This window comes from Amborella trichopoda, chromosome 12 (assembly GCF_054954075.1).
Source record: "Amborella trichopoda isolate Santa Cruz 75 chromosome 12, AtrichopodaSantaCruz75HAP2 v2.0, whole genome shotgun sequence".
NCBI lineage: Eukaryota > Viridiplantae > Streptophyta > Magnoliopsida > Amborellales > Amborellaceae > Amborella > Amborella trichopoda.
Window position 1 is genome coordinate 617565 of NC_142347.1, and position 129516 is coordinate 747080.

The 129516-nt window shown below is 35.6% G+C and overlaps 6 protein-coding genes across 43 annotated transcripts in view; 4 read left to right on the top strand and 2 right to left on the bottom strand.

The window, feature by feature from the left end:
* Nucleotides 1-13815: 13815 nt before the first annotated feature.
* On the bottom strand, nt 13816-14707 carry LOC105420131 (small polypeptide DEVIL 19-like). Its single transcript, XM_020663167.2, has one exon. The coding sequence runs from the start codon at nt 14650-14652 to the stop codon at nt 14485-14487; it is 168 nt and encodes a 55-aa protein (XP_020518826.1). The 5' UTR covers nt 14653-14707; the 3' UTR covers nt 13816-14484.
* Nucleotides 14708-33164: 18457 nt separating this feature from the next.
* On the top strand, nt 33165-45678 carry LOC18427449 (P-loop containing nucleoside triphosphate hydrolases superfamily protein). 14 transcript variants are annotated; one of them, XR_016046510.1, is made up of 12 exons: nt 33165-33438; nt 36424-36693; nt 36847-36940; nt 37899-38012; nt 38107-38229; nt 39005-39109; nt 39685-39843; nt 39930-39998; nt 40629-40718; nt 43767-43888; nt 44604-44744; nt 44901-45678. XR_016046510.1 is itself a non-coding variant. In XM_088854583.1 (12 exons), the coding sequence occupies exons 6-12, from the start codon at nt 38125-38127 to the stop codon at nt 45186-45188; spliced, it is 957 nt and encodes a 318-aa protein (XP_088710709.1). In that variant the 5' UTR covers nt 33210-33438; nt 35724-35965; nt 36424-36693; nt 36847-36940; nt 37899-38004; nt 38107-38124; the 3' UTR covers nt 45189-45678. The 14 variants fall into 14 exon arrangements, 12 of the variants coding, with proteins under 12 accessions (XP_020518807.1, XP_088710703.1, XP_088710709.1 ...); XR_016046511.1 differs by having other exon boundaries at nt 43779-43888; XM_088854583.1 differs by lacking the exon at nt 43767-43888 and adding an exon at nt 35724-35965 and having other exon boundaries at nt 33210-33438; nt 37899-38004.
* Nucleotides 45679-52505: 6827 nt separating this feature from the next.
* LOC18427450 (vacuolar cation/proton exchanger 3) lies at nt 52506-80277 on the top strand. Of its 13 annotated transcripts, none has more exons than XM_088854588.1 (14): nt 52506-52687; nt 52925-53040; nt 54293-54500; nt 54801-55061; nt 55255-55322; nt 55430-55458; nt 59636-59832; nt 59933-60145; nt 73149-73283; nt 75454-75570; nt 77928-77981; nt 78095-78211; nt 78761-78854; nt 79706-80277. In XM_088854588.1, exons 4-14 carry the CDS (start codon nt 54801-54803, stop codon nt 79714-79716), a joined length of 1296 nt encoding a protein of 431 aa, XP_088710714.1. In that variant the 5' UTR covers nt 52506-52687; nt 52925-53040; nt 54293-54500; the 3' UTR covers nt 79717-80277. The 13 variants fall into 13 exon arrangements, with proteins under 13 accessions (XP_088710714.1, XP_006836562.1, XP_088710717.1 ...); XM_006836499.4 differs by having other exon boundaries at nt 54293-54403; XM_088854591.1 differs by lacking the exon at nt 75454-75570.
* A 1599-nt stretch (nt 80278-81876) lies between these two features.
* Nucleotides 81877-88757, bottom strand: LOC18427451 (protein PHOSPHATE STARVATION RESPONSE 3). 3 transcript variants are annotated; one of them, XM_088854599.1, is made up of 10 exons: nt 88446-88757; nt 85597-85804; nt 85275-85445; nt 84551-85144; nt 83912-84125; nt 83709-83785; nt 83604-83631; nt 83019-83094; nt 82603-82672; nt 81877-82269 (listed from the first exon to the last, which is right to left on the bottom strand). In XM_088854599.1, exons 4-10 carry the CDS (start codon nt 85136-85138, stop codon nt 81991-81993), a joined length of 1332 nt encoding a protein of 443 aa, XP_088710725.1. In that variant the 5' UTR covers nt 85139-85144; nt 85275-85445; nt 85597-85804; nt 88446-88757; the 3' UTR covers nt 81877-81990. The 3 variants fall into 3 exon arrangements, with proteins under 3 accessions (XP_088710725.1, XP_088710723.1, XP_088710724.1); XM_088854597.1 differs by having other exon boundaries at nt 83592-83631; nt 88446-88755; XM_088854598.1 differs by lacking the exon at nt 88446-88757 and having other exon boundaries at nt 83592-83631; nt 85275-85374.
* Nucleotides 88758-101455: 12698 nt separating this feature from the next.
* On the top strand, nt 101456-126326 carry UBP26 (ubiquitin-specific protease 26). Of its 7 annotated transcripts, none has more exons than XM_088854603.1 (15): nt 101456-101668; nt 103806-104186; nt 104275-104868; nt 106562-106817; nt 107006-107706; nt 115788-115896; nt 116227-116810; nt 116944-117225; nt 117346-117553; nt 118227-118298; nt 118734-118952; nt 119333-119596; nt 124669-124810; nt 125486-125685; nt 126019-126326. In XM_088854603.1, exons 2-7 carry the CDS (start codon nt 104110-104112, stop codon nt 116296-116298), a joined length of 1809 nt encoding a protein of 602 aa, XP_088710729.1. In that variant the 5' UTR covers nt 101456-101668; nt 103806-104109; the 3' UTR covers nt 116299-116810; nt 116944-117225; nt 117346-117553; nt 118227-118298; nt 118734-118952; nt 119333-119596; nt 124669-124810; nt 125486-125685; nt 126019-126326. The 7 variants fall into 7 exon arrangements, with proteins under 7 accessions (XP_088710729.1, XP_088710730.1, XP_006836564.1 ...); XM_088854604.1 differs by having other exon boundaries at nt 117351-117553; XM_006836501.4 differs by having other exon boundaries at nt 116629-116810.
* Nucleotides 126327-128763: 2437 nt separating this feature from the next.
* PDE338 (Nucleic acid-binding proteins superfamily) overlaps nt 128764-129516 on the top strand; it is a 6736-nt gene continuing 5983 nt past the window's right edge. For 3 of the 5 annotated variants that reach the window (XR_016046512.1, XR_016046513.1, XM_006836502.4), the window contains exon 1: nt 128764-129516. This exon is cut by the window's right edge. Coding sequence is in view for 1 of the 5 variants with exons in the window: in XM_006836502.4 (XP_006836565.3) it covers nt 128893-129516 (624 nt within the window). In the remaining 4 variants the exon portion in view is untranslated. The other 2 variants (XR_016046514.1, XM_088854606.1) reach the window with 1 other exon arrangement.

Here is a 129516-nt window from a genome sequence, read left to right on the forward strand (position 1 = left end):
TGGCATTGTTTGAAATCACTGTCCGAGTTCCCAATACTCGGGCTCACCACCCTAGTGAGTACGAATATCTCCGAGTTGGGTGTCATACTCGAGCATATTAAAAATAAAAAATAAAATAAAATTGCTAATTAGGCCTATCCGGATATGTTATCCGGACAATGATTGGTGGGTGAGTGGCCGAGATCACTGACCAATTCTTTAAACACTGATAACAATTATAATATTTCATTTAGAAATAAGAATGGTACAAGTAATACACTCTTTGATGCTTACGTCAATGTTTATGTGACATGCAAAAGTTCAATTTTGTTATTGACTTGGAGTTAGTGTTATATTGATATTTTATGTAGGGTTTGATGTTGTATGTCAACATATACCAACATTTGAAATATATAAAATTATAGAAAATTTGTCAAAATGCTTATAAAAAGTTAACAATTCAACATTTTACCCATTTGAAATTAAAACAAAAGATATATATATATAAAGTATTATATTATTAATCTTTTATGAGCAATTTGATGTATTTTTCCAAAAATAATTAAAAATTATCAAAGGGCAAATAACTCCTTTTGAGTTTCCGCCCCCTCTGATATCACCTCTCAATCCACCCATTTGTGTTAAAAGAAAAGGAAATTGTACTCTATCTACCAAAGCATGTAATATTTTATTTTTATAAAAAAAAATGAACTTGACTTATTGTATTGACATTTTAAGCCGAAAGAATGGATACTTTTGACCACAATATGCTAATCACAATCATTAGGGTGCAAAGATGTAGGGGTGCCAATGGGTCGAGTCAGAGTCAGATCCAGACCCCAACCCAAAATATGATATAGGATCTAGAACCAGATCAGGACTCAAGAATATATTATGGGATCCGTACCGGATTGGACCCGATCAGATCCGACCTAAAAATTAAAATATCTATGTATGTAACTATATTTTAATATATTTCATATATTGATGCTAAAAAAAATTATCAGATTTGGACCGAAACTCGATTAATGTTCAGGTCCAAGATTTGTACTTAGGCTCGAGCCGTCAGGTCCAATTTTTAGACTCATACCCAAACCCAGATCGGATCTACCCCTCAGGTCCCAAGCCATCTCCAAGCTTATTGACACCCCTACAAAGATAGGGATTTCAATTGGGTAATATATGGCATTTGCGTTAGGAAAAAGTTTATATAAAGATGTTACCTTATAATGTAGAACTACACATGCCCCTCAAAAATCCATTGGAACAGGTAGTTTTAATATTGAAAAACCCTTTGATCGATCATCTCAACATCGAGATATATGACCATGAAAAATAAAAAAAAAATTAAGTCTCATAAATAATGCATTTTACAACATATTATCTATACCTTCCATTTTCAATATTTTCATATGTTTATAGATCAACTTGATTTTAACCATTTTTAAATTTTAAAATTTTATAATTAGATATAAAAATAGATTTTGGGATGAACATAAGAACATTTTACATAAAAATTATATACCATGATAAAATTTAAAGGTATACCTTACCTCTACACCTACGAATGCATTCATATGCAAACTGCACCCTTTGCGTAAAGTCGATAATGAGAGTCACAATCTTTTCATTTTATACAAATTTGTGAGTGACATATAAAAGAAGGGAAGTAGATCCCCAAGCCACTACTAGCGAGGACCTCATACATAGAGAAGATGGATACAGTATATAGTGGCAAATGTGAACATTGTTAACTTTTACCTTTCTACTACTCTTTTAATATATTATTACTACACGCATGAATATGTTTAGATCTCTCATTAATATAGTAAAATTAGATAGGGATTATATATTATAAGGTTATTTATTATTAAAATAAACAGATCGCAATCACTCATAGTTGTTAGATATCAAATTTGATAACTTAAATAAATTTGATAACTTAAATGTGTTATCATAATAAATATTTTTTAAAATACTTTTCAAAAAAAAAAAAATTTATTTTCAACACTAAAAAATAAAGACTTAAATTTATGTCGGTGTTCATGTAATAATACCGGTTGGAGTTAGAACAAAACCGACACAAACACGAGCCCATCCATGTTGTCCTCCTCATTTTTCTCCACGTGTCAGAAACTAATAACGCGTCTGTTTCACTTGTGTGGGCCCGGAGATGAAAATGGACAGTAAATATCATCCACAACCTCGGATGAGATAGTAGTTAGTGGGTCCCACCGTGAAGTAAAGACATCAGAAATGACAAAAGAGGTGGGGTGAAAGAAACTGGTGAGTCAGCTCAATGCACGGACTGTACCTGAATCTCAATCGTCAATATCATCTACGTAAATGGACGGTTCAGATCTATTACAAGAACCTTACCAACTAAGTGGCGGTTTGGATACCTAAAAATATATGATATGTGAAATATATTACTCAGTATGCCGAAATACATTACCAACAAATGGATTGTCATTATTTTGGTAGTATTTAGATGCAACCTGAAAAATACATTGTTACTGTTCGGCTATATCAAGATGAAATATGGGAAATGCATTATCAATATTTTTTTATTTTTTTTTGGATTTATACCCAAAATGTGGTTGAGTTTACAATCCCTATTAGCATGTAGCTTAAACTTTATAATTGCATCAGGTATAAGAATTAGCCACACTTTTTGTATGCCTTTGCGTCTTGATTTGGAATCACATGTTTTCAAGATGTTAATACTTTGGAATAACATATTTTTATTATGATAAGCCATCATATTTTTTTATGTTTTCTTTTCTTGTACTAAAGCGTTTCGATCATCTCTCCAGAAAACTTCTATGGGCAAATTGAAAAGAAGAAAAAGTTTGGAGAAATTTGACTAGTAACCTAGAAGAACTAAATGAGATGTATTGGAAAAGAAATTATATTAGAACATTGGAGGAGATTGAAGAGGTGAATTAATTTATAAAAAATTTTTTAAGAAAATAATAATTCAAACACATTGATTTGACGATTCTCTGTGAGTGAACTCAAGCATTTCGAATTTATATGCAAACAATAACAGCAAAAAAAAATAAACATATTGATCTTAATAGAGAACCCAAATCTTTATATTTTTTTTAGAACAATAGCTACAATTCTGGTTGCAGAACCCAAAAAATAAATATTGGATATTTAGAAATAAACAATAGCTACAACTGTAGTTGCAGAAGATGGGCCTGTTATGTTTTAAATGCGAGTTGAAGAAGATGCTGTGTGATTTTGAGGTTTAAATATATGTGACATTCAGTTTTAAATATACGTGCCATTCAGTTTACAACTATGGCTAGCAGAAGATGGGCTACCGCGTTTTAGCTCCTAGTTACGAACCCTTGTTTTCTTGTGGTTTATTAGGAGATGAATGATTTTTAGGTCTCGAAAATCACTGAGACCCATCCTCTCAGTTAATCTTTTTCCATTTTCTTACCATTAAAGTGTACTCAAACAATGGAAATATCATATTTCCGTGTAATCTATTTTCATGTAATAATTTTCTAGGTTCCCAAATGCCTCCAATTATATACGATGAGATCATTTATCTTTAGTACATGGTGGTCACAATTAATCTTAATCATTGGATGTGAAATTATATGGTTACATTTATTTCATTGACAAAGCTCAAACTTCAAAAAAACAATTCTTGAATTTTATGGCACACCCAAGCTATCAGATTTCACATCAAATGTTGTAAGTAATTGTGACGTCTTTGTATAAAAAGTATATGGTCTCATTGTATACCATCTCTTATATAATTGGACGACGGTAATATTTTTGAGACATCAATAAATAAAGGGATTAAAATAACCATTCCTAGATATTAGACTCGCCCCAAACTGTCTAATTTGATATTTAATGAGTCGAATAACCATTCTCAGACATTTATATAAGGTTGTAAACTTAAAATGTAGAATTACATATGCGCCTCAAAAATATATCAGAAAAGGTTGTTTTAATGTTGGAAAACCTTCTAATTGAACATCTTAACATCGACATGTATGAATATGAAAAAAAAAAAAAAAGATTTTGAATCCCATAAATAGTGCAATTTGCACCACATTATCTACACTGTCCCTTTGCAATATTTTCATATGTTTATAGATCTATTTGATTTTAACCATTTGTTTAGTTTAAAATTCTATTATTAGATATGAAAATAGATTTTGAGATAATTCTAATAATATTTTACACAAAAAATACATGTTATGATAAAATTTGGGGGTGCGCTTTAATTGGATTGTTTAAAGTTGCAACCTTATTGAAACCACACCCAAAAATAAATGATCTCTTTATAGACAATCCTATAATTGAACCATGTCTTCTTCTTTGGGATAAGGGTCCCTTGGAGAATTTCTAAATAAAATTGTAAAAACTATATAATGTGATTATTTATCTTTGGTACAAGGTAGTCATAATTAACATTGACAATTGCATGTGAAATTTGGTGGCTACATTTATTCTATTGACTAAGCTCTAAGCTCAAAGTTCAAATAAAATTTTCTCAGACTATGTAATACACCTAAGATATTGGATTTCTTATTAGATGGTTATAAGTACTTGTGACCTCTTTATACCAAAGGTAAATAGTCTTTAGATGAAGAATATAGCCAAAATTTAACAAAAAATCATTAAGAGTGATTGAGGAAGGTATTAGAGAGAGAACTAAATGATTCATCATTATCATTATCTTAGTTTTTCTTTAACTATTTTGGGTTGACTATACGAATTCTGGTCTACCAATTTGCTCTATCAAGGGTCCTATCCACAGTGAGATCATAAGTCGGCTTAAATAAATTTATGGATCAATAGAAATAAAGTATATAAGGCCATACTCTCACTACATTCAACCATATCCTTTTGAACCTACCCCTTATCTATTTTTAAGCTTCCACTTGAACTAACTTGCACCTCTTAACAAGTGTTACACTGGATCTGTACTGCACATGGCCAGATCACCTAAGTCAGATAACTAAATAATTTAGAAGCAAAATTTAGAGACATATCACAACCAAAAATCAGTAGTGGGCTAAATAGTTGGGTCTGGGTCCAAACCCACCCCGGCCTTGGCACCCAACCCAACCTAACTTGTGGCCACCCCTACAGATAACCTCTAACCACGGCCCTGGCACCCAACCCAACCTGACTTGTTGCCACCCCTAAAGATAACCTCTAACCAGCACTATCCTCGTGAAATACTTAAACCAGTTGTAAGAGCAAGAGAGAGAGAGATCTGAGAAAAAAAGAACAGAGGATGACGAAATGGACACCTCATAAGAAGCACTCCCTCATGAAACTTTTAACAAACGGTAGTAAAAGTCAAGGTAAATGCAACATTTAATTCATCTGCCATGCTTTTTCAATCTCTGAACTTTCGGCAGAGACGAATAAATAAAGTCTCCATACGTTCGATAGAGACCTGAAGGGAAATACAACGCCATGACTGTTTATCATATCTGGTGAGAGAGAGAGATAGTGAACAACCCTATGATTAAGGCCTCTACTGCACCAACAATTTCAGGACATCTTGTAAAAATCTGACAGACTCGGACAAATTTTTGGTGTTTTTTTTCTCTATGTGCTATTAGGAATCTGTTGGGGTTTTTTGTTCTAAACTGTTGGAGTTTTGATTCTTAAGAAATATATGTTTGAGATAGATTTTAAGACTTAATTTTTAAAAATATGTAATCTCTAACATGGTGATTGTGAATATGAAAAAAAAAAAAAATTTAAACAACTAGAAATAATAATTATCATAAGAAAACATATGGAATCTTAGTTTTTATTGTTTTTAATGGGCCAAAAATATATTCTATTCTCTCGGGAGTTTACTGTCCATTTACCCCCTTGGTTAAAACCTGCCTAGGATTAGTTTTTTGTACCCGAAACTTTGGGGAAATAATCTCTTTAACGCACAGATTTAACTCAATAAATTTTTTTTTTTAATTGCACCCTTTTAAGCATTTGAAAAAACAGTAATGTCATGAGATTGAATAGAAATCATCCAATTTTTTGAGGGTGAGATCTAGGTGTTAGAGAACTCAAATTTCTTTCTTCTTTTTGTTTGGAATAATCATGTAGTGATTGTTAGGTGGTTTCCAAAAATTGAAAAAATCCTCTTAATCAAGGGAATAAAAGCAAACTATGCTCCTGAGGGAGTATTATATACATGCTCATTTAATAGACGGTAACCAGGATCGTGCTCAAGTATTTTTATATGATATGGATTATAGTATATGAAAAAAATATACAAAGAGATCATTTACTTTTGGCATAGGGTTCATGGCCACTCTTGTCCGTCAAATTTCAAATCGGATGACTTTAAGAGTGTCATTGGCAATACTCAAAATTCAAAAAAATAAATAAGAAATTATCGTTTGTGACATAGCCCAAAGCATCAATTTGACATCTAATGGCTACGAGTAATTGTAACCTCGTCGTAATAAAGATAAATGGTCTTATAGTATATAATTAATACAAAATTATACATAAAGACTCGAAAGTATTAAACACGAAAATTTTAGCTTTTGGTACAAATGTCAAGTGTTCAAACCGTTGACCTCTCTCACAAAAACCATATCACTACCACGAAGCCATAGCCCAGTGGACAAAAACAACGATAATAAATAGAATAAGAAACATTGCATCGATCAAAGAAGATAGATATCAAACATCAACAATGCAATTGATTATTTGAGCCAAATCTTGCCATACATTCATCTGTATCTGACCATTGGAAGAACTAACTTTCATTCCTTGGAGTTCACCAAATGGTCCATGGATCAATTGGATTCGCTGCCTCGAAGGGCTGATACTCTTGGATTCCACTCCTTTCTATATTGTGGAATAAGTAAAGGACTCAAGCACCATGGCATGTAAAATGAAAGATTATGTTTCACAAATGGATATATGCACATTTCTTCAATAGGGTTGGCAATAGGTCGGGCAGCTTTGAAAAATTAGGGCCTGGACTAAGGGCCTCGGCCCGGGCCAGGCCGAGAGATGTGCATGAGCTAATATATGGTGGTCTTTGATATAGCAAAATAGCGGACCAAAATTCGTATAGCCGATTCTAAAAAATTGAAAATATGCTCTAGGGGGCGATGATGACGAAATCGTGAAAGGTGTGGCACGAAAGAGGACCTTGGCTTACCTTTGTGAGAAAAGATCTTCTTCATGATTCATAGATTCTCATGGCTTAAACAATGGCTACTTTTTCTTTAGATAAATTATAAATTGGGGCTCCAAAGTGGATATTTTCATCGTGGAATGTGCTTGTGATTGGCTTGAGATTTCCCCTTACTATTTTATTCAACAAAGTGCACATTTCTAAATGGCAAGATTTCATTGAAGATGTGAAAACATTCATGGATTTCTTGGTCCCATGTTGAGAGAGTAACTGGATTATAAAAATACCCATTACTAATGATTTGCTAGGCACTCTTGCTTCAAAAACTCTCACATGGTAATTGCCAGTTCTCTATCTTTTGAACACTCACTCAATCTCTCTCTCTCTCATCAAGAAACAAAAGAACATGAATGGCGTGGAGTTTTGACTCCATGTCTTTCTTCTCTCCCCAATAAGAAAAAACTCATCAATCATAAAAAACAAAAAATGAATATTAATCAATTTTAGTGCTACAAGATCGATTGGCATATTGTTTGAGATTTGGCACATGTGAGCAAGTTTTGTGAATCCATGTTATGAGATGGCCATGTTCTCAATGTGAAACATGCTCAGTCAAGTTCAGCATGCATTCTGAATCCATGTTATGAGATTTGCATGCATATGAGACAGAGAGGAATGTACGAGAGAGAGAGAGAGAGAGGAATGCATGGGCTTCCTGGATAATAAGCATGACTGAGAATAGGGTCGGTTGGGGACCGGATTGACCCCAACCCGACTCAGACCCAGACCCAGTCACATCCATGTCTATATACAAGAAAATATAGAAAATATTTTTTGTATTGTTCACCATAAAAATAGCAAATAAGTATATCTATTATATATAATATATAGGGTCAGGTTGGGCTGTGTTGACCTGGCATGGACCCAAACCCACCCGCTTTGGTCAGAGATCGACCTGGACCCAAACCCAAACCAGGTCCGATTCAAGTCAATTGGACATGTGCCTGACGTGTCGGACCACTTATCGGGTTGAGACCCACAGCCAAGTCGACCCCACCCAGGGGTTCTGTCCGTCGACCCAACCCGATTGCCAACTAACAAAAGGCTCTAGGCAGAGGTGGTCAGTGCCACAATGCTTGAAATTAAAAGGTGATAATCACAACAGCAAAAGAGATATGGGCAATATGTAAGAAAAATGGGGGATATTGTAGCCAAATGATTATAACAAATAATAGATTATGAGAGTATATAGCATAGTCCCACAGGAGTAAACTGTACATTTACTCTCTCATGCAAAAGATTTTCTCTTCTTGTTTTAGAGAGTGGAACGGATTTCTTCCTTTTGAATTTGGGGTCCTAAACTACTGGTATTATGAGGCTTTCCCCCTATAGTATACACCCATGGGAGCATCTAATCTTCTACATAAATTATATGTTTTTTTATTTTTCTTCGGGCTAGTTGAAGGTTGATAATAACATATATGTTAAAGCTTGGATTAATGTGAATGCCAGCCATATGGCTTGCAGGAGCAGCAGTTGAACTGACCCTTAATAAACTAACTGCAAGTTCAAATTACAAGAAAACACAGCGAATGCTAAATCTTAAGCAATTGAAAAAAATATATATTTCCAAACAGAATCAAACTGTACAAATCCCCAAATGGGGAATTCTCTGGCATCAATTAAAATTAGTGGAGAGAGAGAGAAAGAGAGCAGTTTTGTAAACTCGGACGGTCCAACTCGGAACCCGCCTGTCAAACTGGAAATGGGCACTAGCTCATCCGATTTCAGCCGTATTGGTGGTCTTACCGGGTATTTTAGAAAAAACTCATAAAAATTTATGTAAAATTCCAAAAAATAAGAGCGATTTCAGCCGTATTGGTGGTCTTACCGGGTATTTTAGAAAAAACTCATAAAAATTTATATAAAATTCCAAAAAATAAGAGATTTGTTTGTAAAGTGTTTTTTAATATATTTTTTTTTATCATTTTGGCAATGATTGGAAAGTGGTTTGGACATGGATACTTCTTTTTATCTTTTCCTATATTTTTTAAAAAGAGCAAAAATACATCAGGAAATAAATTGATTTTTTAAAATCCATTTTTCATTAATTTTTAACTTCATTTGCATGTGCTTTATGTATATTTTTCATATTTTTTAGATTTTTTTATATATTTTTTATTTTTGTAATATTTTTTGGACTAGTCAAGACCTGCACAATTAGATCGGTTAAACCTGCCGGTTACTTGGAACCTGCCATTGGCAAGGGTATCAACGAGGTATTTGTCAACGGCTTCGGTTTGTCTGAGGCTGAGGCTTTATGTTATGGAAAAAGTTTATATAAGGATGCAACCTTATAATATAGAACTACGGATGCACCCCAAAAATCCATCGAAAAAGGTAGTTTTAATGTTGAAAAACCCTTTGATTGATCATCTCAACATCGAGATGTATGACCATGAAAAATAAGAAGATTTTAAGTCTCTGAAATAGTGCATTTTACACCATATTATCTACACTGTCCATTTTCAAGATTTTCATATGTTCATCGATCTACTTGATTTTAACCATTTTTTAAATTTAAAATTTTATAATTAGATATAAAAATAGATTTTGAGATAATCCTAAGAACATTTTACATCAAAATTATATACCATGATAAAATTTGAAGGTGCACATTACCTCTACAACTACATATGCATCTGTATCCCAATTGGACCCGTATGTTGTAGCAGTGTTTCAGAACCTGGATCCGTGGAAGGTATCATTTACCCATATATTTATGTGGGACCATTGCATCAATGATTTAGATTGGGTCTGGATTAGTCTGAAATAGTGATCTAGATTATATCAAAAAATAATAATAATAAGATAAAAATTTAAATAGGAGTTTATCAGATAAGGGTTAAAGAGTTCCTAAGACAATATTGACGCAATAGAAAATTTGCCGGAAGCCAACAACCAACAAATACAATAACATTTTAGGTAAATTTATATCTATAAGAAAACATTAAATAAACTTATGGGATTTTATACAATGATACCGTTTACCACTGCTACATGGAGATCACAATTACTTACAACTATTCGATGTGAACTTTGATAGGTTAGGTATCTCACAAAGTTCGAGAAATTTTCTTTTGAACTTTGAGCTTGGTCAATTAAATAAATGCAACTACCTAATTTCACAATCCAATGGTCAAGATTAATAGTGACCACCTTGTACCAAAAGTAAATGGTCTCATTATATATTTTTCCTAAACTTATATATATTTGAGACCCATACCATATTGGAACCGGTTTAGTCCCGTCTAATTTCCATCTAAATCGCAATCTAGATTGAAAATCACATGGTTTTAAAACATTGGTTACAAAGTAAAGCCGCATCTCAAAACCTATAAAATAATATGGGTTCATTATTAAAAACCTCTTTTATGATCTAAAAATCTATTTCTGCTCCTAATATTGAAATTTGAAGAACTAAAATTGGTCTTGATCTAGTAGATCTATAAACACTTGAAAATCGATGATTAAAATAATATGTTATATGATAAACTAATTTAAGGGTATGATATCCAATTTAATTCATGTTCATAAATGTCAAGATTTGAGGCTTTATATATATTATGAAATTATGAAATAATAACATAATTATGGTTAATTTTATAATAATAGTATTATTATCATTATCATAATAATAATTACATTAGATAATAATAGTTATTAAATGATAACATAATTATTGTTAAGTATATAATAATATGATATCCAATTTTTTCATGCTCATAAAAGTCAAGATTTAAGGCTTTATATATATTATTAAATAATAACAAAATTATTATTAATTGTATAATAATAGTATTTGAATAATGATAATAATTATTACATGATATATATATATATATATATATATATATATATATATATATATATATATATATATATAAAGAAAAAAATTAAAGTCCACAAAATAATGCATCTTATAATGTATTATATGAACTGTCAATTTTCAAGATATTCAACTATTCATAGATTTGCTCGTTCTGAAACTTTAGAATTTATAAATAAAAAGGATTGCATACAATGAGACCATTTACCTTTAATATAAGGATGTCACAATTACTTACAACCATCCGATTTGAAATTTGGTAGCATGGGTGCGTCACAAAATTCAAGTCCACAAAATAATGCATCTTATAATGTATTATATGAACGGTCAATTTTCAAGATTTTGAACTATTCATAGATTTGCTTGTTCTGAAGCTTTAGAATTTATAAACAAAAGGCATTGTATACAATGAGACCATTTACCTTTAATATAGGGAGGTTACAATTACTTGCAACTATCCGATTTGAAATTTGATAGCTTGGGTGTGTCATAAAATTCGAGAAATATTCTTTTGAACTTTGAGCTTGGTCAATGAAATAAATACAGCCACCCAATTTCACATCCAATGGTAAAGATTAATTGTGACCACCTTGTAACAAAGGTAAATGGTCTCTTCATATATTTTCTTAATTAAAAATGGAAATAACTTTTTAAACCTTCACAAAGATTTCTGCCTAGGGGTGGCAATGGACCCGACCAGACTCGAGACCCAACAGGTAGACCCGACCTCAAGTTCAAGTATAAGTCCAAATTTTGGATCCAAATACTATTCGGATGCAAGTCTGGGTCCAACTGTACCAGACCCATACCCAAAGTCATAAGGTATATGTGGGTCTTTAGGCGTACGCTAGGTGTTCATACTATCACAATATTGGTAACATTTACAGTATTATCGGCAAAAAAAAAAGATGCTCATAGTCATAGGGTATATGCTGGTAGAAAAACAAATAGAAAAAAAAAAAAGATCATGGTCATAGGGCAGCAATGGATCTGACTAGACCTGGGACCCAACGGGAAAACCTGAGACCCAACAGGTCCAGGTATGGGTCTGAATTTTGGACCGAATACTATTCAGGTGTGAGTCCCTGTCCAGCCGGACCCGACCTATTGCCACCCTTATTTCTGGTTCTAAAACCACATTTAGAGGTGCCAATCTTATACAAACCTCAACTTATGAACTTTTTTTTTTTTCCCTGTATATGTTATAATATATTTCTACAAAGAGGTAGCAAATTTATTTAATTTTTTTCTTTAGGTAAAAGGAGAGAGAGAGGGGGGGCATCTAGGGGTGGCAATGGGTCGGGTCCAACTAGACTCAAAAAAAAGTTATGGGACCTGACTCGATCAGATAATAAATAAATAAATATATATATATATATATATGTATTATTTATATATTATAATTGAAATATACAATTATATTTATTTAAATGTTAATTAAATATTATATATTATTTAAATAATAATACTATTCGGGTCAGGGTCCACATTGACCCAGACCCGAATAGCGTTCAGGTCCAAACCCAGATCCGATTGGCCGGATCCAATTTTTGAACCCATACTCGGACTGGGTCGGGTCGTGTCCCGGTTGGTCCGGGTCCATTGCTACCCCTATGGATGATGAGCATGGGTTAGACATGCATTTGAAGCAAGGCACATGTGTCACAGGAACACCTGCTTTGATTAATCATTTTAGAGTGAACTGGCGAGCTCTATTCCCTTCTTTCAAACACTCACAGCTTTGACATCAATTCAATTCTTTTTAAATATTCCTTCTTGGGATTTGTTTTCTAATGTTCCTCGCTACTTATATTTATACTCCTATTTGAACGAAAATCGGGGAGAAAATTTATTTTCTAATCCGGGGTGATTCCTTGTACCCGTTATCAATGCATATGCTACTTAATAATAAAGAATTTTTGTTTTTAATTAAAAAAGGGTGATTCCTTGTAATTTTTTTAGGGGTGCAGTTCGCATACGGATGCATCCGTAAGTATAGAGGTAAAATGTTTATGGTATATAATTTTGATGTAAAATATTCTTAGGATTATCTCAAAATCTATTTTTATATCTAATTATAAAATTTAAAATTTAAAAAAAGGTTAAAATCAAGTAGATCTATAAACATATGAAAATCTTGAAAATGGACGATGTAGACAATATGTTGTAAAATTCATCATTTTTGAGACTTAAAATCTTTTTATTTTGCATGGTCATACATCTCGATGTCGAGATGATCAATCAAAGGGTTTTTTAACATTAAAACTAACTTTTTCCGATGGATTTTTGAGGCGCATCCGTAGTGCTACATTATAAATTTGCATCCTTAGATAAACTTTTTCTTTTTTTAGTGAGGTTTATGTGTCAACATCGAACAATCAAAGTAAGGTCCATATTTAAATCTTACTCAAAGATACTGTTTCAGTACGGAAAATCTTTACAATGGCCTAAAAATCCATTTTTACAATCCAATTATGAAATTCAAAACTTTAAAGAGCCGTCTATAAATGCTTTAAATTTTTGCAAATTGATTGTCCAGACAATGTGTTACAAGATTCACTATTTCTATGACTAAAAATCTTCTTTTTTTTTTTTTTTTTCCATATCCATGGATCTTAAGATGGAGATGGTCAATTGTAGGGTTTGAGGTGCACCTTATATAAATTTTTTTTTTAATCTTTTTTTCTTGGACATGCATTTTTAGACATTCAAACGTGGAGCGTCCATTAGAGGACTTCGAGAAAATGAAGGGCTAAGAACAGATGCCCACAAACACATGGGAGATAGAGAGAGAATATTGAGGCATGCACAGATGTTCAATACTTTCGTAAGTTAGTCCAAAAGTACATACTGTCTCGTAAAATGTAAGCATTTCCACTTTCATGCCAAAAATACAAACACCAACACAGAGGACCCCTGCCAAAACACACAGAATTTGTAGAGAGACAAACCCCCCTATTCATATTCTCTCTAAGCCACTTTCCCGTCCACTAAAAAAAGCACAAATCCGGCAACCACCGCCGGAAAACCGCTATTCCTTGGCCGGTGAACCGGACCGGCTCGACACGCCGGTCCGGCAAAAAGAAATAAATGGCCATTTCTCTTCCCTAAGCAAACCCGAAACCGCCCGCCGGGCTTCGGGCTCGGAAAAACCAATCACAAAAAACTTTGCACTTTCACTTCTTGCTGCAATAGTTGGGGCCTCTCAAATGGCTGGCGTTTTCAAACCAAAAAAGTATATAGAGAGAGAAGGTATAGTTACGAGATAGGAGTAGTTATGTGTTTAGAGAGAGAAAGTGTAAATGGTAGTGTCATGAGAGAGAATCAATGGTATTACACAGAGAGATGGAGAGAATAAAGGGTAAGTAGTATCTCAAAGTCAGTGTGTCTAGAGAGAAAGAGAGAGAGATAAGTATGAGTAGTGGGGGTGAAGAGTGAGAAGGATGGTAGAGAGAGAAAGAAGTCACTAATCATCGCCATGAATGTACCAGCACAAGAGCATGGTGGCACAGCGCCTTAGAATGTAGAGCCTGGCCCTTTGCTCCTTTACTAAGGCAGCACAGCGCCTTCCAAGCCCATGCCTGGACCTCTTGGGTGGCTTTAGGGCTTTCATTTCACCTTGTGCCTCACCCATTTTCTCTATCTAAAACTCTCTCTCTCTCTAAAACTATAGAGATCCAACAATGCATAAGCCTGAGGACCCCCACGGCACCCACCCTTATTTATACGCCAAGATAAGGGTTGACCCAGGTTACAAAAAAGAAGAGAGCAGCTGTTGCACCAATAAAAAAAAAGAGTAATTTGCATAAGGACCAAAAAAACAATACAAATTAAGGGCAATTTTTTATTAAAATTACAAAAAAGATTAGTCAAACCGTATTTTTTTTTTTAAATTATCCCTCGGTCCAGAGATGTCATCCTCAAATTGCTTTTTATTTATTTATTTTTTCAGTTTTTCACTAGTAGGGCTTAGTTCTAGAGCGATCCGAGGATGAAGATCTCGAATCGCTCTAGAATTGAATCCTGAGCCTTGAATCAGATTTAAAGCGGTCAGAGGTCCTCATCATCGGACCGCTCTTTGTTTCTTTCTTATAAAACAAAAGAGCGGTCCAAAAATGGGGACCTCGGACCGCTCTCGAACTGAGCCCTGAGCCCTAAATCAAATCTAAAGCAGTCTAACGTCCCTGCCATCGGATCTCACTTTGTTTCTTTTTTTTGGAAGAAAAGAGCGATCCGAGGATGGGGACCTTCGATCGCTCTCTGAACTTAGCCAGGTGAGCATTAGTACGAAAAATTTAAAAAGTAAAATAAAAATTAGTCCAAAAGGGGTAATTTTAGAAAAAAATAATAAAAAACACAAGTTCACCAACCTTCCACATAATTTTTTTTTTTTAAGATTGGCTCATTTCGTATTTTCCCATTTTCATCTATAGGTAAAGAAAAATTGTTTCATGCAGACTGGACCGCAATGACTATATATGTGGTCCAAAAAGTGTAAAGCACCTATCTTAAAGATGAATGCAAGTAGATGTTCCATCTAAAAACAATGGAAACTAACATCCAAATATTTTCTTATTAGAATTATTGTTTCTAATTTTTAAAATTTATTTATTTTTCCATGTTCATAATATCTATGTTAGAGATTACCCATCCTTAAAAATTAAGTCTAAATCTCCATGTTATAGATTACATATACTTAAAAGTTAAGTCCAAGGAATCCATCTTAAAAATATATTTATTAATAGACTTACATTTATAGGGCTCGGCCTCATAGAAACGGGATCCATAAGTAAATTACTCATGAAAAAAACAAACAAGAATGAGGGGGAGAGATGGAAAAAATGGGAGGAGAGAGAGCTGGAAAAAGGGAAGAGATAGAAGTAAAAAAAGCTTGTGATGTTACATCAAAAGGGCAGAGAAGTGGTTATCTAAAAAGAGACAAAAATGCAAACCGAATAAAAGGGTTGAGAAAGAAAAGAAAGAAGAGACAAAATGGAAAGCCACTCAAAGAGGGGACAAAGAGAACAATGAAGAAGCAATAAAGAAGATAAAAAATCACCCCCCAACAAAAAGGAGGGGAGAGAAACTAAATAAGGGAATAGCATGATACCCCATAAAAAGGAGGGCCTGAGAGAGATGTTAGCCGATTACAATATTTATTTGGACTCGTTCGAGTAACTTGACTCTCTCATATCTGTTTTAATTTGATTTTAGTGGCTAAATTTGGGATACTAAAAAATTAAAAATTTATTAATAATATCTAAAAAATAAAAATTTAATTTACCATTTTGCGAGAGATTGAAAAGTATTATAACCATGAATAATCATTATTACTATTTTCCTTCTCTTTTTGTATTATCAAAAAAACACAAAACACCCCTTATCACAAATTGATTTTTAAAATTTATTTGTCACTAGTTTTTTAACCCCAGATATAATTCATTTGATTTTTCTATAAACATATTTTTTATATTTATTTTTACTTTTTAACATTTTTTTTACCTAACCACTACTTGCTCGACGTAGCCCAAGTTACCCAGACCCGGTCAAAGTTATTCGGCCCTAGCGAGGCCGGATACTGTGCCCGAGTGGGGGGTTTCCTATATTGTCAGGAAGAGAATGGAGGAGAGAGAATGTTGATAAAATGGGAGAGGAGAGAGAACATAGATTATGAAAGGTCGGCCTAGAGAGAGAAAGTGAGGACATGGCGCTTGGAGGCATGGAAGGTCGGGCTAGTCGAACGTGGGGGCAAGCAATATTAAAATGAGAAGAGGGTTCCTTAAAGTGAGCGCATGTAATGTAGAGAGAGAAAGTAGAGAGAGAAAGAAGAGAGAGAAGTGCGGGGGATGTGCCCATACAAGACAAGGCAAACCCCAGGCCCCTTGCTCAACCTTGCTCCCTTCCAAGGGGGGCAAGCCCCATTCTTTATTTTCCTTGTTATCTCCTTATTATATACTTTATTATATACACTTTTGGAAAGTAGAGAGAGAATGATTGTGATTGTAGAGAGAGAATGTACATACTTGTTATCCCCATCCAAGAATTAGATGGACGGTGGTGATGATTGTCGACCCAAAAAGAAACCATAAGAACCTTTGTTACAGGCCCCACTTTCTCTCCATCACCCTCCATCTACTTGTTGAATGGTGATAAAAATATGGACCACTCTTTCTCTATGAACATATGGACCACAGTACGCTTTCCCTTACTGGAATACGTTGTTTTTGTCTTTGTGGACTTGGGACCACGGCAGTGGAGGATCTCCTACGAGGATTTAGTGCCAATAAACATCATATCTTTACACGTAATGGCATATCCGATGGTCAAAAGACAGCGGTAGGATCTTCTTGGATTTGGTGGTCTAGAGAGAGAGGGAGGGAATATTATCCCCTGTACATCAGTACAAACAAGCTCCTTGTAATGTGTTTCTCTCTCTACCATCTCTCTAATTTAATGTGTTTCTTTCTCATGGTATATATGTGTGCCTCTCTCTCTCTCTATATGCATGCCTCTCTCTCTACATTTCTCTTTCTCATGTGTTTAATATGTATCTAGATATCCACCACAAGATTTCGTATATTTTCATGTTTAATATGTTCTTTTATACAATATTTAAATATTGAATTGATGTTTTAGATCAAGGGTCATACCGTCACTAAAGTCACAAGTCTCCATATTTTTTCTCACTAATTTCAACAACGTACTTTTAGACGTATCTCTTACCATTTTTTAGCCTTCCACTTGGATTAACTTACGCTTTCTAACAGATGTTGAACTGAATTGTGCACACATGATCAGCCCACCTAAGTCTACTCCTTCTTATATGTTTCATACATACGGCCGCAAATATGGATGTACTAATAATAAATGTTTATGAATACAGCAACTTCCATGAAAATCTAGGTGTGAAACGGTAGTACAGATCTTTTAGTGCGAGTTTGATAAGTAAAAGTTTCTGGAAGTGGGAGTTAAATGTTCGACTTTCATATTTGATATTACTGTGTGGAAGTTGTAAAGTGGAACGGTGGCCTTCAACTAGCTCTTCTTTGGTATTAAAATGAGTTCATTTTTAGAAGATCTCTATTCCATAGAAAACGATGGAAGAGTAGTATTTCATAATTTGTGGTAGAGTACATGTCAAACAACTCTTAGAGAGAGAGAGAGAGAGTACAACAGTATACTCCATGGTGGGATTCCTTGTCCCCCAATCGAAGTTCGAGCCCGGATTATTGTCTAAGCCTCCTCATAAACACCCTTTCATTTAATCAAGTAATATTGAAACCACAACAATTACACGCACATCTATGACTTTGCTTGCCCCTCAAATAACCAAAAAAAAAAAAACAAAACTTATCATCTCTCCATTGAGAAGTTTCCTTCTCACTTCAAAAGTTTGCTTTGTGTATATATACTAATCAAGTGCTATGAATATGGACCAAACTTGCAATTCTTATCTAATGTGAGCTTACTTTCTTTAATCATCATATCACAATGACTAAGACATATATCCGAGGATCTTGGATTTAGATGAGATTGTATGGCTTTCAATCCATTTTGGACTTCGTGTTCCACCTTCTTGGTAGGGCTGGGCTCAAGCCGGGCTTGACATGGCCCGATCCTCGCTTGAACCAAATTATATCGGTTAGGGCCAGCTTAGTTTGAATATTTCTGGCTGGGCCTATGTGTAGCCTGAATTAATCTAAACTTTGTATTATGTCCATATAAGACCTTCATGATCTATTGGACAGAAGTGTACATGACATGAGTTGGAAAAATGTCCCCAATAAAGTGACACAAGTGTCATCGATGGAACTTGAAACAAATCAATCAAATTATGAACATCGATGTTCCACTTTTCTCGGGTTTTTGCTGTTACGGAACATTACAGAAAAATATGATGTTTGTCCTCAATAGCTTATTTGGCACAAAGTCGACAAGTGCGTTCTTCTTTAAGAATTTGAAGCCTCTTCATGTTTTAATACGAAAGCAATGATATCTCATTCTCGCCCTATTGATCTGAATCTGGGGGTAAAGAAGGATAGGATCGTTCAAATAAATTGTTCTTATTAAATTATATCGTATCGATAGCAATTCATCAAAATGTACCTAAAAATGAACTATTTAACATTTTACCTCAGGTGTAATTTGATAAATTCGAACCCATTTGGACATGTCATTTTGATGGGTTATTTGAAAGTAAATAAGAAAAATATGGGTAAGATGTCCAGTAGTTCATATGCATATGTAGTTTGATCAATTTCTCCTAAATCAATTAGGTTGTAGCCTGGCTTGGTGCGAAAACTGAATTGTGCATGGCCAGGTTGAGCTTGTATCTATTTTTTGTGAAATAAATGTATATTTCATTGAATATGGGATAAACTATGGGGGGCAGCAAAGTAGGGTTCGGGACCGTCCATTTTAGTTAAAGGATATAAGATTTGAATATATTTTTAAAGATATTTTCACAAAAGACATGTTAAATCTGTACTGTATAACCAAAGGACACGGTTTTATAAGCCCATTTAGAAATGAGATACCTCTTAAAATCTATTATTGAGATGGGACCGCATAATGTATAAATGCAGTCCAACTCGCATGAAACAATTTTCCATAACCAAGAGGGTGTGCCTTGTATAAGGCTCCGACCCTAACTGATCAAAGTAAGGCGCACCTTCAAATAGGACTGAAACATATTGTTTCGGTACCAAAACTCATTATGAAGCCTTAAAAATTTATTTTTATCTCTAATTATAAAGTTTAAAGATAAAAAAATAGTGTAGATCGAACATATCTATAAACACTTGAAAATTAACGGTCTAGATAATACCTTACAAGATATATTATTTCAATACTTGAAATCTATTTTTTCTCATGTCCATACATCTTGGGGGCGAGATGATCCAGTTCAGGATCTTTTAAGCATCCAAACAACCTCTTCTAATAAATTTTTGAGGTACGTCTTAAATTGATTTTAGGGCTTCACCTTTATTAAAAAAAAATTCTAACTAAAATAGATAGTGTAGAATACTCAAACCTTACTTGTACCAGTAAGATTAGTGCCTTATGGATGCCGGACCATTTAAATATGATATATACACTTAGGTAGGGCAGAACAAGTCCTAGACTAACCTGAAATTGTTTCCTCTTAGCATGCCGTGCCTGGGCCCACCCTGCTTTACAACTCTATTCGGATGGTCTAGCATTGTCCTACTTTGCAGGGCCGTTGTTCTTGAGTACTGATGCCACATTTTAAGTAACCAAAAGATTTCACGGTTTATGATCCTGCTGGTGTATGCTATCCATTTACTCCCTGGGTAAAACTCAATCTGAGATTACTTTTAGAATTCCAAATTCTGGAGATGTAACCTGTTGAACACAATAAATTTTTTTTTTTTCAAATCACTCTCTTTATCCTCTAGAAAAGAAATAGTGTCTCACGATTTAAAAGAAACGATATAATTTTCAGAGGTTGCGAACCAAAACCAATTGTCAGGTAACTCAAAATTCAACTTTTTTTTTGAAAAATAATCATCGAGTGATTATTAGGTGGTTTCCAAATTTTCATGTAGAGAAAATCCTCCCAAGTAAATCTTGTGCCTGAAGGAGTAAATATATAGTATGCTACCGCAAGAGTATGATATGCACGCTCCAAAATAGTCTAAGAAATACAGGAACTCGAAAATTGAACAAATGAGCCATGGCCATAGGGGTCCACCTCATTTAGATCATGATTTCATGCTATATTTGGGCCCGACGACAAAACTGGGCCCCCAAGAAGGACAATTCATAGAAGCCATATTCCATAGGACCTCATGACTCCGGCCCATTAGATCGTTTCCTATGAGGAAAATTTTTAAGGGTGTGGTTTGCATATGCCGAGGCTCTAAACAATCAAAGTAAGACGCTACTTCCAAATAGTGTCAAAAATGTTGTTTCAAAACTGAAAATATTTGTGATGGCCTGAAAATTTATTTTCATATATACTTCTAAAATTTAAGACTTCAAAAATAGTGTAGATCGAGCAGATCTATGAACACTTTAAAATCTTGAAAATTGATGATTTGAAAATGCATTATAAGATGCACTATTTCTAATACTTGAAATCCAATTCTTTTCATGTCTATACATCTTGAGGTCGAGGTAATCAATTTGAAGATTTTTGGGCCTCAAAACAATCTCTTTTAGTAAATTTTTGAGGTGCGCCCTAAATTGATGATTTAGAGCCTCGGCTTTATATAAACTATTTTCCAAATTTTAAATAGACACAATAAAAAGGACAAAAAGAGAAATAATTAATCACAAGAAACATGTATACTTACTCCCCTCTCATTTGTATGGTATTAGTCATCTCTCTCTTCACATCACAAATTAACATCAAAATGCATGAAAATCAAAATGCATGAAAACCAAGATTATAAGAGCAAAGAGCATCGACCCACCTCAAGACTTCACATTTTCTCCCTCACCATCTCTAGAGAGAGAAAGAGAAAAGCCCTATGAAATAATGAGTGGAAATACAATTACAATGTTTATCACAGACATTCAAATAGGAAATAACATCTCAATATTTACTTATTAATGCAAGATAATGAAAATTCATAATGCATTAACCCCATTTGTTCTTGAAAACCCAAATAACATTATTCATAACGATTTTTTGTGAAATTGGTTTAAAGGCAAAGTTATTTGCATCGTCTATTTTGTTTCTTTTGCATTTCTAATGCATACTGAGGAATTCGTGTTTTCTTATTTGAAACCTTTTTATTTGGATAACATGATTGGATCTATTATTTGGACCTTGTAGGCTGACATGTATCTAGTTTTTCTTGGGACCTTTCTTATTAAACTATCTTGTTAATACATTATTTTGGAGCCATATATTTGTATACTAAACCAAAATTTTAAAGTTTGCATACATACCGGGCCCCAACATGGGGGCCAAAGTAAAAGCCTCTTTGGCTGTGTTGCGACTAGGACTAGGACGGGCCGAGTTGAGTACTGGCCCGGGGACGTGTCAGGCTGAGCCATGTTGGGGTCTGGGGCGGCCTGGCCTGTTGCCGCCCCCATATGAAAAAAATACATTTTTACGGCTCCCAAAAGAAAGGACATTATAATATCTCCTATAATTTAGCTGAAAAATAAACATGTTTCCGCATTTAATATATCAAAGGTAAATGGAAGTAAAAATGATCATGATAGCTTCACTATACAAAAAATTTGAAAATTACTTAGGGCAAATTTATTAAAAAAAGCACCTTTATCGAAATAATTAAGGTTTAATTTTGAACTTTTATATTTATCTTTCAAAATATTCACTGAAATAGACATATGCCTTTAAGAGATTAAAGTTGAGGGCAATGATTTCATGCAACCGTTGTATAGTAATATGATGCAACAACTTTAAAAAAATATCTTATGGCCATTTTTTATCCAAAATTTGAAATATACATTCTTTTCATTCTAATAAACAATCACAAAAAAATAGAAAATTGAAAATACAATCTAGAAAGTATTTTTTTAGCCCAATTTACATAGACCGTTCATTTTGGGAGATGCTTAGATCTAGGCTTTAGAATGATTTTTTTTATTTCCAAATTTTTTGCATGACTTTATTATCATTAGATGAACAATGATAAAAAAGAAAATAATGATTTTGAGTTTATAAAGGCTAAGATCTTGAAATTCACAAAATTAATAGTCTATATTCGTTTTTGGAAGGGACTCATTTTGACCATATCTAGGGTCCAAATTGAATTTTTTTTTTTTTGGGGGATTGATTATTGAGATGAAGAGAGTGTGTGTACAAAATTTGGGTTCATACAAATACCACAAACATGGATTTCTATAAGTGTCATTGCATTATACTACGATACAACCATTGCATTAGATCATTGCTCTAAAGTTAATTCATTATCCAAATGTTATAAGCGAACAATATTTGTTAGGAAAAGAGGGTTTCTAAACATTCTTTTTTTCTATGGTGATTAAGTGTTCTATATTTTGGAGAGTTCAAAAATTATACTTTCAAAGCGAGCGAACTCTATCTTTTTATTACATGTTGTTGGAAAGTTAACTTTCTAACTGCTAAAAAATTTAGTTCAATTTAAAGTTGGATTTTTGAACTGGGGGTAAAATGAAAATAAAAAATGAAAATTTTTTAGATCACAACATAGTATGGTCCATATCCATCCTATGAATCTATTCCCATAATTCATTATAAATTTTAAACTCCAAAAATTGGTTAAAATCAAGTACATTTATAAGCACATGAAACTCTTGAAAATGGACGGTCTATGCAATTTGCTACAAAACACACATTTTTTGGGGACTCAAAAGAACAAGTGTTTTGGGTAGTTAGAAAATTCAACTTTCAAACTACCCCAAACAAACAAAAAAGTTTACATTAGGAAGCCTAATGTAAGAAGAAAACGTGATATGGATAGATCCGTGTATTAAGTTAGCTCCTGTTTTTTCCTTTCGCAAAGATTTTGTCCTAATATAGGGCTGAAATACTCATCGTTTTTATGTTGAAAGAATATTAGGTGGGAAGATGATCTAGCTATAAGGAGTTTAAACATTCAATGTGAATAATCGATTTCTATAAAGAATTTCTAGTAGTGTTGAGTTTATGTGGCCTTTAAAAGTTTTATGAGTGCTTGTACAATAGTGGAACATGAACTCAGTGGGAGTGTGCTCTCTCGTGGACCATACTATACAAACAATACTTGCAGATACCGAAATGTGCTTGACGATCTAGGCCAGTCGGTTGGGAAAAACCCATGTCACCTGAGTATGAAGAACAAACAGATGAAGTTTATGGGTTAGCCCTTGATGAGGTCGGAGAACATATCCAGATGAGTGGGCAGAGGGACTGTGTGACCATTTTGTGTGATGGTGGCCTGCAGATACGGGGGCCAAAACATCATTCATATGCCATCACATGGCATGCATATCGATAGATAATTCGAAAAAACCAGAAATCCACCTTTTAGGATGAAGCGTATGCATGTGCGGGAGATCTCCCTATCTGCCATAGAGCTGTAGTCGCATCAGGTATTTGTGACCTGGACTCGTCTCTAGGGGAGGACTTATAATCCACATATTGGAATTACGACATCTTGGCTCATTGGCCAGACTTTGATGACCTACTGATGAGGTTTTTCTTGGATTGTGGGTCATGGGAAACACTAGGCCAATCTAATAAAGCAAGTGTGGTTTATAATCCACAGTCGAAGGTAGGGTGCCCCCACGATTGTTGATTCAATTCCTAAACCATATGGATCTATTTCCCATCAAATTAATTTAATTGTGTTTGTTTTATGATTATTTTAGAATTATTATTTAATTTTTATGAACATTTGGATATTTTATTTTTAATTTTTTTATTTATATAATTAAATATATTGATTTTACAATGTTTTAATATTCACTAGAAATTGTTTTGTTAATTTTAAATGCATAAAAAATAATAATCATGGGGGCCCATTATACACATGGGTCCACCATATTTCTAAAAGGTATGGCTCACGTGTGCTTCCTGTTGGGTTTGTGTGGTCTTTAAAGGCCTTGTGAGTGCTTGTAAAATGAAATAATATAGTGGAACATGAACTTAGTGGGAGTGTGGTCCCTCATGGACCATACTAAGCAAACATGTTTGCAGATACCGGACTGTGCTTAACGATTTAGGCCCGTAGGTTGGGAAAAACCCATGTTACTTGGGCATAAAGAACAAACAGAGAAGGGTTTTAATGGGCTAGCCTTTGATGAGGTCGGAGAATATGCCCAGATGAGTGAGCTGAGGGACTGTGTGACCTTTGTGTGTGATGGTGGCCTACTGAGACGGGGGCCAAAACCTCATCCATGTGCTATCACACGAAATGCATATCGATAGATCATTCGAAAAAGCCAGAAATCCACCTTTTAGGGTGAAGCGTATGCATGTGCGAGAGATACCCCTATGCGCCATAAAGTTGTTGTCACATTAGGTCGTGATGACCTTGACTCGTCTCTAGGGGAGGACTTGTAATCCACAGACTAGGATTGCGACCCCTTGATTCATCGACTTGACTTTGGTGACCCGTTAATGAGCCCTTGCTTGGAATGTGGGTCATGGGAAATACTGGGTCGGTTCGATAAAGCTAGTGTAGTCTTTAGTCCACAGTTGAAGGTGGAGTACCCCGTTATTACATATTGGATTCTCATTATTACATATTGGATTCCTAAAACTATATGGATCATTTTCCCATCATATTAATTTAATTGTGTTTATTTTATTATTGAAATGATTTTAGTTTTATTATTTTAATTTTTATGAATCTCTCAATATTTTATGTGTGATTTTTGGACTTACAAAAATATAGTTATTGTTCTTACAAAGTTATAAAAATTCAAATATATATTTTAAATTGTTTTATTCAATTTTAAAAATAATATATATTTTTATAATATTCCATAGGGCCCATAGTGCACATGGGCCCACCATGTGGCATGTGGGTGGAGGCCCACATGTGCCACAAAAAGGTGGCACGCCCCACTCTCTTTGGATTCTCTTATTTGCTTTTAAGATAATGTTAGTTTGATTTGTGGCATGTGGTCGAATCTTGGAAGGGATATATTGACTATGGCTTTATCTATTTTGTAGCAAGTTTGTTTTAAAGAGATATGGTTAATTTCTTATCTTATTTATATTTGGTAGGACTTATCTACTTGATATTATTTGACATATCCTTATGAAATATGTGACATGGATCGTACAATTTTATAGAATGCATGATATTAATTTTATTTAAATATATTGATGGGAAAATGGTTTAGAAAAGGGGGATAATGGTTCATGTACCTTCCATAATGTTGATGGTTCATCTATGGAATGGATGGCTCAAATCTCTCATCTTACAAGGCACCCTTGATCGACGATCTATGTTCAATCTCACAAAATGAGACAAGCTAAGGAAAACCCTAAGAAATCCTAATCTTATTCAAAGTCTATAAAAAGGGATTGTCTCTACCAAAAAAATCTCTACACCTTATCTCTTGTACCTAATTCTCATCTTTCTCTCTCATATCTCAAAAAGGGGGCACGCACTACTCTCTCATGTTTAATCTCTCTCTCTCATATTGTGAAATAACTTAAGGGTTTAGGTTATGGAGTTCTTCTCTCCTATCTCTCAAATATGTATTTATGGCTAAGGGTTTTAGGGTGTAGCAAAAAGAGAATCCATCTTTCTTAAACTAGGTTGCTAAGAGTATTCACTTAGGGTTTGAATTTGTGATCAAAAGGGTTCATGTTCCATTGGTATAGCTTGAACGAAATTTGCTTTCCCGATTCAATATTAAAGCTAGACCGTTGATCCCGTGCCATCGGATGATGGTGACTCAGTGTAAGGTGTAATAAACCCGATTGAGGTAATCTCGAGCACTTTTTATTTTGTTTCTTGCAATCTTATCTTTTATTCTCAAGCATAGTACATAGTTGTTTCAATGACATCAAATTGTTAAGATCTTGGTTTTATTGTTATGATGATTTTATTTTGAAAGTTATTTTATTATAATAAAGACCATCTGTAAGTGATCTTTTGCCAAAAGAAATGGGTGAAAAAAATATATATATATATTCCTCGGTAAAAGATCACATAGGTCTTTCTTTCACCTCCATGGGTGGCCCACCCCACCTCTTACTACTTTTTATTTTATGGAAAGTTTGTTTTGTGGTCCATGTGACCTTATGTTTTGGTAACTTTAAGTTGTAACATATGGTCAAATTATGGATTGAGTATGCATTGAACATATATTAACTTAATATGAAAGTAGATATTGACTTGATATATGTTTGATAGATTTTATGGAAAATATGTGTAGAGATGTGCTATTTTATGGAACACACAATATTTAATTAAAATTAATTTAACTTATTTTCTATTGATGGAAAAATGGTTTAGGAATGGGGGATAAATGTTCATGAACCTTCCATAATGTTGATGGCCCATCTATAAAATTGATGACTCAGATCTCTCACCCCACAAGTGACCATTGATTGACAGTCCATCTTCAATCTCACAAAAAGAGGATTAGGCCATGAAGTTCTTCTCTCTCCCATCTCTCAACTATGGATGTATCACTTTTTAGGATTAGCAAAAAGAGAATCCATATCTCTCAAACTAGGTTGATAAGGGAATTCACTTAAGGTTTGAGTTTGTGGTTAAAGAGGTTCATATTCCATTGGTGTGGCTTGGTTTAAACTTGCTTTCTCGATTTGAGATTGAAGCAAGATCGTCGATCCCGCGTCATCGGATGGTAGTGACTCGGTGTGGGGTGTAATAAGCCCGGTTGAGGTAATATCTGGCACTCTTCTCTTTTATTTATTACAATCTTAGTTTTTATTCTCAGACATAGTACATAGTTATTTCAATGGCATCAAGTTTTAAGATCTTGGTTTTATTACCTTGTTAATTTTATTTTGAAGTATATATTGTTATAATAAGACTACCTGTAAGTGATCTTGGTTTTATTGCCATGTTAATTTTATTTTGAAGTATATATTGTTGTAATAAGACCACCTGTAAGTGATCTTTTATCAAAACAAAATGGGTGATAGATATAAATAGCAATGATCCAATGCAACGGTTGTATCATAGTATAATGCAACGACACTTCTAAAAAATCATGTTTGTGGTATTTGTATGACCCCAAATTTTACGCACACTCTCTTCATCTCAATAATCAATTCCTCAAAATAAAAAAAGTTTAATTTGAGCCCTAGATATGGTCAAAACGAGTCCCCTCCAAAAACGAATCTAGACCATTCATTTTGTGAATTTCAAGATATTAGCCTTTATAAACTCAAAATCATTTTTATTTTTATTTTATAACATTTTTCATCTAATGATAATAAAGTCATCCAAACAAATTGGAAGTGAAAAAATCATTTTAAAGCCTAGATCTAAGCATCTCACCAAAATGAACGGCCTATGTTAATTGGGCTAAAAAATACTTTTTAGGTTGTGTTTTCAATTTTTTCTTTTTTTGTGATTGTTCATTAGAATGAAAAAAATGTATATTTCAAAATTTGGATCAAACAAATGGCCATAAGATGGTTTTTTAAGGTTGTTGCATCATATTACTATACTACGGTTGCATGAAATCATTGCCTATATATATATATATATATATATATATTATTTTCCTATAAAAAATCACGTAGGTCTTTCTTTAAGGAAGTATATCCAATCAAGATTTTTTACAAACGGGGCCAGACGTGGGTGGGCTAGGAGCGGCCCGGCCTGATGTCACCCTACACAAAGCAAAATACGTTTCTCTAGCTCTCAAAAGAAATGATACAGTAACATATGTAAGCTAAAAATAAGCATGCAAAAATATATTTTAAATTCGTATTTAAATAATAATAATAAAAATAACATAATAGTTCCACTACATAAAGGATTGTAATATCCTATTTAACTAGAGTAATTTACTAAAACAAACACCTTTCTCAAAATAATTCCGATTTAATTGTGAAATTTCATATTTAACATTTCATAAATACTCTTAAGATATTTTCCCTTGTGAGATTAAAGTTAACTCATTATCGAAAAATGTAATCGAGCAATATTTGTGCGACATAAGATAGTTTCTAAATGTCATATTCGTCTTTAGTAATTAAATTTTGTTCTACATTTTGGAGGTTCAAAAGTTAGATTTTCAAAGTGAACAAAATCTTTTTTTTAGTTACGGGCAGTCCGAAAGTTCAATTTTCTAGCTGCTAAAAAACTTTGTTATTTTATGTTTCAAGCAGTTCAAAAGTTGGATACTATAACTAAAGATAAAATAGAAATAAAAAATAACATTATTTAAGACCAAAACATAAAATGACCCACAATGTGAAGGTACGCTATTAAAATTTGGTTCATATCATGGGTCATAGAAATTGTGGTTTAAACAATTTTATTTATTATTTTCATTTTACCGCAAGTCCAAAATTCAAATTTTTGAATCGCCTAAAACATAAAAAAACAAATTCTTTTGGGCAGTTAGAGCATTCAACTTTTCCAAACAAAAATAAAAGTTGAGTTTGATCACTTTGAATGTAAAACTTTTGAACGTTGTAGTTAAATAAACATGATCAGGTTATGAACCATATTATACTTGGCTTTATTGCTTGAAGTTATTTGCATCGTCTGTTTTGTTTCTTTTGCATTCCTATGCCTATTAAGGAATTCTCACTTTCTTGTAAAAAAACATATTTATTAGGACAGTAGGATTGTGATCTACTTGGACATTGTAGGCTGAATTGTGTCTAGTTTTTTTTTTTTTTTTTAATTTTTTTTTTTTTGTTTTTGTTTTTGTTTTTAGAGATAGTGCTTTTAGGAAGCCTAATGTTAGAAGCCAATGTCATATGATTCTTTTCGCAAGCCTTTCATTCTAATATAAAATTGAAGCACTCATAATTTTTATAGGGGAAGCTTTCCATGTTCTCCTATAATATAGAAGTTCTATCCTCCCCTACCATCCAATTGTCCATTTTTTATCAAGAGAGCCACTCACCATTTGATCTTAGATCCGATGTCTCAAAGTATTTTATTTTAATTTTTTAATACAAATTTTTTGAACATGAAATTTGGTACAAGCCATCTTCTCATTGGGGCGAACATATAAAAAATATTAACAATAATTTTTTGATAAAATATAATGACCAAAATACCTCTTGAACCTTTCAAAGGTATTTTGGTCTTTTTTTATTGAAAATATATTTTTAATATTTTTCGTTTGTGCGAGTTTAATAGAGGAATGGACCTCCAAAATTTGGTATCAAACTAGTTTATAGAAAAAAACATTAAAAATGAAACAGTGTAGAGACGTGACATTGTGATTGGAGTAGTCTTTGCCCTCCATTAAAAAATAGACGGTTGGATAAGGGGAGGATAGAACTTCTATGTTGTAGGGAGAACATAAAAAGCTTTTCCATTTTTATATAGAGAGAGAATATTAGGTAAGAAAGAGGATCCCACAATTACATGCAAGGGCGTTTGATGGAAAAGATCTAGCTATAATGAGTTCAACAAAAAAACTTTGAGGGCTATTTGTTATAATTTTCCTATTTCTTTTCCATATTCATATATCTTGATTTTGAAATGATCAATTAGATAGTTTTCCAACATCAAAACAATTTTTTTCAAAGGATTTTGCGGTGCACCTTAACTCTTCTGTAAACTTTTATTCCTTTCTAAAATGCAAACCCTTGGCGATTTATGTTGCTTTGTGCATTTGGGAAAGTGGGAATTAAAGATCATTAATTCGTGATTTTTGTTTGCCAGGCCTTTAAGCAAAATATAAACTGCAATAGATAAAGAAAGCACCCCAAGTCCCCAACCCTCTTTTTCAACTTAATTGCACGTAATTAATGAAGAACTGTAACATGTATCAAAATGGGTGCTCATACAGTGCTCTTGAAAGAGCAAAATATACACTTGCCCATCTGACAAGACCTTGTAAGAATGATTTTCCTTGATCTAAAATTTTATGATATATTGTAGAATCACAGTATAAAGCAAATTTTATTTTCAATTCTTAAACATTCAGAATTAATCTAAAAATTGGACAGTCTCTGCTTAATTCTAGTACGTGGTTTCTTTTAGGTACTCCAAGATCATATATCTAACATTTATTTTTGGTTTGTTTGTTGGGTTTAGAAGGTTACATCCCCATAATTTTGAATCTTGAAATTAATTTTTTGTTTTTTTTTTTTTTTTGGATAATTCAATGAGAAAGACAGGTCCTACTCATTTTTTCAAATAGAATAGAAGTTTGTTTTTTGAAGATGTTATTGGGGTAGTGTTAATGGGAACGTGGTTTCACTGGTTCTCATCAAGCAATCTTAAAAAAATTCTAGTGATTCTAAGTTATCATGGAAGCGAATAATAGGTTTGTGGTTGGTTGGTTGCCAATCATGTTTGTGTGCGCAATATAAGTGACTCTACGGCCTGTTTGATAATTGGAAAGTAAATGTTTTCTAAAATTTGGAAGTTCTTCTTTGCAGGGAATAAATAAGTTATTTATGGAAGTTCTAAATGTATATGTTTGATAATTTGCTGGATTGTTAAAGAAGTTCTAGGTACCTGTGTTTGACAACACGTTGAAATATAAAGTCATGTTTATTTAAATATCATTAAACTATTATATATTAAATATTATTTTTTATATTAGACATGAAACAATATATATATATATATATATATATTAATATATATTATATTAATATATATTTTTACTATATAATGTTATAAACATCTATTATATAAATCAAATATATTATAGATAAAATATATATTATATGTAATGTAATATAATATATAATATAGTGTATTTTATATTTATTGTTAATGTATATTTGTACCATATATAATTTATATAAATTATTTTATTTATAGTTATTTGTATAATATAATATTATGTAAATACAAATATAAATTAATAATACAAATATAACTATAAGAAGGGACGTAGAATACAGTTTGAAGAACCAAGTTCCTATTTTAAATTCTATCATTTTAAAAAAAACTTTTTTTTCTTAAATATAAAAAAAAAAAAAAATTTAAGTGGAACTTCTTTACTGTATAGGTTTCATGCGCCAGCTACGAAACTTGTACAATAATGGGGGTGGCAAAAATAGTAAATTCGGAGTGTCGCTATAGACGGGGAGGCTAACGAAAGGGAATGAACCGGATTTTTAGCACATGTAACCATCAAACCAAAGACCAAAATACCCAATCACTTACTTTTATAAACATGAAAGGTGCTGAATTTTGCCCTAAGCGTTTTTTGGTTAGTAGGAAAACTTGCTTATGAAACACACTGTCACGCACGTTTGGTTCATGCGTAAAGTTTTTAAAAACTTATCCCAGGAAAAGGTTTTACCACCACAACGAGTAAATTTGTTTGCTGAGCAATGATACTATGAGACCCTCCCACATTTATATGAGTAGGACTTCAAAGGATCACTATTAAATTTTGACATAGATATCTAGGAAAGTTATCATATGGGTGTGGGATTTGGGTGAATTGGTTTATTGATAATTTTTTTAGAGATATGTGTCAAAATTTACTAGTAATTTTTTGGGGTCTTACTCACATATATACGGGAGGGTCTCACGATATCATTACTCATTGTTTGCAAAATAATCCCCAAGCTACAAGGGAGGTGATTCTTTGGGGTCCTACTCACATATATGTGGAAGGATCTCATAGTATCATTACTTATTGTTTGCAAAATAATCCCCAAGCTACAAAGGATCCATTACTCGTGCATACCCAAAATAATGTTTCATTTGGGTTTATCGCAAAAAAAATTGATGAACGCAAAAATCCTATGTGTCAAACCCTGACCTCTCTCAAAGCCCTCTTCTCACAAAACCCTTGCCCCTCTCTCACAACCCTCTGCACCCCTAGGGGTGGCAATGGACCCGAAGCTAACCCAGGACCCGACGATTGGACCCCGAATAAGGTCTGAGTATGGGTCCAAAAATTGGACCTGGCTAGTCGGGGTCCAAGTCTATGCGGTCCCAACCTAAATCTGCCCCGAATAGTGTTATTATCTAAATATTAACTAATATATTATATTTGAATAATATTTAAATATATAATTATATATTATAATTATGATATTTAAATTAGAGTAATGATTTTATTGGACCCTCCTCCACCCATGTGTATAAGACCCCAAAAGATCACCAATAAATTTGCACAGATCTCTATAAAAGGTATCACATGGGTGTGGGACTTGATTTTTATAGAGATTCGTATCAAATTCAATGGTGATCATTTGAGGTCCTACATACATGGATAGGGGAGGGTCTTATAGTATCATTTATCTTGAAATTAATACAAGTATATATTTAACATAAGGACGCGATTAGCATGTTGCCATGTATGCACATGTAGAAATGTTGGCTCTTTAGTAAATTTATTTTTGAAATAAAATTCGATCCTAATTTTAAAGACTATATAATATTTAACATAGAGATCATGAATATAAAAAATAAATAAATTTTAAAATAAATAATAATAATTCTATTAAAAAAACATTCCAATTTTTTCATTATGATGGATGCTTTTATAGTTTATACCTTTGGACCGCCATGCAGTCCAGCCTCCATGAAAGAATTGTTCTTAACGTTTAAACGTATATATATTTTATTTTTAGGTCGAGGCGGGGTCCAGTCGGGTCCCGTTGCCAAACCTCGGCCCTCTTCTCACAAAAGCCCTAACCACTCTCTCAAAGCCCTGCCTTCATCTCACAAAGCCTCCCTCTCCACTCTCAACCCTCTGCAACTTCTCTCACAGACCCTCTAGCGAGGCTCCATTTGCAAGCCTCATAAAAGATACCTCATTTTCTTCTAGCGAGGATCCATTTGCAAGCTTCAAAAAGGTAAGGTTTTTTTTAGCTGGTGTTCTTTTATTTTATTTTTACTGCTCCTTCTTTCTTGTCCTCTTCTTCTGGTTCTTGTCGTAAATGTGGCGTTGAAACAATGGAAAAGCCACTTCCTTCTCTCACCAGAATTTATTTGAAGTTTCTATGGCTTTATGCTATGAGAGAGAATGGGTACTTACTTTATTTTCTTGGTTTGAGTTTTTCGATTCATTCTCTGAACTGTGGTTTCTTTTGCTATGGTGATAGAGAATAATAGGATCTCCATGAATAGTTTTTCCAACTGGGGAAAAGTGCTGCATATGTTTGTCTTCTGACTTATTGTAAAAAATGAATGAAAATTATTTTCAAGAGAAAAACGACTAAAAATTAGCAGGTTGAAACAATGGTCACTGCAACCTCACCACGTATTAGTTATTTTGTTTTGTTCACATTTGTTGCATTCACATTTGTTGCAGTGACCATTGCATTCACATTTGTCGCAACCATTGTTGCAGTGACCATTTTTAGAGGAGATTAGCATGATGAAACAATGGTTTTGTTTGTATTGGATAATAATCCTCAGTGAGCTTATTTCCTTTGAGCTAAAATAGGGATTTGTCTCCATTAAAAATTTTAAATTTTTTTTTACCTGGATGATGATGATTAAATGGACTATGGTTTTCTATAGTGAATTTGATTATAGTGTACTTTCCCATAAAGTAATTCCTGTTGATTAGTTGTTATTAGATGTTGATGAATGACTGATTTTTGTTGAGGTTGGGCTTGATTGTTTTGTTATTTAATCACCTGTGAATCTGTGAGTTTATATGGTTTAGTTGACAAATTCATTTTTTGCATCTCTCTCTCTATAATATGGGAATGATAAGTGTAATGTGGTAAGCAACAAAGATGCGAATGATCACCTTGTTGTGTAGAAGCCATTTGTGATTTTCACGGTGGGGCTTGCTCATCGTCATGAAATTGCGCAATTAGTTTTTTTTTTTGAGAACAATTGCACAATTAGTTTGTTGATTTTTTTTTTTTTTTTTCGAATTTTATCCTAAAACTAGAAAGATTCTACTCTTATGCTTCTGCAGTATTTTTTTTGGTCTCCTCAATCCCTTGAAAAGATAAATATCATGGTGTTTGTATGTGCACCCAAATATTAAAATCAAAATTACATAATGGCATACTCTTGTTGGAAGTTTAAGTATAGTGGGGCTTGTTCAAAAATTACAAAATTACAGAATTACACAATGCCATACTCTAGTTGGAACTTTAAATGTAGTGGGGCTTGTTCAAAAATTACAGGATTACAGAATTTTGGAATGCCATACTCTAGTTGGAAGTTTAAATGTAGTGAGACATGATTGTTTGTTTGAAATTGAAATATAGGGTGCAGTTCGCACAAGGCATTATGTGATTTTTATACTGGTGCATGTTCATTGTCATGAAATTGCATAATTAGTTTGTTGTTGTTTTTTTTTTTTTCAATTTTATCCTAAAACTAGAAAGATTCTACTCGAATGCTTCATGAGTAAACTTCCCATGAATTTTGGAGTTATGTTTTGAATGTTTTTCTCTTTATTAGGATATGGATTATTTTCCATTTCTTTTCTATTAATATGCTTTCTGATTACGATTTCATAATAAGCAGTTTGATATTGACATAGTTATGTATCTTTATTGGATATTGATGCCCTGTTTGTATTTCTTTATTAGTTATGCAATGCTGATTTTAATTTTTAGAAATCTATCTAAATTCTTGAAATAATTTTTTTTTCACACCAAATGTGGTACCAGATGTTTGAAACATTGTAAAAGAGTAAAAATACTAATGCTAATTTTTATGTTATTAAAAGGAGGGTCTACCTTCTCAATTTAATTTTATGCTGAGTTTTATGTTATTAGATGTTCATAAGCTACATGTGTTTAGTCTTGACTAGATGCCTTGCTAGCTGTTAGCATTATCAATAACTCCCATGCAAGAGAATCTTGACTACATGCCTTGCTATCTGTTGGCATTATATGTGATTTCTTGTGAGAGTCAAAATGGATTTTTTCAATGAAAGGAAAAGTGAATTTTAGTTGAAAAACTCAAAAAATATTTCGAGGGGAGAATTGTTCAATTATTCTTCAAGTTAATTTTTTATTCTTGCTGCATAACCATCCAAAATATATATGGATATTTTATACCATCATTATGTTTAATATCTATATGGAAAACATTACTCATGGAATCTTTTTAAAAACTCTATTAAATCCTGAAAGTAATGCGCCTAGCTCTACCTATTTCCCTTTAGGTATGGATTCTCAGCCTCCTACGAAAGCCACCGAGGCTGAAAAGAAATCCCGAAACTACTATTGGACTCATAGTCAAGATTGCTTCTTTCTTGATCTCATGGTTGATGGTAAACGAGGTCGATGCAAAGCAAAAAATTCAAAGAAATTTCACCGCACATGTTTGGGAAAAAATGGTAATAGCAATGGAAGATAAGTGCCAGGATGGCTTTGAGGAGACACCAGCTTTGCTAATTTTTTTAAGGTACCAAAATTGTCAACAAACTTCTTGTTATTTATATAATGTATTTTACCTCATATATAATATATCTTTGCATAACATTGATTGGATTGTGTTGGAGCGCTTAATGGGAGACATGTCCCAGCTCATGTTAAATGACAATATCATCCTTAATTCTGCAATAGGAAGGGTATGTTGTCTTTTTGACACCTTTATAAACTGGGATTGTTTACTATAAGTCTATTCACTTTTAGTACAAGAAGGCCACAATTAATTGTAGCCATTGGTTGTAAATTTCGATATTGAAGTGTCACAATATTCGATAAATTTTATTTTTTATTTTGTGCCCAATCAATAACACATCCTTAACTACTCAATTTCATTCTCAGCCATGTGTGATTATGTTTATTTAAACTTCCCCCATCTGAGAATTATTGAATGACTGCAAAAAATTAACAGCTCGCTAACTCCTCTTTTTCCAGGAAATCTGAAGAGGAGCTTGTCGCACGCATGGCTCTCGTTTGGCTTCCTCCTTTTTCCTCCTCCTCCATTCCGCAACCTACTCTCTTCTTCTTCAATAGGGGAAGGAGGGGTAGGAGGAGTGCTGCTGCTTTTACTCCCCAAGCCCCACACCCCCACCTCAACTGCTTCTGCTCTCATAACAACAATGAAGCCCCCTACTCCCTTGCTGCATCATCATCATCATTAAGAGAGATATGCTGTGGCCGAGTCCCTGAAACCATTTTGCAAAGGTAAAGCAAATCACTTCACTTATTCATCATTGTCTTCTCTCTTTATAACTTTTCTCTTATTGGTGATTGGACTAGAGGGCTAAAAGAAGAAGGAAAATGGAAAATTGAGGGCTTGTAACTCTTTATTGATGGGGTCGGGGTGGGATTGTGTAGGGCGGAAGAGATTGGATTTGTGAGACCCACCCATGTACAGCAAAGATCCTTACCAACCCTCTTGTCAGGACGAGACTGCATTCTTCATGCTCAGGCACATTCCTTCTCTCTCTCTCTCTCTCAAAATGTTGTGGAGTTTCATTTTGGATGGATGGTTGGTTTGATTGGCACGACCCTCATAAAGCTACACTGCAAAAAAATTTATCATCATTGAAACATTTGTTTTATATATGGGTAGGTTGTTACTTCACTTGTTATGTCACTTGTGGTGATAGTTTTGCATCTAATCTAGACCCTGCAGTTCAGATTTTGGGGTTTGTAAGAACTCTTTACACTTTTTTGCTCTTAATAGAATTTTCAATTTGCAAAAGTTATTGTTATTATTGGTGAGTTTCATTTTTACACTTGTTAAATTACTTATGACCAAAACTGAGATTTTATCCACAAAATGTGAAAAAAAAAGGGTGGCATTGCTTGTTATGCTTATCTATTTTGAATATGTGGGCAGATCGTAGAATTGTTTTGGTCATGTGTAGCAAACTTGTTTAAATGTGGGAGTTCAATCTGTATCTCTTGTCTCATTGTGTGGATATAATTTGCGCTAAAACCGTGTTTCATAGGGATATGAAACCTTTAACTAATTCTCCGCTCTATAGGAGTATGACAGGGTGATATCTGTCTTCCATGTAAGGATCCTCCCTCAGTTTGCTGATATCGTAGGACCACTCTTATGATTATTGACTGCTAGCTTATTGATAATCAATGGACACAAGATTTTTTTAAGAAATAAAATTTATAATGGTTTTTGTACAGTGGATCTTGTATCATTAATTAAAGAGGGATAGTGGCGTATTAGTGTTGCAATATAATCCATTAACTCAGTTATCCATGGTAGGTGCTTAAGCTTTCATGTTCCTGTTTTTGTTTGTTAGAGAACCATAATGTAGTGTCTCATTCCTATAATGCTTTTATATGTGAAGGAAAATTTTTCAGAGTTTTGTTTATTGTATATGGTATGGTCAGGTAACGCTGTTAATTTTCTAGTCTTCCAGACAGGATCAGGGAAGACATTAGCATATTTGCTAGTAATTTTGTCAGCAATAGATGTTCAGCAATCTGCTGTTCAAGCACTCGTAGTGGTGCCAAGTAGAGAACTTGGTATGCAAGTAAGCTCTATTCCTTTTGACAATTTTGTAATTGATGGCACCTGCACTACAATTATCTAGTGTTAGTGTTTACTCTTGCTATTATTTCTTGAAGGTCACGAAAGTTGCACGGATGTTGGCTACGAGGTCTATGGAATTTGGAATGGAGCAGAGGAGTTATACTGTCATGGCTCTTTTAGATGGAGGAATGTTGAAAAGGCATAAGATTTGGTTCAAGGTGCAATTCTCTAACCAATGCTAACTTTACAAGTACAAACTTGTAAATGATGCTAAAAAACATGTCCTGAGGTTGCTGCTTATGGCTGATGTTTCTCGTTGAATTTCCTAACATGCAGGTGTTAATATCTTCTGGTTATCTATTATTTAAGTATCTCGTTCTGTCTTTTATTTTGGACATTTGATGTCCTCTTAATTTGTTTGCACTATCACCTTGGGAAACGGTTTCATGGAGTAGCAACTATATCCGAAACCATGGAGCCTCACCACAAAAACCCCTTTATTTTGGTCGGTGAGGACCTAGAGGGCTCCAAAACCATGCTCTTGCTCTCGAAGATCAATCTCCTTATTGAGGAAATAAATAAAAGTGGCATTTGGACTCTAAAAATGCTTCATTTCAATTGTGATCCCAAAATCTGATCTGAACCATCTATTGCAATGGATGGAAGTTTCATCAGGTTTGGAGCTGCAAGTCCCTTTTTTCGATGAAGGAGAATGATTAGCAGATGTTTTCCAACATTTTTGGGTCCCCAGTATTGGAAGAGATGGAATTTGAGTTGCAGCTGCACTCGTTTATGGTGTAGCCGTGGTTGCACCATAAGCATTTACCTTAAGGTGTTTTATGGTACTCTTGCTACTTAAACAATACATATATCTTGTGTTGTAGGTCATGCCAATTATTGTCTTTAATATTTACTCTTTCAGGTAGAACACCAAACACATATATCTTGTGTTGTAGATATGCCAATTATTGTCTTTAATATTTACTCTTTCAGGCAGAACCCCCACAGATAGTTGTTGCAACAATAGACAGCTTATGCCAAATGATTGAGAAGCAAGATCTTAAGCTTGATTCGCTGAGAGTTCTAGTTATTGATGAGGTAATACTGGCCAAAGAAAATCTTCTTGTATTCTATAGATGAATGGATATTCATCTTTAATGTCTATATGAAAATAACATTACTGCTATACTGTTGCATATTTAGATGAAAATTTTCTTCTGCTCCTATTATTGTTGTTGAAATCTGAAGAGTTCCCATTTATTTTGTCTTGTATTTTATCCTACACAAGTCTATTTCCTCATTGTTATTGTTTAAGTTCATGGCTACCTTCTCAGTGCTGAGTGTACTGCAGCTTTTATGAATTAAAAAGCTATCTCCTAATTAATGTGGTTTGTCTCTACATGTTGTAATCTACAGTAATACAATGTTCTGAAACTAAGCATAATTGGAATAATAGACAATGATAATTGTCTGGAGTTCAGTTTGTTTTATCCAAAAAATTGTTATACTGGTCTCTTTTATAAAATTTTCCTCAGATTTTTTGCCTGTTTTGTTTTGGATCTTTCCGATAGGTTTTTTATTCTAATAACATTGGGTCAAAGATTTATGTAATCACCTCTCAGTAGATGGTATTTAATAATTATACAGGCTAATGGGATATTGCATCTCCTTAGGTTGATTTCTTATTCAATTCATCAAAACAAGTGCATTCTCTTCGGAAGCTTTTGACTTCATATTCAGCAGCTGATCGGCGTCAGACAATATTCTCGAGTGCATCTATTCCGCAGCATAAGCATTTCGTACATGACTGCATTCAGCAAAAATGGACCAAGGTTTGCAAGTAAATTATGCTTTATCCTTATTTGATAATTGCATGACATGTTTTTTGTTTTGGGCATTCTGTTTGTGCCTTGAGCAGCGTGATGTGGTTCACATCCATTTGCATCCAGTGGAGCCCATGCCTTCACGGCTTTGCCATATATTTGTGGTGAGGAAAATTGAATTTAAACTTTTGTTGCTTCCTTCATCCTAGTTTGAAATCTACAGGCTCACAAAATTGGTGGGACAATCTTGATCCTGCTTTTACCAGACAACAATAAGAAAACTTCAGCAATTCTTAGTATATCACACTTAATGCTATTTAACAAGTCTGCTCATTTGAAGCTTCAATAACCAAAGTAACTTAATGAGCTGAAAGTATAACAAACCAAGGAATGGGCTCAAGGCATAGGTGGTTAGGGTGGCGGGGTGCCACAAGATGATGTCTTGAATTGTACTTTTACCAAGTCCCAAGTCATTCAAAACAAATGATATTAATAACAACTATTTACCTTTGGTACTAGGTGGTCATAATTAGTAGTGACCATTGGATGTGAAATTGGGTGGCTGCATTTATTTCATTGATCAAGCTCAAAGTTTAAAAGAAATTTTCTCAAACTTTGTGATACATCCCAAGCTATCAGATTTCACATCGGATAGTTACAGGTAATTGTGACCTTTTTATATCAAAGGTACATAGTCTCATTGTATACAATCCCTAATAACAAGTGATTTAATTTGCCTCGTAAAATGTTGAGAATTCCATGTTGAGCTGTTGGTTGTCATTGTTTATTCACAGACTTGTAAAAAGGAAGAAAGACTTCAGACTTTGCTCTCCTTACTTCAGCAGGATATCCCGAAAACTGGAATCATTTTTGTAAATGAACAGGTAAATATGCATTATATTTATTCCTACTATTGTGAACTCAATGTCTGAAATAAAAGATCATTATGACTTTTTGGCTTTGCTACTTTGGTCTATATGTATAATTTAGTGTCAGTTTGGAGGTCCAATAAAAAACCTTCACAATGAAAAAAATTGAATTTTTTCATTCTCAATTGAGAAATGAAGCAGATTTTATTTGCTAGATATGGCTGTTTGGATGCTTTACACATGAAGATCATCAAAATGACAACAAACACATAAAATCAATACCCATTGCAAACACATGTAAAGAAAAACCAGTCCATGTTTAATTCATACTCTTCATAATATCAGTACTACATTTCAGGAAATATACTATATGTGAAATACATTACTAGCATAATACATTACCTGAGTAATACATTGCCTAAAAATAAATTATTGTTGTTTCGGTAGCATCCGGATATATAATGTGAAGTATGTTGCGACCGTTTGACTACATCTAGAAGAAATTTGGGAAGTATATTACTGTCTTTTTTACTTGAAAATATTGCATGAATTTTACCTATAATAATGTGATTTTTTTTTTTTTAAGTTCTTAATATTTTTTCTCTTTTAAGATAAAAATATCAGTTGAAATTAAACCAGAGTATTCAGGTACAAATCCCATAGGGTTGGCAACGGGTCAGGTTGGGTTTGGGTCCAATTGGACCCAAGCCTAGACCCGAAAAAAAAAAAAAAGGGACCCGGACCTCTCCGGACTTGATTGGATCCAACCCCCAAAAAAATAAAAAACATAAAAAAATAAAAAAAATTAAATATTAATTATTGTTATTTATTTAAATATTAATTATTATTAAAATATTATATATTAAATATTATATAATAACACTATTTGGGTCAGGTCCGGGTTGGGTCCATATGGACCCAAACCTGGATCCGAATAGTTTTCGAGTCCAATATTTTGACCCAGACTTGACCCGCTGGGTCCAATTCTTGGCCCATACCTAGACCCAGGTCAGGTCCGGATGTCGGGTTCCGGGTTGGGTCCAAGTCTGCGTCCATTGCCGCCCCTACAATCCCAATCCACATTCTTCTTATAATCCAAGAACAAAACTGGGCATAAAGAATTGTCGATGAAACACAAAAGAACCCAATGTGTGTATGAGAGAGGAAGGATATTTTTAAGCGGACCGAGAGAGGAAGGGTGTTTTTAAGGGGACCTCAAGTGAATGCGGTGGAGTTTATAATTTAGGCGGGTCTGTGGGTATTCCTATTACCTGTTGCGCCATGTAATCGATTTCTTAGCCTTTGGATGTGTAATCAATTTCACGATTTTTGGAACAATATTAGGAGTTCCATTTTCATTTCCTGTATACTATATGCATTACCCAAACGCAAGAAATGACAAATTTCCTTGTAATCCATTATGTCGTAATGGTAATAGAGGTACCAAACAACCCCTTAGAGAAAGAGAGAGAGAGAGAGGGAGAGTAACCAAGACTTTGTTAAGCAACCCAAGTCAAAAAATTCTCTACGAAACTGCCTTTGTGGCTCGCTCTCTCTCTCTCTCTCTCTCAAACCCTTCAGTTTCTTTCCCCCAAGTCTCTCTTTCTCTCTCTAACCAACCCAAGTCAAAAAATTCTCTATGAAACTGCCTTTGTCGCTCTCTCTCTCTCTCTCACTTGAACCCTTCAGTGTCTTCCCCCCGAAGTCTTCCTCTCTCTCTTAAGAGTCTCCCTCTTTCTCTCTCTATAGCTCTCTCTGTATAAAAACTAACATATGCCTTCATTTTCTCAGAGCTGAAAGGGCACGAAAGTTAGAGAGAGAGAGATCCATTGCATAAGCAAGAGAGAAAACCCAATCACGTATAAGTAAGAAAGGCGCCTATTGCCCAAGTATTAGAGAGAGAGGATCCAATTGTACAGAAGTTAGAGAGAGAAAAAAAACCCTAAAGTTAGAGAGAGAATGAGGAGAGAGGCAAGACAACATGGGTTTGTGAGGAACTGCTTGGCAAATATCCGAAATTTGGCATTACAGATGCCCAGCCAGTCCGAAAAAGCATTGGAAAGCCCACAAACAAGTCAAGATTCCCCGGAAAGTGTGGCAAGGCGAGATGCACAGGGTGCCATGATCTCCTTGTTACAAAGTCGAAGGAGAGGATCAAGGGCGTCCGCCAACTCAAGGATGTAGAATGGAGGGTGGATCACCTGATGTGGCAGGTGGCAAGTGGCGGCCGGCAGGCAGTGGTTATGTCTGGCCCGAGCTGTTTGGAGGGATTTTGTGCTGAAAGGCTAGGGCAGGAGCAGGAGGGCCTGTTGTTTCAAGTAAACATTCTTTTAAGCCAAAAGAACCTTGAGTGCCACTCTGTTAAGCCACATATGCGCTTTTTAGGGATGCGCCTACGTACCAGTGCATATGCGGGCGCATAGTGCATAGCACATAACACCCGCATAGACTACCCAGGCTCATGGGCAAAAATAATGCCCACAGCATGGTTAGTGGGTAATTTTGGGGGAAAGGGTTTTCGGGGGAACACCCCCCCCCTTTGCACCCCCCAAACACAAAAAGCAGCCACGGTGGTGGCTATTTTATCATCATAAACAGTAAAAGTAAAAATTGGGCGAAATTTTTTTGTTCGAAATTGTCGGATTGCTTTGGATCTTGGTTGGGTTGTCAATTAGAATTAGCCTGGGCGTCGATTAGAAGAAGTTTAGGCATAGATTCGTCAACACATCGAGGATTTCATAGACCAAGAAGATACCAATTTTTTTTCAATATTTGGTAAGTTTTGATTTCCTAATACTTTTTCTTTTTGGGCGATGTCTGGCTTGAACTCTTCATAGACTTTAGTGGTTGTATATTTATTTGGAGTTTGCAACTTTAAAGTTTGCAATTGCAATTATAGGTTTTGGATGTTTATGATAATATGAATCCTCTACTGTCTTTTGTATAGTTACTCTCAAGTTTCTAATTTATACTTTCTAATGTCTTCTATCAAGGGATTCAGATTCTCCGACAGTTGATAATATGGAATTAGTGAATAAAAAAAAATTGAAAAACCAATTGTAGTGCTTTATGCAGCGAGGTACTGCGATCGAACGCCACTGGAACACCCTGATATGAGAAAGCCATTTCGGGTGCGGTAGATCAACAACTCGAATTACTAAACTCAATTTGTGGAATTTAAAAGGGCAAGTGAACCCGGAAACCTACTGTCACATAAATCAGTACTATATTTACTTCCATGCATTAACCTACTTTATAAGATTTTTTGAAAATTTTTTATATTTATTGACCGCATCAGGGTGATGTTCCTATATTTGGACCGCATTTTGCCGCAACGGCCCCTCAACTGCATTGGGTCTGCATCCCACATTTTAAAACATTGTTTAAAATCCAAAAAAAATCAAATTTGGGTATATCCAAAATGGCACTTTATATCCATAATGTGATTTGAAAAAATAAAAAATAAAAAGCCAAAGAAAATATCTGTAGTTTCACCTGGATATGTTTTATCTACTTTATCGGATCCAAGTCCTCATGTTCCTAGTCCTCATGTTACATAAAATTCACTTGAGTGTTACATCCCTTATTTCTAGATGCTCGTTGCAAAAACAAATTTTATTTGTGTTGGGCATCATAAAATCAATTAAAAAGATAGATCATCCCCATTATAGAATACATGTCCCCAGATTTGCATGTTTTATGAGTATTAAGCTTGTTGAAATGCAAATCTTTTCCATATCTCATGGAGTGATGGTCAAGGCATCTTATGTTAGGAACAAAATACTGTTTTGTTTCTACTATATTTGCTATATAAGATACCTTCTGATATGGCAAAACCTTTTTTTCCCATTTTATGGCCCTACATTAATTGTAGGAAATGTTTCTTTCCCTGTTATGCAGTCTCAGAAATCAATAATGGCCGGAAATCCACCGCCAGCCGCGTGGATCATGGAGTTTCTGAGAACTTCATCTACTGAATTCTCTGAAATCTTTCTCCTTGAGGAGGGCATGAGCATCAATGCACGGACTCTCTCACTATCTGTATGTATTACCAAAAATCACATGTTCTGTATATATAGACAATCTCTTTGCCAGGAACAGCACAAAGTTTCTCGTAGTGACAGTATATTTTATTTGCACAATTGTAATCATTTCTACAAGTTGAATGAACGATGATTTGGTCCTGCTGATTTGCAGGAAGCAAGACAAGGACGTTCTCTACTGGTTGCTACTGATTTAGCTAGCAGAGGTGTAGATCTCCCAGAGACTACCCACATTTACAATTTTGATCTTCCAAGAACTGCGATCGAGTATCTCCATAGGGCTGGTAGGACAGGCCGCCGCCCTTTTTCAGATGAGATGTGCACTGTCACTAACTTAATAGCACCGGAGGAGAGATTTGTGTTGCAAAGATATGAAAATGAGTTGATGTTTGAGTGTAAAGAGTTCGTACTCCATGGAGCACAAGAACCACGTTCTTGTTGACATATGATGGTTGAGTTCTTCAAGATGATTGCACTCTCAGATCGAATGTAGAAGCCTTCTGAAGATCTGTCCGCCTCTTTTACACCCACCTTGATTAATATTGCATTTAAATCCGCCACACAGATTAGCCCAGTTGTGAGAAGTGAGAAAGATGAAGCATCTGAAGACTCGAAAGGAAGTTTAAAGCCATCAAAGACGTGTCTCAGCTTTAACATGAACTCTGGGAGTTTATTTCATATGGAAAATCATAATATCTGTCAATGTATTTCTTGGCTTTGAGGAAAGTATTATTATCAAATCAGAGATGTTAGAATGATATTTCATGGTCCAGTGAGAATGGTTGTAACGTATCTATGAAATCTCCTAAATTTTTCAGGGAGACAGCCTTGTCCTTGGAAAACAAAGGCCATCTTGGTGATTGGGAAGCTCATTTTCCAAACATTAAGTTACATGATAAAAGTGCCATCAATGAAAGTTGAAATTTTCATCCTGTTTTTGGATAGGCAGAAAGATGTTGATCTACTTTGCAAATACATAGTTTTTTTGGTTTTTTTACTAAAATAGCCTTCACAATAGTGTTAAGACCGTTAAGACAGCACAGTAGACTTACTATCTTGATGGTCATGGGCGGTTTAATGTGTTGAGGCATCACGACACTTAAACAGCCGTGATGGTCATTGAGAGACATCATTGTACTTAAAAAGCCATGACGGTCGTTAAGAGTTCTTATGCCCCATGACCCCATGACGAAGCTATAATGGTTAAATTAAAACCGTAATGGCTTATTGACCATCATGGTTCTTTAAATGCCATGATGCTTCAAAGCTATATTTGATGTACAACCCAGCACTATCACGGTTTTCAATAGACCGTGATGCCTTTATGGTTCTAAGACTATCGTGGAAACTATTTCCGTCTAATCACCTAAAAAAAAGGTATGCATGGGGTTTTGAAAAGTTTGAGGTTTATTTTTAATAATCTAAAATTTAAAGTATATTTTTGATAATTTTTGTTTTTGCAAAGTTAATGAACATTTTGAGGGCTGTCTGTCAATATTTTTTTTTCAAATAGGAGTGTTAGTTAACAAAAGAATTCACCCGTGAATAGTGGAGGAAAGATCCCTGCTTTTCATTATGGATGTGGATTCAACAAGGTTGCAACCTTAAACAATCCAATTAAGGTGCACTTTTAAATTTTAACATAAATATAATTTTGGCATAAATTTTTTTTTTATGGCTTGAGAATGTATTTTCATCTTTAATTATAAAACTTTAAACTCTAAAAATAGTTCAAATCAAGTAGATCGATGAGCACATGAAAATCTTGAAAATCAACGGTCCAAATAATGTGTTGCAAAATACATTACTTTTTGGACTCAAAATCTTTTTTCTTTTCATATTCATATATCTTGATGTTGAGATGATCAATTAGAGGGTTTGCCAACATCAAAACAACTTTTTACGATGGATTTTTTAGGTGCACCTTTTATTCTACATTTTAAAGTTTCAACCTTATATAAACTTTTTCCTTTCATCATTAAACAGTGCTCAAAGTCGGAATTCTTTTACAAGTAGAAAGGAAAATATTTTACTTTGATAATTAATCGACCCAACTGCCCACATGATCACAGGTACAACCCATTCCAATACCCTTTTAACACCCGACTTTGTTTAATGTCACTCTTTAGGGGTTCACCTACACATCAACATGATTATATGACACAAAGTAGATGCGAGGAAAACCCTGCTGTAAAGCTGCAGCTTTATATGGTTGTTCTCCAAAAGTTTGCAAATTTATTATTTTCACATCAGATTATTATTATCATCGTAATCTGAGCTTAGCTTAACTACTTGGGGTTGGCTGGCTATTTCTATATGATTATGGATCTCAAACCAAAAAAGCAAAACGGAAAAAGAATAAAATAAAATTTCGAGTCTTAAAGTGGTCCATGTTTACTATATTTTTCTTGAACAATTTATTTGAAGTCTTTAGAAATGCACTTGATCTTTGGAGCTTCAATTTTTGTAATCAGGGCTAAAATGGATTTAGATACCATTATAAGGTTTATAGATACCAGATTTTTTTCGGTGGGGCTTTGAGGTGTAGGGGTGGCAATGGACCCGGACCCAACCCGGGACTCGAGGGGTAGACCCTATCTGGTCCGGGTATGGGTCCAAAAATTGGATCCCAGTGGGTCAAGTCCGGGTCCAATTCTTGGACCCAAACACTATTCGAGTCTGGGTCATGGTCAGGTAATATTTTTTGGATATATATAAATATAGCTAAACACACACGCACACACACACACATATATATATATATATATATATACATTTGGGTTAGGTCCGGGTCCCACACTATACTTTTGGGTCCAAGTCCAGGTCCAATGAATTCGGGTCCGGCTTGATGCCACCCCTATTGAGGTGTAGCCTAAAGTTGCAGCCGTATTCACCCTTTGGTAAAACCAACGCTCAAGCCATCATTCAAACTTTCCAATGCAAAAGGCCTAGATCATTTTGTTACCTAGATAAGTTTCTCAAGCACTAATGTGTCTTTAAAAAATAATAATCTCATAATTAGGGCGTGCTCCCAAAATTAATAGAGTTCTTGGGCAGTTGAAAGCTTTAGGTGCATTTGGGGTGGGGCTCATCCTATCTTGGCTTGGTGAGCCAAAAGGACAGCAAACACAATGGTGGCCCACCCTCCCCCACCCAAAACAAAAATAAAAGGGAAAAAAAATATCCAAAAAAAAAGAAAAAGAAAACACACACACATATGCACAAAAAGGGGAACAAAACAACTGTTGTAGCAATTAATTAAAGTTATTATCGAGTGATCATCTTTCGAAATTGATGAAGCGGTGACAATAAAAACTAATTGATGTGATTAAGTTAATCCATCTAACCCAAAAAATGGGATAAATGCTCAAGTGGTGAAATTGGCGATTGTGTGTGTGTGATTATTAGAAGTAACTAATTGATGTAGTCAAGGTAATTAATGGTTAATGTGATAGATCTACTTAAATGTTCACAATTTTTTGGGGTTCCAAATTCCACATTGAGAGGTGGAAAATGGATATACAGGCATCACACTATTCACTATTTTTTGTCACCTGAATGAATTTTCTTGATAAGGTTTTGAGGTTTGCTTGTATAAACCTCGATCTTTTCTTTTTGTAGGGTAAGAAATTACAAATCAAAGTCATTTGACAACCCTCTCATAGGAAACAATTGCTACATCATATAAAAGCAAAGGGAGTAAAGAAAAACTGGGGAGGAGCTCTCCACACTCTAGCCTTCGATAATGTGACTACTTTTGGCTAAGTATTTTGCCGCTATGTTTAGAGCATATTATTTGACCAACATTCGTATAGCCGACCCCAATTAGTTGGAAAAAAGCTTTGATCATCAAAGCTCATGACGACCTCCACATGAGCCTAAAACGACCTCGACATGAGAGTCACTCTCAATCTGCAACCTCAGGCTTACCAAAACTTCATCCAAACGAGGCTTCTAGACCATTATCAACATGGCCTTGAGCCACGAGTGGAGTAACCGAATGAGTAAGGCGACGACCATTCCACTACCACTTGTAATTTGAGAAATATATCTTCTTTTGAGAAAGCATACTATTCAATAATTCGGGTCCAAACTAATAAGGCCAAAATTGAAAACACACCAAGATGGGTGGCCACTGCAATAGGATTGCATATTTTTTGTTTTTTTTTTTTTTGGGTAATTTAGCGGGGAAGACGGACCCTTTTCTATTTTTTTATATAAATTAGGGAGTTAGCACATAGGTTAGGGAGTTAGCTTTTTTTTCTATGGCACGAGGATTGCATATTGGATAGCAATGGACATGTTTGTCAAGATGCATATGTAATGAAAAAGTAAAAATAAGACATGTAGTTTCCATTTGCGGCCACAACAACAATAGATCCCAAAAATAAAAATTAGGTTTAAGTCACTATCTACATTGACATATAACCCAATCAAGAACCCCACATCGACTAAAGCTTTTCAAATCTTCACTTGTGGTCACTGTTAAATTCAGAAGAAACAGAGCTACCAACTATAAACTATATTAAGTACTGTCCATCGATCGTGTGTACTTGTGTGGTGCTCCTGCAGGAGCAGATTGTACATTGGCTCTTTCAAGCGAAAAACCCACTGGGGAAATTTTCTGATCTGGAAATTTGGGATCTAACTTATATTAATTATCATTGCTTCAAGAAAAAAGAGATTTTGAGTTATTGTACAAACCAACGGTAAATTGGCCAATCCTAGGGTTGAGATTTTTTTTTTTTTTTGGGGTACTTGATGGTCTATAGAGTGCATAAAATTATTTATTATTTTATTATTTTTAAGTTGGTAGTTTTGAGGGGTTTCATCCCTTAATTTTTTAACCCCTAGATATCTTGGGTCGATAACCTAAAAAAATAGTAAAATTGTAGAATATATCACACATAGAATTAGAGCTGGGTGGACAAAGTGGAGATGTGCAATCGGAGTTTTATGTGATCACCGCATACTAATGAAGCTGAAGGGGAAATTCTATAAAATAACAGTGAGACTAGCTTTGTTTTATGGGGCAAAATGCTGGGCGGTCAACAAGCAACATACCCATAAGATGAATGTAGCCAAAATAAAGATGTTGAGATGAATGAGTGACAAGACAATAAGTGATAGAATTCAAAATGACTACATTCACAATAACTTAGGTGTGGCTCCAATAGACGATAAGATGAGATAGTAGATTTAAGTGGGCCGGTCATGTGTAATGCAAACCCACTAAAATACCTATCAAGAAGTGTGAATTGATTTAAGTAGACAAAGGGTATGTTCAAAAAGACATAATTTGAAGTAGTGAGAAAATATATGGGGACTTATAGCCTCACTGAGGGTATGGCCCTCGAAAGAGCAAAATGATTAGGCGACCTAAATAGTTGAAAAAATGCTTTGATGATGATGATATTTTGAGGTCTGAAAAACACTATCAGGCTTCTAACTAGTATTTGTACTTAAAAAAAGTTTACATTAGATGTAAAATTTTATAATATAAAGTAAGGTGTACCTTAAGCACTTATCGAAAAAGGTTGCTTTGATTTAGAAAAGCTCTCAAATTGATTATCTTGACATTTACAGAAAAAATAAAAAGATTTCTAATCCTAAAAATATTGCATCTTATAACACATTATCTAGGCCGTACATTTTTAAGGTTTTCAAGTATTCATAAGTATACTTGATTTGTAGCATTTATTGAAATTCTAAATTTCATAATTAATGATGAAAATAAAATTTCAAATCTGCAGATCAAGTTTAGAGTGAGGCCTTACTTGGATTGTTTTAAAGTTTGACACCTTATACAAAGCCAGCCCTTACTATTTGCTTCAAGCACAAATATAATATCAGATAATTGATGTGGACTATAAAACGTCACTAGTCCAATACATTGTACTCATAGAAGTGCACATCGGACGGTGATGAAAGAGCATGGGACCACAGCAAGACGACAAGACGGCCGCAACATGACACGACTCCTCGCGGTTCTCTCTCTGTCTCATCCACCAACCATCCACAAGTGGCTTGAAACCAGTGACAAGTGGATACGTCATAGTACAATTTATTCTCTCCGTTTTGTTTTGTATTTTTTTTTTTTTAATGAAATTATTATAAGTCCAAATTTTATAAAAACAAAATAAAACTTCATCTCAAATCTTTGTCTGAAAAGCATTGTCAGTAGTAGAAATCTCCACGATGGATTTAAATCAATTTTCAACATTGATAATAAATTTTGAAACTAAAAAAATGATACAAATCTTACAGGTGTATAAACATTTAATTTTAAATGAATTGAATGGTTTAGATAATTTATTACAATATACATGTTTTTTGGAATTAAAATCTTTTTTTTTTTTCAACGGATGTAAAAGTTTTCCAATACGTGAAAGAAAAAGTCTACTTAGAGCCAGCCAGAGCTCTAAACAATCAAATTAAGGCCCACATCAAAAATTTCACTTGAAGAGGTTTGTTTTGATACCCAAATATCTTCAAATTGATCATCTCGACATCTAGAAGCATGGACATACGAAAAAATGAATTCAAGTTTTGAAAATAGTGTATCTTGTATCGCATTTTTTAACTGTCAATTTTCAAGTTTTTTTTAGATCGACTCGATCTACACTACTTTTATAGTTTTAAATTTTATAATTACATATAATAATATATTTTAATACTATCTTAAAGATTTTCATTGTTGAAACCATTTTTCTCAACACTATTTGTAGGTAGGTTATAATTTGATTATTTAGAGCAAAGGCTCTATACAAGCCGCACCCATATTTGAATTTTTTTTTTTTTTTTTTTTTATAAATTATGAGATGAGGCTCTATTTATTTTAATAAAATTGCAGCTCTATCAAACCATTTTTCTTTTATTTTATAGCTGTTTCTTGTGCCTACATTGCAGCTGTCTCTTTTCCTCATCAAATTATTTGCAAACTGCTACACATTCTCTATCCAATCTCTCTCCAACAAATTAGCACTCTGACACTCTTTTATGTATTTTTTACTGACCTTTTTCCTCTCTTTCTCACAGACATCTCTACTTATTTTTCCTTTGCCATTGCGACTCTCTCATCTCTTTTTCCTTACTGCAAAACTACGACACTCCCACCGCTCTCTTTTTAAATAAATTTCACTTTAGTTCACGTGAAAATATTTGTATATGAAAAATTTATCTCATATGATTAGATGTAAAAATATTTTTACGCTACATTCTAAAAATTAAAAATATTTTCATGTGAAAAATTTCTTATATACAATTATACGTGAAAATATTTTCACGCTACATTCTAAAAATTAAAAATATTTTTACGTAAAAAATTACTTCCATATGATTAGATGTGAAAATATTTTCACGCTAAATACTTTAAAATAATACGACTCTAAACACTCGAATCTCTCTCTAAAGAAACAACTAACACTCCAATCTTCTCTTGTATAGATTTTAACTAACGCTCCTTTTCCTATTCAATCTCTCTCTCGTGTCCACTTATCCTCCTGCATATTGTTTGCAAATTGCCTCTCTCTCTCTCTCTCTCTCTCTCTCTCTCTCTCTCTCTATAGAATCTAGCGTTAAAACAACGGTTAAAAACCGATAATAACGAGAAAAAAGATTATTTATTCCTTGTTCGTATCCGAACTTAAAAATTACTTTCGCGGGCCTGTAAATCCCTCTTTCCACGAAGCTTCCTCTCTTCTCCGTACCCCTTACCTCCTCTCTCTAATAAATCTCCGCAAGAAACCCTTCAATTTTCGTTCTGGACAAACCTTTCTTCTTTCTCTGCAAACACAACTCTCTTTCTCTCTCTAAATTCCCTTGAATCTCTCTCTCTTGAAGGCACTGTGCATTTATTGAATGTGATCGTACTATCTGCGACTCATCGGGCCATTAGATCGTTATTCATTCGCCTGTGTACAGTTTCAGAGTGCTAAATGTGTAGGAAAACCCTTCCCCTCTCTCTCTGAGATTTATTTTACTTTCATTTATGGAAATAACGACAAAATATCTCAATTTATGTTGTGTGTATTGTTTTTTTGTTTTTTGTTTGGTTGATTGCTTTCTTCTCTGTAGATGTAGGACGTACTACTATGGTTACCAGTTGGAATCTTGGCTTCTGGTTTGTTAACTTGTGTATTGATTTGTATTTTGTATTGTAACTTTTCCTATTTTCAGATGTGTGGTTCGCTGCTTCTAGTGCTTCTCTCTGCATTTTTATGCTCGTTTTGTAGAGATTTAAGGCATTTTACGTCGGTTGTCCTGGGGACTGGATTCTGTTTCTCTTACCTTCTGTACGTTTTTTCTTTTGAAGTGTTTATATGCTATGTTTTTTTATTTATTTTTCCTATTTTTAGGTTAATGTTTTATTATTGTTCGATTGGATTGAACTCACTTGGGATTGATTTTCTCTGCTATATTTTATTTGCTGCACATTTAAGGCATGCAATTCTACATTTTGCTTGTTTATCTTTCTGAGTTTAAAAGACGGATTATTCTGTATTTAACAAATCTTATGTTTTCTAGCGTGTTTTTCAGCTGGAGTGCATTGTCACATAATAATTTTCTCAATGATTGTTTGTTCCATAGCGGAATATATTGGGAGGTTCTAATTAGGAAAAGCTTGAAATTTTGTTTATAAAATATGAGAAATTATGAAAAAGGAAAGGAATGAGAAGATACTTCGTAAAATAGAACACATGGTTGTTAGGGATTCTAGCAAAAAATGAAATTTCTATGTAACATCTCATTGCTTACAGTAAAGAAAAAGAAGTGGTGAATTCATTGCCCTGATATTTTGGGGAATACCTAGGGTCTGAATAGTTCTGTCTCAACTATAAAAACTACAAGTCTGTAACAGTTGGTCAAACTACAAGTCACTAGTTTGATGCTTTGATTGTTCAGGTTTCCGCTCAAAAGAACAAGAGTTTGATAATGGAGACACCACTTCCTATTGCAATTATCCATTTGATATTCCCTTGTAGGATGGCTATTGGACATAGTTTCCCATCTTTTGTAGATACCCGCTTATTGTTTATGAAATTTGTCTGCGACTTATTTGTTCAGAACACAGGTTGAACAAGGAATTGAAATGCAAAAAAGCTGTAAGAAATTGCTAAAGTTTCGGTTTACCGTGTCTTTGCATTTGCGATGTCCATGTTCTTGTTTTTTTTAAAAAGGAAATATGTTAAATATTTCCAAGTTCCCTTTTTTGGCCTGATTTTGGGTCTTAACCTGATTGAAAACTCCCAAGTAATGAGGTTTCATGCAATCAAGAAATTGTCATATGACAATGTGTACCATTTGACCTTGTCATGTCTTGCTTCAATTCAACTCTTATCAATTTTCAATACTTTTCTATGTTAGAATCTCGAGAAATCACAATTAATCGCCGGGGGGTTATTTGGTCCGTTAATGTGTATTTCCCTATCGAGTCAAACTTTATGTGCATAATTTGATGTTCAATTCATAAAATCTATCTCACAATTGGTTATATGCTGTGCAATTGAGTCTGACTTGGAAACGTTGGTGTGGGCTTGCTTGCAGTGCTCTATCAGGTGTGTGCAAGTTGAGATAGAGCTTGCTGTCATCCTGTAGCAAATGTCTAAGATTAATGACAAGGCCCATAAAATGCTCACGCCCCATCCTCAAGTTGAAGTGAGTTGATTCCACAACAGTGTTTTAAAACAAGGAGTCGGGTTGGGACTCGCTAGGATCCCGAGCCTGAGTCAAGTGGCTAGACTTGGCTGAGATTGTAAGAGACTTGGCCAAGTCCCAAGATAATAACAATAAAATCTTGGGAACCTGCGAGACACAGCTGATTCCCATGGTAGTTGTTCTGAAATCGGCAGTCTCTCAAGTCCAAGTAACTAGGATGAGTTTGAGTCAGACTCGCCAAGTTTCTGAATGCTGTTCTGCAAAAGCCTGTGGATTTTCCAAAATGGGAATCTTTGATTTTGCTTATAGCACGCATCTCTTATGACTTGTTCATGTTTAATGTTCACTGCTTTCTTTGTTTTCTTTGCAATTCTAATATGGATGCTTTGATTTTTAGATGGGATCGATAGATGATAGACAAGACTGTGACAGTGAGGAGGAGATCCTTGTCATTTCATCACCCGTCATAAGAAAGTCACATGGTTCCGAGGCATCTTCTAACGGTCCATTTCCAATCTTTTCCCATACATGGATCTCAAAGCGATCACGAAATAGAGTATTCACGAGCATTTACATTGTTCTCATTAAAGCGAAAATCAACTTGCTACTACCTTGTGGCCCCCTTGCGATTCTCCTGCATTATCTCACAGGAAAGCATGTACGCTTTGTCACTTTCCATTATACTTGTATTTACTTTTTTGAAGCTTTCTTACATTTATGAAATTTAGTTTTCTGCACTTCATTAAGAAAAGTGATAATCTTTGTCTAATGTAACTTTTGTCCAGTGGGTCTCTTGCTTGGTTTGCCCTTTTAGTTGTTGCTCTTCTGAAATAAGGTTATCCATGTTGCAGGGATGGGTCTTCTTCTTCAGCTCGTTGGGCATAACACCTTTGGCTGAACGGTTAGGTTATGCAACAGAGTAAGGACTACCTTAAGAAGCGAATGCTGTGATTATCTTTTCAGTTATCTCATTGATGTAACAATTGTTAAAGTGCTCTTATTTTATTTATTGTTTTTGTCCTGTAGGCAGCTCGCGTTCTACACTGGACCTACAGGTATGGTGAAATTTTTATGCATGTTAATGGAACCCTGCTGCTTGTGGTAATTTCTTATCACCATGATATGCATGTATTACTTTTCTTGTGTTGCTCAAGGCGTTTGCAGTTTTAAGGGCACCCTTTTTTATGTTTTATTTAGTAGTTGGAATGCACTTATTGTTGAAATGACATCAATTACGATGTGTAAACCTATATAATCATTTCTTTTACCACTGCATATTCGCTGGAATGTCTTCAATAATTATGTTGATGTCAAATATATGATTAAAAAAATAGTAATGTGGATGCCAAAGATAAGCTTTGGGGTGATCATCAACAATTTCCAAAAAAAAAAAAAAACGGAGCTTTGGGGAGCTATAATTTTCCTATTTTCTGTACACTCAGCTTATCCTATTTCTTATTAGGCAGGTTGAAATGAAGATTAATTTACACAGATGTTGATAATCTGCTGTCACTGGGGCTTTCAGTGGCAATTAGAAATTCAGAACTTTCTTATTCTATCCAATTAGTGTAGTGTTTCTATATGGTTTTGCGATTATGTTATGAACAGAGCTGTTTCAGCTAATCTAATGTGAAAAGTAGGCTTATTATCTTCTCTATTTGAAGATAATAATCAAGCGATTTTTTAATCTTCCAATTAATGTATAATCAACCGATTTTTTTTCTTAATAATAATTTTTGTAGCGGGCAGATCTGAGTAGGAGATTAGGCGATTGAGTCTTTCTTTCATTGCTTCATTGTTTAGTTTCGACTGTGAGGTTGGCTTTTAACAGCAAGAGCTTTGCAACTGAGAACCAATCCTTACACTGTCAATCACCTGGAACTTGATCGCTCGACCACCAAACTAGGGCCTAACCTGTTCCTTTACTATGGCAGGATAGTGTGATCCTTCACATGCATAGGTAACTTCCCTCCCCCCCCCCCCCCCCCCCCCGCCGCTTGTCTGCCATAACCATCACTTGTCAATTGGTCACATTATATTTAGTTTGCACCAAAATCTCTATCTATCTGCAAAGCCACCCCTCCCCCCCCTACCCTACACCTCACCCTATCAAAAACAACACACACACACATCATCATTCTTCAGATCTAATTACCTAAAAAGGAGAATCTTAAGTTAACAACTATCTTTGAGATCTCATTCTCGAAAAGCTTTTGGCTTGCACTCATTAATGATATGGACTTCGTTGCGCACAAAGGGGAGCAAGTCAACCTCATCTTCAAATGGCTGCAGTAAAAGAAAGAATCTTACAATCTAAGAAATAAATGAACTAGATCGGTAATTAAAAAGAATATTAGCATCTCCTTCCTAACATAGGAGAATAATTTTTCCTTAAATCAAGAAGCTATTTTGACACCTATCAATGGTTGGATGCCTTTGATACCTCATTGTGGCTGCCTCCCACCTCAATGCTTTGTAATCCAACAACAATCTCCCACTTCTTCCTGGTCCTTAAATGCTTCAAGGCTCCAAAACTCTTTAGTTTCTTACATATTAAATTCCAAGCCTGTGCAACAGGAGAATCCAAAGATGATTGCCTGGTTGAGCGCATGTCGTTATGAAACCTTTTGAGCAAGGCTGTGCATTAATGTTTGGAAAATCTTGACTACAAATCTGGCATCTGATAGTCTCTTTGAGGAGGGGTCAGAATCCATCACTCAAATCGATGACATTGTGTTGGTGGTTGATGCTCCCTCCATTTTACCTCCCTTTACCCTTTTAGTAATAGCGGAGTCATGTAAAATGCAGCTAGCTAAGAACCGCATTTACATTTTCCTTGGAAAAGTGTCCCCCTTTCTTTCCAACTCTATTGTACGGCACACAATCAAGCAGTGCCGCTAATCCATTACTTTCCTTAACTTATGCTGCTCTAAAAAAAAAGCCTCAGTCTATCAATTCCATTATTTAGTACTCAAGGTGAATAGATGAAATGCCTATCTGTGATCTTTGAAATTTTTGAAGTACCACTTAGCCATTCCACTCGTTGATGTGGAGGGTTTTTTTTCAAGATATTATGGATCTCTTGTTTGTACATCCACCTTCTTAAAAACCCATCCTTAATAGCATTTAGATTTAGTGAGAAGGATAAGCCACCTTTGAATCCTCCTTGATGATTTAATTGGGCCCATGGTTAAGAAGCACGGGCTTCATGAAAATTTCACCCTTTTATAAAAGTAAGAATCCTCACCCATTGTGTTGCTTCACGGTGATGATGGGGAGCATAAAACTCAGAAACTACCAACATAACAGATCTATTCAAAATAATGGCCACTGTGCAACAGATTTGAGTTTGTTAATTAATATGAGGGAAAACAGAAAAACAATCATTATCTTCAACTGCTGTCATTATTATGACTATAATGGTGTTTTTAACAAATAAATAATGGGTTTTTGAGCATATAAAACAATATAAAAATATTGCATCTACAAATTTTTCCGCTTGTCCCATTGGAATCTGATTTTTCCTTTTATTCCTTGCTTTCTCAATTTTCCCTATGTAATAACTCATTCATAATGGACCATTTCATCATTAGGTAATGTAATGGACCTTCCCATCCTTGCCATGTATTCCATTTTTGAATTGTGATCCACACAGCAATCTTATATCTAGAATTTAGTGATGCTTATGTGAAAACCACCAGAAACAAATGTGCATTCCTCTGACAATGTGGCACTGCCTCAGGGAACTGACAAAGGTATGGCATATAATATGTTGTATGTTTTTATCAATGTCGAATGCAAACATTTGTCCAGTATATGTGCTATAATATTTGTCTGGAAATGTGCCAAATGGGATGCTCCTACCAATATCTATGTCCTGGGTTTGCCAAGTCATTTCCCTACTTCCCAATGCCCATATACTTATTTGTAACTTGGCATCACAGCTTAGGCATCTTCATATACAAATTGATGGCAATAGAATTATGCCTTATCTGGATGCCACCCAAAAACACATTTTCTTGCTGTTGGGGTGGCTTTTCAGGTGACCACCACCACATGTTTTAATTACTTATCTGGATCCACTTCACCCCTGTTTAACTGTGCACACACATAAAAGTGCTCCTGCTTCGTGCATTGGAGAAAAAACAGCATACCAGTTTTAATCCAAAACATTAAATGTTGCATTTTCATGGGGCTCAATATGGATATGGACAAGAACACATGAAGCAGTTTAACAAGGTTAACGCTCTTGTTCAGACTTTAACCATAGAAGAACACATTTCATCAAGTATCCAAACTGGTTAAGACCCGGCTTCCATATTTATCAGGTTGCTGAACAGGTACATCATAAAATTTCTGACAGAAAATTTGTTGGGGTTCCATTTGGCTTATGGCTTGTCTTGGTAAACTCCCTTTCCCTGCTTCCATTGAAAGAAGAAGGATCTTTAAGCCTTGCAATCTCACCTAAGCAAGGACACTCCAAATTGCCCCCTAATGCTTTCTATCAAAAGCAATTGGCCGCCTTATAACTTTGATGTGTATGGCTGACCTGAATGAACCAAGTATGCTTAAGACAAAATAGTTGGCCTTAGTCCCTCCCATGTTGTGGATAAAATTCTTGAACTACTAATCCATACGCTCGGCCATGATGCCTTGGTTTTTACCCTTTCCAAGTTTCGTCCTTGAGGATAACTGGCCTATAAATGCAGCACTGTTTCTAGTTATACATTCTCCGAGTCTATATTTGTTTTTCTTTTATTGGTTTGATCTTGCTTCTCATGCTTGTAATAAGCTTCCTTCACGCACATTAGCTCTTATGCTTAGTTCCATTTGTAGTTTATTTAATATTTTCTTCTCACGTCACTTTTACATTATTACCAAGCTTCTCGTTGTGTTTGTCCAAGTTCCCAATGTGTTTTTTGTGGATTTAGTTTTATTTTCTTGGTGATTTTGAATGGCAACATGTTTTCCATGCATTGTTTTACGACGTTATAATGGTTTTGCCCTTAAGGATTTCTTGTAGTTTATTTGAAGTTTCTCTTTCCTAGTTCATGTTCTGTTTTTATAATCTATCTTCCAAATTCATTTCTAAAATTGTTTTCTACTCTTGCTAGATATTTTTGCTATGATTAGTTCAATTGTTATTGTGTAGTTATGTTGCGAATTATTTATTGATTTGGCTCTCTTTTATTTATTCTATTGGGACACCAATTAACACATCTTTACCTGCAGTTGGGGGACTGCTGAATGCAACATTTGGAAATGCGACAGAAATGATAATTTCAATTTATGCTCTGAAGCAAGGGATGATACGTGTTGTTCAGCAATCGTTGCTTGGTTCTATTTTGTCTAATATGTTATTAGTGCTTGGATGCGCTTTTTTATCGGGAGGTCTCGTTTTCTGTAATAAAGATCAGGTCTTTAACAAGGTATATTTTTCCCTGCGTGGTGACATGAGAAAGGCACTTACATGATGCATGTGGCTTGTGATTTATGATGCTATTTGGAGTGACATTCTTTATCTTACAGGCAGCTGCTGTTGTGAACTCTGGATTGTTATTGATGGCTGTCATGGGTATATTGTTTCCAGCTGTTCTTCATTTTACACACACTGAGGTGCATTTTGGGAAATCCGAGTTGGCTCTTTCAAGGTTTAGCAGCTGCATTATGCTATTTGCATATGTTAGCTACCTTTATTTTCAGCTGAAGAGCCATCAAAATCTGCCTAATTCTGTAAATGAGGTTGGTTTCCCTCTTTGCTTTGGAGCTTTGCATGTAATATTGGCTCTACAGGCTGCATTTTTAACTGATTCTAATTGGCCCTAATATCATCTGAATGAAGAATCTCACTGTTCATGAATGTAATTGTTTTTTGTTTTGTGCGACCATATTGTGGCCTGCTTTCTTTGTTTTTTTTCCCTTCTTATTTTTGTTTGATTATGTATGTTTCAGTTTTCACTGCACCAGAAGTATTATGCTTTGAAGCATCCTTGCTTGTAACAGTTTTACATTAACTGTCTGTCATGCTTGTGAGTGTGGCTTTGCAGAAGGTTCGTATCCCTTGGGGGTAAGGCCACAGTCTCACCTTAGGAACTTGATCCCGCGGTTCCTTTAAGGGATCTAAGAAGGAGCTGGGTTTAGAGAAATAGGGATCTCTCTCCTTATAAAATGGAATCTCAGTCTACATGCTTGTAGGATCCCTCTAAGGAGATGAGCTATACTATTAATTGAGTTATTGCTGTTGTCCTTAGTATTATAAATTTATTTCTTTAGCATATGTTAACTGTGGTGCATATCAAATCGTGGTATACTAGAATATGGTATTAAAAAGCTACAGCTTACTATCATTGGAAGTTTAATTATGATATTATTAAAATATATTATTGTAATCAATTGGAGTACTATAACTATGGCATTGGTAAAAAGCTAAGGTGTATGGTACTGGATCGAGCGGGCATTGGCTCGATCCTAATTTGATCACGTAATATCTATTGATCTCATTTTATGTATAGTTGAGCTTGTATCTCTCCTAGTCAAAACTTCAATCCCAGTAACATGGGATCTCGCTCCCATGTATCCTAGGATCTAGCTCCTTACTTTTTTAATGTACTGACGCTATTCCAACCCCAGGGAGCTTCCACCCCATGGCGATTTGGCATTCCCCAAACCAATCCCACTCTCGGACCTGCTCTTGCCTCCAACAACTATGGTCCTAAACGAATGAGTCTGCCAAATTCATTAATCCTCTTCTATTTATCCCAAATGAAAACATTGAAAACATGGGCATTTTGTTAAAGAACCCTAAATAATTGCTTTTTTGTTTAGACACTTCGATCCATTCCGTACTTGTTTTAGACTGGTTGGAGGGGCACTTTCCAATTTTGCACTCCTAATTAAAACATGCCATTCTAAAAAATATCTATCACAAGATATCAGCATTTGACTTACCAATACCTTCTTTTCTTTTAAGCCACTTGAGATTCTCAAATACTAATATTGTTCTTTTCTTCATAACACCAATATCTCATGGCTTGTGAAATATCAATGTTCTAGAAAACTAATATTTTGGGTTAGAAAACTAATATTTTGGGTAAGTATTTTAAAATAAAAAGAACCTTTTAATGGAAGATCAAAATGGAAAAGCACCAACACGGCTAAAATAAATCAGAGGGTGACACTAAAATTCAAGTATGCTAAGAGTGATTTGATAAAAAGCCCTTATGAGAGAGTCTGCATTTACCTTCTCGTACATTCCCGTAAAAAAAAGATCAAAACCTGCAACAACTGATTGTGCATCGTATAAAGGACCAATCCATATCTCTATTAGCTCCTTGCGATTATATAGGATTAAGTTACAATATGACTATGCATAGTGTTTGTTCCATAGTTGTTGGGATCAAGAGCGGGAAGGTATCGGGAGCGATGGGAACATGAAATGTTAAAAGATCCCTATGGTTGGGAATGTCGTCTGTACCTTGCATATGTTAGGGATCGAGATTCCAACTTGTTGGGGATCTTGATCCCAACGTTTTAGGGATCTTGTTACCAACCTTAAACTGTATGATAATCTAGGATTGTGTATACTCTTTAAAGTAGGGATCTTATTTTTTATAGCAAACAATAATTGTTTTGCTAATTGGCTATAAACAAAGAAAATCATCAGTTTGGTTGTTGTATTGGTCTTTAAGGTTAGGATTGTGATCCCTAATAGCAAGAATCAGGATCCCTATGAGTGGAGTTCGAGAGCCCAAAATTTAAAAATCCAGATCCCTTAGAGATGCGTTCTGCGAGCGACATAATCGAGATCCTAGAAGGGATCGCCTACCAAATTAGGAGATCCTAGGACAATGCTGAGGACATGGGAGATTTCATTTGGTGTCTTATGTAATACCTAAGACAACCAAGAATCTATGCGGGGTGTTGTGGGACTAATGTTCACTATACCTGTGCTTTAGTGGGTTAAAGGTCTAGAAAACCATAGTTCAAGTTGATGCAATGGTTAATTATATTCAATGTTAAAAAATATGGCCGTCCTCCTAGGTGGCCTAGAGGCCAAAATGCCTAGGCGCCTCTTAGGCGGGCTTCCTAGGCGTCAGGCGCTTAACACCTGCCTAGGTGCCTCGACGCACTTGGGCAAGGGTGGAAATAGGCCCTTGGCATGGGGCATTTTTTACAATGATGGCCACGACATTTTTAGCAACTCCAACCAAACCCCCCTCCCCCCACCCCAAAACAAAAAAAAGGGGAAATAAGAAGGGGGGGGGGGAGGGTCGAATGCCCCCAAAACCCACTGTGTGTTTTAGAGAGTAAAAACACTAAAAAATCTAAGATTTTTTTATTTCTATCTAAGTTTAATAAAATTTCAATATTTTTGATTTCTTGCAAAATTAAAAGATATACTTCTCTCTAGCAGTCACTCATCCTCTCATCACCATTTGATCGAATCTAAACGTTGGCTTCACATGTTAGTGTTTTGAATTTTATATATTTTTCATAAATTGGATTGAGCTCAAATTCTAGGCGTGTATACTTCTCACTCAAATGCACCTATAAAAAATAAAAAATTAAATTTCTAAAAATTAAAATGACCATAAAACCCCTAATTATTTTGGGGGTATTGTGATCATTTTATTTATGAGAAATATTTCTTATAGGTGTGCCTAGGTATCATACATGCCAAAATTTTAGCCAATTCCAATTTGTAAAAGAAAAATGTAATTAAAATACTCACATGTGCTCTCAACTAACTCCTTGTTTGGCCCAGTGCTAGTCCCAATCCCAGGTAAAGGAGGAGGGTTGTGTTAGGTAGACAGCCAGTGTAAAACTTTGCTGTGACTTTCAATGAATCATGAATCTGCGTTATCTGCTCGTGCTAGAGCGTTCCCTGTAAACAACTTATGGTCTCACTAAGGGTATAGCCCTTGAAAGAGCAGAATGGCGGAACGTAAATTTGTGTAGCTGACCCCAAAAAGCTGGGATAAGGCTCTGATGATGATGACATGTGCTCTCAATAGTTCGATCAAGATAGGACGGTAAAGAAGGGAGGAGAAAATACTGTAGAAAAATTCTCCAAGGCGATTTGAAGGTTCTTCCATTCTATAATACATATTTGGGTATGAGATAGCAATGAGCAATGGGAAGCAATTGGTTAAAATTAAAGGATGTTAGAGAAGAGGGAAAAAAAGAATGGGAAAATATTGACACAATGTTATCAAGATAAGAAGGATGACCGAACCGGTATGGACAATGGCTGCTATCAAGACCGAAAGGATGACCCAATTGGCAAGGACACTAATCGTGTTAGACAGGTTGGATAGGACTGGTTCACTGGTCAAATCGCTCACACCATCATCATCCGAGCCTTATCCCAGCTATTTAGGTAACTTGGATCCAGATTTATAATAAGGATATGGCAAAAGTTTTCCACTGGCTGCCAACCTAACACAACCCTCCTCCTTTCTCATCTAGGCTTGGGACTAGCAGTGGCGGACTTAGGTGAATCGCTCACATAATTAAGAACAAAAAATAGGAAAGATGCATAGAAAAGAAAAAATAATGAAAAACATGTATAAAAAATTATTTTTACACAACAAATGTGAACTTGCAATTATAAGTGAAAAATAGTTACACAATATTTTTGTATTTCATTATTCACTTTTTAGGTACCCTTTAGTTTCACTAATGTCTTACATAACCAAAAATAAATAAAAAAGTGGAAGGGAAAATCTCCATACCCCCCAAAATTACTTGAAGCATAGAGTGTTTTTAAAAAAAACGTTTATTCACACCGCTTGGACCCTTGCACCTTTTTTTTAACTCTAACAACCCATCTTTGCCCTCAACATAAATCCTGATCCTAAAATTTTTCTTTTTCCATCCCATATCTTTCCAACCTTCTGTCACATTGCCTCTTGCACCCTTCGTCTTAAGCCCCATCTTCCCCACCATCTCTCTCTCTCTCTCTCTCTCTCTCTCTCTCTCTCTCACACACACACACACACACACACACACCTTCACTCCCAAGCATTCCATCAATCCATCTTTCTCCCTCCCACTTTCTTTTCACGTTCTTCTCACTTTCTAACTCAAATCCTCGCCAGAGTACTCCCCACCCTCGCCAAAAAATGTCTCTTCTTACCGAAGTCATTTCCAAGCATACAAGAACAAGCAAAACCCTGCCGGAAAAATCAGCCTCTTTGTCGTGTAAGTTACTCTCTTGCCAAAGTACTCCCCACTCTTGCCGGAAAAATGCCTCTATTTGCCAAAATCTGGCAAATCAGGCTTGAATATGAGTAGAGCATGTCCGAAGCCAAGCTCAAGATCCAGTTATGACAGCCCAAAAAACCTAAATGTGTAATTTATTCGCAAGAGAGAGAGAGAGAGGTTGGGGGAGATGGGGAGTAAGAGAGAGTGGGTAAGAGATGGGTAGGGATGGGAAGTAAGAGAGAGAGAGAGTAAGAGCTACTTTACGATGGGTAGGGAAATTAAGGGTTGGAAACTGTATTTTTTAAAAGACAAGTTTTTTGGGAATTTGGTCGCCCCATCAAGACTGGCTAGTTCAGTCCTGGACCAGTCAGTCTAGTGGTCTAATGATGTGACAGGCCGGTCCACTGGTCCTGCCCGAATTTGCTGGACAAACTGGTCTAGGGGGCTGGACTGGACTGATTTTCAAGCTGGTCCATGAGTCAAACTGGCTGGTCCAGTTTTAAAAACCTTGGTTTGACATGGCACCAGCCGTCATATTGCAAGAAATGACCAGAATGTGAGCATGCCCTAGTAATCCATTGTTGATATTTGATGCCTAGGGTGATGTCAAACAATTGTAGGAAACTTTTCAGTTAGAAAAAAGTGAAATTTTAGTGCGTACACTTTATTAAAACCCTTTTGAAAAAAGAAAAGCGCTGGTATGATTTGTACATATATTCAGCATATAAACCCATTGTCAACGTCGGTATTTTGAACTGCGGTCACATTTGCGCTCTTTAGGGATGCACCCACCTATGCGCCATATCCCGGCGTAGAGCACTATGTGCCCGCATACACTGCCCAGCCTCGTGGGCAAGAATAATGCCCACTAGCGTGGGCGGTAAAGTAATTTTCCCGCTCGAAAGAGGAGGAGGGGGGGCGGGCGGTTTAGACGAAAAAAAATGAAAGAAAAAAGAGCTGCAGTTGTAAAAAAATTGGGCAAATTTTTTTTTTGTTTGAAATTGTCAGATTGCTTTGCATCTTGGTTGGGTTGTGAATTGGGATTACCTTGGGCGTTGATTTGAAGAAGTTTGGGCTTAGATTCATCAAGACATCGAGGGTTTCAAGGGCCGAGAGGATATTGAAATTTTTTTTTTTCGATCAATCGGTAAGTTTTTCCTAACACTTGTTTATTTTTTAGGGCAACGTCTTCAATATCTTCGAGTAAAAAGGATCCGGCTTGGAAATATGCAAAAGTCAAAAATCCAAAAGATTGAATAGTGTTAATTGTACTCTTTGTGCAAATACTTATATGGGGGTATTTTCAGACAGAAGGAGCACCTAGCTGGTTTTACTGGGAATGTCAGAGCATGCCACAAGCAACCAAAGAGATGAAAGGGAGATTATTGAATGTATGGATAGCTTAAAAAAACTAAAAGAAAGGAAGAAAATGAGACAAAAAGATATAGTGTATGAAATTCAATTATTTGATGATGATGAAGATGATGAGCATTTATTAGAATTTGGTATGAGCAAAAGGTGACTCCAAGGGAGAGGGTTGTAAGAATTGGTGGTAGTGTTCCCCCAAAAAAACCTCTCCCCAAGGGGCCAATGGATGCATTTTGCACCTCTGACCCCAAAATTGTGGTTCACAAAAGGAGGAAAGAAAAAAAAAAAAAAACCACAATGAAAATCGATAGAAGAAAGAAGAGAGGAAGAATGCATGTATGTACATTGCTGTAACCCTCAGTAGTTTTGCATATCTGGTCCAGGCAATTGGGCAATTTGGCCCAGACTTTAGCCTCTTAGATTACATGAGCTTAGGGAGCCTCTAATTTCTTCCATATAGTCTCCTATAAAGTTACTCTCAAGTTTCCTATTTCTACTTGCTAATGTCTTCTATTAGGGGATTTGGAGTCTTCGACAACTGATAATATTGTAGTTAATGAATAAATTAACTACCTAGTATCTCATAAATCACCCCCATATTTTTTTTCTATGCAGTAAGCTATTTTTTGAGATGTTTTGGAATGTTTTTATATTTATTGACGGCATCAGGGTGATGTGCTTGCATCTGGAGCGCATTGAGCCGCCTAGCCGCATTGGGTCCGCATCCCGCAGTTTAAAATACTGGTCAACATTTGATGCTTCAGCTGATCTCAAACCGTTATACGAAACTTCAATATACAAACCTGTTAGGAAGTGCATACATTTGATGAGAACCTATTTGCAAAAGAACAAATGCTAGTAAACTTTTGTACTTATTTGCATTCAATGTACATATATGCTATTTTAGGGTTGAGTTACTGTTGGTTATGAGAGTTTGTAGTTATGTGAGCGTAGACACCTGAAATTTGGTTGTTTCTTGTTTGGTTTAGATGATTCTTGCTATGGATTACATGAAAAACTCATACATACCTATAGAAGCTTATCCATGAACTCTAGGACTACCGCACTACTAGAATACTCTTTACACATGCCCCTAACTTTACTAACCTTTCCCAAGTAATCAACACCTTTTCTATCCCAAAACTGAACCATTTTTAGGGAATTGGAAGGTCTCTCCAATGGTCCAAGTTTTATTTGAATCTGATATTCGTTTGGAAGTATTTTTTTAGTTTTTTTTGCCATAACTTGTGGTGCACACCTTGGGATACGTGTGGAAGGTTCTGAAATGCATTTTGAACCTTAAGAATAAGAAATTTCAGCCATTGATAAAAACCCTAGGTCCCTTATGCCTATAAATATTCTCCCTCACCCACCATTTGTGCCACTAATTTTTAGATGAGGAAACCTTAATAGAGAAAAATAGTTTTCTAGAGAGAATGTTTGAGAGATTTGAGACAAACCCTAGCCTTAAGATTTGAACCTAAGCCTTAGAAACCCTAACCCTTGGATTTTTAGCTCCCATTTCCCAAAATGCCCCTGCTTTCTCATAAAATTTCATTCCAAAAATACCCCAAACCCAATCTTTCTCAACAAATTTTATTCCTAGAAACCCCTAGTCCAATACCCTCCATCTCAACCTTAGATTTAGGACTAAAAACCCTAGACACTAGGACCTCGTTTACCCTGATCTAAGGCCCAGTTACGTATTTGCTCATCTTCAATCCCCATACCTAGTAAGATCTGACTATCAAAAGCCAAATCTGATGTAATCTGAATAATCCATATTATAGTCTATCCCTTTTTCACCATTAAATAGATTTGCTACCCTGAACCCTTGATCTATCCAATTTGACCATGGATCTACCCTTTTCAAGCTAGTTATGATCTCTACAAGCCTCAATATCTCTGATCAACTTTCAATCCTGTCTGTATATCTTCATATTTGGGATTTGTCTTACGAATCAAAGATCAATCTCCCTTTTTAGGAATTGAAGGTCAACTTTCAATCTAATTCATCATGAATTACTCTGGTTAGTTTTCCTTTATCTTTCTTTTATTAATTGTTTACTTTTTTAATTATATCTAATTATTTTTATTATGTAAATTTTCTATAAAAAAAGAAGAAGAGAAAAACTCTTTGTTATTTTCTTTTGGAACCATGAGATTCTTGGTGTTTATGGTCAATGCGTAGGTGGTGCGTGGAGGTTACATTGCATACTTTCGGCGGAGCCCTCTTTATCCTTTTGAGTCCTTTTTATTTTTATTTAAAAAAATCATTTTCTTCAATTTCCTTTTAAATAGCCATTTTGATCATTTTTTCTTTATTTCTTTGTGGCAATCCCTCTTCCTACGATTCCCACGGCCCAGAAAGGGCCGGAGCAAAAAGTGAGGTTAAATGGTTTGACACCCACGAGTTCCCTTCAAGAAATTGAAGAGAATAAGTTTGAAAGGATTATTGGAAAAGAAATTGAAGAAAGTGAGGTTTTTAAAAATAAAAGGACTCAGAGGGTAATGTGAGCTCCACCAAAAGTATGCTAAAATATTCCCAAGCACACCACCTCAGCAATACCCATAAATTGTAGGAATCTCAAGGTTTTAAAAGAAAATATACAAAGTTTTTTTAAAGGAGACATAAATAACAATAAAAACAATGGAAATTGATAAATTAAAAGAAAATAAAGGAAAGAGAGTACCTAGAGTCTTCGATGTTGAATTAGAACAATGCACTGCCACTGATCTTTGATCCTTTGATACCAGTGGGGAGATCCCCAAGATGAAGGTATTTATATTGAATTGAAAGCTTGATCAGAGGCATTGGGGGTGTCATTGGGCAGATCTAGTCTTGACTTGGATAGGTCCATGGTTAAATTGAGTCGATCTAATGATGTAGCAATCCTTTGCCTAGTCAAGAAAGTTCCCATGAGTGTCCTTTGACAACCCCCCTTATGATGGTCCCCATCCCAACGTCGCAACAAAATCCAGGATGAGAAGGCCGAGTTCGTGGAGGAAGTTATTTTTAGTTTATAGTTGTTTTTGCAGTTTTCTAGTTATTTATAGTGCTTAATTAAAGTTAGGGGCAGTTTAGGGATCTTTATGTTTTATTTTAAGTGAAGAGCTTTATGGGGTATGTTTATAATGTTTTAACTTAAGTGGGGGTAGATTTGGTTTTTTTTATCATAATGTACTACAAGAACTTGGGTTGTTAGGGTTTCTAACACTTTTTGAGGCATGAACAGTAAAAATAGATTGTGAATAGTGTCAAGAAGCTCTATCTAAGGTTTTGGGGTCATTTTTTTATTCTCTGGCACATCCTTGTAATCAAAGACCCTCTCCATGGTATTTAACTAGTCTTAAAGTCGTCGAGCTGTGACTTTCTTTCAAAATCAGGAATATCTATTTCTAGATATATGGATTTTGAGTGCCGCCCATACTTCCAATTGTATTCCTCTTCACCCCCCTCATCTTGCAGAGCACGATAGTGAAAAGGGTTGTACTCAACATCATCTTGGATGGACAAAACTCATCTCGCCCACGATCGAATGCCTGCAAGCTGCCTTGTAAGTTCTTGAAATTGTTGTCTCAACTGCTCTTATCTTTTGATCTTGCTCATCACGAGGTGGATCCATATGAATACTCTTGCCTCGAGCTTTTCTTGCTGCCATAGGTTCACTGAATTCACAAACCTTGGACAGAGGACCAACAAAACCTAACTGAAACCAACAAGTTCTAGGTTGATTTGGTGAACTTGGCCTAAAATCAGTAAACTCTGGACTTGTAGATTCCTAGCTTTGTTGTTGAAAAAACCCTAGGCTCTGTTTCCAATTTGATGCAGGGAAATAGAGAAAAGAGGTAAAAAACAGTTCAATAGCTATTTATACAAGCTAGATTTAAGTGAATCTGGCTTTCCTTGCACAAAAACTTTTCTCCAAAACCCTAGATAGGGCTTGTTGAAACTATTCACAATCTGTTTTTACTGTTTACTTCCCAAAAGTGTTGGAAACCATGACATCTCTAATCATTTTATTGCATTAAGATAAAAAGAAAGATCAAAACTACCCCTACTTAAGTTAACACATTATAAAAATACCTCATAAGTCCCTTAATTAAAAATAAAACAAAAAAGATCCCTAAAGTTCTAACTTTAATTAAAATGCTAGAAAAACTAAAAATTGCAAAAACAACAATAAACAAAAAATAAATTCCTTCAAAAAGTCAGCCTTCTCCTCTTGGATCTCCTTGCAATCTTGTGATGTGGATCTGCATAAAAGGGGTCGTCAAAGGATGGATTAATTAGGTCAAAAGGCTCATGGGAACTTTCTTGAGTAGTTAAAGGACTACCAGGTGCATCAGATCTAGACTAAGGTATGGTAGATCTTAGTTTTAATGGTGAAACGGAGCTAGACTTGGGCTAGGAGGGCTCAAATTTGATTGGATTCAACTTTAAACTGTCAGATTTGACTAGGTCTAGGCTGAAGGACTGTGAAAGCTTGTAACTGAGGTTTAGGGTAAGGAAAATTGAGTCTAGGTTTGAATTTAGGGTTTCTGGCCCTAAATCTAAGGCTAGGATGGAAGGGTATGGGGTCAAGGTTATCTTGATCCTGAAATTCTATGGGAATTTGAGGGTATTTTGGGAAATGTGACCTCAAAATGATACTAATAGGGTTTTCCTAGGATCTAGCATTTTTCTTAGATATTCTCTCTCTAAAACTCACTTTTCTAAGCTGAACTTAACTATGACTAGTTGGGGGTCCAAGATGGAAGGTATAAGAAGGAAGGAGGGTGGGACCTAGGGTTTTGATCAACGGCTGAGGTTTTTAGCTGATTTTTGGGGTTAAAAACCCATTTTAGGACCTTCCACACATTTCTCATGGCATGTAGCGCAAGCTAGGGTGCAAAAGTTAAAAGTTGTGCCACGGTGGTCCGTACAACATATTCCTGCTCCAGCATGCCTAAGTAATTTGGCCATAACCTCCAAACAGTATACTGGATTGAGGTGAAACTTGGACCATTGGAAGGATCTATCAATTCTCTATAACATGATCTAGTTTTGGGATAAAAAATATTGGTTACCTTGATGAAAACTCTAGGGAAGTTTTGGGTATGTGTAGGGGAGCGCTTTGGTGGTCATATAGTTCATAGGAAATCTTCTATGGGTGTGTATCTGAGGATACTTGACAAGAATCCTCCAAAATAAAAAATGAGTTGAAGTTAAAGTGTCTACAGTGAGTGGAAGTGTGGTCGTGTGGCATTGTGTGTAATCCTAGACTCCCATTGTTTTGGGGGCCTGAGCACATCGCCCAGGCCTAGGCGCCCAAAAAAAGCGAATATCCCTGGGCGCTCGGGAACCCGCCTAGGCGGCCGCCCAGGGGCGGAAATGCCCTTCGTTGAGGGTATTTTTGGGTCATTGTTTTAATATTAAAGGTGCAAAATTGTGGGTTTTTTGTTGATTTGAAATCCAAAACCGATTAGAACCTATTTTAGAGAGAGAAAAACTCCAAAAATAAAAAAAAATCTACTGGGCCGCCTAGGTTTTGAGCGCCCGCCTAGGCGCTGGGCAGCTTGGACCTCCCGACCACCTAAGTGCCACCTAGCGCTTTTTGAAACACTGCGAGTGACCGAGTGCCAAACGGTTAGAGGCGAGGGTCTTCAGTAGTAAATTGGTTTCTAAGATCAATTTGGGGGTATGGTTTCCAACCCAACCCCCTGAACACCATTCATGGGGCCTAGAACCATCCTGGACGGGCTGCCTAGGGAACTAGGTACCCGCCCAGCCGCCTAGGTGGCCTGTACCCCTGGCCTCCTATGCTGATGAATCCATGTTTGACAACACTGCCCTCTGCATGTACTTGTAGTATGCGGGAACAGGCTGCCTAGGCTGATGAATCTATGTTTGACAACACTGCCCGCGACATGTACTTGTACTATGCTTAAGTAACTACTTCAGATTTAAGCATGTTGGCTATCGTTAGGCAATTATGACCATCCATTTTGGTTGATTTAGTAAGTACCTTAGATTTGTCTCACACTACACTCCTCACAAATTTTGTTATTTAATAATGTGCCTCTGACTATTGTTCTCCCCTTAACAATGGATCTCCTCTCACAGTAGTATCATAATAGATAAAGTTTGTTGCATGTATAGGATTAAGATGAATTCTATTCCTTTTGGATTTTGTTTACTTTATAGCACTTTCTCTATTTTTCTTGAATATTGATTTTTTAGATAGTTTTATAAAGTTATGTAAGGGATTTAAAATATGGCTTTCTCACCAATTCCATTTGTAAGTAATCTTCAAGAGACGTAAATATGAAATACTCTGAATTGATGTCCACATGGTGCTTCCATGTGCACCCCTCAGGCTATATGGACTACTATGAAATATGCTAGGGGTACAAAAGACTAGAATATCCCTGCACAAATATTTATTACACCTAATATACAGACTTGCACGCACACATCAATGGGTTTGTCTCCTAACCCTTTTAACCCCTTAAAAGGGAAAAGGGACCTAAATCCCTGTCTATTTATGCCGTCAGATCAGGGTCTGGGTTGTTCATATGGCCCAGCTACTAGACTTCTGCCTGGCCACAGTGGGGCTGACTTTGGCCTGCCTTTCTCTAGGCAGCCTACTCCTCTTTTTATGCACTTGTGACAAATTATGTCTATTATGTCCACAATAGATGGTAATGAAATAGCAGTTATGAAATGATTCATTGTGTCCAAGGTCTATCATGAATTCTGTATAATTATTCTATGCTAAATGTGATTATAAATATAAGAGAAATTGCAAAGATCCACACCTATGTTGCCATCCCTTGAAATCGTTCGTCTTTAATTCATGATAAACGGGTTTTATTTGATTGCTTAAACCTTGTGGACTACCAGGTTGTTTGGTTTTTGGGTCATGATTGCATGTTCTTTTTTCTTCTTCATGGATGCTTACTTGGTTTAAGAATTCTGCAAAGCTCATATGCAACAATGTAGTGTGATATCTAAGTAGTTCATGCCAATTATCCTTGTTTGGAATGTGACACTCGTCGACTTTAAGGAGTATGTCATGGTCTAGATCTCAGCATTCTTTGTATAGTTGTTTTAATGCTTATTAAAGACCAAATTTGTACATCACTAGGACATGATTTCCAAATGAGTTTCTTGAAATGACTGCCTTAGGAAGATGATGGCCACGAAGAAGACTCAGATGATGAGGAGGTCCCAGAGATAACTCAGTGGGAGACCATGTGCTGGCTTGCAATTTTGACGTTGTGGATTTCTGTCCTGTCCGGATACCTAGTGGATGCCATTCAGGTATTGGTTGATATGGTCTTTAATCCTTGTTTTGAGTCAAGATTTGATGTTTTCTTTTCCAGACTAGTGCTCATTGAAGGTTTTCTCATTTGGAATCTGGAGTGGGTGTGTTTTTTTTTTTTTCTTCTTTTTTAATGAAAGTATTCCCACTATATTTAGTGAAGTATGAGATCTACAAAATCCTCACGAGAAGTGAGCCTCAGGCAACCCACATCCTGGTTGCGCTGTACAAAAAAGAGTATAAGGCTAATAATAAAAGCATCCAAAAAGGTTCCACAACCCACAAGTTGGGTGCTCAAAACCTAAACAGATTAAAAAGCAAGTATGCGGCAAGCCATAAACCAGGTGCTGTGCACACAGAGGGTGGCATCCTACAAATCAGGTGCTCCCATAATACCCAAAAAATGGTCGGCAACCAGTAACTGATGGAGAGAAGGAGAGGTAGATGAAGAACGAAAGATCGGGGGATGGAGAAAGAGACCAAATATGTTGAAGAAAAGAGGGGAAAGACAGCACTTGGGAAGATGGTAGAGAGGGATGCAAGAGGAAGACGAGATCAGAGTGTTGCTTTGGGGGAAAGAGAGGGAGAAGAGTAGTTGGAGGGGGAGAGAGAAAACAGTGGAGAGCATCACAGTGTGTTGTTTGTTTGTTTTCAGGCATTCCTCACAGCTCTCTCTTCATTCCATGTTTTTCCACACATTGGCTCAACACAAATTTGTTTTAGATTTTCTTAATTAACCATCAATTCAATCATTTAGTCTTTTTATCATTTTTTGGCATGCTCTTTGTGTGGCATTCTGTATTAATGTGGTGGTTATGGGATGTCTGATGTCAACTTACCAATTAGTAATGACTGTCACCATTAGCTTAATCTTCTAGAGTCTCCCAGTGCTTTTTTCTATTATTTTCATAATATCAGGTGCCTTTAGTCCAGTGTACACTCCTACTTGATTCTGGGTTCATTTGAGGGGGATGCAAGGTGGTAAAGCTGGTTAAGGCCCCACTTGTCAAATAAAAAAATCTGGTTATTAGCTGCCATACGAACCTTTAAAGTTATTGTGTCTTAAAGTGTCAGTAAGGACTTGAGACAAGAGGAAACCAAATGTTAGATAAAGGGGGTTTCAAGTTAGATCCCATGTGAAAAATTCCCAGAAAAAAAGCAAGGTTGCTACGAGGGCATTTTCCGAGACATGCTGAATAGGGTTAAGATATTTGTTGTGGGTTAAGATATTTGTTGTGGATTTAGCCTATTGTTTAGACAACTAAAATGGTGGTTTTATCTTCTTGTTTTTGGTGACAAACACGATAATCTTGAAGCCTACGTGTTTCTGACTAGCCAAGTGCTGTGGAGGCTATCTTATACAATAACACTAATATGTAGTCTCAGTTTCAAATAAAATTCATGATGTAATAACCTGGTGCTTCTTTCCTCCTATCTTATTATATCTAAGGAAAAAGGAAAACATAGTGCTCTGTAGTATGATTGAAAATTCATGATGTAATGTCTCGGTTCTTCTTTCCTCCTATCTTATTATATCCAAGGAAAAAGGAAAACATAGTACTCTGTAGTATGATTTGCAACTACAAATGTTTGTGTGATGAAACTTTTAACTTTTTAACACAAAGAACTTAGCTGTTATGAAAAACTGAACTTAGCTGTTATGAAAAACTATGCAAGCAAAATTGATTTTTCTTCAACCACTTGAACTCTTTTATTTCGTGAAGTCTCTCTCTCCCTTGGTTACGAACACATTACATGTTGAACATTAGATGTAATAACCTAGTATAAAGTTCATATTTTCTCAGGGTATGTAAGCGTTGGCAATCAGCTGGAAAGAAAGTTTTCACACGTATGATTTTTTCTATTATACTCCAAGTAGTAGTGTAAATTGTGTTGCCTCCTACTGGGCTATTGCATCTTCACAGAAGAATTATTCTGTGCACATGTATTTGTACAACCTCTTCTAAATGCTTCGATGATGATTTTCTTTAGATTTGCTCCAAATATTTCAATGCCCATCACCTTTTCTATTGTTAGTGTTCCACCCAGAGATAGGGAAGCATGTTCTCATTCCTATCTGATTACTGGATTTTCTTGCTGGTATATAAATGGCCGTTGATATTTGTTTTTTGCAAGTGACCAAGTTGGTGGGGCTGAATTTCATTTCAGGGAGCATCTGAATCATTAAATGTGCCAGTGGCTTTCATTAGTGTTATTCTACTTCCCATTGTGGGTAATGCAGCCGAGCATGCTAGTGCCATCATGTTTGCGATGAAAGACAAACTCGTGAGTGTGTCTAGCACAAGTGGCTACTTTTCCCCCCTCACTCTCTCTCTCTCTCTCTCTCTCTCTCTGGCCCCATATTGTACAAATTAGTAAATATCATTTATCAAAGGGAAAATATAGTATTTACTTCAACAAACTATGGAAAAAATATAGTTCCGTGAGGTCCATTCCCATTTGATGAAATGTTGGATGGGAATGGAGACAAAGGTGGATCCCAGAATTAGACATGATCCCATTGGTGAGCAGTGATAGCGGTGCTTACTAGGTATGCAAATTCAAAAGTTCTTCTCAAAAGTTTTTATTACTCATAACAATGTTATACCCACTTTACAAATGCTGCTATGTACTTCCATACATCAAAATTATAAGTTACACAGCATAAAAAAGAAACAGCAAGAAACACACCTAAAATCTTGCTGATGCCAGGATCATACAGTGCCTGCAGAAAAAAAAAAACAAAATCAAAACAAAGACAACAAGAAATCTGCTGCAAGAGTTGCCCAATGATTACCGCCTGGAACTTGGTACACCACACACTGGTTCTTCTTACTACGGCAGTGCACCAAGACTAAAATTCATATCAAAAAATCCAATTTATGTTCGTAGAAGATCTCAAAACTTTGTGGGATGTGACTCTTAGTGTTTCGATTTTGCTTCTAAGGTTTTCTCTAGGTTCATGTGCCCTCTAATGAATTTCACCTTCTAGGCAGGAGTTTGATTTTGCCTTCTTCTAGGCAGGAGTTTGATTTCACCTTCTAGGCAGGAGTTTGATTCTGAGAATGATGTCACACCAATACCCCTTATTGCTTTATCCAATCCTCCATTATTAAAATTGAAGTCCCACTTCGTCTATTCAAACTGGCATTTTACAGGTTTCCAAGATTCAATTGAAATCCAATCATTCTTGAATCTTTTCTATTCCTTTATTTTTATTTTTATTTTGAAAGTATTTTCGATTCCTTTAGTTAGTTAGACTGTTAGACTCCTCTGATTAGATATGAACTTTACTTGAAAATCTTGGAAAGGACATTTAGTCCCTGGACCTTCTTTATTTTCTTGAATTCTTTCCACAGGTAACTTCAACCAACATTGGAATTTTAAATACCGCGTGGAGGCCATTGAGCCTCATGCAGTCCTACCAGTTGATAATGGGTACTAAGTGTGGTCTGCATGTGTCCCTTACACACTAGAGTAGAAGAAAATCTAATGCAAGGCATGGAGAATACAACAAACCATGAACTTCTAAAACAGTCCTTGTTTAGCATAAAACACAATTCACATATTTCCCTTCCTATTTTAAGTATTAAAAATTCCATTTTTTTTTTTGAGCATTCAAGAATTCAAAATTCTCACCTGAATATGTAGAAAGAAATTCTTTTTGTTTTTTTAAGAAACAAATATGATGCTCTTACGATAAAACTCATAAAAATATTAGAATTCTTAAAGCGATAGGCATGCTGTGGGCTAACACGTCAACTTATATATAGGAACTTCATTTTGCTAGCCACTTTAACTACATATAACATCTTAAACTAATCCAACAGGATCACGACCTAAGTCTTTCTCGTAGGTGCTGAAAATGGGCCTCTAAGTGTTAGCTAATAAGTACCTGAGCTATAAAGTTGCTATGGATTCCCAAGTGCCCTCTCAAGCGCAAGCTATGCCTCCTTTAGACCTGTGCAAAACTCGGGAGTCTTCCCTCAGACCATTCAGATTCATTCCCCAAAATGTCGGTAATTGTGTGCACGCTGTGGGGTTATAGTGTTGAGGTTTTCGCCCTTGCCCTCACAAGCCTCAACCCTCATGCCGGGGTATCCTTTTCCCCTGGCTAAACGCTTGACTACCAGGCTAACTTCGACCTTGACTGGGGATACTAAACTTTTAAGGATCATGGTGTACAGGGCCTCTTGTCCCTCTGGACCCAAGGTCCTAGGTTTCTTGAGTCAATCATTCCTACGCTTATTCCGCCAAGCCTAGCGTGAGTCCAATGGCACTGATGCCATCCTGCATGTATGGCCTTTTTTATCTATGGAGCACCTTGGCCATACATGTACCACTTCAAACCCCTAGGGTGTTTTCTCTTTTATTAAACTACTACATTAGCTACCACATGCAACAATACAAGAGCTCAGGCCTTTGAAAGCCGCAGAACTCAAATTGGCAGGCATGACTCTTTCCACCATCCATTTTATCAGACAATCATGACCCTAACAGTCTATGGTTTTCCATGGTCCACTGTACGGTAGTGGTAATTGACTGTAGTATACATCACCCAAGATAGAATTTTACCATGAAAATCTATTCTCTCCTCTTTGAGTTGCTCATATTTGTAGTGGCTGTTATTGAATTATCTGCAGGATATCACATTGGGAGTTGCAATCGGATCATCTACTCAGATATCAATGTTTGTGGTATGATAATGATGACTGTATGTTGTTGGTATTTAAATTTTAGTCAAGCTCCGTTTTGGTTTACTGATCCTCTGCCTAATATGATCTATGGCAATGATGCTCAATTATTGCAGATTCCGTTCTGTGTGGTTGTTGGGTGGTGCATGGGAAAGCCAATGGACTTGAATTTTCAACTCTTTGAGACTGCTACACTCTTCATAACAGTACTTGTCGTAGCATTTATGTTGCAGGTTTGTTCACCAACATGGAATGGAGACCGTGTTAAAAGTTTTTCATGCAATTGAAATTTTGGTTATTTTACCCATTCAATACTCCAGTTGTGTTTTAAAGCCATGCTATTTGACCATTTCAGTTGGGTGGCTGATTTTGTTAAATTAAGTCCAAGATGATACTCTCTAGGAAGGTTGCGATTCAATTGGGTTGCCATTCTATTTTTCACTTTCTATTGTAAGCTGGGCATACTTCGATGGTACCCAATTATGTTGGTTGTTTTCTGGATTTCCAAGCTCTAAGTTACTTCATCTTCATAAGTCTCTTCTTCCCTAAGATTTTTTAAATTTTTTTATTTTTTGAAATTTTCTATGTAATTGGCTGTTGTAAAGTTATTGAACTTTTGCAGAAGACTTTTGAAGCTTGTAAATCACCCTCCAACCCCAATCCGTGTTATTTCGCTTATTTCTTTTGAAAATTCCTTGCTTTGATATTCAACAAATGGAGAAATTGCTGGGTTTCTTGTATGTTGTGTGTAATTCTATCATGGCTGGTTTCTTAAATTGCAGGAAGGCACTGCAAACTATTTTAAAGGGCTGATGCTCATACTATGCTATCTTATTGTTGCTGCCAGTTTCTTTGTCCATGTTGATCCAACCTCCAGTAAGTATTATTGACTTGATGGTAGATGTGGACTTGTGGCTTTTAATATCATATGTAGTTGAGTGTTTTGTTTTATTGCATCCAAATACCTCATGATTGATGGGGATCTCTCCTAATCAATGAATTACCCAAAAGGGCATACAAATGATATTTCATTCTTTTGTATTTGGTTAAGTTACTAAAGATTATGGTATCATCACAACAGCAGCAGTCACACTTGCTTTCGAAATAAGATACTTGGTTAGAGATTTATTTAAGGGAGCAGTTTTTGTCGGGCAGTGGCTTTAAGATATTTAGTAAAGCCGCACGAAACCCAACTTGGAAAATATAGTTCCAGCACTGGAAACCGTTGTGCTGCAAATCTGTTTCCGCCTAGGACTATAGAATTTGAAGTTCAAAGAAGGGTGTAGATCTGGTATATCTGTAAACACTTGAAATGTAGGGTCCAATAACCATGCAATAAGATCGACCATGTAGGGAAAGTATTCATTTCACTAATCATATCCATGATTGTTGAGGTTGTGATGATAAATTGGAACGTTTTATGGCGCCAGAACTGCATTTTTTGGCGAGATTTGAGGAGTGGCTTTATAAAGCCACGGCCCTAAAAAAAATTTAGTACTTTAGAATCCTTTATCACAGGTACTGGGATACTCTCTCTCTCTCTCTCTCTCTCTCTCTATATATATATATATATATATATATTTCACGTGTGTGTATATTTTTCCAAATAAAATCCACAAATCTTGTGATATCATATTAGAGCAAATGTCATTCTGGAGTCCGGCTTTTATAGTCAAGTCTTAACGGAATTGGGATCTATTATTATCAATTTTCATATTCATTCGCAGATGACGATTAGGATGGTCTTGCATGGATCTTGAAGACCTGGTTCAGCTTATCTACACTTCAGGGTTGTGAGTTGCCAGTTTGGATTGCAATTTATGAGGCTTTGATTCCAAGAAGTTGTAGAAGATGCAAATCTTTGAGGACTCTGCATGTGCTTTTAATGGTCGGATGGAGTCCTTCGTTTCTTGAAATTTGAAGTTGGAAGACTCTTGATCAGTGAGAGAGATCTTGTTGTGTTGGGAAAGGCTTTTGCATCCGTTTTGTTTTTGGGGTGATTCGAAGAAAGAGCATGGTGTCTTTCTTTTGTTCCTTTTTCAAAGCCTGGGCCTGGGAATTGTTTTTGTTCAATCCTCTTATTAAGAAATATCTGTATCTCAAACCCTGTGTATTCTATTCTTGGAGGATTACTTGTGCAAGACATGGAATTGCTTTTTACTGGTTCTGACAAATAAGCGAGGGTACCATGCAATGTAACCTTGACAAGTTATATTTTCTTTTATTTGATGTCACTCTCAGATACATGAATATAAACTAAAGAATATATATTCAGATACTACTGATATCATATTGAAAATGAGTTGTTACCCATCATATTATTTTCTAAGCAATGCAAAGCCCTTTCAACACAATCTTTCATAAATTTTTATTGCATTTGTTATGTTTGTCAAGACCATTTCCGCTCTTATTGTGGTCTTCAATAAACCGGATTTGGGAGGCGATGTCAACTGAACGCCAAGGGCCTTGGCGAGAAAGAAAAGAGATAACTAACTGGCACCTTGTGAACTAGTCTTGTATACGTGGTAAATTGAACACTCAAAAAATCGATAAAGACAACTCAGTACGGCTTAGCTAGTCCGCTAGGTCGATTAAGGCTAGTTGAGCGAAGGAAGATAGGTACTCGACCAATAGGGAGAGGGAATAGGATGACATAGGGGTGGCAATAGGCTGGTCCCGAAAAAATGATATTGGCTCGGACCCAGACCCTAGCGGATCCGAATTTACTGGACCCGGACTTGGAACCAAAAATATAATGTGGGATACATACCTGGACTCGGACGGTCCAAGATTTGGACCTAGATCCGACCTGTCAGGTCAAAGTTTTAGATGCATGCCAGACCGGAATCAGGTTTACCCCTTAGGTCCAGGTCAGGTCTAGGAGGTCCATTGCCACCCCTAACCACAGAGAGAGAAGTTAGTTTTGCAGGTTCCTATTCAGATACTAAGACAAGGGACAGGTTCTTCTCTGCCCTTCGTCCTATTAGTGGAGCGTTATGCAAGGAATTTGCTGGCTACAAAAGAGCGAGTATGATGCACAATATTACTTTTCATGATGGGAAAATTATCTGTTGTGGATCCCAATTACAGGGATTACCCCATGTATTTACCTTAAAACTTATTCTCAAATGTCAGCCATGATCATGAGTTTCCAAGTTAGAACCTCTGCAAGAGATATGCGTTGAATATGATTTTTGTTTTTGGGTAAGTCATTGAATGTGATTTTAACAAATAAAAATGCCGTTTACTATAAAATAGTATATTCTACAAACGTGTTTAACTGTATCGGCTTTTCAAGATGAAGTACTAGAGTATAGACATGTGATGCATCAGTGTCCAAGTAAAACTGCTTCAAAGTCCCTAATCAGATCATAAAAAAGTGATACTCCTTGTTTTTAAGTCACCTCACCATGACTGGACTCGGGTGACTCGGATCAGGTTGGCCAGGCTTTTGCGACATGGATCTGCAATATCCCTCTCTCTCTCTCATATCAGTCCCTATCATTGAGTAAATCGCTGAAGAAATATCAGTAACTGTAAGCTATGTTCAAAGTTTTCTCAACTTACTAATTACTCGGCAACGATTTGAATTAAAAATTCACATTCTATGTACCTTTCCATAAGACATTGGTTCAATGGTTTCTAAGTAATTTAAAACCGTTATTTTAATAGCCTGGTCCACCATAAGCTTTCAATTTCTAATTTTCTATCCTTCGATATAGCGAACAGTCCCCCTTTCTTAGCTTAGCCGCCCTAGGCATGTGGTCATGCTGGGCCAGTCAATAAGCGCATATCCAATGACAACTAGCGCATCAACAAATGCTAGAAAATTTTATAAACCGTCAGATTATTATTATCACGTTTAACGAATCTCAACCATCAATACTCAAATCATAAAGAAATTCAACAAGCCATTTAATTTTCCTCGAATATCAAAGTCTTTTTCAAATTCATATATTAATTCATGATCTAAGGGAAATGTATATATTCTTTGCTAAATTAAACTCGGCTATTATTCCATCCTTGCTCTTTTGGAAGCAGAGGAATGAATTTCGAGCTCTAGAGTAGAGCCATCATCAGTTTCCATAGAAGAGAGCCCCTCCTTGTTTGTGAGGCCAAAGCATGGTGGCCGGCAAGGCTCACTATTGTCTTTGAGCTCACTAGTACTGGCTAGTGGTGAACTAGAAGAGAGAGAGAGGGTAGCGTGGATCAAGGCACGGTGTTGCTCCTCAACCATCTTTTGCAAACTCCTAGCATTCGCTTCTATCCAAAGTTGCAGCTCCCTTTGCTCCTGCACCCATTTATGGAACCATGAATGCGACATAGTCATGTTACAAATTACAGTTATTGGCTTTCCATTTACTAGGGAGATATGTAGTCAAGAATTTCTATATCGCATGTAGGATAAGATATAATTGGGAAAAGGCTATGATGAGGATGATGTAGTATAAGATAAAATATTTTTGATAGTTTATTATCATTTCATCGGACATCAACAGATAGGTCATTAAGGCGAGATAATGTGCTTAAGAGGAAATAACCAATCAATGTATCATAAATAATCAATCGAGTTAATTATGAAAGGAAGTAACACCACCCTTATGGATCATGCATTAAGACGAACCTCAAGTTGTTTGTGTAACTTCTTCTGAACTTCTAACTGCAGACGAAGATATTCGGTGTCTTGTGCACCCCTGAAAATAAATATGAATTTTTGTAAATTTTCAGATGACTCCCTCATAATTTATAATTAGACAAGATATATGAATCTGAACAAGTAGAGAAAATAGAAGGTAGAAAAATAAAATAAAAAATGATACATATATATCTTGTTCCTTATTAAGCTTCAGATTATCCTTCCCATTTAATGATATCTTTTATACTACACAAAATGTATCAACTATGAACCATGTGTGCAATCAGTTTTCAGTAAAAAAAGCACAATTATACCAGAAGAGATGGGAATTCCCAATAGATCAGTAAAATAAACTTCAAAAATTATAATAATCACAAACAATAGAATATGTATGGATTGCTCACATTTTCACATAAACATTTTCCTTGTCAGTATCAGCAGAGCTCTTCTTCTTAGTTTCTGAACCGGGTGATCTCTTGTCTGACAACATGCAAGAAAAAATATAGTTTGTAAGGAAATTCCCCTACAAGCTTAACAATTTACGCCTTCGAATAGCATAGAAAACTACAAGTATACACGTTGAATTCCCTTTTGTTCATCCATGAATGCACGTGCACTATGAACATAGATTTGGGTAGAAATGATTTTCAATCTTCTATGGAAGCATTATGGAAATATGACACAGGTGAATATTGTATTGGTAAACAAATTAAAAGACACCAATGGACTTATACGTTCCATATATATGAAGGGAAAAATTTCCATCAACTCCATCATACATGGACATGTCTACGAGGTCCACCCTCAGTTGGTAACTGCAATGAAATGGATTAAGAAAGCAGAAATTACAGATTCAAATTTCCCCTTGAAAGTGATGAAGTGTGTACAATTTAAAATTCCCAATTCAAAACCACTTGATTTCATAGTCAAGGAAAAAATAAACAAGAAAATAACTTCAATTCTAAGTTTGATTTTACCTTCTCCATTACCTGGTTGATACCTTGCGAGACGATATTTCTGCATATTTGGGGAAGTTGAATCACATCCTTACAATGTAATTAAGAATCAATGAAAAATTAAATCCAAATATCTACCTGCAAGTGGCTTTTCACATGATAGATATTAAGTCCAGCAACATTCATAATCCTCAGAATACTCTTTGGGGTTGCCACTGCAGTGAAAAGATCATGTTTAAACTAAAGACCAAGATGATTTTTTCTTCTTTCCTTTTTTTTCCTTGCCTAAAGATAAAATCCAATAATCTAATGGAATTTCTAAAGTCAAAACAAATGCTCACCATCTGGACCACCAAGAAATGTAACAGCCTTTACAAATTGTTCATGAAGCTCTTGAGTCCAGCGCATTCGGGTCTTATTCACAGTACCATTTCTAGATGTCAAGGGGCCGGTATTGAGTTGCTCACCAATAGGAAAAACAAACTGTCCATCCATGTGGTTGCCTTGAAATCCTATTGTATTACTGGATGACCCTTTAGTTGCCACAAAAAATTCCTGAGAAAATTTAACAATGAATTCACATCTAGTCATGCAGGGGAAGTGGAATCCTGAGATTACCTTTTTTAATAACTAGACACGTGTTATGCCCGTTTAAAATCAAAGAGCAAGACCAGCATTGATCTCTGGGTAAATATCAAGATTATACCTGGAACGTATTCATCACACGTGTGGTCTAGAAACTTGATATATCAAGGGAGAACCTCGACCTGTCAATTTTTTTTTTCCTTTTACTTTTCAGAATGATACCACCATCTGGTATTTTAAATACTGGAATGTGAGGTAATAAGGTAAACTAATGGTACAATAAGCTAATAAAAATTGACAGGTTGCCATAGTATTTTAAATTTCTAGACCATCCAGATGATCAATACAGGTGTTTCAGATACTGTGTCGATGTTTATCCATGATGTTTCACTTACATCCAACATAGAATCTTCACAATTGTTGGTTATAACCAACCCTGTTGGATCTGCTACAACTTGCCAATCTGCTTGTTCACTGGTCATAACACTCCCTCTGCAACTTTGACCAACCAAATTACAACCTGAAGCATCTTGGGGAGACACATTATCGTCATCATTCATTGAGTTTTCCAAGTTATTGCATTCTTTATATTGATATAGCGAGGAATCTCCATGACCAAGTAGCATGAACTTCAAGGATTGACTTGAAGAAACCGGATGATCAGATATTTGTGGATAGGGAAGAAATGGAATGTTACCAATCTGAAACTCTTTATGTGATGAATGTAAACTGGGGCAGAACATTGAGGATTGAGAACACATATTTCTCAAGTTCGGGGAAAGTGAAAATGAATAGGCACAGGTGGTTTCTCCAGCTGCAACACTAAGATCCTCTAAAGGAGTCAGGGGTTGTTCTCGAGTGTTACATAAAGAGGAGGGCGCTGAACTTTGACCATACGATGCAACTTTCGAAGTAGAGAAGGAAACCAATGGTGCTTGCAAAGACCCACATTGCTTTCCACATTTACAATATTCTTCATTCATCTCCTTCTGATTACAACCAAAAGGAGAAGCTTGGTAAGCAAATACCTTGTGATACATATTAAAATAGGAGTCAGCAGAGAACTATTAAACTTTAAATGGATAATTTTACTAAGAAGCCATTCATGTGATAATATACCTTAGCAGAAACACTGCCAGAGAAAGAGAGAGAGTTTCCTCAATGTTTCAGTTGGATACTCCACTTCAGTCCAGATAGAGAATGATAGAAGCTGCAGAATCTAAAACCAGCCAAGGATACTTAGTGTTCTGCTTCTTAGGTGTCCCACAGCCGATTATATTCTACAATTCGCTGAAATCAATATCAAATAATTACTTAGCCATTTATACTCAAATATCAACTCTCAATGTAAAGAGAAGAGAGGCAGATGTCAATTAATAACTTCAGAGATAGCAGATATAAATAAACACACTCAAGAAACCAATGGGAGTGGTAGTTGAACCTGGTTTTCTCGGCAAATGTCACATCTCAATGAAATGGTCGAAATTCAGAAACTATCTTATTTGCATAGGTTGAGTCATCTGACGTATTATCTTTTATCTCTAAATCAGTTTGAATCAAATGCATATAAGTAAAAACTCTAGTCCCTCAGAAGAATGCCTCTCAACTTCCAGATTACTATGTTGCTCAACAGAACAAAAAACCGGGCCCTGATGACAGGAACAGATTAGTAAGGTATTCTACATTAAGAAATAACCAGGAAGAAAATTACATGATAAACTAATATTGAGCAGGTATATTCTATTATATATGCCTAGGATAAATCAATTTGGATAGAGCATCAACTAACCACCACAGACATAAATCACAAAACAAATTTTCGGTAACATACCAGAACACATTATATCCAACATTGTGCTGCATGAGTGCTGAAGGAGACATGCATTGATATGCAATGATGTTCAAAAGCAGTAAATGCAAAGGCAGGAAAGAGCAGAAATATGAAGAAGATAACAGTGACTGATGGGAAGTACTTTTATTTCCTGAGTTTTATGGGGGCAAAAAACAATTTGGGTTCTGCACATATGAGGTCAATATCATCAACTAGAACAAGTCTTTATTCTAAAACAGCTGACTAGCTGAGAGAGATTCACAGGAGGAAAAATTCAATTATAAGATTTAGAGTCCGCAAGACTCTTGAGGACTTGAAATTGGAGAACTTGTAGATTTATGGTAAAAATATTATTATTCAAATTATACATTTTCTTGATTTCATTTGAATAAAATGTAAACTTTGACAGGGAAACCACTTCCATTAATCTGATTACTTGCTCGAAGTGACAAAGAAAGAAGCTCTAGAGAAAAACATCTCACAGGCTGAAGCACATGTCATACATGGAAGCCATTGCCATTGATTTGCTGCCACTGCTAACTAATAGTAAACATGATCATTAGTATTTATCGGCTTAATCAAAAAAAATTTGGCCTTCCCAAAATTGATTTCAGGGGAGGAATATTGACAGTTGGCCAATACACAAACCCCCCCCCCCCCCCCCCCCCCCCCCCCTTCTCAAAAAAAAAAGACAAAATGAAAGGAAGTTCAATTAAGCTTCATAAAAAAGCAAAGGAAAACTGTAACAGCACAGCCCTATGGAATTTTTTTAATCAGAGAAAGAAATCCCATAGAATTATTTAAATATATTTTTCTCTAATGACATCCTTTAACGAGAAATCAAATAATTATTAAAAGACAACTGAGATAAATTTTACGTAACCGTTCTTATCATTAAAAGAAAAAAAAATTATATAACAGTTAACCCAAAGTTAAACATGCCTTTCTAGTTAAGAACTCCAATATCACCAGATGCACCTTGAAATTCTTCCTATAAACAAGAAATAACTACTAATTGAAGGGGAAATACAGATGGATCACGTAGAAATTCAAGAATTCTTACTCTATAAGAAAGAAAGTAATCACAAAATGAAGGGAAATAACACATGGGTCGCTTAGAAATCCATTGAATTATTTCTAAACAAAGGAAAATAACAGCTAAATTAAGGAAAATTACAGATCAGTCACTTCGAAATTCAAAAAGTTTAAAAGTTCTTTCATACAAAGGAGAATAATCACTAAACAATGGAAGTTACCGTTGGATCAATTAGAAATTCAAAAATTCTTTGTACACAAAAGAAAATATTTTTTGAATTAAATAAAAGGAAATTACAGATGGGCCGTTTAGAAATTCAAAAATCATTCCTAAACAAAAGAAACTAATCACGACAAGAACAAAAATTCCAAATGCGTCACTTAGAACTTCAAAGATTATTTTTATTTAAAAGAAAAAAATATACTAAAGAAAAGGAAATTATAGATGGATCAGTTAGAAATTCACACATTATTTCTAGGGAAATTTATCAATTCATACCTATAAGTTTGACGAACGGAATATTTCACTATAGGTTGTTTTGATATATTTCAAAACCATAATGTTGCGTAGTTTAATGGACTACTACGAATTTGATTAAAAACTGATAGCTTAAATGAAACGGATAATATATTAGATAGGTCGACTCTTAGATATTATACTGTTATTTGAAAATTTTCCCTTCTTTCAATACAAAAGACATTAATCACAAATGACTGGAACATACAGATCAAAAACCATTTTTATGCCAAATAAAATAATCCCTAAATGAAGGGAAATTACAAGTGGGTCACTTAGAAATTCTTATCTCGATACAATGAAACTAATCATTTCAATGAAGAAAATTAAGGATAGATCACTAATCCTTTCTACACAAAATAAAATAATCAGTAAAATGGGGGGAAACTACAGATGGATCATTAAGAAATTTAAAAAATTCTTTCTACTCAACCGACAGTAGTCAATAAATAAAGGGAAATTACAGATGGGTTCACTTAGAGATTTAAAAATTCTTCCTAAATAAAAGAAAATAATCACTAAACATAGGAAATTTTAGATTGGTCACTTAGAAATTCAATGTAAATTCTAAATATGTTATAATGTTAGACAAGGACTTGGAGGCGCATTATTTTGACAAAAAAGAAAACTAGAATTAAACAGAGGCTACTGAGAATGGAGAGGTGCCATTTAGCCTTTCATTTACAGGTTTGAAGCTTGAACGAAAGAGAACCCATACCCACTATTCTCCTTTATTTATTTTTATTCTTTTTAGAAATCACCAATTACATTAATTCAAACCATCATAATCTGATTTGATGGTCGAATTTCAAGACATTCAACATAAAAATAATAAATAAATAAAAAAGGACAAACTTTTGAAAAGAAATAAGAACAACAAAAAAAACCCAAAAATGCCATCAATTACCTGCAATTGTTTCAAGCTTTTCAACCAGGAATTATATCAGTAAAATCCATCACGAACCATGAAAATTCAAAAAAAAGAAAGAGAGAGAGAGACAGAACGGAAAGAAAGAAATGCCATAGTGTTATCTGCAATGAATTCTTCTTACAACATCCAAACAAACCCTAGAAGTTTTATCACAGAGAACCATCCCTAAAATATTACATCTCTAAAACCTTGGATATGACGAAGCGATAAAATCCAACAAAAAAAAATCAATGAATTCCAATCAATTATCTGGACACAAAGAAGATAAGGCATCGGTTTCCTCGATACTCAAAACTATATTAAGTTTCAAATTTTATGATACGTTATGATCATTATTATTATTATCATTGGAAAAGAATAAAAATGGCCGGCGATTTGAGACAAAACATAACTGGACTACGCGGCAATTCGAGCTTCCCGCCATGGCCATTATTTTATTTTAACATAAATTAAGTAAAAAACTATTAAGAAAGATTAAAAATTGAAAATTTACACAGAGGTCCATTTTAATTTCTAGAGTTTTAAAACTGGTCCTCATTATCTCACGCTTTTACAATTATGTCCCATTTTTCGAGTTTACAGTGTATTTTGATTTTGTTGTATGTTGGATGAAGCTCAAATTTGCCAACATCACATATACCTATTAAAACATAGAAAATATCTAATACTAAAAATAACCGAAGGATTCCAACTCTATTTTGGAAAAATTGTTTCTTTCTAATTGTTTTGATATACTTCCTACATATGTGTGATGAGACCCCAAATTTAAACTTAATTTGATGTAAAAGAAAATATGCTGAGATTTGATTTGGTGATCACTGTGATCAAATTAGTGTTCTAAAACCTGACAGTCTGGATTAGGTAATGCCGATCCAAACCTCGAATCGGCTGGGTCCAAAACAATTTCAAGGTATCTGTCCTAGCACGGTCCTAAGAAAAATAAATTTAACAGATGAAATGTCAAGGGAGATTTGGAGGCACTGGTCCACGATCAATACCTTCCTAGAATAGGTTTGGCTCTGGCTGATTTTCAATCTTGATTGGTTATTTCTGATTTGGATCACCATGGTTTAAACACTAGATTAAATAAACTGGTTTTTTTTCATTCAGGTGGCTTTGGTGTGACCAACTAGATAATTGTCCTTATGGATGTGGAGAGGGGGTCTAACCATTACTTATGGTCAAACCATTTTATTAAAGTGGTCACGTGTAAAAATCTTAGTTTCATTTCACTCAGGTACTTCAAGAAACTGTATAAAAAAACTTAAATATACCCTATTAGTAATTTGAATTAGTAGATGCCAGATTCTATGAGTACCATGCTTATGCAAACTTGGGAATCCAAAACATAAGTTTCGAATAAATGTAAAATAATTATTTTGTTTGGGCCCCTTAATTAAAGAGTAATATGATAATATACTTCTTTGTTCAAACTCGAATTTTTTTAATGGAAAAGTGAGTTTGGTATTGCTAACCATCGACAATCAACATAGATAGAATGAATCATCATTTCATCTCAAGCCCCTTAATTAAATAGCACTAATGAATTTGTGATAATACATTATTTATTTAAATTTAAGAACGTGAGACTAAGATTTTCAATAACAAAAAGAAGGTTCTTAATGCTTAAACATGAATAAGCAAGGGTATATGTGTTGTATGACTTGGGTCATTTAAGTGGAGTTAAACAATAAAAACAGCCATGCATGTTCATGCTTCAAAAAATTGAACAGATGCAATTGTGCCATTTTTCAAATAAATCTTTTGAGGAGGTATCTGAGTAAAATAAAAACTAAAAAGTAGTGATTTTAATGTTAAATTGAATTATTTGACCACTTAAGTAAATTTTTTAAGTGGTTTGATCATTAAGTGATATTTTCCCTTGTTATTCTTTATGAGGCTTTTCCATGAAATATGGTGAGTCCACTCCTCAAAACCCGTCTAAAAACCCATATTTGGGGCCGGTAAAACTTTTAATGGTCAGATAAGTATCTATGGAAATCAAAGCTCCAAAAAAAGTGCAGTTTTTTACGTATCTTCTTTTCATATCCATGATTGTCAAGGTGTGGATAATTGACTTACATATTTGAACTCTTTTAAAGCTTTGAGTCAAATCGAATAGGAAGAAGCCACTTCTTAGAAAGGAAAAAAGAAAAATAGCTTTAGAGCTCATGAGAAATATAAATTGTTCCAATATGGTACCCTTTGATTTGCACAAGAAGGAAGATCAATTGTTGGAGCCTCGGTAAAATTTCACTTGAACTCAAGATTAGTAGGCAAATTTTCATTATGGTAACCAAAACTAACTACCAAATTCGGGGATTATATATTTACATATTTTGTGTATGGATAATTGACATTAGAGGCGACTTGGTTATGAATGCAGTGATGCCTAGCTGGTCTCATTCTCTTCAACTTGCGCTGTAAATAAAGTCTCCATCTCGAGGTATCGTCTCTCGAAAATGGTTCTCGTGGTTTGTTGTAGAAAGTGGTACGATCAAACCACTACTTTCCACAACACCAGTACGATCTATGATAGTTTGTCCATTTAGCTCACAACAACTATTATGTGCTTATATAGAGCATTTAAGATCTGGACATGAAATGTTTGAACAGTATAATAATTCTTGGTTTAAAATGTATCGGTGTTGACTGGCAATCAGGAAGATGCTGGTAATGAGCACCATTCACCCTTTGTAAAATATCTTCCAAAATGTGAGGTTTTATGCTATGCTATTGTAGAATTTACAATAAAATAAATAGTGACTAAAGAGAAAGATCAATAAGACATATATGTGGCTCGATAATGATGCCTACGTCTACAAAAGGTAAACCAATATCTCATTTATAGGGATTAATCTGGTTTACCGGATATTTACAGAGTTCCAATTCTTGTCTTTTTAATAAACAAATCCACATTATAATTGTAATCCCACAAAATAGAAAATTCAATAAAGTCAATATAAGAAACTTAATATCTTGTAGTATACAAGATAGAACTCAATAAACTCAATATCTTGTAGTATTCAATAAACTCAATATTTGGTTCCTATAACTGTCAACACCCCCCCTTAAGTTGATGTGTAAATATGAATGGAGCCCAACTTGAACAGTATCTGATGGAACTTTGTCTTTGATATAGTTTTGGTAAATATGTTTCAAGTTGGTTTTCACTTCAAAAATAAAGAGTACTAATAATTTTTTTCTGAACATTTTTTATCACAAAGTGATAATAAACTTCTATGTACTTGGTTCTTTCATAAAAAACTGGATTGGATGCTATATGCATAGCTGCTTAATTATCACATAACATCTCCATTGGATTGACCGTTGAGAACCCCATATCTCGAAGTAAGTACTTTAGCCACATCAATTCACTTGTAGTTGAAGTCATAGGTCTATATTCTGCCTCTACACCGGATCGAGCAACTACATTTTGTTTATTGTTTTCCCAAGTAACTAAGTTTCCTCCTACCAATGTACAATAGCTGGTAGTGGACGTCATGTCAATTGGACAACCTGCCCAGTCAACATCAGAATAACCCATAATATTAGTGTGACTATTCAGTTTCAACCAAATACCTATGCCGGGTGATCACTTAAGATATATGATAATCATATCGACAGCCTCCACATGACATGATCTATGAGCATACATAAATTGGCTCATAAGACTAACCGTATACATTATATTCGGTCGTGTTACAGTCAAATAAATCAATCTACCTACAATTACCTAAAAGCGACCCACAACTTCAAAAGGTTTTCCATTTGTTGAATTAAGTTTGCAATTAATATCAACATGAGTATCAACGGGTTTGACTTTTAGTTTTCCGGTTTCTTTCAACATATCTAATATATATTTCCTTTGAGAAATGAAGTCCAATTTTTCAATGTGTTGCTTCTATACCAATATAATAATTTACTTGATCAAGATCCTTGATGTCAAATTTATTGTGAAGATAATTTTTAAGTTTCATGATACTTTTTTTATCATTGCATGTAATAATAATATCGTCAACATAAATGAGTATAACTGTTGTACCTGAAGTTCCCTTTTTTGTGAATATCAAAGAGTCAACTACACTTCTAAGAAACACGACACTCGTCAAGGCTGTGCTGAGTTAGGCATACCATGCATGAGGTGATTGTTTAAATCCATGCAAAGCCTTATTTAATTTGCACACAAGACCTTGTTCTTTTTATTTAGAATGACCTGGAGGAAGACTCATATAGACTTCTTCTTCAAGATCACCATGTAAGAAGTCATTTTTAACATCCATATGATGCTGAGACCTCCCACAATTAATTGTGAAAACATAAAAAATATTCATCTTGATAACTGATGCAAAAGTCTCTTTATAGTCAACTCCATAAGTTTAGGTAAATCATTTGGCCACCAACATGGTCGTATGTTTCTCAACAGGCCCATCATTATTATATTTGATTTTATAAACCCATCAACATCCAACTATTTTCTTCCCTTTATGTAACATGACAATGTCTCAAGTATGGTTCTTGTTAAGTGCTTAAAGTTCTTCTTTCATGATCTTCCTCCACACAAGTTGACAAATAGCATTTTGAAAATTGGTTAGCTCATAATTATTAGAAATATAACTAAAAAAAGAAAAATAGTCAGGTGAGATATTTTCATAAGAAATATGATTTTGAGCAGAATAAGAAACTGCATGATAAATATAAAAATATTGAAGTCTAGAAGAAGGTTGAGAGATACGAGATGACCTACACAAGGGGGGAATCAGGTGGGGCCACAGCCATGGCGGAGTCTTCTTCGTATTCTAAACCAGTTTGATGAGTTTTAGAGGTATTTTTCAGCTTCGGCTTTATCATCATGACTTCATCCATGTGTGTTGGACACATCACTGGTACTAATATTAGATAAGGGCAAATGAATTTTTGAACACTTCCCCTGAGTCCTATTTTCCAAACCACTCTCTAAGGTGTCGTAGAAATAATATTATGTTTCAACATATTGAACATATCTGAAAATATGCATTTTTCTTGTTGTGGAATCATAACATTTGTATCCCTTTTGAGTAGAGGAGTATCCAAAGATGATACATCTACTAGAACATTTATCAAGTTTATCCCAGTTGTGCCTAGCCACATGAACATAAGACACGTATCCAAATACACACAAATGAGACAAATGAATTTTTCTATTTTTCAAAATTTAAAAGGGAGATTTATTCTTAAGCATTTTACTTGGAAGCCTGTTAATCAAATAGCAAGTAGTTAAAACAGCTTCAGATCAATAATTTTTGGAACATGCATCTGAAACATCAAAGACCTTATAGCTTCCAAAAGTTGTCTATTTTTTCTTTCAGTAACTCCATTTTGCTAAGGTGTTCCAACACACAATGTTTGATATATAATATCAAGATTCAATAAATGCTCAGAAAAAACTTTGTTCACATACTTTGTGCCATTATCAGTCCGCATAATTTTAATCTTGTCATTGTATTAAGTGGAAATCAGTTTGAAAAATACTTTGCTATTTTTTATTTTAATAAATATACCCAAGTAGCACGAGACCAATCATCAATAAAAGTAACAAAATATTTAAAGTCAGCATAAGAATTGACTAGGGTTGGTCCTCACACATCATAATGTATTAAATAAAATGGTTCATTTGAAACATGCATAGAAGACTGAAAATGAAGTCATGTTTGTTTTGAGAATTTACAGACTTCACAATAACGTGAGTTTAAATATAAAGAGGGCATTACAAAATTTAAAACTTTATATAAGGGGTGTCTAAATCTCCAATGCCACAATTTATTAATATCGGAATTATATTGACTAACAACCAAAGCCTTATTGTCCTGATTAAATATATACATCTCATGAGGCAATCTTCCTTTACTAATCTTCGTCCTTATGACCCTGTCTTGAAAAGTCATAGAGCTGGGAGAAAAAATAACATTGCAATTCATGCTTTGAGTAATTCTACTAACAGACATCAAGTTAGAGAAAAATGATGGCATCAATAGAACTTTAGAGTTATAAAACTGCGAGAATAAATTGATTTTACCAACACCATAAACAAGAATCAAGAAACCATTAGCAATAGACACAAGGTTCATATTTTTATTATTTTTTAAGTCCGATAGACACCGTAAGTTGTCGGTCACATGATATGTGGCCCCATAGTCTATTATCCAAGGAAAAGTGTCACAAGAAGACATGAAAGAAGAAGGGTAACCTGTGTCCGATGATGAAGAAGAATGATCATGTGTGGAAGAAAAACCAGTGTTGTTACTTGGTTGTTGATAATAATCACAATTGCAGTGATGAATTTAAGTTTGAGTAATTGCCATCAGAGCGGTAGATCTGCATCTACCTCCACCATTATTTTGAGGCATTTCTATTTTATTTTCGTCATTATTAGCAACGAGGGAATATTTTTAAACACTTTCTTCAGAGGTTTTGAAATCAAGATTTATGATTTTCTTCCTAGTTATGTACCCAAATTTAGATTTTCCAAAGAGAGAACAAAAAACAGCTTTCGACCAAACAAGATAATTAAATTCATTCAACGGAGCAGTATTAAGTTTCATGCTGAAGTTATATTATGGATCTGCCGTTACAAAAGAGGTAAAAGAAGCCAGAATACTAATCTGAATAGTAGCATTGATGCCGAGAGGTGTGAGAAGATACTCTCTAAGGTAATTATCCACGATAAATGGAAGAAAGATGCTAGTAATACTACTGAAGCAGGGGATGAAAGATTAATGAGAACAAACTTCTTTTAAAAAATAACATATGGACATCTTATGGGATGACCAAGTGTATAATTTGCATGCAACAACTACACCAAGATGGTTGTTATGTCAAACCTCTGGCTATAAAAGCCATTGACAATGTGAGACAACAGTTGGCGCGTATTAAGATTCAACCTCAACTATGCAACACCGACTTCAATAGCCGTGGCAATTATTCCAACACGAGGAAAGTCATGTTTGCAATGGGAACAAACTTGATGTGCAAAAAGGAAACACTTCCTTTGAGGTGTTAAAACTTAAAAGGCATGGAGCTTGCAAGGTCTTCAAAATAACCAGGAACTTAGTCACCATTTTGCAAAATAGCCACGATCTTGCAAAGTCACGGTCTTGTAACAATGCAAAACTAGAGAGAACACGGAGATTGCAAAGTGACGGTCCTTCCAAGCAATACAAAAAACGAGAGATAAAAAAAACGGCTTCAACTCGCTATTATGGACAAACTATAGACCGATTAACAAAAACGAAGCAACCACTAGTGATCGACGGATCGCTACTGATAAATCAGCTTGCTCTGATACCAGATAGAATTTACAATAAAAGAAATAGTGACAAGAGAGAGAAAAATCAACAAGACATGTAAGCGGTTTGGTAATGGTGCCTACGTCCACGGAGGGTAAACAAGTATCTCATTCGTAGGGATTACTCTAGTTTACCAGAGATTTATAGAGTTACAACTCTTGGCTTTTTAGAAAATAAATCTCATTACAATTGTAATCCCATAAAATAGAAAATTCAATAAAGTCGATCTAAAAAACTTAATAAATTGTAATACACAAGATAAGAAACTCAATATTTGATTCCTATAATTATCAATTATATTTTACATGTTGATATATCACTCAAAGTTGAATCCGATGGCATAAAGTTTGTACCAAAAAGTTAAAGAAGAGGAAGATATGTATCACCCCATTAAAGTATTATATAACTTTGTAAACTCCGTCCTTAAATTGGTTTCGAATTAGGAAATTATTGTCGCCAAACTTATTTTAATGTTTTAAAGCATTCAATGAATAACATCCCTAGAAAAAGTCATAAGGAAACTCCTCATGATTAGGGAGATATCTCAATTTGAAGTAGGGTTCGATCACTTAACCCATAGTATGCTAAAAACATGTTTATCACGGCTGAAATCACTTTCAAATTTGAAATCTACGAAGAACAAATTTCTCATGGTGATAGATAATTAAGTAAGAAATATTCCTTCTAATTTTCATAAGAAAACTCTCTATTATTTAAGAGAATTTTGATTTGATTTGACGACCCGAATGTTATCTTGTTTGATGAAAGTGCCTGCAAGAGGTGGATGTAGACCTTGACCTCCACTATAAAGTGGGTCTCCAAAATGATTTGAAACTTTGATAATTGGCTCATAATACCTTAGATTAAACTCTCGACATGTTTCATGTCAATTTGAGATTGTGAGATTGTGGAGTAAAAAGCAAGCCATACAAGCATATTATGGTACATGACGTATTTGAAGATGCATCAAATAGCACTCAAACCTTATGAAATTTGTATGACAAGCTCATAATGCCCAAGAACGATAATCTCTGAAGTTTCATGTAATTCCAATATTATTTTGCTAGGTTTCTTAAATGATTAGTCATCAAGGCTTTCATATGGCCAATTGTTAGGCCTTTCATGGTATCTTTGGCCCAGTGATGGCACTCAGACATCCATATTGCCAATCCAAATGAACCTTATGCACCTGAGCTCCAAGATTGTATTTCACCTAAATGTCTACTAAGGAAACTTTTGAGGAAATATATGACTCTATTCAAGCAAAACCAGAGAGTGCACAAATCAGGGAATAAAGACACTCAAGATTGCATAAAATCAAGAGCTTTCTATTAAAATAAGAGGTAAGCCCAAAAAGACATGGTTCGAAGTAGTGAGAAAATATATGTGAACTTATAGCCTCACTGAAGGTATGACCCTTAATGAAGCATAATGGCTAACCATAATACATGTAGTCCTTCCCAATGGTTCTAGAAGAATTCTAATTTCCTAAGTAACTTGTTTTGTTATTCTATCTTTGCATATAAAAAAGAAATACCTTTGATCTATGGTTACAATGACTAAAATTATTCAAAAGAAAAGAAAAATTACATATATGAGATCATGGAACTAATATTGGTTCAATATACATTATCTATGAATGCGAGGGGATCCAGATTGAAACTTTTTATCTATAGAATGCCTTGAACTTTGCTTCAAGTTCTTGGTTAGATCACTTTCAATCTCTCAATAAGCTTTTTGATCTTGTATTATGAAGCTTTATAATAGTTCTCAACAGCAGATCCTTAAAGTTGATCTCAATGTCATACTAAAACTACTCATTTAGGAAATGTTTATTAAGAACTCCAAGGTACTAGTTGAAAAATAAGTGGATATTCTGTCAAATTTTAAGATCATAGTAGGGTGGTAAATTTTTTAAAATTTTAAGAACTTCAAGGCATTGGTTGAAAAACAAGTGGATATACAATCAAATTTTAAGATCATATCATAGTGGCAAATTTTTTGTCAAAATATTTTGAAGATTTTTGTAAAGAAAATGGAATACTTCATCAATTGACTACATCCTACACACCATTTTATATGGTGTGGCCAAAAGAAAAATCAAACAATTTTAGATATGACTCGAAGCATGTGGAAATGGAAAGGCATGTTGTATGGATTTTGGTCCACAATAGTGGCATGTCCAGGTTATATTTAGAATAGATGTCATACTAAAAGTGTTCGATTTATGACTCACAAGAGGCTTGGAGTTGGCATAAGCCTGGTGTTGTACAATTAAGGGTGTTTGGGAAGATTTCCTATTCACAAATTCTATAATAAATGAGAACCAAATTGGATGATAGAAGTCAAAAATGTGTTTTTATTGGTTATGATGGAAATCAAAAGCCTATAAGCTATACAATATATAAAGTAACCAGTTGATTTTACGTAGAAATATGGATTTAATGAATAAGCCTCATGGGAGTAAGAAAAAGGGAGGAAGAGAAAGGTGATTTAATAATTGAGTTGTGTGGAAATGACAATGTTCAAGAGAGGCTACAAGAACAATATGTTCCACCCTCATCTCTTCAACATAAGTCAAGCTCGTCCAGCTCTATTAGAAACTCAGAATACTGCAGAGAACTTTCTCTTTATTGATTAATAAAGAATATCCAAGACCCCGTATAAATATACAGCTAGTAACAGTTATAGACACCAACAATTTTGGATAGACATCAACAATTATTCATAATTACTAACTAATCTTGTCATAATCCTAAACACCTAATCCTATCAAGAGATACATACCCATACAATCAACAGATATACATATGCTAACACTCCCCCTCAAACTCAATATGCTTTGATACAAAGGAGCTGGAATTTGAACAATCAGTTGCATAAACAAACAAGTTGGATCTTTAAGTCTTCACGTGCATGACGTGACTAATAGAAGCAATGGTTTTCATACTCAGATTGCTTGAACAATAAGCACAAAATGGCACTTGAAAGAGCCAACAAAACTCGGTGTGGATCCGAGACAGATTCAGTAACTCGCAGTCCGAGACAGATTTAACAACTCATAGTCCATAATATAGGTCAGGATAGAGACAAATGTTATTTTGTAGAGAGTCGAAATACAACTCGTATTCCTTTGGCAGTGCTTCCTTGGTCTATGAGTTTCTTTTACTAAACTGCTAATGTTGATTGATTCAACCATGAATGAAGATGAGAGCTGAAGTTTTTGTGCAAAGGGAGAGTCTTTTATATGGTAATGCCTAGATCAGGGGTCAGATTTTCCTTTGTGCTGGATCCTTCAAAGTGCAATAAGCAAAATCGAATTGCATGGTCAAGATCCATTACAAGTGATGACTGCTAAGGATAAGATAGATGTAGTAGTCGTTGATGCCTTGGATCCTTTGGTGAGAAAAATAAGGGATGAAAAGTATGGTTAGAAATATGGGTGCGGGGCTAAGGGATACACAAAGCTTTTCCATGCATGCTTCAACCTAAGATGCTTGTGGATGTTCAACCTAAAAGAGAGAGACCTTTTTTAGAGAGAGAGAGTTTATGGGATTCTGTTGGGTTGTTGAATCAAGAAGAGGGACAGAGTGGTCGTGTTCTTTAGATAGGTAAGGGGTTGAAGAATGGTGTTTCCAAGTTATCTTCTCATAGGGTTTTCAAGGACAAGGCAAAAATTAAAGTGAATGATCTTTAGGGCATGTGATATCCAGTGTGCAAGAAAGCAGAGTCGTGCAAATGAAGATGTTGTATTGGAGGAGCAAGTTCATCAGATGCTTCGTGAATGGAAGGTTGAACTGAACAAGGCCTCTCCCACTTCATCATTGCTGGCTGGCAGCTTGGGTTCCTCATAACTATCTTCAGATATGTGTCCGTTGTTGCAATTGCATGAAGAAGATGATAATGCAACTAGATATCCGTATGAGTCAACTAAATAAAGAAAATTCAACTTTGTGCGAGATCACATTAGAGAGAGAAAGAGTACAGTTGTTTGACTGAGAGTCCGTACGGGTCGCCTAAATAAAGAAAATCCGACTTTGTGTTGAGTTCACTTTAGAGAGAGAAATGGTGCAGCTGTTTGACAGAGAGTCAGAACGAATCTGAAGCCGAGCTCAGATTCGACAACCTCATATCTGAGCGAGCTCAAATCTGAGGTTGAGGAGCCTATGGCTCCAATACCATGTTAGAAACTCATAATACTGCAGATAATTCTCTCTTTATTGATTATTAAATAATATACAAGATTTTGTATAAATATACGGCTAGCTCTTTATTGATCAATAAATAATATACAAAACCCCATATAAATACACGGCTAGTAACAATTATGGATAAACGCCAACAATTATTGATAATTACTAACTAATCTTATCATAATCTTAGACACCCATACAATTAAGAGATATATATGGGCCAATAAGTTCTTCCATAGATGGAAGTTCAAGTGAAAGGCCACCGAAGACACGAAGTTTGAATGATATTTATGCTCAAAGTGAAAATACTAACAATGAACACATTTTATTTTGTTTATTTGTTGAATATGAACTTGTAGGTTTCAATGATGTTGCTCGTGACAATAGGTGGAGAAAAGCAATCGATGATGAGATTCAAGGTATTGAGAAAAATAACACATGGGAGCTTACATAACTTATAAATAAATATAAAGCAATTGATGTGAAATAGGTTTATAAAGCAAACAAGAATGAAAAGGGTGCAGTGGAGAGATACAAAGCAGGATTAGTCGCCAAAGGTTACAAGCAACGAGTCGAGATTGACTACTAAGTGGTATTTACTCTTGTTGTTAGTTTGGATACTGTTAGATTATTATTGCCTTTTAAACTTGATATATTTTTTGATTGGAAAAAGTTTTATCAAAGGTGTTTAACCTTAAGCTGTGAACTAAGGCGCATTTCAAAAATCCAGCGAAAAATATCGTTCTGACATGAAAAGACCCTTATAATTGATAAGCTCCACTGCAAGTTGAATCGATATGAACAAAAATGTTTTCAAGTCCTAAAAAGAATGCACTATGTAACATATTATTTAGATTGTCTATTTATAAATTTTCCAAGCGTTTATACATTTGCTTGGCCTACACATTTTTAGAGCTTTAAATTATATATATATATATATTTGAAATATTCATGGTAAAGTTTTAAATTTCATAATTAAAAGTAAAAATAGATATTTAGATTATCATATGTGTTTTTTATGTCCAAACTGCATATTTTAGTAGGATTTAGCAGTATACATACTTTTATACAAACCACATAATTATTTGCTCGACTTTCTTCGGGCTAGGGCTGGCAACGAGTCAAGCCTAAGTCGAGCCAGGCCTAACCAAGCCACACCAACTATGGCCCAGGCCTTGACAGACCTAGCCTAGCCCTCGAGCCACATTTTATTGGCCAGGCCTTGATTTTTCGGGGCAGGGTTGAGAGGCGGGCCAGGACACCATTAATTTCGGGCCTTTGGGCCTATTCAAATTTCAAACAGATGGAAACGCCGTTATTTATCAACTGTCCTGTTTGCCTGTACTTGAAAACTTTCAGTAGCGGTACGGGAGCGAGCTGAGCTGGACGCAGCAGTGGCGTCTTACGTGGTAGTTGGGTCGTTGGCGGGAACCTTATATTTTTCGGTCCCTCCCCAGATTGCACGCACGCTCTATTTTTAGAGAGAGAAACACTCTATTTTTAGAGTGAGAAACCCATACATACAAAGTAACGCTTCCCCATTAAATGCCTGCCCTCCTTCTCTCTAAAATCTCTCTTTCTCTCTCATGGTTTCCATTCCATTTGCTCATACTTCTTGTGCCAGAAGAAGCTTGCTCCAGTAACTAGGGTTTTTTTTGTGTGTCCTCCGTTAAAGATCACTGTAAGAACTCTCTCTTACTCTTTTTTTTTGCTTGCTCTGTTTTTTTTTTTTTTTTTTTTTCTCCCTCTCCCTCTGCCTTTCTTTTTGCCCTAGACATTCGCGTTTGTATTTTTTTGGTGGATTTCAGCACTTTCCGTGCACGTTCTGCAGTGTATAGAGTGTTGACCTGGAAATTTGTCTTTGGCATTTTAGGGCTCTTGAGGTTTTATGCCCTTTGGTGGCAAAGTTCTTGGTTTCCTGATTTGTTAATTTTTTATTTTTATGTGAGTTATTCATCTTGGTTCTCATGTTGCTTTGAAATTTTTGGTTATAGTTCATTGCATGTTTTTGAACTAATTTGATTGTTTAGCTGTGTAATTTTCCTTGCCAGGCCTCATTTTCTTCCAGTTCTTGGATTTTTTGTTTGTTTTGTTCGCACTTTTTTTTTTTTTTTTTACCAATTCCTTGGTTCGTTTCAAATTGGCTTAAAAAATGGGTGAGAAAATACGTTCATGGAAGGAGAACCTAGCTCCTTTCGATTTTTATTCTTAATTTTGATGAAACTGCTCAATTAATAAAGAAAAGGGTCTTTTTATGTTTGGATTCCTTCTGTGTATCTTTCTACGAAATCATTTCAGGGTTTATTTACTGAAATTTAAGTCCAATTATCATTTAAACAGATGGTTTGTACACAAGAAAGTCAGAAATGTGAATTCTTCAACTATGATATGGCCCGATTGATTCAGGGGAATTTGTTCCAACACATGGCTACTATATGACGGTTTTGGCCTGCCTATAACTAAAACAAAGCAAAACAATTGATATCCATTTTAAAGCTTATTTAGACTAATCACATTCATATCTATCTAGTTCCACCACATTGGAATTGAGTTTTTTTCAGTGGAATCTAGTCTGTGAAAAGCTCATTTTCACAGAAGAAAGAAAGGTTATAGTCATTGATCACTTTACTTTTTTGTTTTGATGCATATAGGTCACTTAGGCCATCTAATTTGTGGCATCTTTTTTGGATTTTAGATTTTCTGAGGTTCTTTACCTACATTTCATAGGTCATAGGGTTTGATAGTAAAATTATTGCATTATTGTTCCATTACATTCTTGCATCTGGTGTTTTCGTTTTTCATTAATTTCTGTTAATTTTAAACATATTTATTGTTGTCTGTAGCTTACAATATAAGTCATTATTTTGAGGATTTGGGCTTATTCATCAACATATTCTTCGATTCTTAGTAATTCACATGTTTGGTTTGCATATCCTTGACCAACTCCATGCACACTTTCTTAGTTCTAGGTGTGTTATTTTTTGTTTTCTTTTTATTTTTATTGGAAATTTCTTCTCATGATTTCCTACAAAATTTTGAAATTATTCATGGTTTCTTGGTGGAATTTTTGAAAGCTTAAGTACATTTCATATTGCTGTCCTCACATAATTAACACGAAGTCCTCCTGATAGAAGAAAGTAGAAGAAATCATGTGGTATGGTTCAAATTAGGCTTAACCGGATTTAGCCAAATTTGCAAAATTGTAGACAGATATGCCATTGTGTTTAAGATTTTACTGAGATTAATCACTTCCATTTTATTAATGAATCTTGGTGGCTAGAAATTAATTCCCTAAGCCATTTATTTCCCTCATGTCCCCTTTTTTTAACATGTTGAGGGGTAAATATAGTAGGTAGGAATGGAACCCGCAATGTCATGTTGTGTCTCTGCTACCTTGACCACCCAGGCCTTGGGGCTATTTCTCTTTCCCTCTTATCCTCATTCCTTGTTGGGGATGGAGACGGGTGGCTTAGGCACAAAATTTTTTGTATCTTGGCTGGTAACTGGTTCTAGATGCAAAATGTACAATATCTTGAGCCACATACACAGTTTTATGGATTGTAATCATAATTTAGTGATTCAGTTACAGAGTGTCATTGTTCAGAGGAACAGGTTTCTTTTTCCCTGAAGTTCAGCATCTATTTTGAATTTGATCCTGTTTCTTGCGGGGAGGTGGATTTTTTCTTTTCCTTTCTTTTGTTCATTCCAATGTTAACTCCCTTTGATTGTTTCCCAATAATTGCATATGTTTTTTGCTTTTTTCTGACCTTTAGTCCATTCTTTCCATGTTCTAATTTCTGAGATAAATTTATTTACAGTGGATTCCAAAACGAGGGCGAACTATATTCTGATGGACACGAGTTAGCCATTGGTAGCTTTCGCCCCCGGCAGAGAAAATTACTCTGTTGGCATGAAAACTGAGAGACAAAGTGGTGATGTAGTGGCTCATGAAGATGAGTGGCTTATTGAAATAGCCTTGAAGCCTAAAAACTGAATTGTGCATCTGGTATTAAGGTGGGCCAGCACAGCCTCGTGACTTTCACCACTTTGCTTTCTGGAGAATTAAGGGTAAATGAGTCTTAGATATCCTTGTTGAGTTGCTTTTCTTCAGTTGGCGATAGAATGAGTGGGGCTACTACACGTGGCAAGAACAAAAAGCAAAAGCTCCACAGCGAGGACACTGGCTCCGAGATTTTGAGGTGAGAAAAAAGTTGTACTCAGGCTTGCTGGCTCCAAGAGTTTGATATTTCCAGGATAATGAACTAAATAACCCAATTTATATTGTAGGAAAATAAATTCAACTGGAGAGGTCACGCAAGATGACATTCGTGTATTGTATCAGATTGAGAAACCCATATGTCAAGGTTGCCGTGTGAATACTAAGGACTCCCCAAACTGCTTTTGTGGTCTCATCCCACCCCCAAGTGGATCTAGAAAGACTGGTTTATGGCAAAGGTTGTCGGACCATATTCTAGCCCTTGGCCCTGATCCTTGTAAGGATTTTCGTGATTCTAAAGTACCTGCAGGCTTGACAAACTTGGGTGCCACGTGCTATGCGAATAGTATATTACAGTGCCTTTATATGAATACAGCATTCAGGGCTGGTATTTTCTCAGTTGAACTCGATCTTTTGAAGCAGCATCCTGTGTTGTATGAACTTTCAAGGCTATTTGCACAGTTGCATTCCAGCAAGAGGGCAGCTGTTGACTCAGCTGCATTTATAAAGACTTTGGAGCTTGACAATGGTGTACAGCAAGACAGCCATGAGTTCTTTACCTTGTTACTTTCCTTACTAGAGAGCTGTCTTGGCCATTCAAAGGTTCCCAAGGCAAGAACAGTTGTTCAAGATTTGTTTCGTGGAAGCATATCTCATGTTACACGGTAACACAAATATTTGATTGCTTATTATCAATATATTGAAATTAGGCAGAGCAGCCACAGGCAATTCCATGTGATTTGGTTGTTTATTTTTATAGTTTTTCTCCTAAGCTTGATGTAAAAACTAGTTGTAAGAGTGACTCTTCATAAATTGTACATCCAAGGCAATATTACAGTGTGGCGAGGGAAACCCGCATACTACAAACTCAACCTGTATTGAGGTGGGAACTTGACCTGCCCATGGACGCATTCTCATATCAGTTATCTGGGCCATACTCTTAGAAAGGAACTGACTGAGTATCAAGGCCAATTTATCACTTTAAGACCCAATTTTAACAACGTGAAAGTTAAATACCCTTTTATTGACGCTTTGAATCACCTATCATATATCACTTGCTGATAGCATTTAATTACATACCTTCCCATGCATTATCTTTGTGGATTGTTGTCCTTAACATGGCTGCTGTCAGTGGCTTTTGATGGGAATTGCCATGCATAAACCTAAGAGAAAGAGTTTCCTGTTCCCTCTTCACCTCCTGTCACCACTTAAGGATGAAAGTGATTTCATTGCCCTAAATATCTTCTCCAAGTTATAGTCATTGATCACACCTTGCAGCTTGCCCTGACTGCTGACTGATCTAGCATAGTTTGTTCACCTCCCTTAACTCCCTCTTGTGTAGTAACAAACTGGCAGTCATTGTAGCATAAGCCTCTAATTGAGAACGTCACTTAGCATAAACCTCTAATCAAGAACCTCACTTCTTGACGACACTGGAAAAGCAGCTTATTGGAATTAGCGCCATCCTATTATGTGGACATTGACGTTGCTTATCTTGAATCTAGGGCATGCTCAATGTTAACTACATATTGGTAGTTTGGTGGATTGAATGGAGCTGAGGGAGTTTTCTATTTTAAGTTGTTCTCTCACCTTGTGCGAAGTGTGTTTAATGTTTATTATTTTGATCTGATGGATCTTTTTTGTCTTAATGAATTCAATTAAATACAAACCTAGACAATTCTGTAAACTTGCTTGTCAGTTTTATTTTTCTCTCTGGTCTTCATATTGTCAGTATATAATCTTCAGCTTGTTTCGCTCCTATTCTGTGTCTTTTAAACCCTTGTAAATAAATAAATAGAAAAACACGCTCTAGTTATGCTCTTTGTTTTAAATGGCATATTCGTATTGGAAAGAAAGGGTACATTTATGATTACAGGATTGTCCTTCTCATTAGTTTGTAAATAGATTTCATAAACGAACATTGGCTTCTTTTTCATGTTCATGTGTGGTTTCCCTTTGTTCTTTTTTGGTGACATTCCTGGGCTCATTTGACTTATAACGCGGATGTAATGGCTGACACTGATGCTTATCCTGCTGCTTTAAATTTCTGCAGGTAGCTCATATTTTTTAGTCTGCTCTGTGATGCAAGTGAATGGAATAAAGCAGTACTTTTGGTGTACTGTAGAGATTTATTGTCCATTGATTTTTGGCCAAGCAGTTCCTTTGGTGTACTGTAGTGATTTATCGTCCGTTGATTTTTGTCTTGGCCATTTCTTAGATTCTCTTCACCTTGGATACTATTTCATGATTTGAGTACAAGCATAATGGTTCATGTGGTTTATTATTTTGAAATGGAGATCACTGTATGTAAGGATTTGTGTGACAAATGATTTATGCTGTACATGATGTTTTGTACAGGTGTTCTTTGTGTGGGAAAGACTCGGAATCGTCTTCAAAGATGGAAGATTTTCTAGGACTTGAATTGAACATCAAAGGATTGAATAATTTGGATAAGAGCTTGGATGATTACTTCAGCATGGAGGAACTACATGGGGAAAATCAGTACTTCTGTGAGTCGTGCCAATCACGGGTTGATGCTACCCGTTGCATCAAACTTCGCACTCTGCCTTCTGTCCTTAATTTTCAGCTGAAGCGTTATATTTTTCTGCCCAAGGTACTTCATCTTAATTTGAGGTCACTCTTAGACTCATGTTCCCATTAGCTGTAAGTCGTTTATTTTCTTCAAATGTTAGTCTTATGTGCTTTATGACATGGCCTTCCAAGGTTGCATAGCTCAAACAGTTCCCAGTGCTGCTATTTATCTTTTTTGATGTTCATATTGCTGCTTCTTTTATTTTGCAGACGACAACGAGGAAAAAAATTACATCAAAGTTTGCTTTCCCAAAATATTTGAACATGGCAAACCGACTCAGTGATACTTCTCAATCAGGGAATCTAATGTATGATCTTTCTGCTATACTGATGCACAAAGGAACTGCGGTTAATAGTGGCCATTATGTTGCTCACATTAAGGAAGAAGGTAGTGGTATTTGGTGGGAGTTTGATGATGAGCATGTCTCGAAGTTGGGGCTACATCCTTTTGGTGAAGAATCCAGTAATTCATCTGATGTGCCTGAGGAAGTTGTGCAACCTGATTTTTCTGATGAGAATATTATACAATTGCCACTTTTAGATGATGTTTATTCATCTGCTGATTCATACATGCTGATGTATAGTAGAAGAAATAATAGAAATGATGGAGATACACCCCCGGCTGGTGCAGATGTAGAGTGTAAGGATTTTGATGGAACTGCCATGTCCCAGGTGGATGGTAGTTCCCTACCTTGTCATCTTTCTGGGGAGATGGAAGAACTAAATAAACAGTTTGAATATACTTGTAAAGAATATAGGATAAAACAGGAAAATGAGATGCGGAAAATTAAGGAACGTAAAAATGAAGTGAGATCAATTCTTACTGAGGCTCCTGTTCCTTCAATTGACAATTCATACTGCTGGATATCTGTAGATTGGCTTCGTCACTGGGCTGATGATATCAACCCTCTGTAAGTGAATTATTTATTTTCCATACTTTTGGTTTTTATGGGTGATTATTTGCAATTAAGCTGAATGTGAAGATGTACCAAATATAGTCCTGGTCCAACGTGTTTATTTTTTTGATGGGTGGTTGAGATCATTGTTAGAAAAACCGGCCGATTAGAACCGGAACCGGCAGGTTAGCTCGGAACCGCTAGGGTTCTGAGTCCAGTTAGGGGTGGTTTTGGGGATCTCCTAGCCTAGGGTACTACCCCATAAAATTTCAGGCCCAAAACTGGCCAGTTAGGGGTCGAACCAGCCGTGTTTTTGGTCAAACTAGCCTTGTTTTTGGTCAAACCAGCCGGTTTTGCTGCTAACCGGACCGGTTAGTGGATATAACGGGTTTTATAGATAAATTAACGCCCGTTATTTTCAATTGAAGTCGTTATTTGATGCAGGAATTCACAAATAAAATTTTTCTAGCTTTTTTTATTCTTTTTCCTGCCATTTTTTGGTGTTTTTCATGCTTTATGGCTGTAAAACACTATATATTGTCTTTAGAACAAGCAAATTCGAATCAAAGATTGAAAAATCAAAAGATTTTGTGGATTGAAATGGCGGAATTTCATGCCTTTTGAAATTTCCGCCATTTCATCAATACCATCTTCAATAGCCAATGGTTTTTGCTGAAATTTGAGGGTTTTTAATCCTAATAAAATCATCTACCATATACCTCTTTTAATTTGTTCAAAAAACAAAATATTGGGGGTTGATTTTTGCCCAAAAAGCTGCTGCTCGAAGAACCTATGTTAGATAAAAACAAACAGATTTTGTATCGATTTTTTGGTCTTTTTTAACAAATTGATTTGTGTATTTTGATTATCAAGGCTTCATCTATCACATAAAATAGGTATGCTTATTTATTATAGAATAAATATTTTTATATGAATTTTTTTCTTGCTCGATTTCACAGATCTGAATTTTCTACGATTTTTCAATTAAATTGATTTGTGTATTTTGATCATCAAGGCTTCATCTATCACATAAAATAGGTATGCTTATTTATTATTGAATAAATATTTTTATATGAATTTTTTCTCTCGATTTCACAGATCTGAATTTTCTACGATTGTTCAATTAAATAAAAAATGCCGGATATTTTTTTATGACTTTTGGTGCATTTGAAAGGGTGATCGAAGCCTTTACAGTGCTTGTGTGTTGATTTGTTTGGTTAGCCGAACATTGTGAGTTGTTTATTGCTTGAAATGTTGCTTGATTTTAGGAGTTTTTGAGAAATCGATTATTAAGAAAAAAATATATTTTGCTTAATAAAATGATTATTTTTTATGAGTATGGGAAGTGTTTTTCTAATTGTTTTAATAAAATAATATGTTTTGAAAAAATTATTTATTTTGATAAAAATAAATTTTTTTAGTAATTTGACAAAACTATAAGTAGCGGCCCCTCTACTTTGTGACATCTTGTCTTTTAGAGATGAAATTCTAGATGGACAAGTAAAAGTTGGTGGATCCATTTCTTTTCCATTGTTTCTAATTATGATTAGCAGTATTTTGAAGTGTTGTAAAACTTGAAACTGGAGTGCATAAACATATGTGTGCTTATAGTTTTTAGTAAAAGCATAGACTAATGTAATGTTTCGGCCTACATTTGTGGTAAGGTGTTGTAAACTTATTATCAGACTTCATTCTAGGAAACAAAAAATGTGACCTACTTGGGATCATGTACATGACCATAGTATTCAAATATTAATTTATATAAAAAGTTGTTTCAATTATTTGTTTTGTAAGACAAATGTATGTAATAAGATATTATGCACTTAATCTAAGTTGTTCTATTTTTGTTTTTATTTTTGAATTTTTTTTGGGGGTTTTTGACCCATTTAAAAAAAAAAATCTACTTGACCGGTTAGTCCGGTTTCGGTTCTAACCGCTCCTAGCCCCATGTCCGGTTAACCGTTCAGGTTCGATTTTGCGAACACTGGCTAAGATATCCTTTGGAAGTTTGTAACTAATTCCATATTGTGTTTGGAAAGTGCACTGGCTACATATGTTAATTTTTAGATGGGTGAGGAAGTTAGTCTTTGCATATCAGAACAAAAATTATTACACAATATGGCATTCATAGATCTGTTTTAACGTTTTCTTGTTAGCTTGGAAACAATTTGTATATAAACAACTTCACATGGTAGTAACCTCACTAATGTTAATGAGAAAGTAGTTACACATGGTGTATATGCTTACTTCGGAATGGCTTGACTAAAATCATTGACTTAATCCTTTTTCTTTAGGATATGCGGTAACATTATTGGCTAGTGGAAAGTAGTTTCAGATGTGTATTTCTATGTTTGATATCAGTTTGGGGCACTAAACTTTGCACATTGGTTATAATCCTCCTGTATTTGATGGCGTGGCAACCCACAATGCCCTAGAGAAGGGTGACTAAGAATATTATTTGGTTCTTTACACCGAAGTATCCTGTGGAAGATTGACTCTTCCCTTGACAGATTTCACAATAGTTTCCCATCATCTCCTTTCAATGCATTTCCATTTTCAGATTTTTTCTTCTTCCTCTTGATTCATAAAGTCTTTCTATCCATCTTGCTTGAATGGCTGCTGAAATGCTCCTAGTAAACTTTTGAAACATGCATATTAATTAGTAGAGGTAAATGTTGATTTTTCACAAGAAGTTTGATGTAAAATTCTATTTTGAGGAAAAGAATTTTGAAGTTCTCTTGAATGATACTCTCTAGCATTGTCAAAACATAAAACACACACATACTTATTGAATGTGACATAATTTAAACATGGAGAAGATATGATCTTTCTTTTATTAAATATAACCATGTCATTTGTGAATAATCATCCACAAAAGTTACAAAATATCCATGATTAGACAAACTTTGTACTTTAACAGTGCCCCAGATATCAATATGAATGACTGCAAACAAAGTAGGTCTTCGTTTATCAATTCTAAGACAAAATGACAACCTATAATGCTTGCCTTATTGATAATCTTCACAGTCTAAAGTAGACAATAAGTCTAAAGAAGGCACTAACAACTTCAAGTTATTAAGAGAAAGATGACCCAACTGACAATGCCATAAGAAGGAGCAGCACCAATCATGTTATGATCCAAATAGTACGGGCCACCTGACTCATAGCTTCTACCAATCATGTTAACTGACAATACCATAAGATGGAGCAGCACCAATCATGTTATGATCCAAATAGTATGGGCCACCTGACTCACAACTGCCGCCAATCCTCCTTGTCCTTAGATCCATAAAGATACAAGAAGAACGATAAAAATTTGAGCAGTGAAGAGATATAGTTGATCTACTCGCAGACAACAAACTGAAAGGAAATTTTGGAACATATAGCACAGAGGGCAGAGAAAGGAAGAAGTAGGCACAATTGTGCTTTGTCTGGACACAATAGACATTGATCCATCAATCAAAGTAACATAAGAATCATGGATACATTTATCTAGGGATACAAAAATAGAGGATGTGCAAGTCATGTGGTCGGAAGCTCCTGAGTCAATGACCTAAGGAGTAAGAAGCACGTAAGTACCTTAGTTAGCAAAAGTGGTAGTGGAGGTGGAATGGTGGAAAGTAGGTTGTCGTACTTATCTAATCAATTTATTATATTCTTTTCTTGAAGCACAAGAAAGTCACCAACAAAATTTGATTGTTGATGATGATCACTAGGTCCATTAAGATAAACATCATCATCCTCAGATGTGTAGCCTTGATAGAGAAGAACGACGGGCGTAGCGGAGAGCACATTTTTTATATCTTGGGTGGATAATCCAGGAAATGAGGAAGATGTCGCACATAGAATTAGAGTTGGGTGGGCGAAGTGGAGATTTACAACTGGAGCTTTATGTGATTGATGCATACGAATGAAGCTGAAGGGGAATTTCTATAGGATGGTTGTGGGACTAGCATTGCTTTACAGGATGGAATATTGGATGTTCAAGAAACAACATACTCATAAGATGAGTGTAACTGAGATAAGGATGTTGAGATGGATGATTGGCAAGACTAGAAGGATAGATTTCAAAATGAATGCATTCAGGATAACTTAGGTGTGGCTCCAAAAAGCGATAAGATAATAGAAAGTAAGACTTGGGTGAGTACAACACCTGTTAAGAGGTGCAACTTGGTTCAAGTAGAAGGCTGACTCAAAAAGACTTGGCTGGAAGTAGTGAGAAAAGATATGGGGACTTATGGCCTCACTGACGGTATAACGCTTAATAGAGTAGAATGGCAAACCAGGATTCGTGTAGCCGATCCAAAATAATTGGGAAAAGTCTATGATGATGATAACTTTCAAATATTTAACCTGATTTGCCTAAGCAGGCTTACCAACCTTATCCCAACACTTATCATATAATGTGGATTAGTGTATGCCCATAATACATATATTTTCAAGTTCCACAACCCCTCCTCCCGCCATCACCTTTACCACGACCTCTTCCTGAGTAATGATCATGTCCCCAACCTCGGCCTCCATCACCTCTCCCACAAATGTATTCAATGTCGATCCATCACTAACATTTGAATAAAAAAAGGCGTAGGAGAGGCAAATATATTGACACATTGAATGCGCGCATACACATTATTAAGGGATAGTATTTCATTGCATGCCAAAATTTGTTTACAAATAGGATGGTAGTTAGGATTAAGACTAAGATAAAATTTTGGTAACTCTGAATTGTTCATGCTGTTTTCTCTGTAATTCCACATCACTAGATATATGCTGATACTGATTCAATTCTTCCCATATACCTCCAAGGGCACTATAATATTCACTCTTGTTACCCTTTGGCAATGAAAATTTTCTCTCAAAGAATTCATATACCCGAGAGATGTTCTTATTTGATGAATATGTTTCTTTTAGAGTGTTCTAAATTCCTCTAGCAGTGTCAAGAGACATCACATTTGCACTTATTAGAGGTTCTATACTACTACACAACCAAGTCATGATGTAATTCTCTCTCATCCATTCTTCATATCGACCATTTGATTCACTAGGCTTGAACTTAGTCAAGTAATTCAATTCGCCTTGGTAGCATGGGATATTTTAACAGATTGAGTCCATACAACATAATTGGGACTATTTAATTTACTATAATAATTTATAACCTCACATGTTCAGGAAGATTGAAGGTTCCGGGTTTAATTTCATTAGCCATGAGTGTATGAAATAAAAAATAAAAGGAGACATCACCACACTGCCACCACCCTTTGACTATACTAGGGCAACAATTATATACACGAAACACTCAGGTTTTTTGAGAGAAAACTCGTGCGATTCATCTGCGGTTGCTCACTAGCTCGAAGCTTGGTGACGATTTCTCATTGGTCTCGATCTTTAAAGAGGATCACCACAACCCTAGGAAACCACCCTAGGGTTTAGACCAATCAGCCGTATGAAGTAACAATAGTCTTTTTTCTTTTTTTAATCACACACCGCAAGAATTGATCCTAGAGTTTGGGTTAAAACTGCTCAGGCAGTAAAAAAAATGTAGAGTAGAGGAGCAGAGCAAGATGGAAAAAAGGATGAATAGCAAGAGGGCAGAAGGATCAATTGCTTTGAAAGAGAGAGAGAGAGAGAGAGGAAAAGACAAGAGGATGAAGAAGAGAAAGTGACATGGGAGTCTAATATGGTCTCACACACCTCTCAAGTCTTTTTTGTACTAATGAAATTAGAAAAATGGCAATAATGGCCATACAAACTGGTTCCAATATCTTAAATGAAAGATAAACAAAGATAAAAAGGTTTTTAGTAATTAGATTAAAGCCATGATTGGTGATAGGAGTGGGTTTTGGAAGGACCTATGGTTAGCGTTCCACTTTGGGGAATTATTGGCCTCAACTCCTGCAAATGGCAGCTAACCCTGGTGCTATGATCTCAAAATCGTATGAGGCCATTGCACTACTATCTGGGTTCTTCCTTCAGAAGGCCTTTGAAGGATGGAGAAACAAAGAACTTAGTTGCTATGCTCGATCAACTCCAAGCTTTACTCCTAGCACGAGCAGGACCAAATAGCTGAATTTGGGCCCCGCGCAATTCAAGCAACCTCTCAGTCTCATCCTTCTACAATGCACTCTCCCAAAATGGACTACCCAGGCCGTTTCAAGCAAAGTATGAAAGATCCCTGTCCCCCCAAATATCCAAACCTTACTTTGGATTGTTCTATCCAACAAGGCCTCACCATCGACCAACACCAAAAGAGACGCTTCCATTTAAGAAATTGGCTTGTGTAAATTAGCGAAGGAAAAACATGGCCACCTTTTTCTTCATTGCTTAGTCACCACTAGCATATGGTCCTCCCCGGTCCCCACTTCTTGTTTGGTTGGGCGTGGAGGGTTGGACTACCCCCTTCTTGATAAGCAAGTGTTCCGGGGTTCCTTTTCACCACCATACCTAGCATCAGGCTTCTTCCTACAGAGAGCTTCAGTGCTGGCCATTGGCCGGTTCATCTGGAAGGAACGACACTGTCGGATTTTTTGAAGGCATCCCCCATCTGAGCCATTAAAGAGTGAGTTAGGACTTCCACCATTTTTTGTCCAAAAGAAGTTAAAGGTCTCATACAACACTTGGTTATTGACCTCGTCACTAAATTGGTGAGGCATTATCTTCTTCCATCCAACTACGATCGCCCAATCAAGCCTTTGGAGACCTCTGGAATCAGGGGCCACGAAACTAAATGTTAACAGTTATTCCTTTGTCAACCATGCCGATATGGTTTTGGGGAGTCTCAGGATACAGCTGTGGCAACACCAACCTCTCCTACTCTGGACAAATCAGCATTGACTCAACAACAGCTGAATACATTGCAACCCACCTAAAAGGGTTGTCCGAATGGGCAACATTAGAGGCACCCTTAAAATGTAGGATGGCTCAAAAAATATAATCCTATGGGCCTTGAAGAGGCCCCTATGCCCTCAGAGACTGGCCCACTTGTTTGATCAGATCTTCTACCTTTGCAGGAATCTTGGGTAACAAACACGTCTGATGTGATGCCAACCAGACCTGCTAAGTCTCTCATGAAGAAGGGCACTGCAGGAGGAGCCACAGGAATCACCTAGACCTAGCTTGTCAGCTCTCCCCGTGGAGGCTGTATTCCCACCTGTTTTTATTAACTGTGGGATTCTGATTCTTTACTTGATGAGCATCAGACCGACCTTTTTTTATTTTAGGGGATGTATAGGCCCCATGTTTTGATAACTTATCTATGTATAGCACTTGGGATGTGGTTTGCCGTTTTTTGTAACTATGTCAACAAAATCTACTGCTGAATACAAGTCAAATATTTTCTCACAAAAAAAAAAAAAACAGGCAGTATGCTGATCTAGATTCTTTGGTACAGCCCGGGGTTTAGTAGGAGAGGTTAAGTATTTGAGGTTGTTTCCCATCCTGGGGATTCTAACTTTATGATGTGCCTATTATATCTTTCCTTAGATCAATATGAAAGTCACCTATCAAACAAAGAATCTCATCGAATTTTAGGGGCACTTCTATGTTTTATTTGTTGTGCTGGTCCAACATGTTATAGAATCAGGGCTGGTTGGTCCAGGAAGTCTTGTTTTGAATTAATTTATTATAATCTTTGAGTTAGGATCAATTTCATTCTAATTTTTTCTGTTTTGTAAGTGTTGTACAGCATCTTATGTTTTCTTTCATGTTTGCCCACTTTACTACAACACCAGAATGTTGCCAAATCCATTTCTGTAGAAGTTATTTGTCATAAAGTGATGTAGTTAGTACTTGTGCTGGTCCAACATGTTATAGAATCAGGGCTGGTTGGCCCAGTAAGTCTTGGTTTAAATTAATTTATTATAATCTTTTAGTTAGGATCAATTTCATTCTAATTTTTTCTGTTTTGTAAGTGTTGTACGACATCAATACTTTTTCTTTTATGTTTGCCCACTTTACTACAACACCAGAATGTTGCCAAATCCATTTCTGTAAAAGTTATTTGTCGTAAAGTGATGTAGTTAGGACCTGTGTTTATTTCATAATTCATGTGTTAAACAATCCTCCTTTCAGTTCTCATTCAGACTCTGTTTCTTATTCAGTTGCATAGACAATTCATCGATTCTGTGCTCACATGGAAAGCTACCTATTTCAAAGATTAGCTGTGCAAAGAGGATCTCAGAAGCAGCTTGGACCAAGTTGCTCTCAAAGGTGTCCACTGATGTACTCAGAACTGGTAGCATAACATCAGTTTTTTACATCTCATATGAACTTCAATTCTAAATGAGTTGGTAGTTGGGAAATTTCTTTTATGCTTACCGTGATTTAATTTCTTATGCCCTAAATTTGTGTTCTTATGCCTTTCCTCTTGAACCCTCAAATGTTAAGTTGAGGTTCTGCCAGAGTATTTTCGATTCTTTGTAGAAAAGCAACTGATCCTCCTTCTCAATGTTTTATCTTTTAGCTGGAGGAACTGTAGGAGAGAGTTTGAATATGATCTATTACTTGGGGTGCTTATTTTTTCCATGTGTTCACTCTCAGGTTATCAGATTCTGCTGTCTAAATATGAAGCTTAAGTTGTTGATCATTCTGGACGTCATTCTACTTTTGTAATGGTGTATTTGAATTGTTTCAGCAAATTTGTTCTCTGACAAAGTTTAGTGCTTTATGCTGGACATTAGCACTAGTTCTTCTTTTTGGGTTGGTGAGCTTGGTTTGCACAAGGGAAGTTAAACCCCGAGACTTCTTTACAATCTGGGTGCCTTGCCATTAGATTAAAGGCCTGGTTGGCTATACCATATGAAATAATAAAAAGCTTGGTTGACTACATGGCCATTGTTTATGTCCATCCTTTACTTTCTAGTTTAGTTCTTTTTTTATTGTACATATATTTATATATTTGTCACTTACCTTGATATTCATGGGGTGCCGTTTTATGTTCAGTATGGAGGGGGCCTGACATTAAGTGGCAGTGATTACTGTGTCGATTGCATGAGAGATTTCGCGAAGAGTGTTGTTTCCGCTGATAACTATAGGGATCGGAGGGCAACCATGAAAGAACTTGCAGAATCTGTTCTTGCTGGGAAATATTTTGAGGGTCCTTTGTATTATGTATCTCGATCATGGTATGTTTTCCCTTCTTTGAATTTGATTGTCATTTTTATGGTTTTGTGTGTTATCCTTCTTATTTATTTATTTATTTATTTGGAATATAGGTCAATATTCATTTGTGTTCATCAAGCATCATCTGTGTTTTAGGTTGCTGCAATGGATACGTAGAAAAAATGTTGATTCTCCATGTGATGGTGATAGTGGACCAACGGCTGCACTTCGATGTTCTCATGGAGGACTCATGCCAGAAAAAGCTGGAACAAAGCGGCAGTTAATCCCTGCGAGTCTTTGGTTTTTTTTTCTGGAAAATGCCAAAGAGGTGGAACCTGAGGATTCTCTGCGTCACACTGCCTTTCATTCTAATACAGAAGATTGTACAACATGCAGTATGGAACTGACGGAAGTTGCCTGCTTGGAGGACCATCTCAAGTAATGTGGATGAAGCTTTTGGCTTGTTGATTGCAATTTTTGAGGCGTAGATTTTTTGAAGATGTCTTGCTTCTTTAGCTGGCTGAAAAAAAAGGTCTTACTTCTTTGTCAATGGCGCAGAGCAGTCAAATTGGAGCAGCGACAGAAACATGAGCAGTTATATCTTGGGAAAAGCATACCAATATTTCCATATCAGAGATATTACTTATTGCCTTCCTCATGGTTGAGTAGATGGCGTGGCTATGTTTCTGCAAGTGGGAAGAACCTTATTGCTGCTGCTGAGCCTGGTAGTTTAGAGGGCGGTATTGACATGCTTAAATGTGAGAAGGTCAGTTATATCATGTCATGCTTATTCAACTTAGATGATCTGCGTAATTGGAGATTTATTTTGTAACTATCTTTGATTCCACAAATGGAGAATCTGATTTTTTAATTTGCTTGCTGACCTTTAACTGCCAAAACATTAGATTCTCGAGTCTCAGAGTTTTGCCATGCATATTTTTGTTCATTCTTTTTTTTCTTTTTTTTTGGTGCTGTACATATCATGTCTTTGTCAATTGTTAACTTATTTTTTCTTTTCTTTATAAAATGAATATAGTTATGTTAACTTCTGTCCATTTACTGTATCAGGCCTCATATACTTGTTTGTTCTCAGTAATTAAATTTAGATATACGAAGATACCTAGACACAGAGTTGTTTACTAGTGCATGACACCGACACACTTGAATATCTTATCATCGGATTCGCAGAATTGTTCTGTTAAATTACTATTTGATATTAGATTCTTCGTGCATTTCCCTCTTTTTAGTTGATTACATTTCAACTTTGTCATAACTTGCATTGAATATGCTATCCAAGATTAGCCATGGTGTAGTTTGGTTGTGATTGCATGTTTCTTGTGCGTACTTTTCTCTCGAGGGTTTTCTCTTTTTCATTTGTATAATGGTGAAACTTTTCATTTAATTAGTCATTACTAACTTTGTTCATTTGTTGGTTTCAGCATTCACGATTGCTGCAGAGACCTGTTGAACTTGTGCAGAAGCGGGGTGATTTTGTTCAGAAAGTGTCAAATGTAAGTAACTAAAGTACTTCCCAGTAATTCATGTAGCAGATGTGTTATTTGCTAAGACATATTCAGCAGCTGTGCTCGGACTTGTCATTGCTGCTTTCACTGACACGTTTTATTCAAGGCACCCTTTTGCCTTTACTGATTGGCAGCTTAGTGCTTTTCATTGACGACTCAAGTTTTTGACAATAAGCACTAGTTTTTGTTGATTTCGAGTTTGGAACTGGTATTTGGCTCATCTTTGCAGACTGTAATGGGGAGATCAACAGCAATGAAATCCAAATAAGGATGACTGCACTCATGGTTATTATAAGAATGAAATATTATCAATCTATTAACTGTTGACTTCTTGCTTTTGCATGTGCTTTCTTTTGGTTTGAGATTTCTTCCTTTTTGCCCAAAAAATTGATGATGTATATATCTGGCTATTTCGTGTACCAGGCAGAGGGTTTGACAATGATCTCAGAGAGTGATTGGAAGTTGTTTTGTGAAGATTGGGAAGTTCCCGAGGAGAAAGGTATTTATGCTGAGGTTGATTTCACCAATTGCACGTCAAATGAGTCTGTTGGGTTTTGCTCTGAGATGCCAATTTCTGAAGCCGATATGGATATTCCAAAATCATTCGAGCCCAAAAAACCTGTTGTTAAGACTTATCCAGAGGTAAGCCCCATCAACAGATAAGACTGTACTGTAAAGCTCCGTATGGACAATTTAAAAAGGAATAGCGCGGTTTTTCCCTCCACCCATTTAGGAGTGAAATATGCTGCAGCTTGATTCGCTCCACCATTCATGGGTGAGCCCCTTTTGTAACCCCTCTTATTAACAAAACACTGCCAAAATGACCCCAACTCTATTATAAGAAAAAGAAAACTGGTTTTTCACATATTTCTTAACAACTTGTTGTTGGGCATCCAAATGGGGGCCTGAACCAGTTGTATTTAAAAATGGTACTGTCATCAACATTTCATTTGGGAATCGTGTTGATAGGTTCATGGATTCTTATTTCCTATTTTAAGCTTTTTCTCTTAATTGATAAACAGATATGCGAGGAGTGCATTGGAGAAAAAGAATGCTGTGACTTGATGCAGAAACTCAATTACCAAAATGAAGATATCCGTGTTCATCTTGTTCATGGAAAGGAGCCCCCAATGTCTCTTCTAGTTGCTTCTGGAGGCAATTCTGAACCAGATCGTCGTTGTTCCAAGCGCTCTCGAAGGACCTCAGCTGGTGAATCAGTCAATTTAAAGGTGTCTGGTTCTACTTCAGTCTACCAGTTGAAGATGATGATATGGGAATCCTTAGGGGTGAGCTTGTTGTTCTTGCACATATTGAGTGCTTGCTATGACTCGATGGAAGACTTTGTGAATTTTGTGCAATGCTATATAAATATTAATTTGCTCAGAGAAATTTCAAGTTATATTGATCCTGTGTGTGGAACTTTCTATGCATTCCTGTGAGAAACAAAAATCTTCCATATGCATTTTCTTCCATGTACAAATTTTGGAGAAGCCCCAAAATGATCGTGTTCAAGTGGTTGCCTAACTGGCTTAATGGGTAGAAAGTTCCAATTAACCAGTCAAGCAACTGGTTGAACAGGTTGCCTTTTGGGGTGTGTTTGAAATTTGTGATAGGTAGAAGAATTACAAAATATTATTTCAACATAAAATAGATCCTTCATATTCTAATATATTCTTTGCATTTTACCCCATCTATCAAATCATGGATACCAAAAGTGAAAACACGTCTGGCGAATAGGGGCCTGCAGTCAAGGAAACCATTAGTCAGAGTACTTCTCCCTCCTAGTGATTGTTGGATAATGAAACTGTCAAAACAACTGACGCCAGATTTGTTTTGTAGCCTGCTTTGTATGGCTGGGGAGGAGATTTGTGGTTTTTGGCCAATTTAAGGGAAGACTTCGGGTTATGCTTTCTACTGAAGAAATTCAAAGAAGTTTCATTGGTAAAATTAAGGAAAAACATAAGATTATAAAGAAAAAAATGTAAAATGTTTTTAGATGAACCCATTTACCCCTAAGTTTTGCACCATGGTTGGTGCATTATTTTGTAATATATAAAGGGCGTGTCTTGATGGTGTCTAAGTCACAGATAGTGCGACTTTATATGTCAGTCTAACATAATTAGCTGTTTGCTGGGAGCCAATATCTGCAATACATCAAGTTTGCTTATATGTAAATGGAGCTTTTAGGCACATGAGCAGAACTGCAGAAGTGTTTTGTTTAAGTGCTAATTAGAGAGGTTTGGTGATTTGAGTTATATGCCTCTCCCAAACATGTCCAAGTCTGGTCTGTTTTGTCATGGTATGAAAGCATTCCTACAAATTTCAAACAGAGGTAGATTTTGTTGTGATTAATTGGTTAGCACTTAATGATTTGCAATGCTACGTCCTAGGCCCAATTCCTACTAAGGGTACCTTCTCGTCACTGATTCACCCAAAAAAACATAAACTTATTAAAAAAGAAAGACTGTTGTAAAACCCCTGAAATCTAGATAAAATTTGATAGAATGGAAAGCTACCAAAAATGTTCGGATGCTCCCAAAATCTCTGAACCTTTTAATTTCTCAAAGTATGGGAGATTTATTACCCTATAACATATAGAATCCTCTTATTAATACCATGTGACTCACTTGAGTCTCACACTTTTTAAGCTTCAATATGTTTATTTCGTACTTATCAGGTTCGGCTACATCATGCTTTATGCAGTCGCATCAAAGTGGTGTGGCCTTTTGTAGCACTGCATATAGCTGCCTATGTGGACTTGCTAGATTCGCCCACAGAGCTGGCACATAGTGGACATACGAAACCCCTTATTCTCTCGGAAAAGTGTCACGAGTGGGAGCACAATTGTAAATCCCACCCCCTCCCTTAGAGCCAATTTTTCTTGGTTCTAAGGTGATTAAACTCAAAATCGGTTTTTCCAGTCTTTTTTTTTTCAAGAGTTCTACAAAATTTGTAGATTTATCAGAAGAAACTTAGAGTTGAATCTGTAAAATGTTTTGAAGGATTTCTGATGAAGATTTATCAAGCAATAAAGGGTTTCAAGGGGCAAGAAGATTAAACCTAAAACTTGAAATTTCTATTGGTCTTTGGATGTTGCCTTGCAATTCTAGAAACCTAGTAAGAAGACAACTTACAAAATGTAGAAATGTTAGAAACTTTGAAATTGAATTTCAAGGGATAAAGAGATTGAACCTAGAGATTAGGACTTTCGTCTAGTCATCTTTTTAAGCATTGATGTGACGAACTTTTGGTATTTGGATGTTGTGTACTTTCGACTTTAGGCTCTTTACTATTGGCATTTTGGCTTTATGCTATAGTGTACTTAGTTACTAGATGCTAATTTAGTTTGTAAGTGTCTGGTTGGTATGATACATATTCTTTTGTGTTTTCCTTAATGAGACTCGGCAAAGTCAGTCCACCTATTCGGGCTTGGGACCCTAGCAAGTCCCGACCTGCGTCAGTTTTTTTTTTAATTTGTAGAAAGCCACATTATATATTCATAATAATATAAGTTTTACAAAATCTCACGAGATGTGAGTTTAAGAAACGAGTTCAATGTTTAAAACATGAAACAAAAATTTTTGGACAGGAGATGTAAGAATTAGTGGAAGAAGTAAAATTTTTGCGTAAACAATTGCTAAAGGAAAAGAAACATAGGCTTCATTTTTCTCGTGTGTTGCTTCTGTTTGGAGGCTTTGGCATCTCTGGGCGAATCTGAGCAAATCTAATAACCATGATTAAAAATAAACACTGTATTTTATTGAGATGAAAGAGGCTGTTAACAGCATGGAGACCGTCTGCCTTTTAGTTACTCTTCGAACTGATTTGCTTGTCTATATTTATCTGATAGTCTAGGGCTTGCATGCTTTAGTCACTGTTAAGACTAGCATGCTTGATGTTCTGGAAATCATTTTCATTTTTGGAATCAAGGAATTAATTCCCTTATACACATTTATTAGTATGCAGCCCGTGTGATGCACGGGCGCGTAACAAGTGCGAGACAAAAATAGTATAAGAAAGATTTAGAAACCAAGTAGGATGCTTGAAAGTAATTTCCAATTATGAAAACAAAACTCCTAGATGTAAGGTGGAACGAGCTATCAAAATCTTAAAAAGTCTTAAAGTCTTCTTAAGAGAGCCATCATCTGCTATCTTTTGCACGATAATCCATAATATAAATATTTAGTTAATAGAATAGTTTGTTTCTCCATTAATGGTAACTATGCATCTTAACTTATAGTTGGGATAAGGCTCGGATGGTAATGATGATGATGATGACATATTTTAACTAATTTTTTTTATTAATATTAGAAAATATATATGCTCTTAAGTTAAACAAGAGTTATTATGTTTCTTTTTAAGGAGATTTCAAGGTGTCGCAATCTAATGGCTCAGGAGTAGTAATAATTAAATATTTAATGGGCATGGTGGAGGTTAAGGGGTGGGGCAAGAGCTTGTATTAATAGGTTAATAAAATGTTTAGAAAGGGTGTTTTCGAGAAATTAACATGCTGAGAATGGGGTTATTTCATAAATACCTCTTTGTCAAAAAAATTTCATAAATACCATTCCGGAGTAACACCAATTTCGGAAAAAGTCTGACAGAGCCCACCACATCCGTTATTCAGTATGTGTAGTATACATGGGATGAAATTGGTGTAAATAGCCTGTACTGATCTAGGCAACCAAGGTTAAACCTTTTGGACACATTCATGTATAAAGTATGAGAAAAGGTGAAGAATGTGTCAGATAAAATACTCCATTTTATGTTTGAATTTTGAACTATAGCATGGTTTATAGGTCAACAAGATGAGAGTTTGGTCCAAGAATCATAGCCTTAGTGAACCAATCAAGGGTTTGTCCACCACAAACTTGTGGCTATCCCTGTGTCAAAGCCCCTGTGTCAAAGCTTTAGTGAAGCAATCACCAATTATTTTCTTGGGTGATATGTATGGAAGTCAAATAGAACTAGTTCTTAGATGCCTATTTATAAAGTGACGCTGACCTCGATGTGCTATATTTTCTCCTGTAAAGTGGAAAGCAATATGGATGATACTGGCAATTTTACCATGCAGCTTCCTTGGGAGTAAAAATGACACGAGTCTTAGATTTATAAGGTAGAAGTAAAAATGAGATCAATGTGGGATATCTTGAAGTTTCTCTTTTATCTTTCCTTTTGTTTTTGTTACACGGTATTTGACTGTGTAGTTCTACAACTGGAGGGGATCACCCTTCAAACTGCCTGCACATTCTATCTGAAAATAAAGGCTGGTTCTTTCTTCTTTCAGTGGATAACGATTGTCCTGTCACTTGGGGAACTTGTCAGAAACATGGCAATTAAAATATGCAGTAATATCCATAGTCAAAGACACGTTGTTGGATAGATATAATATAGAACACCATGCCAAGTGATGCAACCGAGATGTGATTGTGCACGCCTTGGAAACCCAAGGCTCTCTGCTAGAGTGATGCTTTGCCTTGGGGTAATACATGCATGCGTAGATATCCTTTATGCTCATGTATGCATGCATGTACATATATGCATATGGACTGGACGAAAGCTTATGGATATATATATATGAATGTGTACATATACATACGTAGCATATTTTACATTGACCTATTAATGCATAATTGTGGTATAATGTACACTCAGACACCATTATGCATATGCATATATTTCGACAGGTAACTTCATTTTTGTCTGCAACTTCCACAATCCACATCAATATCAGGAATCTTGTATGACTCATCGTTTTAACTGTTGACCTAGATAAGGTATTGGTCAGTTGGTTTCTCACAGTTCCCAATTCTAATGCATGTTCAATACAACAATGAGAAATTGCCTTGCTGTACAGACAACAAACCGCCCCTGTTACAATGATAATAAATTTCAAAGATTAATCTATATAGATGGTAATGATTGAAGCAAAAAAACAATTTTCAGGGGTTGTGGACCTTTGACTTAACTACAAAAGCTGAAAGATACTGACATTGATAATGACTCAGCTATTGTTATTCAGGAGTGGGTGCCAAAATAAATAATGGGATTTGTTGTAAATTTTATGGGGACACCTCAAATTTAGATTGTGAAGCCAATAGGGTAAAACCTTTGATCACTTCACAATAATATTATTTGGATAGGGGGATTCAAGCTGAAGGAAAAGATTGGTTATTGATACTTCTGTGAGGCACCGATTTTACTGAGTTTTCATGGATTTGAGTGAAATGGTTTCTTTTCCTTTTCTTTGTAGAGCATGCTATTGCAGACAAATAAGTATAGCTGTTGTTTATCATGTCAAAGATTTCACATACATCACAAAGCTGACCATCTCCTCTCGTCTCGTCTTGCACATCAGGTTGTAAAAGAGAACCAGAGTCTTCACAAGGGTACGATGGAAATTAGTGATGAATCTCTCACTCTGGCTGACTTGAATATATTACCTGGGGATGCCCTTTGGGTCACTGACACCCAAGTGCATGACGATCGGGATATCGCTGGTAAGCATTTGTTTGAGGATTAGTCATTTGCTATGAACTATTCTGATATTTCAGACAAGATTGGAGAAATCCTTTATTTGCTCACTTAAAATATGACACACAAAACACGTGTGTACAAACACACATAGATGCACGGAAGAAATGGCCAAGTGCATGTGGATTGGGATATCACCAGTAAGCATTTGCTCAAAGAATAGTCATTCGCGTCACTCTAAAATCCAAAACATTATGATATCTCAGGCGAGAATGGAGAAACCATTTATCATGCTTGCACATGCGCAGATGCACACGCATATGACATGCACAGAGAGAAAAAGGGTGAGGGTGAGGGTGAGGGTGGGGGGGGGGGGATATTTTGTGGTTCCAAGGGTTAAGTCGAATTGTTGGATTTCACTCAAATCTGTGCTGTCTATTTGATGGATATTTTGTTATGTGGGATTTGGAGCTTCTTTTACATTCCAAATCAAAATTTACATGTGTGTGTTACAAGTTGTTTGGAGCGTTTATGGGTCCCTCACCCTTTGAAAAGTAGACGATTTGGGGAGTGCTAATTGTTATAGCATTCACCATAGTTTATTGTAACAGCTGTTATTGTAAAAAGCCCTGGTGTTAGCATGCCAAATGAACCTTCCATGAATAAACTTGGAGTTGCATTTTTCTTTTGATGCATTGCAGAAGAGCTATCACAAGAGAAGTTGGAGCCGCAACCCATGGAGGAAGGCTTCAAGGGAACACTTTTGACATCTAGCAGTTTGCCTCGAGACTCTTAGAAGCTTTCACCCCCTTCCTTGTTACACAATGTGGCATCCCTTCTTTTGTCTAAGGTGGGGCACTTCCACTGTAACATGGTATTGTGGGCTTTGTAGACATAAACAGTAAGATCTAAAAACTCTTTAGTACTTTCAGGAAATTATCTTGTTTTGCCTTGTGCCCAAGTTTTGCTGGAGTTAGCTTTATGACTTGACTTACCTTGGTTGAACTTGGATTTCAAGTTGATTTCAGTGGATGGTCCAGATGGGATTGTAGAGATGACTGTTCATTCCTTGAAAATCTTGACCATCTACCAAAATTCAGCGCTGCTTTCGTAAATTCAGTTTTTGATTTGCATCTTGTGCCATACTTGGCCTGGATTGTTCTTCATGGTTTCTCAAATTTTTATTGAAATTTTTGTTTGAGTATTTGAAATGACCAAGTAACCCTGCATGCAGGTTCCTGGCATCCTCAGCTGCCATTTTTTTGCTGGTCTGATTATATGGACTCGAAACTCGGTTTTGTTTTCGAGAGATGAAAACCCCATTTTTTCCGCACAAAGAGCAGCAACATCTGAAGTGTCAGCATAGGGTCCCTGAATTATAATGGGCTTTTTGTGGGTTTTTGAGAGCAGTGATGTTGGGGTAATTTTTGGCGAATTTGGTCGGTATATATTGAATATTTAGTGTGGTTTGTGGAGTATATTCACTGAATTTGGGGAGGTAATGTGATTCTTCATTTTACAATTAGAGGTGCTTGTGTTTTCTATGTGGTTTCTTGATCTGGTTTTGTGGTGTTTGATTTGGTCTTTCGTGCCATTTCTGTGGGGAATAGATTCCATTAGAGCTGGGTGGGAGCAATTCTTGCAGCGATGTTACCATCATGCATTATCACTCACACACATGAAGAGAGAGAGAGAGAGAGAGAGTCGATGTAACATTAAACAATGCCATCCATGATGGTTTGATCCTAGATGCTGAGCTGCATGTTGTAGTTCAAGCCCCTGTCAACCAATAGAATCCAACTGGGCTAGGGCCACAATTGGGCCACCTCTGTCCGACCCTTGTTTCCCTTTTTTCCCTAGTTATATTAGACTTGGCCAGACAAGGCTAAGGCCAGCCCTAGTCTAGCCAATTGCAGGCCCTACCACGCCTTCTTTCATAAGGGGCATTTGATACAGTGGAAAGGAAAATAGCGTTTCTCCATATCCAAATTTGATAGTTAGTGAAGGAATGATTGTGTAGCCCATGACTCTGAGCATGTTATTTCCACAGTAAAAAGCAAGGAAAACCAGCTGTTGGGGTGTTGGCTATTGCAATAAATAGCTATTTTTTGCCATGGCTAATTTGCTCTTGCATTTATCAAAGGAAAAACTTAATATAAAGTTGTAACGTTCTTGAAATAAGGTTGTAATAATCTACCTTGTTTGTTTTATTAGGGAATTGTAGATTTGACATTATCTTAAATAGTGTAGATTTGACATTATCTTAGGTAGTGTCACTTAATAACAATGCCCTAAAAGATATTAAGATATCCAAATTATGTTGTCCAACCAAACTGGACGATACAACCCGATACATGACAACCTTAATTCTACATGAAAGATTGTCCAATACAAACTGCATTCTATATCAACTGCTAAATTTGTTGGGAGAGAAAAAAAACCAGCACTTTGATGTCCTTGTGATTGAGTATATGAAACCGTAGGCTGTTTAGGGGTGGCGCTAGGCTGGCACGGTGAGCCTCATCTTATGCGACAAGGGAAGCTAAGTTTGGCTCGTGGGTTGGATCCATGCCTGAAATCTAGGTCCAGGCCTGTGGGTCTCTATAAACCACCATTTAGTAAGTTTTCACTTTTCTCTTAAAATATAACTCATATTTAGAATAATTTTGTTCCCACGAGTATAGTTTTAAAAAGGTCAAATTTTAAAAAATCTATTAATAAATATAAATGCATTTAAATTGACAAATATAACATATAATTATAATTAAAAATAGGTATGATTTACTTTGATATTTCTAATCTATAATTATAATACAAAATAGGTACAATGCAACACATGTGCAACTTATAATGTTATACTTATGAAATATATTTTTATAAAAAATGGAGTGAGAGAGAGATAGTTAATGTATTTGCATTCATATAAGGTAAAGGGGAGATAGAAATTGGAGAAATGTAGGAGAGATAGAGAGAGGAAGAGAAATTTAAGCGAGAGAGGAGAAGTGTAAGAGTGATAGAGAGGAAGAGAAAATCAAAGGGGCAAGAGAAAGAGAGAGAAAAAGAGTGGAAAAATGTGGAGGGATAGAGAGAAGAGAAAATTATGAGGGGGGAAGAAAGAAGGAGAGAGAGATAGTTGAGGTGTGCATGTGAGAGAGAAAGAGAGTAACACGGGAGGCGAAAGAGAGAAAATAGAGATGAGGTAGTGTTACAAAAAAAAAAGAAAAAAAAGGAGTGATTGTCATTGAATGCATGCATATAGAGAGAAAGAGCGAAGGAGGAGGAATTTGTTAGGGAAAGATATGAAGTATTTTCATGCGAGAGAGAGAATAAAGAAATGAGGGAGGAATAGAGATAAGAGATGTTCACCACTAGTTTATTGGGTGAGGAGAAAGAAGTATTGATAAAAAGAAATTAAACGAGATAGACGAGTATGCTGAAAAGAGAAACCAACGGTAAAAATAGAAGACGACTCAACACGTGAATTTTGATTCACAGTAAAGAGTATCTTCACATATTCATGTATGTAAGATATTAAAGGATCACCATTAAAATTGGTATAGATCTTTATAAAAGTCAAATCCCACACTCATACGTTAATTTAACTAGATATTTGTATCAAATTTCATGGTGATCCAAATCTTACATACATGGGTTTGAAAGGGTCTTATAAGATCATTACTCATTTTTATTTTTACAAATAAACACACTATATATAAATTTTTATTGCACATTTTGCTTCTACAACACACCTGCAAAGTATTTTGCTACTACTATTTTTAATGCATTGCTCTCTCCCTCCCTCCCCCACTCTCTCTCTCAAAGGTATATATATATATGTTCTTGTTCTCTCTCCCCCACTCTCTCTCTCTCCCCTCCGAGTAATCAACTTTTAGCCTTTTACGACCCTATTATGGATAAGAGTCTCTCTCCCTCTCTGTCTCACTCTGTATATTATCTTCCATGACGTTCTTTTCTTGTTAAGTTAGGCTACTGAATTTGGTGACTGAACTCTCACACATCCATGACGAGTCCGAGCTTCTTTCGATATGATGCACACTGCATCCGCTGAATCCCTCTCTCTCTCTCTCTATGCTCAGTGGATGAAAAGATGCGCACTTTATCCCATAACTCCCTCTCTCTCTTACACCTACCCTATCCCTTCCATCCTTCTCTCTCCAATCGCCCACTCATAGAGAAATGCATCTCCTTTAAGAAAACAGAGAGAAGAAACCAACTTTCCAGCTCCAAATTGATACTCAGGAGAAGTACAATCCTTCGAGCTTCTTCAAGACCTGGTTCAGCTCTTGAAAGCCAATTGCTTTCTCAGAATGGAGCCAATGGTGTCTCCAAAACCACGCCGGAACCTTCAGAATCTAAAACAATTGAACCCCAGTTTGAATCCGAAGATGGTGAAGAAGTTGAACTTGAATTGCTCGAGAAACCCACTGCAATGGCCCCTTCTTCTGATTCTGAAGAAACCCACGTCTCAGAACCTTTGAAACCCGAGAAAGTCTTGGCCCCATTTTTGAGGTTCTTCAAGCCCAGGGACTCTACAGAGGAACCCCAAAAAATGGATGAATCAGAGCAAGTCAAGAGAGAGAAGGAGAAGGATTCAAAAATGGTTAAGGTTGAATACTACGATCCGAAAGCTGGCGATTTGGTTGTTGGGGTCGTCCTTTCCGGCAACGAGAACAAGCTCGATGTGAGTATTGGGGCCGACCGTTTAGGCACA

What these genes read in the sequence shown, in the direction of transcription:
- UBP26 (XM_006836501.4), top strand. Translation starts at nt 104,110, where the DNA reads ATGAGTGGGGCTACTACACGTGGCAAGAACAAAAAGCAAAAGCTCCAC. An exon ending in TGCTTGGAGGACCATCTCAA is followed by an intron (nt 117,226 to 117,345) that starts GTAATGTGGATG and finishes TCAATGGCGCAG; the next exon opens with AGCAGTCAAATTGGAGCAGC. An exon ending in TTGTTAAGACTTATCCAGAG is followed by an intron (nt 118,953 to 119,332) that starts GTAAGCCCCATC and finishes ATTGATAAACAG; the next exon opens with ATATGCGAGGAGTGCATTGG.
- LOC18427451 (XM_088854597.1), bottom strand. Translation starts at nt 85,138, where the DNA reads ATGAATGAAGAATATTGTAAATGTGGAAAGCAATGTGGGTCTTTGCAA. An exon ending in TCAACCAGGTAATGGAGAAG is followed by an intron (nt 83,095 to 83,591) that starts GTAAAATCAAAC and finishes GCATGTTGTCAG; the next exon opens with ACAAGAGATCACCCGGTTCA. An exon ending in GAAAATGTTTATGTGAAAAT is followed by an intron (nt 82,673 to 83,018) that starts GTGAGCAATCCA and finishes ATTTATTTTCAG; the next exon opens with GGGTGCACAAGACACCGAAT.
- LOC105420131 (XM_020663167.2), bottom strand. Translation starts at nt 14,652, where the DNA reads ATGGGTGAGGCACAAGGTGAAATGAAAGCCCTAAAGCCACCCAAGAGG.
- LOC18427450 (XM_006836499.4), top strand. Translation starts at nt 54,347, where the DNA reads ATGTCTAAGATTAATGACAAGGCCCATAAAATGCTCACGCCCCATCCT. An exon ending in AAGATCAGGTCTTTAACAAG is followed by an intron (nt 59,833 to 59,932) that starts GTATATTTTTCC and finishes TTTATCTTACAG; the next exon opens with GCAGCTGCTGTTGTGAACTC. An exon ending in TTGCGATGAAAGACAAACTC is followed by an intron (nt 75,571 to 77,927) that starts GTGAGTGTGTCT and finishes AATTATCTGCAG; the next exon opens with GATATCACATTGGGAGTTGC.
- LOC18427449 (XM_020663147.2), top strand. Translation starts at nt 35,829, where the DNA reads ATGGTAAACGAGGTCGATGCAAAGCAAAAAATTCAAAGAAATTTCACC. An exon ending in GTAGAGAACTTGGTATGCAA is followed by an intron (nt 38,013 to 38,106) that starts GTAAGCTCTATT and finishes TATTTCTTGAAG; the next exon opens with GTCACGAAAGTTGCACGGAT. An exon ending in CACGGACTCTCTCACTATCT is followed by an intron (nt 44,745 to 44,900) that starts GTATGTATTACC and finishes GCTGATTTGCAG; the next exon opens with GAAGCAAGACAAGGACGTTC.